The following is a 103,778-nucleotide window of genomic DNA, read 5'->3' on the forward strand; positions in this document are numbered from 1 at the left end:
AGTTTTATATGAGCTGCATTAGGCTTAGTGGGAAAATTATAACGTAATATACTGTGTTTGAGTCCTGTTTGCAAGCTGCCAAAGGACCATTGTTCCATGCTAATTACCCTTACTAACAGGTGGGCTAGGTGCTGTGGTGATAAGTTTAAGTCAGAATGAGCTGCAGTGATGCTCGTGAGACAGGGAGAGATTAGAGACATGGCCAAAAATAAGGCAAAAAAACAAGAAAAGTGATCTGCTTCTTGAAGCACTGCCAAGGGGAGGGAGGGAACTTGAAATACGTATGTGTAATGAAAGGAAATTGGTAATGTTAAAGAAGGCCTATGAGCGATAGCAGGTAGAAGTTAGTTGCTAAGTTACAAGGCAATTTTGGACAGCAGCTATGTAGGCAAGGATGGTTTAACAGGTCTGTGCTGAAGTTCCCATGTTTAGAGATTATATGGAAGCATTATGTCAGCGTCAAATCATCACTCGCAGAGGAGATTCTGTTGCTGGGAAGGATATCTGTGCTGCCAGAGAAAGGAGCTGCCTTGCCTTCTGCTCCACGTAGGTCTGGGGGAGGGGGAGAGCACCAGCCTTTGTGCCTCACTCTGTCCCACACTCAGACAAGTCCTCCAAATTCCAGCTCCTACTGAGATAATTATACAGGGGAGTCCAGCTTTTAAGAGCAGAGAGGTAGTTACTGCCTATTTTTCACAGTAATTCCTACCAGGACTGCAAGCACTTAACAATTCTGTCCTCTCGGAAGAGATCCTAGCCTGCCCCAAGGATAGGAAACAATAGGCCTTGGCATAATCCTTTCTGCAGTGGGGATGAAATAGAAGTGTTGAATGATAAAAAGAGATTCTAATCTTTTGCTAGGATCCTGAGCACTGAAGGGCTTTTCTCCCAGAATGGATTCTAGCCTTCCCAAAGAGAAAGGTAAGTGAATTCAGTAATGAGTCCCTGGATAGCCAGCATAATAGATTCACGCTATTTAAACCTTGTCCCAGGAGACCTGTATGCGGGTTACTTCTTTTTATTTGTGGTTTCTGCTACCCTAGAGCTTAGATCGATGAAACTGGACATAGAATATGTAACTAGCGTTGGTGATGGAGATTGATAAACATGGTTAAGTACAGCTAGGTATTACACAGACTTTGTTTCTTGCGCTGGTGCAGTGGACTGATGTAGACTGTTGCTAGAATCTTGATTTCTTTCTTTTTAGTATGTGATCAATGTTAGTCAACTAGTCAGACTTAAGAAGCCACATTTGATCTGTCTGACAATCATGATTCTCTTGAGGTCTTTCCCTAGTACATCCGATTTAATTTACCTTTAGTAGTATGGGAGGCTTTTCAGATAATATGAAGGAAAGCATACTTGGAGATGTAGAGGGAAGATTGTGTGAAAAGAAGCGTAGTTTTACCAAGGGTAGATTGTGCCAGACCAATTTGGCAGCTTTCTTTGGTAATAACTGATTTTGTAGGCAAAAAAAATGCAATGGATCTAATGGATCTCAACATCAGGTTCCATGTAACCTAACTTGAAGAAGACACAAAGATAATACTGTTAAGAAGTAACCTTATGATAGGAAGACAAAAAGAGGGTGCTGTTCACTAGTGTTCAAGAAAGACCAGTTCAAACTGGAAGTGTTCTGGAGAAGGGCAACTAGAATGTTCAGAAACTTGATTTATTTAGCCTAACAAATGAAAACTGAAGCTAAACTGACTCTGCACGTAGTCTCAAGGGTACTATGTTAGAAGTAAACACAAGATAAAGGAAAGAATCATTTAAGGTGAAGAACATGGACTTGCCATAACTGGGTTTAGGAAGGAAATCATAAAGATGTTCCTGACTGCCAGAGAATTTCGGATTTCAAATAGCAGTCCAGTAGAAGCAGCAAGAAGAAATCTGGTTGGAAGACTGGCATGAACTGACATGGTCGTGTTATGCTATGCAGTGCTTATGTTAGCAAAGACGGGACTCCATACGGAACTTACCTCTCTTGTAGGTTTATATAAACACTGGAAAGGAATGCTTTTTATTTTTTTTTGGCTAGCTGGAAACTTTTACCAGAGTTGTAACTACAAGATTATATCCATTGGTTCAAGTATCGGGACTATGTCAGCATTTTTTTTACAGTAATTTCAATAGATCAAAAAACACGTGTCATGCCCTAGTGTTCAATGAGCATGAAAAATGAGATTTTTAAAGGGCTGGAGAGGTGGGGTTTTCTTCAGTTTTGTAATCTTCCACCAATGCATCTGAGACAATTTACTCTAAAACCCGAGACAGCACTAATGGGCTACTCCCTGCAATGTAGCATGAGTTTGAAAGGGGAAACATTAAATTCTGAAGTGCACGAAGCCTTATTTTTATCTTGAAATCATCTTTTAAATTTCTTGAAAGACATTTTTAATATATGTGAACATCTAGTTATAGCTAAAGAAAATTTGCATTTCAATTATACTCCCTTCCTGCCAGGTCCTCTGAAGATGAATAGTCCCAGGAAAAGTCTTTACCCTGGGTGCTCTCTACCTCACTACACCTTGTCAGATTTTTTTGTCCTGCTTCCAGAAGTCCAAAGGTGACAAATGCTAAGTGTGTATGTACGTATGCGTATGCATATGCAGGGAGGGCAAGGAGGAACAGATCTGCTCGATTTTACATTTACTGTGCTCAGCCCTAGTTTTGCATATGGTTACATCTGCACACACATGAACAAAGGGATTTATTACACTATTATGAAAGCCCTTCCTTACACTGCCAAAATCCTAGGCCCATAATCAATTTGGTTGTCTTGCAGTCTTCTCAACATCCCTCTACAATCTGTACCTTCTGTTCCCCACTCACCCCGAGCTGCAAAAGCCATGTCATTTCACCGCAGCCTGAGCACCTTGTTCCCATTCAGTCTAGGTACCTCCTAGGGATACCTCTGCTGCTTCTCACTGTCCTGGTCCTACAAGACCTTCTTCTGGAGTTCTGTAGTCCTATTTCAACAACTGGGCTGAGCCAAACTGGAACTGACATGAAGTTGCATCTGTTATGAAGAGAAACAGATAAAATGGAAGCTTTTCCTGGTATCTTGATGGCACAAGTAACCTCTGCTCCTTTTTTGTCCACCAATCCTAACTTATGGTCCTCATCCAGTTCTCAGATGTTGCAATGCTGCTCTGCAAGCCTCTGTTTTCTCCTACTTTGTTCCGTAGCCTTGTTTCGCCTTCAGTCAAATGACACACATCTTCTATTCCTGAATTGCTCTTATCCTGCCCTCCTCAGACAGTATATGAGTTGCCATGACTGAGATGTTAAGGTGTGACTGGGAGAGGAAATTTAGTGCTGCAAGCTTTTGACTTGCCTGTGCTCAGTTATTTACTTCTCTGTTTAGTTTTTCTGGGGAGAACTAGATAAGGCCCTTTAAAGAAGGTTCTTCATTGGTGGATTGGTAAAGCAGCAGTGGGAGTGTGTATTCAAGAAACTGGAATAAACAACAAAACCAAAACATAAGGTCATGATTCAAGCAAATATGCCAGAGGGAGCACTCAAAACAGACGATGTTTATTGCTCAATGTAGTCTAAAGTCCAGGCAGTGTGCAGATGCAGTCCAATGGATCTCTCCAAAAGCTGGGAATGGAGAGGTGCACAGAGAGCAGACCACAGAGGAGGCAGCATATTTTCCTTTGGAAAGGGGCAGTAATAATTGTGCAGTAGACTTGGAAATATTTAGTCATATAAAAGGTCTCAGTGTTAGCAGCAGCAATAGAAGGTTTTGCGAAATTTGTTATTAAAAAAAAAAATCAATCGGACCTTAACTTCTAGTGTGAGATAGCAGGTCAGTCACTGTTCCTTACACAAACTATTGACCTGAAAATGACTGTGGGAAAATTTCCTAATTAGCTCTGTTGGGGTTTTTTTAAGAAGGAAAAAGTAGCCAAACTTCTGAATCTTGTTTCCTGTGGAAACAAAGCTTACACAATCAGTGTTTGTCCAGTACCTAATAATTTTTGTAACCCTCTGGCAAACAAGATATTGACTAAAGTTGAAAGAGGAATATGTTAAATATCTTTTTTTTTTTTTTTTCCTCAACATTGTATAAAATCTGGCAGCAGCATGAGGAAGAAGGAGTCAGGTTACTACCTTGGCTGCAGAAAAGGCAAGAGGATCTCTGTCATTACATGTTGTTCACCAGCCAGCTGGCTGGTCAGAACACAAGAGCCGACAGTGAGTATTTTTATAGCTCCAGACTAGTCCCAGAGTTTGTCATCTCTTGGTAGTGACAGTGTCATCAGAGTCATGAGGAGAGCCGGGATTATTGTGGTGAAGGAGATGTGGGACAAAGGACACAAATCCGTAGGAAATCAAGCTTCGTGAGTTCTGCTGCTCAGGAACAACGTGTTTGTCTAACAATAGCTAACGTACGTCAGAACCAGATTAGATTTCTATTTGCATGCCTCCTTACCTTTCTCGGGAATACCTCCAGCATAAAACTCCTCAATTTCTCTCTCTTCCTTAAGGCATGGGGTTGTCCTGGAGAGTAACTGTAAGAAGTTGCATCTTATTTCTTTATAGATTTATTACTCTGTTTACTTAGTCAGATGAACTGGGTTTAATAACAACATCAAATGTTTGCTGCTTTTTTAATCCTCTTGGCTCTTCAGAAACAACATAACAGACAGAGAAAATGAGTTGGATGCAATTCCGTGTTGTGTGCACACACTGAGAGCAGAACCTGAAGACGGTATTGTTGTGCAATGTAAACAAGATACAAATTTATCCTACAGAACCCTTGTAGCTGATGATCTGAGAGGGAAAGAATCCAGTGGCTTTCTGAAGCATAGGACGAGCCTGTAGCACTGACAGGAAAAACAAGATTTTTTTGTTTTCTTGTAAACTGAGCACATTTTATACATACTCATTGAAATAGTAAGCACGGGGGACTACAAGAAAACCTTCAGAGTCATTATAAAGGAATACTATCCAAGGGAGTTTTTAATCTGCACAGAGAGAGATTAGGAGCTGTGCACTTCTCTCTATCTTATGTAGTCTAAGGTCTGTATTATGCTCATTACAATGGTATCAGTGCTTCTAGATTAAAGTAGCAATGCTCAGATTCCACAGGGATGTGTGTCACAGTAATGCATGTGCTAGTAATTAAAACAGAATTTTCAAATATTGCTTCAGATTCAGACAAGGACCCTTTTATGCAGTTGTGTAATAAAAAAGGAAGCTAGAGCCAAACTGGGGCGGGGGGGGGGGGGGAGTGGAGGAGGCAGCATTAATATACGACACAGCCACTGACACAACATGAGACCTTACACACTATTGTTGCTGCTAGTCACAGAGAAGAAAGAAGTTTGGGGTTTTTTTCAAAATACTAGGTAGTATTTCAGAAACTTAGCTTTTATGGAAGTCCATCTAAACCGCAGCTGAATGTTCCTGCTGCTAACCACTTTGAAAATTCACTCCAAAGAATAACTAGTCACCTAGAAAGAAAATGAGATGTAATTGCAATGAAAGAGAAATTACTTTATTAGATCCTACCACTGGGTGACTCAGTATCCAGCCAATAGTATTGTGCCTTTTCAGGAGCAAGTATTTCATGCTTCGGGGGGGTAGAAAAGGCACAAAGAGCCAAATAAGCTGCAGTTCTCTTCATAGAGGATAGCCCTTCCTGATCCCCTCATGGACAACAGGTTTGTGAAAAGAAATACAGAGCAAATACCCTAATCACAGTCTTAGTAAATGCGATTAATGATCAAACAGTTTTCCAGCATTTTGGCAAATCCTGTCTTAGTGTTATTTGCCTTAAATCCCTCCCACAGCAATAAGTTGTGTAGTTGACAAAATGCAAAAAGCACTACCTTTTGTGTCCCAGGGGTGCTATAACTTGATTATATCCAACCTACTCTTTAGTCACTGACCTGATTTTGTCTGTCGTAATTATAGAAGGAAGGTTTTACAGGCTATTTGTATGTGATATGGATTATTACTCCAAGGTATCTTGGGTAAAACAGGAGATGAAAAATAGTCTTTTGTTCCTGGGACATTGTTTAATTTCATTGGATGTGTCTGGTGGAGGAACAGAGGGGCCTAATTTTAAGACACTCTGATCTTCTTCACCTTGCATTTTTGTGTTCTAAGGCTAAAATAAAGCTTGTGTTGTACTTGTACAGTGGCTAATGAATTAGCTCCAGTCGTCAGCTTAACTGCTAAGAAATTTTACACTGTGTCAAGCCCAACTCATTGGTACACTTAGAGCCTAGCGGCTCAGATCTACTTTAAAAACAAACACCTCAAATGTGTCTTTGAGAGGCTAAAATACGCCCACTGGCAAGGCCTGCATCCCAGTAATGCAGCTGCGTAAGTCCTAGGCTGAGTCATAGAATCATAGAACAGTTTAGACTGGAAGGGACCTTAAAGATCATCTAGTTCCAACCCCCCTGCCATGTAGTCAAGGGGATCCTGATAAAACCAACACTTCACCCAGTGTGGTGGTGAAGGGGATGGGATTTGTCTCACAATTTTTGCAGTAACTTGCAATAGTTCGCTGCTGTTTGCTCAGTCACACCCAGTCAAACTGGTTTCCATTCATTGTTTCCTGCCTCATGAGTTCTTTTTTCTTTTTTCTTTTTTTTCTTAAACCTGCTGATGCTCACAGTTGTGCGCATGTTGTTATGAGAAAGTATCAAGGAGGAAAAAATAGGCTGAGCTTCAGAAGCCTCGACCGGAGTCCAGGTGTAACCACTCATTGAAGCAATTAATACGTATGACTTAGTGTAGCGCAGTGCTATGGAGTCTTCCCAGCCTTTCCCAATGTGGTTCAATTAACTCTGTCTTTCTGTCACAGCACATGCCTCATGAGAAATCAGAAAGCGGTTTTTGAATGGCACAAGCTGAAACCTTTCCCCTTGCTCACAAAGGAAGAAAGGCTGGCTTGCAGCAATTTTTAATCCAGGAATGCAAACTCTGGGGAGGTGAAGTTTTTTGAATAGCTATGACAAAGTCCTAATTTGCAGTAAAGCATTCCGGGACTAAATAAGTGGCACACCAGAGAGAGAAGGAAATCTGGAAGAAGTCTGCAGAAATCGTGGCTGAGAAACCCAGGCTATTGTGCTGATGAGAATATCACAGAATCACAGAATAACCAGGTTGGAAGAGACCCACCGGATCATCGAGTCCAACCGTTCCTATCAAACACTAAACCATATCCCTCAGCACCTCATCCACCCATGCCTTCAACACCTCCAGGGAAGGTGACTCAACCACCTCCCTGGGCAGCCTGTTCCAGTGCCCAATGACCCTTTCTGTAAAGAATTTTTTCCTAACGTCTAGCCTAAACCTCCCCTGGCGGAGCTTGAGGCCATTCCCTCTTGTCCTGTCCCCTGTCACTTGGAAGAAGAGGCCAGCACCCTCCTCTCTACAACCTCCTTTCAGGTAGTTGTAGAGAGCAATGAGGTCTCCCCTCAGCCTCCTCTTCTCCAGGCTAAACAACCCCAGCTCTCTCAGCCGTTCCTCATAAGGCCTGTTCTCCAGCCCCTTCACCAGCTTTGTTGCTCTTCTCTGGACTCGCTCCAGAGCCTCAACATCCTTCTTATGGTGAGGGGCCCAGAAATGAACACAGGATTCGAGGAGTGGTCTCACCAGTGCCGAGTACAGAGGGAGGATAACCTCCCTGGACCTGCTGGTCACGCCGTTTCTGATACAAGCCAAGATGCCATTGGCCTTCTTGGCCACCTGGGCACACTGCTGGCTCATATTCAGTCGGTTGTCAACCAACACCCCCAGGTCCCTCTCCTCCAGGCAGCTTTCTAGACAGACTTCTCCTAGTCTGTAGCACTGCATAGGGTTGTTGAGCCCCAAGTGCAGGACCCGGCATTTGGCCTTGTTAAACCTCATGCCATTGGACTCAGCCCAGCGGTCCAGCCTGTTCAGGTCCCTTTGCAGAGCCTCCCTACCCTCCAGCAGATCGACACTTCCACCCAGCCTAGTGTCGTCCGCAAACTTGCTAAGGGTGCACTCGATGCCTTCATCCAGGTCATTGATGAAGACATTGAACAGGGCTGGACCCAGCCCCAAGCCCTGGGGAACCCCACTTGTCACTGGCCTCCAGCTGGATTTCTCACCATTTACCACCACTCTCTGGGCCCGGCCATCCAACCAGTTTTCCACCCAGGAGAGTGTGCGCCTGTCCAGCCCAGAGGCTGACAGTTTCTCAAGCAGAATGCTGTGAGAAACTGTGTCAAAGGCTTTGCTGAAGTCCAGGAAGACCACATCCACAGCCTTTCCCTCATCCAGCAGCCAAGTCATTTCGTCATAGAAGGCGATCAGGTTAGTCTGGCAAGACCTGCCTTTTGTGAACCCGTGTTGACTGGGCCTGATCACCCGGTTCTCTTGCATGTGCTTCATGATAGCACTCAAGATCACCTGTTCCATGACTTTCCCTGGCACTGAGGTCAGACTGACAGGCCTGTAGTTTCCTGGGTCCTCCCTGCGGCCCTTTTTGTAGATGGGCACAACATCAGCCAGCCTCCAGTCCAGTGGGACTTCCCCAGTCTTCCAGGACTGTTGGAAGATGATGGAAAGGGGTTTGGCCATCACATCCGCCAGCTCCTTCAGTACCCTAGGGTGAATCCCATCCGGCCCCATCGACTTGTGGGTGTCTAGTTGGGCTGGCAAGGCTCTGACCACCTCCTCTTGGATCACAGGAGCCTCATTATGCTCCTCTAGCTCCTGGGTTAGTACACAGATGGGACGACCCTCCTTACAACGAAAGACTGAGGCAAAGAAGGCATTAAGTACCTCAGCCTTTTCCTCATCCCCTGTTACTGTTGTTCCTTCTGTGTCCAATAGGGACTGTATGGTCTCCCTAGTCCTCCTTTTATTATTTATATATTTGTAGAAAGATCTTTTGTTATCTTTCACAGACTTGGCCAATCCAATTTCTAGCTGAGCCTTAGCCCTTCTGATTTTTTCCCTACACAATCTCACTTCCCTCCTGTAGTCCACCCAAGAGGCCTGTCCCTTCTTCCAGAGCCCATAAACATTTCTCTTCTTCTTGATATCCCTCAAGATCTCTCTATTCAACCAAGCTGGCTTTCTCCCCTGCCGGCTTTTTTTCCGGACCACGGGGATGGCTTTCTCCTGAAAATATGTGTTGTTTTGAGACCTGCTTCTGTAGGGAGAGACTGAGTCACTTTGTGTGGGCCTGTGTCATGGGGAGGAGGGGGCTAGGCTTTATTTTTAAGGACCAAAACAGCTGTATTGCTGCCAGGGAGTACCTTGATCCCCTGACCTCCTCCCCTCACCACCACCCCTCCCTGCCCTCCAGCTAAGCAGGAGAAGTACAGGGAACTTTTCCTTTTAGCCTCCTCTATGGCACCAGCCACTGTTGTCCAGTCAAGCATATCCAGACCTCCCTTACATCCAGACAGCACCCTGTACATCCTCCAGTTCTTTTTAGCTTCTCCTCTCTCTGATGTGTAGTAAGATGTCTTTTCCCTCTGGGATCCAGCCTGGAAACGGGCTTACAGCAGGGGTTCCCCCTGCCTTCTACCTCACTTTCTCTAGGCTGGGGCTTCCCTCCCCACAACTGGGGTCTCCCAGAGACCCCCAGTATGGGGGAACCTCTCTACGCTGCCAGGAGCCCCCTTCCCCAGGGAGTGCAGCTTTCTTCTCCCTACAGGTATTGCAGTGCTATCAGCCTATGCTGAGGCAGTGTTTGATTTTCCTGTTTTCTCTTCAAGCACCAAGTAGAGCATTTAATATCTATAAAAATATGTATGTTGTATATCCCGTTACACCGATACAACGTACAATGAGAACAGGCTGGTGCAAGTCCCTTTTTTACAGCTTATTAGCCTCCCTAGTAGGGAATTCTTGGTGGTTTAATTATATAGATGTAGTTGCAGCAATACAGAGAGGTCTGTGTAAAAATAGAATGGTAAAAATCCCCTATGTAAGAGAAATTTTTCTGGCCAGTTTTAGAAAAACCTTCACATACATAAGTTTTGTTTCAGATGTCCTATTTTCTGTACATGAGAGAAGCTCTTGTTTGTAATGGGCTGATTAGTCATTTGACAAGTAAGCATGTTTACTCATAAAGCAACCTATCTAGCTCCATGCGTGACTAAACTGAGCAACCACATAATTCTGTAACTCAAGCCTTCTCTGCTGCACCTCTTTCCTTGCGTAGGTTTGTTTTATTCTCTCCTGTCTATCATGTGCATCGTTCAGATTACACGCTCTGCTAGCACAAAGCACAGTGCCCGAGGTGGTGTTTGATCATAGACATGTTCTGTATTGATACATTTTACAGTTCATTTGTTCTGCTTAGAATTCAGAGGTGATATTGATTTAAAAAAAAAAGAAGGAGAGAAAACTCATCTTCAAGTGTATCCACATTTGTATTCAGCTTTACTTACTGCTTTGAGTATTAGGTAAAAATGTAACTGGAGTTTTTATGGTACTGATTATCCCTCGCAAAGATAAGTATTCATATGTCTTCTAGTAGAGGTGGCAGAGCTACATCTACGGAGTATCGGGCTCTAGGACTCCAAACTTGAAAAACTGCTTTGTTTAGATTGACATTAACAGAGTTACATGCAACAGCAGTGTTCAGAGGATGAAACCCTAAATTAGAATGCACTAGGCAGAAATTCAAACAGACTATGGAATTGCCAGACTGGGAAAAAAGCTATTAGCCTGATGGAATCATAGAATCATGATGATTGGAAAAGACCTCTAAGATCGTCCACTCCAACCATCAGACCAATACCACCATGCCTACTAAATCATGTCCCAAAGTGCCACATCTACATGTTTTTTGAACAGCTCCAGGGAAGGAGACTCCTCCACTTTCCTGGGCATCCTTTTCCAATGCTTCACCACTCTTTCAGTAAAGAAATTTTTTTCTAATACCCAATCTAAATCTCCCCTGGCAAAGTCTGTCTCATCCATTTTCTTCCTTCCTCAATGCAGTGCAACCACCATTCCTATCCCACATATTGTCCTTAAAAATATTTTAATATTTGTTTCATTGCAGTTAATTGATTCTTTCCTATATTTGTGATTGCTTGACTTCCATCAACTTCTGCTTTTTTTTTATTATATTTTTTAATTCCTCAGTGGGGGGGGAAAAAAACAACCACCAAAATTATATTTTTCAGTTTTATCAAATTATTCTTTGGTCACTGCTGGGCATTTTTTCTTTCTTTTAGGCTGCAAGCTTAGGAGTTAATTCCAGTTTCCTAGCTAGTTCCTTCAAGTTTCCCTGAAAGGGGCAGGGTGGAAGGGGAAGTTAGCTTGCCCAGATTTTATTTTTGTACTATAGCTATTTATTTTTGTACTATAGCTATTCGGGCAGAACAAAAAGAAATATGGAACAAGGAGCGTCAACAAATTTCACAAGTATTAATGTTTGTATCACTGATAAAGCAGAAGAAACAACATGTGGCATGAGAAGAAGTAAAAGTGAGCAGAGGTTGTGACTGTGAAGGAGGAAGAGAATGAAAAGTTGATTGATGGTAAAAGAGGAAGTCAGGAAGGATTTAAACAGGTGAAAGAATGGGCAAAAATAATTGTATTGACTTTTGGGTTGTTACAGGGAATAAGGGACAATTACAGATCTATTCTATATGGATATAGTGGGGATGAAAAGGGAGGGAATATGTAAGAGTATTGTGTCTTTGAGAGAAAAGGTTGCAAAGGTTGAACATGGTCTGGCTGCTTTGGGGTAGGACTGGCTTTGATTAGTCCAAGCAACAGGGTAGGACAAAAGGAACGACTGTGCTTATAAACAGAGCAGAGGGATTGGAACAGCACTCCAGGGGACTCCTCAGAAGTTCAGCAGCAGCCATGGGAAAGCTGAATTGGCAAAGACACTTAACCTATAAGACATAGTGGCTAAAATGTAGGACTGGATGCATGAAGAGACTAAGATAAGCGCATGTGTCACTGACAGAATGCGACCAATGTGACTGGGTACTGATCCATGGGAAGAGGCAGAAGAGAGAAAATCTGCTGAGATTTCCATGGCAAATACGAATGGCAAAGGAAGCCTCAGCTGTCAAAAAGGAGAAGTGAGGATGGAGCTGTGAAAGCCAAGGAGAGAAAGTGTTGAGAGAAAAGATGAAGTTGGCAGAGAGATGGCAAAAGACAGGGATAAATAAAGACAACATCACTTATGGAAGCAGGAGTCACGAGAGCAATTTCAGCAGTGCAATGACGGTAGATAGCAGAATGTCAGAAATGCAAGACAGTATAAAAGAGGATTGGAAGTACATGCTCTATGTGAATTGTGGTATTAGTCTTCATGAAAGATGAGCTAAGGAGAGGGGGGAATGTGGATATTGAGAATAACAGTGTGCACATAGGGGAAAAGTTAGCAGAGGCTCTGAAGGACAGAGTGAATGAGACGGAAGTGTTAAGAGTGTGTGAAAGAGAAGTGATGTGAGTCTTAATATCCTTTGGAAATGGTCTATGCAGTCTTGCACTGTTGAAAAAGAGAAGTCATAGGAGAAAGAGCTTGCCAGAATGGGTAGGGAAGATGTTTTCAGAGACTTTTCTTTCCTCTGTCTGAAACCTGATGGATGTACATAGGCCCCTTAGCATCAAAGCTGGTTTTCAGACAAACCAGCAAGATAGACAGAAAGCATTAACTAGAAGGAGAGAGTTAAGGGAAAGGAGAGAACAATTTGGATAGAGGAATATGGAACTATCTAATTAGCTTAATTGGCATCATCTGTCATTTCCTACAGCATCACCAGTTCTCAGTGTCCACTGTACTGAAAGTCTATGTAAATGAAAAGTGAGATTCAGGTCACTTGACAGACAGGCAGAGGTACCTGCTGATTTCTAAGTTTGCGTCCACGTCTCTTTTGTCAAGGATGAGAAGCAGGGAAGAAAAAAACAGTTTTCAGAGTCAGGGTTAGCAGAGACAAGCACAGCATTTGCATTTTGCTTTATTAATGTGGGTTAGCTCAGCAGGCGAAGCCTAGCATACTGATAAATGATTTCATAAAGGGGAAAAATAGGGTCAGTGACTGAAAATCATTTTCCCCCTAAAGTAAATGAGGCACTATTCGACAGGGATATTTGGGGGGAATCATATTTCATTTCAGTCAGGAAATAGCTATGTAGGCTTGAACAAAATGGCTCTGAATATTTCACTAAGGAAAAATTATGGTGAAAAAGAGATGGAGCTAGGCCCTGACGTTATCACAACAGTCCTGCTCCCAGGTGGTAATGGTTAGCTCCTGCTGTACTGGATCCATGTGTTCTCCCACTGTGCTCACAGAGCTGTGTCTCTCCCTGGTTTCTTGCACAGAAACCCTCTGTTACCTCTCTGTGGAAGTGAGACCTTTTACAGCTTGTGTGTTACAAGCTCCTGAAACATAATTGTTCCTCCTGTTACCCAACACTCCCCGTTAGCTCAAGCACAGGTTTTGTCCCTCCCTTCCTATGAGGTAACACTGAGTTACTGAGTGCAGAGCATCTCTTCATGGACATATGGTTGTGGAAGCAATTGGGCATGTGCGTTTGAGGAGTGCTACCACTGATCTTGTCCTACTGACGCAGCTCAAGGAATACACCAATCTGTGCAAAATAATCAGTATTTATGTAGTTTTCTTTGCCTGAGTCTTGTGAGCTTTCTTTGGGCTCGGGTCGGAGGCTAGGAAGCCTTTTGCTTCCTTCCAAGTCATAGGAAAATTCTTTAGTTGTGAGTTGTATCTCACAGCTAAACCAACGTGCTACGAAAGGAGGATTATCTTTTCACCTGCTCAATCTTCCTGTGCCTTCAAGTGCACCCCCAGCCTGTCAGGCCCATGGTGGGGTTAGACAGCTCAGCTCACCTGATCCAATAATTACTCACTGCCAAAAGAGGTGATCCCACTCCACCTCCTCCCTAGCCCTGCACCCCAGCAGTTTCCCCTCCTGTGATACTGGAGCTCATCTTGTCTCACAGCAAGGATTTCAAGGGCCATAAACTAGCAGAAAACTAACTGCCAAAGAAGGTAAGCGGGTTTTTGCTGGATTAACTAGGTGAGCCGTACCACCACAGGATCACGTCAGCACAGCCTAGGGTAGGCAGGACTGCCCTGTTTCATGTCAGAGAGTTGTTAGAGGGGCTTGGCAGCATCATCATGCCATATCCCACAGCACTCAATGCTGGTCCGTGTTCCTCGTGTGAGAAAATTCTTCCCCTTCTCACTCTTGACCACTAGACAAACTCAATGGGACTGATTCAGCCTCTAGCTATGTGATTTCCCAAAGATGTTCCCATTTTGAGTTGGAGCGATTGAGCTTCAATAACACTTTCTCATTTCTGGAAGGCCCTAACAGTTCACCTCCACATCTACCGAGACATGTGGTAACTCAGCCATTTCTTACCTTCAATCAGAATATAAAAATTACGCATAGATATGGTCCCCAGGTTGTCACAGTTAGGCATAATGAAGCACCTACACAGTGACCACAGCATGTATTACTTTTCCTGATTATATTGGCTCTTGTACCAGAATCACAGAACAGGGATAAGTTGGTACTGAATTAAGATGAACTTATGCCTGTTTTGCATTGAGGCTGACATGTTTTGGTTTTCAGCACTATTATTATAATGCAAATATGTAAGCTATTATATATTTTCATTCCGATTCATTTGTGTTGGTGAAGTCAGGTGGTTTTATCCATTCAACTTGCAAAGCAAAGTTCCCTCAGAAAATTTTTGGCACTCTGCTGTTCCAGGCAACAGGGTAGGACCTTAAGTTGGGGGGTTCCTTGTTTCTTTTCCTTCATGCTTTGGCTGTTGGCATGGAGTTAAATCCGAATTTCAGCAACTTGCTCCCAGGGCTAAACATCCAACTTACTGTCTTTTAACAGTTATTTTTAATTTTGTGGACCCTGACTCTGTAATCTCAGATGAGAAAAGTTAAAGGGCAGCATTGCATGCCCTAGTCTTTTGCAATATATTCATATCCTGCATGAACATAATCATTTTTCTTGGATCCAGCATATATATAAGAAAAAAACTGATGGAATATTTGAGAAATGAGAACAAGTATTTTGTCATCAAATCAAGTAATGAAAAATCATCTGTCAAACTAAAGGCATTCTATGATGTTGGCTCACACCGTAGTGCCACAATACCTGTAACACACAGACAATTACTTTTATAATACTTTTACTTGGTTTTGTCTAAACTTTTTGTCTAAACTCTAAAATTTTCTGAGTGAATAAATGCACATATAGAAACCTTGCATTGCTACATAGGTTTCTAAAGATAGCACTGAAGATTCATTTTGAAAAGAGAACAGATAACTGTTCATTAGTTGTCACCTTTTAGCTCTATTTACTTAAATACTCATATCTCTGAAGAATGGAGCCTCCTCCTGTTTAAGGAAGTTATGCTGTCACTGTGTCCCACAGGAAACCTTGGGTTATGGGGTCTTTGCAGCACAGAAAAGTGGATATATTTCAGACCAATACGTACATTTGTTCAGTGACTAATTGTGTGTAACTAAATGGGCTTCTTTTCATAGGATGCCGGGGATGTTTAAATAACTGTCTGCAGAGGAATAGCTGCACATCTCACTGTCTGTGGCCACCTCACAGTGGTCAAGAGGAAAAAATGAAAGGTGATTTAAAGTGACTTCTATTCTCTCATTTGCAGGAGGGCCCACACTTGCTGCAGCATCACAGACAGCTTTGAATGAATCACAGGATTCCAAGAATTAGCGACAAGCCTCATCATGTGGGCAATCCACAGCACAGATGATGCCAGAAAAATGCAGTGACTAAGGAGACTGATGTGATCCCTGGATGTAGAATACTTTCTGTAGGAGTAAAGAGATGATGTTATGGTAACAATAAGGGAATAGTGTGTCTTGTTCTGGTGCCCACGCCTCCAAAAAATGATGTTGATAATTTAGGCTGCACAAAGGAGCAATAAGAGTTACATGATACCTAAGCAAAGCTGATTTACGTTGAGACTTATGATCAGTCTCTTTAGTTTATTGAAAAGAAGACCAAGAGGGTACTTGATGACGAACAGTAGGCAGTGCAGGTTCTTAACTGCAAAGCACTCTGTCATCCTACGGACAAAGACATAACCACATCCCATGGCAGGAGGCAAAAGCTAGAAATAAGGTGGATAGAGTAGTTCAGGGTAAAAATCAATTAACTTCATCACAGTATTGATCTATAGTCTGACTTAACAGCCATACGAGACTTTCAATTACTATGGCAAAGGTGTTGTGAAATGCGTGCATGAATAGTTGAGATGATGTGCTATGTAAATAAGGCCAAGTGCAACTAACCAAGCTCAGAGAACTCAAAAGCGCTGACTAGGACATCTGCATTTGAATAGCTCTTCAGGGAGGATTGTGCAAATCAAGGACTGCCTTGCTGCTATGGGCAGTTCCAGGAGACACTGGTTATTGCCTTCCCAAAAGCATGATTGTCCTGTATTCCTTCCTGTCACATTAGCCTGTAAAACAACACATCATTCACCTTCAAATTCCTCCTCAAGGCTGTAGTCAGGGGTCATGCATGTATTCAGGCAAAAATGTTCCTGTGCCTCTCTCCCATTGAAATCAATGAGTTTTCAGGCTGTTTAAAGATAAATATGGAGTTGAGTCTTCTCTGAATGCAGCCAAGTAGCCTACTGATTGTGTCTAGCTAAAGAGCCAGTAGGGATCTTTCTTTCATTTCTTTTGACTTCACATCAGTTTATTTCATATTGTCTATTTAAACGCTGAGTGCTTTAAAGTGCAAACTGTCATTTCTATGCATGTAGTGTTTAGCACAGCTGAAGCCTGTCTTGATTGGGAGTTCTAGATGTAACTTGAATGCAGATAATAGAATTCCATAATAAGGCTTGAATTTATGCTTAGTTTCCTATGCTGTATAGTTTGACATCAGTGCTGCTTTATCACTGCAAGCACTGACAAAAGCTACATTTTTTTCTGAGAGGACTCATCAAATCCTGTTGTAGAAGGATTTTGTGCTTTGTTGCATAGCAAGTATTTTCAGAACTGGACTGTTTCTTTTCCATGATCATCACAAATTAAGACCATACGCACTTCTTGTGCTCAAAGAAAAGCAAAAGAAATCAACATTTGCTAAACAGAAATTAATCTGAATCTAGCTAAGGTCTGAAAGAAAACCAAGACACTTAGCGTACATGGGCAGTCACTTGGTCCTTGGGTAACTGCCTGCCCTGAGCTCTCTGTACATAGCTCTAGCTGCTAACAGATCCTGGTTGAAATTCAAATCAGTTTCAGCATTGCTGCTGTCTCTTCTAATTGACTTTGTCGATACACTCGGCTAGCGGGAGGGACAGAACAGGCAGAAAGGACCAAATGATTTCTAACACATGCTAGGCTATTCAGCAAAACACTCTGGAGGCAGGGGCCTAACACCGCACGAACATTGGGATTCCCCATGCCCTGCCATGGAGCACCCTGTCAGAAAACCAAGAGCAATTTTCTTTTTTCTTTAATGTTTGGGGCTTTTGCCCCTCCGACATTAGTAGGATTAGGCCCAGACAGTGGTTGAAAACCACAGCTCAGTTGGCAATGAGTGCTGTGCAGCAGCGGAAGCGCGTGGAAAAATTCTGACTCATCCATAATTCATCTGGCATCCCGAGGAACGTGCGCAATGGAGCAGGATCCCTGGCACTCCTGCAAGGGAGCTGCCCCAGCAAGACATGGGCAGCAACCAGCCCTCTTCTACCCAAGTAGCCTCACAGTTCCCAGGCTCGCAGCTTGACCATCCCACTGCTTCTGAGAGGAAATAGTTTCCCTGCTGTAGCACAGGGGAGGGAAGCATAGACCTGGGAGACTTAATGGCTTGTGCTTCACGTTGATGCTGCTGTAGGGAAAGATCAGTGAGGGACCTGGCCCCATGCCCTGGGATAATGTGTGCAATGATTGGAGGAATCCACCATAGCCCATTCATCATTTGCATCTCAAACCTGTGTGCAAGTGACACAAACTCTACTTTGAGTGACTCTGCTCTTGGCACACAAACTCCTGATGGGCTGTCTGTCCAAGGGCTCCTGGCAAAGGGCTGTTCAGATGTTTTTAAACCTTAGTGACCTGTTCCACAGAACACAAAAGGTAGGTGGCTGCAACCCAGGGCAAAGTAGATTTTAAGCCCAACCTTCAGCTTGGAGGTATCTAAACAACACATTCCATGCCGAGGGATTTCAGTCACCTGACAAGGTTATTTTAAAGGTATGACTGGCCTGAAAAGACAAGTAGAAAGTCTCATGGGCTGTTTGAAAGAAAAACAAAAGAAACACAATGAATATCATAGACTATCTGTGATTTGCAGTTGTGTGCGGTAGCCTAAACGCAGAGGAGTTTGCAAGAGCATCTTATGGAAAAGAATGGTGACAAGTAGTGAAGAAAAAAATTACATAGACAAATGAAAGTAGATGTTAATTACTTTATCGCCATCCATGCATTTCTTATACTGCCCAGGGCTGAAGGAGCTGACTCCTTCAGGGCTGACTGCTTCCACTGATATTCTGAAGGGATGAATGGAGTTCAGAGTACTCAAAGTACCACAGCTACCAAAAAGCTTTCGGCAAATCTGTCAACCGTTAGTCCTGGGACCGTGTGGTCAGCCATGCAGCCTAGGCAGAGCAAGGGGCTGAAGAGCACGTGTACACAGTAGAGCCCAATCGCAAGGGCCTAAGGATGTCCAGCTGGATTGTGGATGTCCCAAGACACATGTAGATCAAGAGGGCTGAATGCTTCCCACAGTGATTAACTTCCACCTGAACGCTCTGTTGGTGACAGCATGGAGTAACTTGACAGAACTCATTAGCTACCACACACAGGTCAAAATCATCAGTTACATTCATAGAGTCTACAAATGTGTATCTATTCTACTTCCAGAAGCTGTGTTTCAGGAGATTATCTTTTCAGAGCTAGTCATTGTCACTACCCTCAAACATATATATATATAAAGACATGATATAGAGACATAATCTAGAAAATGTAGCATGTTTTGATAAATAAAATGTTGTCTTGTCAAAGCAATTTCTTTAGTAGGTGATGTTTAATCTCACATATACTTCCATAGTTATTTTCCTATCTTAAAATTAATCTATTAAATTACTTCCCAGTATTTCAGTTTGTTATATCTATTCTCATCTCACATTGTGCCACTGTTCCTGAGAGTACACTCCATTGCACAATTATCTGTATTATTTATTTTGAGGCAGCTTCTGGGATAAAGAATTAGTCCTGGGATTTATCTACAGTTTTGATGCTGGCCAGCTGGGTGACTTCTGGCCAAGTCACTGCAGCTCTCTGCCACTGTTTTCCCAACAGTAACAGTGGGGTAATAACCCTTTTTTGAAAGTACATGGAGTTCTGCAGATGAAGTGCTATATAGTTCATAGTCCCTGTTCACAGCAATGATTTCACTGATGTAGTAGCCTTCCATACTCAATTTTTCTTTCTTTGTTCTTACAGATGAAATCCTGAAGACCAGCACCTGTCAAAGTGCTTATTAGTCTCTAACAGAACTGAAGGCTCTGAATGTTTCTTTTCCTTAGCCTGCGAGAGGCACAACAGTAACAGAAACAAGCTTTTAAATTAGATGTTTGTGACCTATTTGGAACATGTACAATCAGTGCAGACTTTGCTCATTGGTTCTGATTTTTTGTTTTCTTAAGGTGGCCTCTGAGGGAATAAATGCAACATTTCTTATGCCTGTGACTATGTACACCCTTGGTCCAGCCAGGCAGGAGTGCTGCTTGAATTGCAGCAGCCCCAGGACATGGGAGGGAAGAACTACCTGAGTTTGAGAGGAAAGCCTTGCTGTGATACTTGCTTTTTGGTCCTCCCTGAGAGTTCACTGAACTCCACATGGAAGGTAGGTCGAGTTAGGAGAGTTTCCTGTAGTGTCTGCCTCTTCAAAAATACCTTACAGCCAGAGTAAATCTGCCTTGCAGTGACTTTCATGTCACCAGATAGAGAAGTCTCTAAAGAGGTGCAAGTGCAATGGCCAAGTAATTGTGCTAGAAATGCATGACTTCATTTTAAAAGATGTTTCCTGTTTCTCCCTTATGCATGGTCTTCTCTTAAAAAAGTAAATTCAAATTAGTACTAAATATATTTTCTTAAATAACATCAACTATGGGAAAGATTCTTCCAACTCCATAACATATAAAATCATGATACTGTAGTAATCTTGTACAGTAATCAGGGTATCTTATCTCTGAAGTTCACATTTAAAGTTCAACTTCAATTTTTTTCATATATAAAAAAATCCCCTGAAAGAGAGGATTAGTCAGATTACTACTGGCTTGCCTTTTCTTAATTACCTTATGTTTATTTCCTCAGTAACACACTGCATAGTTCAAATATTGCCTGCCTCTTATAGTAGCAAATATCTTCATTCCTGTTCATATGGGGCCCTGACTTTGATCCCTGATAAACCAAGCACCAATGTGAAGCTTGACTCCAAAGGAGTTCAAAATTCTACTAGCAAAAGTGACACCAAAGGACCAGGATTAGGACTTTTTTTTGGAGCTGTTAGTCAGAGATTTTTGCAGCATTAGAGTCTATGCTTTGTCCATCTTCTGAGTCCCAGCAAACAAAGGCAAAACTGCGCACTGCCTAACATTTTAATGTTTATTTTAAGGGTATCATCTTGCAATGACAAATTCAAGAATTTGTCTCGTGTCTGTTGATTTTGTAACTAAAGCACTGTTGGTCAAATTGTTTTCCTCACTGCTTCATAATTGTGGGAGGAAAACATGTAAGTGGATTGGAATTGTGTACCACAACAACGAATGTAACTCTCATTTAAGGCACAGGATATGAGATAGAGGAATTAAACTGGAGCCAGCTAAAGACAGCTCTTCTACCAGGCACTCAAGTTCTCCTAGGAGGGTTTTATCCAACCCTTGAAACCTAGTTGGGGTATTTCTTCCAGTAAAGCTACATTTGCAGTGTAGGCAGGGCCCAGACACTTCACCACAGTCAAACCCTGTGCAGCTTGGTTACACTTTGTTACGTTCTTGGCAGCACTAAAGGAGCATGAATTACAGAATTTTTGTGTGTGTGTGTGTGCACGTGTTTATAAAAGGCACAGTACTGGATGTTCGACTTCACTGAGAAGCCAAAATAAATATACTGTGGTAATGACCTTCAGGATGTGGAAGAGAATGTTGTATCACTTAATGATAAGTAAATAAATAGAATAACAATTCAGACCTGGTTAATTTGACAATGTCTTTAAATTCAATACAGTATTAGATACCTGGCCCTTTCCTGCTGTGCTTTTTAAGTTTTGCACTAAGCATCAGAGGCTAGATATTATCCCTGTACAGTATGTCCTTTCTTCTCAGTTAAAAATTATAGTAAAATGACATTCTTGAACAGGCTCAGAAGCTATACGGGGCTTTGATACCATGCTAATTCTAGTTATACACAACCCTTCCTCCTCTTCCTACCCTCCCCTGCTTTTATGAGTCATGTTAAAAGGAAGAAGAGCTGTCTTTCAGGAAGAGTTGATGTTCATCTTCAGTAGCACCTCTTCAAAAGATGTTGTTGGGTATGTCACCATTAGCAATCATTTCTTCAGAAACATAGAGAACCCTCGGTTACCAGAGCCAGAAAACATAAGCTCAAATAACCATCACTTGGTGCTTCTTGCTGGCCAATTTTTAACTACTGCTTTCACATACATTTGTCACCAGCCGTTTATTAACGAGGAATGACTAGTTCTTTGTTACAGTGTGTGTTGGGGGGAGAAGTGTATCCTAAACTTTTCCAGCACTGTTGCCCCAGCAATGCTTGCTGGTTTCGTCTTCCAGTTCAGATCAATCCTGCTTGAGCCAATAACAAGCTGTATGCGCATACCTGACCAAGAAACATTTAAAAGATTTATGTGACTGCATTTATATTCTGTGTGGGTAGACATGGCTATAATACTTCCTTTTCCTGCATTTTTCACTGTGATTCAATATTCCTTCTGTACATAAGATTGTGCCACTTTAATTATGGATCTTGCTTCCATTTAAATTGATAGAGAATTTGTATTAGAAGTTTGAAAGAAAAGTTGCTGCCTTCTCTGCTATTAATAGTATTACGGCTTTATATAACTACGTAATTCCCATACAGTGGATAAATTATAACAGACAAATAAGCATCTTTGCCCACAAGGAACTTTTACTTCTGCATAAAAAGGGATTAGAAGATACAGAGCAAGAAAGTTCAATGCAGAGAACACACAGAGGTTTGGTGGGTAGAAAGAAAATGCTGCAAAGGAGTAGCAAGTCTGCGAAAGGTCAGATCTTATCCTAGAGATGAGGTGTACTCAACAGAATTAGGGCCAGCATTAATGTTTTACACTACGTATGGCAATTCCTGGATTAGTGGTGAAAATCAAGATGTCAGTAACTGAGGTGAGGAGGCTATTTTTCCTATTAAGTGTTTAATCTTGCAAGATTATTCTTCTTGCCCAAGCCCTGTCTCACCTCTTCCTATGAGCCAGGGATGATATGCCACTGAGTCGCATCTCGCTTCAGCTGCACCATGCCTCCAGCAGCTTTTTGGTCCGTCTTCAGCACTCATTCAATGCTACCTCCTTTTCTCCCTGCTCAGACACAAAGCTCAGGCAGGGAAGTTGGACAGTGAGCCAGCCCATGCCTATTGCTGCTTTCCCTGCTGGGCCACCTCTTGCCAGGCTGGGCTGCACACACAGCTTGGCTTTGTCCTGACCAGGTGTGCCCCGGTGGCACCAGGACAGTCAGGAGGCTGCTTGGCAGGACCTAACAGCTCACATGGGGCCCACAGGGCCAGGTAAAGCCCTTGTGCTGGACTGTGTCAAATAAAGGACTTCATGCTACAAGTAGAGGGTTCTGGAGACCAAAAGCATGCTTTGAGCAATATGTTGTCTCCAGAAGCCAAATATGTACTAAAAGAAATCACTAAAAACAAACAAAGCCCCCCCCCAATATACTATCTAAAATGGCATAGATTTACATTTCCTATACAGTGAGTTTAAAGTAAATATTTCATGCCTGTAAAAATATTGTCAGAACATTATAGAGGTTTCAAAGTCAAGCGCCCATAAAAAGAAGAAAAACATTAATCTGGATTAAGCTTTGCAACTTTAATTCTTTCCCTCTGACTGCACTTGCATCTTGATCATCTTTGTTCGTATGATCACATGTAGATTTTTCCAGAACACATAATGCTTAAGCAGTAACCAGTCCGTCTGTTTTTGTCAAATATGCTAGAATGGCAGAGATCTCCTCCAAGTATCTGTGTTTCTCTATTAACTCCTGACAGGACTGATGTCAGGGTGAGCACTTAGGTGAGATACCTAATGCACTGGTCAGTGAAATGATTTCTGCTTCTAGAACTGACACGGAACATTCTTACATAAAGTTCATCACCAGCTGATCCATGACCAGTGCAGGTCTTTGATGGAGAGAAATCCTAGTGCTTGGCAGCTTCTGGTGTCCTTCTACATTGTGTCACTCACTGGCTAAGAGGCCTGTGTAGTCCAGGAACCTTATGTTAATCAGAACTGAAACACTTCTCTCTATGCACCAGTTCATACCTTTCTGCAGTCTAGCGATAACTTTTAGAACTGCATTTTCAGGTTCCTTGGAGTCTGAAATGAACTTTTTTTTTTTTTTTTAGTATGAACCCTCATCTAAAAATCCAGGCAGGCTGGTGCAGAAAATAAGAAAAATCTGACTTAATTAAACTAAGGATAGGATTTTCCTACGTGATTTGTATTGCTCTCACTAATGAGCTGGTTCTCCAATGCAACTTCATGCTATGGGTTGCTGTTAGAGAGAAGTAATGCCCTTCTCCACAACATATGGCCTCCTATAGACTGCGCTTTTGTAAGGGTTATTTTGGAGCTGGGGATAAATGCTACTTGCCACATGAATTTAATATGGCACTCGAGTAAACTTACAATTTGCTAGAACCGTGCTGGCAACAAGTCTGGCAGCTAACTGCAAGACACTATATAAAAGGAGGTTTTTGCATTCACAGAGTTTAGTTAAGTTGCTTGGCACGTCGACAACATAAGATATTCACTAGAAGAAATAAGGAGTCTCTAACAAGTAAGTTTATCCTAGAACTCCTAAGCACAGAGTATTAAAATTAAGCAAACTACTTCTTTATCAAAATCTTTCTTTAATTACAAAGAACTAGCCAAGTGTGACAAATCCATGACAAGACTGAATTGCTGGTTTCCTGAATCTTTATGTTTAAAAATAAACTCCTCTCTACCACGAGACTTAACCTACTGGGGCCTATGAGCCCAGACTGCATTTGCCTATTAACAAGCATTATTATACATTAATTACCTTTAAGACACTATACACATAATACATTAAGAAACAGAAAAGTGAACTGAAGTTAGAGATGGAGAAGATTTGCTCTCCACACTTTTCCTCAGCCTTTCCAAAAAAGTACTGAGACTATTAAATATAAACACAAGTTACTGTATGTTCCTCTGCAAAGCTGTAATGCTGAGAAGATGTTAGAATGCTGTCAGGTCAAATCAGGTGGTGCTGATTTTCATTATATCACTGCAAATCCTTCAATACCTTTTTCTGCCTGCAAAAGTCAAGGACCTGCAGTAAGAATTCCAGCTTTTCTATTTTTTAATAAAGTTTTTAATTCTTTTGTATAGCAAAAGCTTGTAAATATGAAAGAGAGGTCTCCTAAAAGCTCAGAAAACAGATGGCAAATAACCAGCCGCCTACCCATCCTCTCTAAATGTCTTATTTTTTAGAAAATGGGCTTTTAAGGAGATTTCTTTTGTGGGTGGGCATTGACTCATAAGTTTTGAACATTCGCTGTGGCATTGCAAATCTGGATCAAAAATTCTATATTTTAAAAAGCATTGCTGAATTTGTTTTTTAAAGTGACAGAAATGTTTGTATGCCATTTAGATTTCAGGCCATCCAAATTAAATATGTATTTTCAAACCACTGAAGCGTTCCCTTACATTGTTACTAGTGAAAACACAAGAGGAACCTGTTAGTCTATCAGTCGCAGGAGGTTTTAAAGAAGAGCTCTAGGAATGCTCATGGGATAGCTGGTCCAGCCATGGAGGCAATAGGAGCTTAGGTAACCTCTTAGTCTTTCTCTGCATTTTGGTTCCTAGAAAGAAAACCTGGCTTTATTTTTAATACTGTGAAGTACCATGCAGCTGTAACAAATCAGTGACAATACTGCAGCTTTTCTATAGCAAATATTTTCATACCATACATCATAGCACCCTCACACAGTGTAAATTCATAAGGTAAGTTGCCAAGTAGACAAGATTCAGTCACTTTTAAGCTGATTAAACAGCATTGTTGATGACAGAGGTTAGCATAGGCGTGGCTTGGCAAACAGCAATAATTGCTGATCATCATAATAATAATAATATGTACTGGAACAGGAAGCTACTCTTCTTCCAAGCTTCTAAGCATATACATTGCAATCATGACAGTATATATAATGATGAGTTAATCTTAACAATCAGCTGCAAAATCATGACCTGGTTTGAGATACTTGAACCACTCTGTCATGCAAGTATTCTCTGAGGTTACTATAACTGAACGAAGTCAGAAAAATAATTTGCATTTTGTCAGGTGATGTGCTTTGTAGATGCATGGTTTCGCACTCTTAAAATAAAAGGAGGCAACTGTCTCTGCATCCTACAGGCTTCTGGTATATTTAACATATCCCATAAATGACAACATAATGATCAGTCCTGTACAGTAAAATACTATTATCTAACAAGGGCAGCAGAATTTCAGGATTTCAGATTTCAGCAGACAGTTGGGTTTTCATGCTAACCTGTTTCCCTGGAACAGATTTGAAAGAGGCAAACTACAAACTGGCAGTAGGACCCGGAGCAGCTGCAGTAACTACAAATTATTAAAACTCAGTATTTTCACCTGGCAGTTCCACGTTCCTAAAGTCCATTAAAATCTACTTCTGCCACCAAGATTAGCATGCAGAACATTTGAATTTGTAGGTGTGAGAGATGCAGAGAGGGAAGAATAGTTTCTCCTATGTAAACATCTATGTTACTGAAGAGCCAAGTGAGCTAAAGAAAAAAGCATGATGAAACTCCATCTGCATGCAATTCCTGAAGCGTTACTCATGTCACTTCCTGATTCTCCTTTTTGGCCTCCTTTCCCTTAGGTCCCTCCCACCTCTATAAACAGCATAACAATAATTATCCCATCAGTGGAGACTTAAACATTCTTGACATCCTAACATCTAACAAGTACAGGACATTTTACAAAGAGCTAGCCCAGCTTCCAAGAACTGGGTCAGCTTGACACATCCCATGTGTTTCTGAAAGCCTGCAGTCTTTGAGCTTGCTCATCTATGGTAATGGGCACCCTACCAATGCACTGACTGGAAACAAAACACTGCCTGGTTTGCCAGGGGAACTTGAAAATATTCACCGAAAGCGCCTAACTTGTAAATTTCCATCCTAAGCATCACATAAAGGATGTCCTATGGTGCCCCACCACACAGCACTTTACAAACTTGGCAGTTTTGTGACCCACCTACCCCTCATTAGTTAAAAGGGTACTGGAACTCATCCAGCCGGGGCAACTCATCCAGTGAGGGCAAGTGGGAAAGGAGCACAGAGTCCTTCAGTTCGTTAGTCCAAGGAGGCTGGATGATTGGCTTTCCTTTCTTTTTCTTTTATTTCATTTTGTCTTTTCCTGTCCTTTAACCTCAATTGACTTAGTTACATGCCACACAGGGACTTTTTAGATGAGGCTGACCTGGCCAAACATTTTTACTGTAAAAAAAATCTGGCCACTGTTATTTTTTCTTTTTTTGGTTCAGTTAGTCTGCAATGTTTTTTCTTACATTTCAACATTTATATCATACCAACTTGCTTTCACCCTCAGCAGAAATTAACAATGACTCAGAAAAAGATCTTGACCCACTAGTTGAGAATCACTTCTCTAATATTGTTATGGTTTGATATCTGTTTACACAAAAGGAATAAACCAATGTGTCCCATCATATTTTCTAACCTGCCCCCGCATAAATTTTTCTTGTGAATAAAACACATTCTATTCAGCTTGGAGGGCATTTTATTTCTGTGGTCATTTTAACACTTTAGTTAGAATACAATGCTTGTACCAGACAGTGGAGACTATAAAGTCTTCTATTTGTGATATATCCCAATGAACAGATTTTTAGTTCTCCTTAAGCTGCCTTTTAATACTGGGAAAAAAACCCACACAATACACACCAGAAAAAAAAAAAAAAGAAGTTAGCTCTTCAGAGTGGAAACAGCGTAATGTAAAGAGCTATGAATAATAACTTCAGAAGAAAAGCATGAAGTTAACTACGAATAAGCTTTAAACTAATTAACAAAACGCAAAGAAATTCAAAGAAATTGGACTATAGAGACTAAATACAGTGAGCTTCTGTAAAAACAGTGGGTCATACTTCCATAAAACTTGGGGTCCCCATAGATCACAGTGCCTATGTACATGCATACCAGAAAGGTAAGAACAGAATACAGAGAACAAGCTTTCTCCTGCTGTGTGTACACGTCGGTGTTCAAGTATCAAAATGAAAGAGATATAAATCTATATCTGTATCTCTCTCTCTCTCTCCATATATATATATATATATATAAGCACCACAAGCAAACACTGGCAAACAAGGGAGATTTCTAATCACTCTTGGTCTAAGATAGGCATAGGTATAGTTGACTCATAGAACAAAACTATTTCTATGAGTGGATTGCTTAGGTTTATAAAAGGAGAAGCACTGTGTTATGTATGAGCAGCAATATAATAATATTGTAAATTGCAACTTGATTACCATTTGATTCAACCAAGTTAACAGCAGATGATGACCTATAATTTGTATGTGATTCATTTTGGCAAGCCTTTCATTTGTCAGTTCATCAAACCTATCCTATATATGAGCAATTAAATTAGCAGGTAAAAAAATAGTGCAAATAGCAAAGAGCTCAGCAAAAAAAAATCCTACAAATGGTTTGAAGAGATCCATCAATAACAGTGGTGAAATGCCATAGCCTACTTCTTAGTGGTTTTCTTTTCTTATTAAGACCAGCAATTCAGAACAGTAGGTACAAGAAGTACACTGCCCATTTCCAAGCATCTTCTTGAAGCAGGGAAAATTAGTTCCAAAACAGTTACAAACTATGCGTTGGAAAAACTTACCCCAGAGAAATACTAAACAAAGAACAGCAAACAGTTACCATCACTACAAACGGGAGATATTAGCTTTCAGAGAGAAAGTGGCTGGAAATTTGTCAGGCTGGCAGCCGTAGCACACGTACTGAATTCATGTGCAACTAGGAGGCTCAGACCTACAGCGGGGGACGACAAAGGACACACACAGAAATAGACTCCCAAGGAGAATCCTGCCTCTGTTTCTTGACGACAGCCAGAATGCTATCAGCATCACTGGCACAGATGGCCGTAGCCCACTTACTCGCTCTTAAAGAAAACACAGAGAGCAGCCAACACAGAATCCATGAGTTAAATTCATCTCAGCAACATCAAGGCCATGTAGAAAGCTCCTGTGCCATCAGGAGAGCTTTATCCTTACCAGTGCTGCCTGGAGGGTGTCAGTCAGCAGCTGCTCACCCCTCTCCTCTGATTCTGGGTTCCCCAAGGAGGAACGATGGTAATACTGACAGTGAGCTGATGCCCTGCAGCACATCTGCCTGAAGGACCTGGGTCCTGGAGCGACAGAGGGAACTGATCACCTGCATCACATTAAAACCCGAGTTCAACATGCTGACATCCTGACTCTGTTGATATGTCCAACAGGAGGCCAAATAAATATCCTGAGTTGCTGGAATGCTTGGATTGCATTCTCCTTGGTTGAAATGGTCATTAAAAGCAAACATAAATAAAAAACAAGCACACAGAAGAAAATATCTGCATATGAAATTAGATCTAACCAGGACATTTCTGCAAAGCAATATAATTTCTAGCTGATCCATCTAAAGAAGTTCTTTGCAAGCATCAGAAGAAAAAACACCCAAAAGCCGAAGAGATTTTGGTGGACTAGTTAATGTTTCGCTGTGCATCAAAAAGGCCTTTGATTAAATCCCTAAGCTGGAGACGTCTCAAGCAGCTAAGTAATCACTGGGCAAGAAGGAAAGTCCTATCATGGCTTGAAAACTGGAGATGGAAAACAAAGAGCAGAATTCAACAGAGAGTTTCTGTGACGGTGGAAGGTTAATGCCAGCCTGCTTGAGGGCTCTGTAGCAATCTGCATATTGTTGCTGTATTTGCCACTGATCTAGAAAAAGGCCTGTGTTGTGAGACAGTAACATTTGCAGCTGTCATAGTTATTTCATTTAAGCAAGACAAGAGGGGACTGTGATGATGAGGAAGTCCTAACAAAATAGAATGGATCACGTAATCGTGAATTAAGTGCAATATTAAAAATGCAAAATAACACATCTTAGAGAGGAACACGAGCACTGTTTCTAAATCTGACAAGTTTGAATTCAATTATGCCAACCAAAAAGTGGAAACTGGGCACCTATGTAAACATGTATGTGCTATCTCTAATCCTCATAAAGCTTTAGTCAGAAAACAAATAAGCTAATAGAACACAGGAGGAATGAATAACACACTGGGTAATACCAAGTGTTAGACTACTTCCACATAAAGGAATTTATTTTCTCCTCTGGCACAGTCTACGTTATATCCTACCTCAGAAAAAGCAATGTGGATGAGTCTGTCTGGGGGCATGTTTTTTGGGGGAAAAGGCTTTTATAAAAAAACAATGTTTTGATAGATTTGGATTATTTATCCTAGGAAGGTGGTAAATTATGGGATAAAAGCAATCAGAGTAGCGAATAACAACAAGAATTAAGCACGGAAATACCTGCTCTCCTGTCTTATTGTACAAGAAACAGGAACTTGATGGCAGCAATCTCAAAATGGGTGGCGTGGAATTTTTTTCATAGAATCATAGAATGTTCAGAGCTGGAAGGGACCCACAAGGATCATCGAGTTCAATTCCTGTCCCTGCACAGGACAATCCCAACATTCACACCATATGTCTGAGGGCATTGTCCAAATGCTTCTTGACAATTGTCAGGCTTGGTGCCGTGACTGCCTCCCTGGGGAGCCTGTTCTAGGGCTTCACCACCGTCTGGGTGAAGAGCCTTTTCCTGATATCCAGCCTAACCCTCCCCTGGCACATCTTCCTGCCATTCCCTTGGGTTCTATCATCGGTCGCCAGAGAGAAGAGATCAGTGCCTGACCCCTCTCCTTTCCTTGTGAGGAAGCAGTGAACTGCTACGAGTTTAAACTGCTGCCTTAGTTTCAGTAGATTTCTGCATGAATGTTAAGTGAGCCAAGACTCAGTAAGCAGCTATGGCAAAAAAAAATTATTGAAATTGAAAAAAGAGTTAAGACACATCTGCATTGATTAAGACAACAAATATATCACTCCAAGTTTATGCCAGCCAAATACTGTATTCTTTTTAAATTTACCACAACCTCTAGACACCAGAAAGCAAACTTACATCTAGTGGGAGACAGCGTATTTGTCCCGTGGTAATCGACCCTCAGGCATGATTCAGCATGTGTTTTGACATCCATGCCAAACATTTCTACTCCTGTATAGTTTACAGCTACTTTTGATAGGGTACTTTTAGATAATAGCACTTTGTTCAGCCATAGATGCTACTAGACATCATGGAGCAGCCTCATGTGACAGGATATTTTGGTGACTATAGGCGAGAAACACCTTCCTCCGAGCCTTTGTGAGTGTCACACCTGCATTACATCACCAGACATTTCACACAGGCGAAGTGTAATTACCCTCCTCTGTTTCCTGCTTCTGTACTTGTTCTCTAACACACTGGCAGCTGGAAATGGTTTGTGACGTGCTCAGTATTTCAAGTTCTAGACCTGCTAGTGAAATTCTTCTAATGTTGCTTGTCTGTAGATTTTTCTCTTTCATTGCTGCCATGTGGAAATATCAGTGCAGGCAACCGCTTATTAATCAATGACATTAAGAATAGGCAAAAATATCCCTCAAAGAACAAACCAAAGGAAAAAAAAAACCAAAGAACTGCAACCTCCCCCAGGAAACCAGTTTTGCTCCTTCAGCCCTCCTCAGACGAGACACGCCTGATCCTTCCCATCTCCCATGGGCTGCCCTCCTCTGCTGTGGGTGCCACATCCCCTTCCTCACAACCCTTAGCACGGCCCACAGAGAGGGACACAAGAGTGGGCAGCAGAGATGATCTGGACCTGGCAGGAGGCAGCCTCCTGGCCACCCCAGGCACCAGACCAGCCCATCGCCATAGAATGGGTTGGATTGGAAGGACCTTAAAGATCACCCAGTTCCATCCCTCTCCCATGGGCAGGGACACCTCCCACTAGACCAGGCTGCCCAAGGCCCCATCCAGCCTGGGCTTAAACATCTCCAGAGATGGGGCAGCCACATCTTCCTTGGGCAATCTGTGCCAGTGCCTCACCACCCTCATCATGAACAATTTCTTCCTAATGTCTAATATAATTCTGTCCCCCTCCAATTTAATGCCATTCCTCCTTGTTCTATCACTCCATGCCCTGATAAAGAGCTCTCGCCCCAGCTTTCCTGTAGCCCCCTTTAAGTACCGGAAGGCTCTAAGGTCTCCCCGAAGCCTTCTCTCTCCTAGGCTGAATGATCCCAACTCTCTCAGATTCTCCTCATTGAAGAGGTGCTCCAGTTCTTGGATAATCTTTGTGGCATCCTCTGGACCCATTCCAACGCTTCCATATCCTTCTTAGATTTGGCATTAGAAGAAATTCTTTACTTTGAGGGTGGGGAGGCACTGCCACAGGTTGCCCCGTCCCTGGATGTGTTCAAGGCCAGGTTGGAGGGGGCTCTGAGCAATCTGGTCCAGTGGGAGATGTCCCTGCCTATGGCAGTGGTATTGCAACTGAATGATTTAAGGTCCCTTCCAATCCAAACCATCCTATAATTTTTATGTTGGGGATTCCAGAACTGGACACAGCGCCAGGTTCTCCACTGGTCCTCACCTGATGGTGGCCCCAAGCCACCACGCACAACACCTCCCTGTCCTCCGTCTGCCCTTCCCCCTGTGTCACCAACTTCACACTTCAATGCGTGGCGTCCGTTGCCGCGCTCATCCACCCACCCACTTATCCACCCGTCCTTCCATCCACCCACCCATCCATCCATCTGTCCATCCATCCATCCGCCCGTATGTCCATCCATCTGTCCATCTGTCCATCCATTTGTCCACCCACCCGCCCACCCATCCATCCACCAAGCAGTCCATCCACCCACCTGTCCATCCATCTGTCCGTCCATCCATCCATCTGTCCGTCTGACCATCCATCCATCCATCTGTCTGTCCATCCATCCATCCATCCATCCATCTGTCTATCCATCCATCCATCTGTTCACCCATCCATCCATCCATCAATCTATCCATCCACCCATCTGTCCATCCATCCATACGTCCATCCACCCATCTGTCCATCCACCCATCCGTCCATCCACCCACCTGTCCACCACCTGTCTGTCCATCCCTCTGTCCATCCATCCATCCATCTATCCATCCATCTGCCCATCCATCCATCTGTCCACTCATCCACCCACCCGTCCATCCATCCATCCATCCATCCATTCATCCACCCATCCACCCACCCACCCATCCATCCACCTATCCATCTATCCATCCATCCACCCGTCTGTCCATCCATCCATCTGTCCACCACCTGTCTGTCCATCCCTCTGTCCATCCATCCATCCATCTATCCATCCATCCGTCCATCCATCCATCCATCCATCCATCCACCTATCCATCTATCCATGCATCCACCCGTCTGTCCATCCATCCATCTGTCCATCCACCCATCCGTCCATCCACCCACCTGTCCACCACCTGTCTGTCCATCCCTCTGTCCATCCATCCATCCATCTATCCATCCATCTGCCCATCCATCCATCTGTCCACTCATCCACCCACCCATCCATCCGTCCATCCATCCATCCATCCACCCATCCATCTGTCCATCCATCCGTCCATCCACCCACCTGTCCACCACCTGTCTGTCCATCCCTCTGTCCATCCATCCATCCATCCATCCACCTATCCATCTACCCATCCATCCACCCGTCTGTCCATCCATCCATCTGTCCATCCACCCATCCGTCCATCCACCCACCTGTCCACCACCTGTCTGTCCATCCCTCTGTCCATCCACCCATCCGTCCATCCACCCACCTGTCCACCACCTGTCTGTCCATCCCTCTGTCCATCCATCCATCCACTCATCCACCCACCCACCCATCCATCCATCCACCCATCCATCCATCCACCCAGCTGTCCACCACCTTTCTGTCCATCCATCCATCCATCCATCCATCCATCCATCCATCCATCCATCCATCCATCCATCCACCTATCCATCTATCCATCCATCCACCCGTCTGTCCATCCATCCATCTGTCCATCCACCCATCCGTCCATCCACCCACCTGTCCACCACCTGTCTGTCCATCCCTCTGTCCATCCATCCATCCACTCATCCACCCACCCATCCATCCATCCATCCATCCACCCACCCACCCACCCATCCATCCACCTATCCATCTATCCATCCATCCACCCGTCTGTCCATCCATCCATCTGTCCATCCACCCAGCTGTCCACCACCTTTCTGTCCATCCGTCCATCCATCCATCCACCCACCCGTCCATCCGTCCATCCATCCATCCCGCTGTCCATCTATCTGTCCGTCCATCCATCCGCCCACCCGCCCCTCCATCCCCCCCGCCCCCCCACCCCCCCACCCCCCCCACCGGGCAGAGGGTCGCAGGACCCGCCCCTTCGCCCCGCCCCCCGCGCGTGGGCGGGGCCGGGAGGGGGGAGGGGCGCGGTGCCGCTCAGCTGACTCGGGGGCGCGCGAGTTGGACGGAGCAGGGGCGCGGGCGCGAGCTGGCGGGAGCGCGCCCAGGACAGGCCCTCGCTCGTTAACCCGCGGCGCTTGCCGCGCGCCGCTCCCCTTCCCTCCCGCCCGCCCTCCCACCGGCCTCCCTCCGCCCTCCCTCCGCGTCGCTTCCGCCTGGCGCGCGGCGCCGCCGCCGCCGCTCCTCCTCCTCCTTCTTCCTCGTCCCTCCCGCTCCGCTCGGCCCCGTCGTTCCCCTCGCTGCAACTCGGGCACCTCCACGGGAGCGCTACGCGTCGCCCTCCCCCCCCCTACTTCCAGGCTCCGGTTGTGGGTGACCCCGCGGGCAGCCCCCGGTGACAGCCGCGGCGACAGGCGACGAGGAGGAGGCCGCAGCTGGGATGTCCGGGCAGCAGCCGCAGCCGCCGGCGTTGCCGCCCCCCGCCGGCCCCGCGGCCGCGCTCCTGCCGCCCCCGCCCGGCCCCGCCGCGGGGCCCGGCCCGGCCGGCAGCGCCCCCGCGCCCTTCCCGCACGGGGACCCGGCCCTCAACGAGCAGGAGAAGGAGCTGAAGCGGCGGCTCAAGAGGCTCTACCCGGCCGTGAACGAGCAGGAGACGCCGCTGCCCCGCTCCTGGAGCCCGAAGGACAAATTCAGCTACATCGGCCTCTCCCAGAACAACCTGCGGGTGCACTACAAAGGTGAGGGGCGGCCACGCCGCCGGGCAGTGGGCTCGGCGGCGACAATAACAGGAAATAACACGCGCTCCCTTCCCCGCTTTCTTCCCCCCCTCTGTTGTTTTCCCACCCCGGGGCCGCCATCGAGTGAGGACGGGTGATGGAGAAGCTGGAGCGCTGTGTCCGGTTCGGGAATCCCCAGCGTGGGAGTTCTTAGAATGGTTTGGCTTGGAAGGGGCCTTAGAGATCATCCGGTTGCAACTAGGGACGCCTCCCACCGGACCAGGTTGCTCAGAGCCCCCTCTAACCTGGCCTTGAACACGTCCAGGGATGGGGCGGCCACAGCTTCCCTGGGCAACCTGTGGCAGTGCCTCCCCACCCTCAAAGTGAAGAATTTCTTCCGAATGCCAAATCTATGAAGGATATGGAAGCGTTGGAACGGGTCCAGAGGATGCCACAAAGATGATCCGAGAGCTGGAGCACCTCTGCAATGAGGAGAGGCTGAGAGAGTTGGAGTCGTTCAGCCTAGGGAAGACAAGGCTCCGGGGAGACCTTAGAGCAGCCTTTCAGTATCTAAATAGGGCCGCAGGAAAGCTGGGGAGGGGCTCTTGTTTTTACACAGCCCGCAGGGTGGAGAGAGGGGTCTTGTTGTGTCCTATTTGAGATTTGTTTTTCCTTTTCCCCTCTTCTCCCTTTCTATCACGATGCGGGGGAAGGGGGCAAGGGTCTGCCTCCTTGTGCTTTTGGAGTGGGCATTATGTAAACTCATATTTCCTCCGTGGATCCCAGGTGTCACCAGAAGGTTTGGGTCTGAGGCAGGAGAATAAAGGAGAATCGGCGTGACGTGTCCTGTTTATGGAAATGAGCGAGAGAAGAAGTGGCTGCTTTTTTCTCTCGAGAAGAGCAAGGGTTAAACGGAGTTAAGAGCAGCGAGCAGTTAAGCTATTAAACACGGAAATGACGGGATGGGAAAACACGGAGAAAAATACGGTTTATTTTTAAACTGTGAAAAATGGAATTAAAGGCACTGGTATAATCTCTTGTACAATCCACAGAGTGAATTGGGGGAAGGAATGACAACAGGACTTACATCAATAAAGGTGGTTTTGTAACTTTGTGCTTAGATGTTTCATAGTTAAAGTTGCCAGTTTTCAAAGAAAAGGTAAAAGTCAAAGGTTACATTTGTATAAATCAGCCAAAGGCAATAGGAGAAAAAACTTGTGTTGATTGTTATGAAATGTCATAAAACCTGGAAACATAAGCGTGTGCTCTGACCTGAAAAAACACAGACACATCTGGTGTTCTAGGCCCAAATCCTAAAGTCGAAGTGGTTTTAAACTCGCAACACTTACGAGTTGGCTGTGAAGAACTGGATCTTTTGTCAGTCTGTAGTCAAATGAACGTAGTGGGAGGAGGCAAAAAACCAACCTTGCAATTACCCTTTCTCAAAATGGAGAAATTCAAGTGAAATCTTGATAAACATGTTACTGTTTAATCAGAGGAGGAAAACGGCAACACAAACACATGGCAGGATTTGTCTGCCATGAAAGGATTAAATGTACTCTCAAGACTTTTTTTTAATAGAAAACTTTATTATTACAAACAAGACACTTTTAAAAATGCAGAGTTTAATGCACCATGCAAAAATAATAAAGGAAGTTGATGACTACAGAGCAGGTTTCTGGGAGGCACCGAGTGATTTAAGGACATGTTATTTAATACTCAAACTTTAAATTTCCTGGCTTTCATTCAGTCTTTTATGACCGTGTATTTTTAGAAGCATTTTGTATTTTCTGATGCTTAGTTGTGGAGGGGTTTATGTGGGTTTTGGTTTGTTTTTTTTTTTTCTTGACAAGAAGATCATAGCTTTATGGCCATGGAGTCCTTCTGCTTGTTTGTTTTGTTTTGACCAACTCTTGGCTCACGAGCTAGGGTTTAGAGATGGAACTTCTCTGGTCTGTCAGTGTAATTGCAGAAGTGTGTTTTCAAGCTTTCTTTGTGCTGTCCTGGATTTTCCTCACTTCTTTCCTTTTCCTCAGTGTTAATAAAAGAAATTCATTACAAATCTCTGCGTGTTTCTGAAGGTAACGTAGGAAATACTGTGTATACTCTATGAGAATTGAATTCGTAATGAATTCGTTAGCAGGTTATAATTACAAAATACCTTTACTCTAGCTCTTACATAGTAGTAAATGATGAAGGTTGAAGAGGTCCTAGATTAGCTCAGAAGGTTGTGAAGAGGAGAGTTGCCAATATGATATGGGCACACTTTTCTTTCTCTTAACTGCAAATGGGAGTGAATGGTCTTATAAGTGGCCAATATTTTCTTCCTGGTAATTTAATGAAGGTGTCTATTAGGGCGGCCCCATGTGTATGTTATCAGCCTGGCACCTCAAGTTGCTAACTGGGCTAAACAAAGAATGGTATCAGGGCATTCCTACCTGAGAACTGGGGAAGAAAAACCCACTGAAACATTTGCTGCCTTTTCACAATCCTTCAGCCCTATGAATATGATAAAAGGTGAAAAAAAAATGAGGAGATTCAATGAGGAGAGAAAGGGAAAAGGGAAGATAGCAAATAAGAATCTGGTTAACACTGTAAAATGTTGCAAATAGAGTTCTCAAAGCATTTCTTGTGGAATACTGGCACTTTCCATTCTTCTGAAGTTAGGTCTAAGTAGTTGTGGAAAAATAGTTCATGGTTCTGTTTAAATGAAACTTGGATCACACATTGAGCATGGATAAATGATACATTCTTGGCCAAATACTTGGGGAAGGGAGAGAAGACAGGTCTGTGCAAAAAAGCCAGTAATCAAAGTAAATTTTCTATTTTTGTGGTACAGGTACCTTATATGCTTAATTAAGCTTTGTCTGCTATCTCTGTAGATTTCTGGATATAGAGCTGTTTTTCTGGAGTGCTTTCCTCCTGTCTATGACTGATTGGAGGCAGAAACTAGTAAACATCAGTGCTTTCCTTCCACCCTGGATGTGCTGGAGATACTTGCTTCTGAAAAAAAAAATGGATGGGGAGAATAATCAGAGTAAAAGCTTTCAAAGTACTTTTTTCATATAACTAGCTTCATAGTTTCAATGTGCTGATGTATTGTGTGCAGTGATACTTTTGTTTCATTGGTTTGTGAGAGGAATGATGGTCCTCTTTATGTAATTTTGAATATTGCTTTTAATTTTCTTGCATACCAGTGGAGAGCTTGTATGGAAATGTGAGCTGCAGTGGATGTCTCTTTTTACCTACTGCAGCTGTGATGCTTTGTGTCCTGCCTTTCTGGACCTGAAGCTTTTTGAAAACATCTTACGGGGTGGTTAAAAACTCAAAACTGCCACAAAACTAGGCATTGATCAGTGTGGAGGCTTAAAGAAAAGAGTACAGTCTAGCATCAAGGTAACAGCTCTTTAAATTTTGTTGAGGGTCAGCAAAACCTGGGGGTCACTGTTGTTTTATCTCTTTGAGTCATAGTGTTACTTATAAAACACACATGGGAAGGTAGTTGAAGGGAAGATGCATTGACTGGTGTGTTGTTTACCAGAACAGTCCAATTTCTTTATGCAGTGAGCTATTCTTTTATACTTTAACAAATTCTGACTCTTGATTAGGAAGCTTTGTCAAAATCTGTGTATGAAATACATCTATATTTGCATCAGTGATGCTGTAATATGGAGAAACATTTCTGTATTGCTGCCAGTTAGCTGTTCAAGCTGATAGAAAGCCTTAGTGACTGTTTTTCATGGTATGTTTATGTAAAGGAGACGTGAAAAACAGTATCAGGAAAAAAAGAAATTATTTCACTGAATTGTAGTATTAACAGCTCTGACCTGTAGGTGAAGATGGCGTAAGGGTTCAGACAAGTGTATGATACATGTAAAGCAGTTATCACACAAAATATCTAGCTATTAAGGTAAGACATCTTTAAAAATATTCCCACATATTTCTAAAATATTCAGAATTAGCATATGGATCCTGTTGAAAAACGGGTTTCATAAATGCTGGATGTGATATGAACCTTCCCCTAGACAGACAAGTTCAGTTTCCAGCAGGTAAGAACCTATACCATGTAGTATAAGGAGATAAAAATACAGACTGAAGGCATATTGTAAATATGAAAAATTATATACCAAATTAGTTAAACAGATGAAATCATTAGTGATAAAATCATGGAGAGTCCTGTAGTAACTTCACTTAAGTTAGTCTTGTGACAATTGTCCAAAAAAAGCTGAGGAAAGTTATGCAATTTTGAGTAAGCTGCAATTGCATGAACTTTTTCTAATGTGTCACAGGCCAGGAAATCTTAGGCAGACATTTATTTACAGTGCAGTTGCCTTTGAACTGTCTCTAGTGCCAAACTGAAAAAGAAAGAAATGTATTTTATTTTTCAGTGCAATCTGTGCATCCTGATTTCTATAGCAAACAGAAGTGGATTCTGTAGTAATAGTTCTGTGTTGTCATTCAGTGGTATGAGGATGGTGTCAATTTTTCTGGCAGAACACCCTTGAAGTACATTCAGTACAGTACAGGGTGCCTGCTTTGGACACCTTTGTATCTCTGAGTTGTTACTATGGAAAAAGTTGTAGTAAAATCTGTCTGTCTTTTTTTTTTTATTATTTGTCTCAGTGAAATTCTCCTTCCTAATGAATTCAATGGAAGATTAGGCCTTGATTATTTTATTTTTGGCCGTGTGAGCAAGTCATTGAACCACCTGTTGGAAATAACTGCAGTTCAGCTTATGTAAACTTAATTTAAGGATTTAAACTGTATAAACACGCTTACTTTTGTCTAGGTAGACACTCCCATAGACTTTATTTGGACTATTTGGTGCACGTGCATTATGCACTCTAGATCTAAAGCTAAAAGATTGTATTTTTGAAAGCTGAAATGATTTCTTCGAAGATAGTTTTATTTTAATTTACTTCTCTCAAATAGATTTTGGAATTTAAATTTAGATTAATTTCAATTTAATTTTGCTAAAGGACTGAAGATTCTACTTTTAGCAAAAATCAGTGGTGTGAATGACTGCTTAAAAGAGAAAACACAGCTTTACTCCTTAAGCATAGTTGACTTATGGTTAAACGCTTTTAATGAAAACCCAATTGAAAACAGTTCTGGTACTTGAACTTACCTATGATCTGGTTTACAGTGCAAAGTTCAAGCTTTGTACACCTGTTTTCACTTCTCTGCCCAGTGCTTCTGTTTGCAGAATTCTTTCTTTAATGTTGCAAATGATTAAATTTTACTGTTAAGTAATGCATAGATTAAAAATATTCTTTTAAGTACTTCAACTGTAGCTTGCAATTATGAAAGGAGGTCTGTTTTAGGGAATGTAGGGCAGTGTTCGTATGAACTACTTCAGGTGTTTGGAACCCCTGATTCAGAAGTTTAGAGTTGGATGTCAAGGTTCCATTTTATTCACAAGCAAGGAAGTGGGGTGTCAGGCTACCAAAGAACATGGCAGCAGTATATAATGTCAAGCTGTTGGGCCACCCGGCTCGATGTCCCATCAGTGACAGTGGCTGGGAGTGTCTACAGAAAAGTCTAAAACCACATTGTGCATACATGGTGTATCTGTGTTTTCCCACCTCAGTTTCCACCATTTTAGCCGAAGGACATCCGGGGATGAAGGCAATTTCTTTATTAGTTTGTGTTCTAGAAGCTTGTCCAGCATCCACTTAAACACTGGCATCCCTAATGTCCCCTAGTAAGAAATTTTGCAGTTCAACTACCTGTGCTGTAAAGACCCTCTTGCCTGTTTGACAGCTGTCTGGTACCTAATGTCTCTTGACTCCTAATGTAATCCAGTGTAGCTTGGTAGTATTAGCAGTCTCAGCTAGCATGTTGAGACAATGTAGAGGTATTTAGAGTATTTGAAAGTAGTTAACTGCTTGATGCTGTTGAATTTGCTGTTAGAAATAATAACTGTAACTGCAAATAAAAGCAGTGTATTCAAGTAGTAAAATGAGATTCATAGGAGATTATGCTAAAAGCACAGCAGTTCTAAATTTTAGGGTGTCTTCTGTTTTAATGGGATGAAAGTAGTTTTGGGTACTGACTTCCCCAAGCATGTTGCTTCACTGCACGTAGTGTTTGGCAATACTGGTAAGGTATCCTGTTACTTCTGCCCCTGCGTCAACCTCTTACTTGCAGTGTGACAGCTGTTTGTGGCTGTGTTGTGAACTGGATCAACGAACTGATCTTCTGCTTAAAAAAATCTGGTAGATTTCTTAAAGCCCAGTCAGTTAATAAATCTGGTTCATGGTATGTCCTTACAGATAGCTGCCTGGATTGGGGAGGGGCTGGGAGAAGGGGACTAGTTTCAGGAAGAAGTGCCAAGAATACCTTAAGCTGGTGTTGTTTCCAAACACTTAGAATGTGATTTCACAAAACAAAGTCTGCTGGGTAGTAGATGTATATTTTCAATAATATTTGGCTGGTTCCTACTACTTCTGTGTGGAAGATTTGCCCAAATAAGGAGACTGACTCAGACTGAAACTACACAGATTGTCAAGTGCACTGAGTAACCAAGGGAACTTGTTTGCAGTCTATTTTAAATTAAAAACTTAAAGATATTTGAAAAGAAAGTATCTTTCCTTCCACCCTCCCCCTCATCATCAGAGCTATCTGAATTTAAGAGATCTCTCAGGATTTAATGGTTCTGCCCATAAAGTTTTGGGTGCCTTTTAGCTGAAGGATTTCTGCATACTTAGGAGCAATAATCTAATTCCTAGTAGCTAAATAGTGAGCTACTAGCACTTCAGAACTAAACCATATACATGGAAGTTATAAGGTTATATGCGTGGTTGTTACCTTGGTTGACACAGCCTGAGGAAATAACTTAAAAGTGATGAACAATAAAGCATGCATGTTGTCTTGTGTATGGAGGAGTAAATTACTGTGTTTTCCTCCCTTGTGAAATTAAGACACAGAAGGTAGCTAATAAGCTTCATATTGTAAAACATGTGAGGTGATTGAAGGATCTTTATAAAATGTAAATGTCCTTTATAAAATAAAATATGTCCTTTATAAAAGGACGTATTGAAGCGAGCAATGAATTTGCACCCAGATAATTAAGGTAGTTGCCTTAGGGTTGTAACACACAGAGGTGAACTAGTTATATCAGAAAAACGTTTTGGATTAAAGCTAATCTCAGCGAGTAAAGATTCCCGCTGCACTAGCAAAGTTTTAAATGCAAATGCAGCCGTGGTGAAATGGAGGGATCTCCTTGGCTGAGTGTATGCCGTTTGGTAGGAGATGGCTGGCGCTAGCTCTACAGGCAGAGAAGTGTTTACTGTTTTATCAACATTTACACTAGAGGGCTCTGTGGATAGAGGTTCAGTGGCGTAGGTCAGCTGTGCCCAATCTTTCTGGCTGCTTATGACATGCTGTCATTTTCCTGCAGTTTCTTCCTTGCTGTATGACCTGACTTGCTGCACGTGAGATGTGATTAATCTGTGCCTGAGCAATGATTCCAATGTTAATCCCACTGGAAGGAGTGTATTATTTTCTTTTTTGCATGCGCAGATGGATTGCTATGCAGGTACAGTTGGCCTTCCTGTCTGGGCTGGAGATGACAGCTGGAGTGCTGCAGCCCAAGCAATTCATACAGCACACTCAAAACAGTCATCTCTTTCCATCATGCCTCATATCCACAAAGAGAGTGGGCATGGGATCAGTGTGAATTATGACAGTCTGTTCCTGGTAGCCATCTTATTGAAATACCTCTTGCTAGGATCCAGTATACTCCTTGCTATCTCTTTTTTTTTTCTTTTTCTTATTTTTATACTTTTAAAATGTGTCCTGTGACCCCATGTGTAACTTCCACACAATAACTGAAGGATTTTGGTGTGTCCAGGAGAGGCTGAGCTTGCTTGAACAGGATGCTGCTAAAACAAGTCATCTGGCCAAAGGCCTGCTTCAAAGTTGCCTTTGAAACAAAAGGGCTGTGAAGAGAGTGACACATTTAGAAGAGTTAGGTTGCAAGAGGCTCTTGTATTTAGGTTGAAAATCTGTAGAGTGGGCAAGAGTTGGCATTGAGCATTCTTGTGGCAGAGCTGATACGTAGTGACCCTTGTAAGAAAAAGGGATGGGAGTTGCATAATCTGAGTTGCATAATCTACGTTGCAGGCTGTAATATTTAACACTGACCTGAAATATAATTCTTTTCCATGTTCTGAATGCTAATTCATACTATATAATGACTGATGTTTATTCTGAATGGTGTTAGAATTAAAACACCTTAAATAACTTGAAGATTCAGAAGCATTAAACTCTACCATGTTTCAGTCTATAAATATTAGTAAGCCCTATGCATTTGAGAAATCGTACAGTTCTTTCGAACACAGGTGGGCTTGTCTCAGTTGTTATGTATTGTGGTGAAACTTTGTTCTGTTTCCCTTCAAATAATTGTAGAACCTTTTAGAGTAGCATACCCAAAACATCACATGCTTAGTTGCAATGCAGGTGCCTGCAATGAAAACTTTATATTGGAAGAAAATACTGTAGCATAAAAATGAGGCAGATTAGAATATCATGTGGTGCTTGGTCATTATATAAGCCTTCTGGTTTTAATAGTTGGTATGTATACCTTTGAGACGTATTCTACAATTATCTAAAATACATTTTTGTTGTTTTGAATGCAATTGTTTTTCAGGTCACGGAAAAACTCCAAAAGATGCTGCTTCTGTTCGAGCTACACATCCTATACCTGCAGCCTGTGGCATATACTATTTCGAAGTTAAAATTGTCAGTAAGGGAAGAGATGGGTAAGCATTGAGTGCATTATTAATTAATTATTACTTGAAATACAGGCTTGCGTAATCTTTCAATCAACAAGTTTCTTTGGTATCAAAACTCATTTTTGCATTTTACCACTTTTTTAATAACTTAATTCCATATTCATGAGAAGTTGCACTCTGATATTTGGTTGTTTTAATTGTTGTATTTATTTTCCACAAATCAGTGTACACAGTAAATACTGTAACAGCATCTTCTCTTTTTCTCTTGACAGAGAAGTTAGGGTTTGAATGGCCATAGTTTGACCCTGCTCTTACCTTTAAAGGTGCTGGGTTTTGACTTATGGCTTTACAGACTTTTGTGTAATTTTTAGGAAGTTTTTAGGGTGTACAGCAGGCCAACTTGCCTCCTCAGTGCAGTCTTTTAATGGATGTCATATCAATTTTAAAATGGAAAGCTATTCTTAAGGCTACTTGTTGGTGAACAAAGACTAAAGGGGAATGTCCTGAATAGATGCCTGGGAATTTGTCACCCTGTGGAAAGAACAAGAGTTGATGAATGAATGCAACTGCTGCTTCCTAGAATCCATCTGAATTGCATATCTCTTGAAGCACAGGTTATACCATGTTTTTAAGTCTACTGAAGCAGATGGAATCTTGCCTGGGAAAGTCTTGAGGTGCTAATGAAATCTTTGCCAGACCACTTTAGTCCTTTTTCATCTTTCCTTGCTTCTGGTAAAGGGTGTGTTTTAATGCTGATACATTGACTGTGTTGCCAATTTTGGACTACGTAAGCAATACTTCTTTCCAATGTGCTGTAGTATAGACTGTGGTCCTCCTTCAAGGTTACAGTGAAGATTGAATGTCATTGTCCTTGGTACTGCACAGGCAGGTTGTGGATGCTTATGCCCAGTTGTGAAAACAAATCTTGAGGAAAAGAATTGTGTTGTCGCTCTTTAAATTAAATTCAGTTCTTCTGTCTTTGTGTTGCTGCTGTTTTTTTCATTTTCCCAGTGTTCAGTAAATCAAACAGTATTCAAACCTTTTTGTATTTCTTACAGTATTGTATGGAGATTTTGAAAGAAATCAGTAGAAAGCCTCTCAGTACTGCTGCTTCCTTGTAGGGGCATTTATGAGTTTGTCACCAGTTTTGTTCCCAAAAGTTATCTGTGGGAGATTTCTTTGCTGTGAAAAATGTATGTGTGTAGTTGCTTTTGTCACACTATGAAGGTCTAATTATTTTTATAGTGAGCTGATACTAATTAGTGTTTCAGGTAAGGTTTTGCTCTCAATTTTACACTAAAAATAACACAAAATGTATTCCTAAAACATTTTTTAAAATCAATCTGCTGCTGTTAAAGAGGTTCTTATTGTGATTTGTTAGTCATGCACGTGTTTATTCTTGAAATATATTTCCACCTGCTTAGTTTAGGAAATTAGCTTTTTTGAAATGATGGATTTCAGAAGATGTCCGTGTATGGGGATGTCATTTTACATAGTTCTTCTAACACTGTATCTTAGACCTCTTCGTGTTCCTTTCTAGTAATTTCTAGTTTATTAGGCCACTATAAATTAGATAACGGCTTTGAATGAAGCATTTCAAGGTTTTCTAGTTTAAATGGTTATTTGTGAGGTTGACATAGCTAAGACTTGTAAGTTGCCTGCTAAGATTTCTTAAAAAATTGGAGGGGTACTTCTTTAGTTAGTGATCACACATACTGCCTTGTCCTTCCTTCAGACTTGTGACTTTTAGTGTCGCTTTATGAAACATTAGCTGCATAAGGAGAGGAAATGTTTTTGGGGTTTTTTTCATTGCATAGCATAGTATATTGTGCTGGTAAAGAGCAGTAGTCTCTCTACTATGTGGAGCCTTCACTGTATGCAATTGTCTCTAGACCCTGTTTTTAGGTCCAACAGGCCTTTCACTTGATGCAGGGTGAATCTCTTATGGTTCAATGTTATGCTGCTCTCAAAGTAATAAGATTCTTCTGTAATAAGTAAACTGGGGAATTAAATGCAGAGATATATAAGTAGGTCTATAGAATCCAGTGCATGTCAGGTAGTGTTTATTAGTTCTTTCTCACTGCCTGTTGTATTTCAGCTGGCTTGCGCCAGGTACATTTCTGCCAAGTTTTTTTCTTCTTTACTTGGTGTCTGGTAATGGGAACAGAGTTCACGAAGACCACATCTGTAGAGGACCAGCATGTAACTAATAAGGTCAATTGGTTAAAAAGCCTTACTGTTGCAAAACCTTCTCTTCCCAAGGCCTGAGCCTAGCACTGTGGCTGTATTTTATAGTACTGCTCAAAATAAATCCTAGACTACCCGAGGCAATGCAGATATCTGTCTGCTAGCTGAAGTACAGCTTTCAACTTTCATAAATGTGAACAAATAATTTATTGGTGTTTATTTAAGGTTGTTTTTGGTTCTGACTTTTACTAGTTTTTTTTTTTTTAATAAACTAATCTTTAGTCTATGTACTGTGTTATATGGGCAAGTCTAACAGCATTTTTGCTTGTACACTCTGCTTAGTGTGACTTCCTTCAAATCATCAAAACCTTTTTGCTTAAACCTATTCTAGGAGATTTTTTTTATGCTACTGTAGCATTTGGTGGCACTGCTCCTGGAATATGATCTTGAGTATCACAAAGTTGCTGGGCAGTCACCAAGATTGTTCTCCTGTGAGAACAGCATCGGCTTTGCCACATTAGCAACCTAGGTCATGGAATTCTTTTAAGTATCTGGGGGGTAACAGTCTTGAGTAGGAATTTGAAGGTGTGTAGTAATTTAATTTTGGATATGTTCATCATGATCAACTTGTAGGCATTGTGGAAACATTAAAGGAAGCATGAAAGCCAGCTAACTAGGAAGTAAGAAATTGGTGTGGAGGTTGGTGTTGCAGAGCAGATGAAGAGTGAAGTTGCTTTTTGATACCTTAATAAAAGGCGATGGTGCCATGCAGCAACTGATGGTAACAGATGAGGAAAAGGGAAATGAGAGTTAAGGTTTATAAAGTTGAAAGATCATGTCTTGGTATTTGTTTGGCATGATGAATCCTAAGGGGTTTTTTGTGCTGCTACAGTACAAATATGTGAAATAACTATCTTAAATATTTTTAAATTCTTGTTAAAAGTGCTAACCAGCTGTCATGTTGCTCTGTAAATATTATATTTTTCTGGTTTTCATTATTTCTTTGGTTTTCTTCCTTAATTTCATGTCTCCTTTTGCAGTCTGAGGACCTCTATTTATTTACATTCTCCTTTTATACCTCCTTTGGTTTGTTTTGTTTGGCTACATGTGGAACATTGTGGACAGTCATGTGAGTGACTGGAGATGATAACACTAGATGAGTAATGGTTGTAAATATGGGGAAGAGTACCAAGGTGGTGATTAGAAAGCATGGTAGGAAGAAGAGTATTAACTGCAATAAATTACATCTGAATATCTATTGAAATCTTGAGTTAATTTAAAAATACATAAATACATATGTGTTGGTTAAACAGAGTATTGCAGCACGTACTGTGAAAAATTTTGATGTGTTTGGGGAATCTAAGTGTCGTTGTAGCTTTAAGTTAAACCTTTATAAGTTATAAACAGTCTTCATTGGTAATTAATCTATCGGAGAACCAGAAGTAATGTAAGTAGTTTTTATTCTGTAATTCCTTAATACAGCACTCGAAGGAATGAGATAGGCATTGTGTTGCCTTTTGCATTCAACTCTCTTGTTTTAGTTTCATCTAAATTTACAGAATAGGAGCTTAATTAAGGCAAACCAGATTGGCTCTTACGGAAGGTGAATGAGCAAGGGAATGCTGAGTCCTGTGAACCTGTTCTTGTGATTTGGAAATGTAAGCCTTAGTCTCTAAATTTGTTATAACACTAAACGGTCCTCTCATTTTGCAAAAATTGTCACTATGGGGGCCATTCTATTAGGTAGGTATATCCAAGTTAGATATTTCTCAGTCTTTCTTGAATCTTTATTTCAGTTTCTTTTGCTGCTTTTTACTGAGTTTAGTTGCTCTAGTCTTTTACATATTTAGGTCCTCTGGCTTTGTGTAAAGCGGTAATGCGTCTGCCTTGTAGCCCCATGGTTAATATTTTATTACAGATACCAGTTAACCTTTCCCTCTTTTACACAACTAAAGATACTTGCATGATACTGTCATAATTTGTCAGGTACAAGCCTGATAGCTTTGTGCTGTTGCTTCAGGCATCCTTTAATGGTGAAGAGTCATCTATAATCTCTCTTAGCTGAGAGACTGTGAGCTTTGCTATAACCTTAGGTTGTGCTCTTTGGCATCTCATACTGGGCATAAGCATAGTCTCATTCCATTTTCCTAGGGGCTGTCAAGGGTATCCACTGGGTACCTGGCTTTCAGGAACAAAATGTAATACTGTTCCATCATTTTATGTTATAAATGGCTTTTGTGTGTGTATGAATTACTGAGTGATCATCCATTTCTACATGAATTTCAGTCTTAGGCTTGTTGGTTCTTGTCATGTATCTCTTCATTTCCAGTCAGGGCAATGTTTTTTTGAATGTTTACAATCCTCACTTTAAACCATAGTTTGGCCGTGAGGAGAAGCAGTCTCTGAACACTCACTGATTTTGCTTCTCTTGTCACAGTTTGTGACTCTTTGTGTGAGCTTTGCCATAAACCTAACTGGGTAGCTCATTCTCCTAAAGTTGACCTCAAGAGTGAGCTGGTTATCGGGCAGGTCTGTTCCCCAGTATGGCTGTTCATATCACTTCATTAGTAGTTATGGCAGCAAAAGAGAGGGGAACTCAGGGCGGCAACGAGCACCTGGGCCCAGGAGGGTCAGGATGTTACTTTTGGTCATAGTACCAGCTTATACACACTTAGTTTAAATACAGCTTTTTGGTTCTTTCACCAGGAGAGACTTTTTGTCTGTTTCTTTCTTGAGGGTAATGAACTTTCGGGGAAAATGCCTTTATCCTTGGTATCTTGAATTTTTGTCCAGTCTTCATCTTATTCATTGATTTGTAAATACAATTACTAGTAATAGTCAAATGATGGTAATGGCACTTGCATCTGGACAGTCTTTTGTGCTTTAGACCAGCTGAAGAAGATACATACTTAAAATGCAAAATCCTTTAAGTAGATGTGCTTTGTTAGGAAAAAAAAAGCAAAAAAAAGTGGAAACAAGCATTGGAAGCAGTGATCCATTTAGAAAAAAAAAAAAGCCAAGTTTAGAAAGAGTTTGAGTCTTTTAGCTGGTAGCCTTTAGCCTACACTTCTTTGAGCATGGTTGTTTAGTCTTTGGTGTGGATGTACTGATGGAGATCTTCATGGACATGCCTTATATTGCATGCGTAAGTTCTGCTAAACCTTCTGCACTAAAATAAAATGTTACTACAGCAACTCCTGCAAGTAGCAGTATGCCTTTTGGTAAGGCAGTGTTAATAAGGTTTTAAGACACCTGTTGGATTGTGGCTTTTGTGTGCTCATAGTTAGTCACCTGTTGTTTTGGCAGTATCTTGTAGTATTTGTGTATGTGATGAAGTGGGTGGAGAAATAAAAAAGGAAAAAGTATCCAAAATATACAAATACCATGAGACTTAAGTTTGAATTTTCATGACCCCCATGCCTATGGTTTAGCCTGAGCTAGTTTAGTGCATTTGAGTGGTGCTTGTGAGATACAAATGCTTTGTTGTCTTCTAGAGCATGTTTGTATAACTCTTGAAAGAGAAGCCCCGCATTTTTTTTATTGCAATTTTTTTTCTGTTGCAGTAAGTTGTCCTTTCCTTTAGCATCCAGTATACCCATTTTCTTGTTTACAACAGAAGTGTAGACCAGTAAACAAAACACAGAACGTTGTCAGTTGCTGTTCTGTTCATATGTGTGTTGTACACCTAGTAATCTAATGTAAAAACATTGGTCAATCTTAAGACCTATAGTTTATAATTCTGCTGTGGCCTCAGCAGTTATTTGTGACAACATGCAACCCTCACTCACTCTTTACTTGCATGTCTTGTGGCATTATTAGCTGAGTACTTGTGTATAGAGTGGAATCTGGTAACATGTGAAGTAGCTTTCTTGCCTTAGTGCCTTCATTTCAGTTGTAGCAGCTGGAGAAGAAATTGCATAATGAATGGGCAAGTATATCTTTTCTTAAATCGTAGCAGTTTTTACCCGAGTATAGGAGACCAGACATTAGACAGAAATGGATAGCATCTAAATGTGTAAGCGGATTACTTGAGGTTTGTGTTTTACTGGTCAGAAATATGTGGAACTGGAACAAGACAGTTTTATATTTTTAATGTCTTCTAGAAATGTAGATTTCTAATTTAAAAGAAAGTCGAGAGAATATATTTAATTTCTTGGGCCCTTTTCCTTGCAAAATCTTTTAAGTTTTCTTTCATATGAGGTTTATTGGCATAAATATAATGTATAGATTATAAACTTACTGCAGCCTGAACTTATATTATTGTCTATGCGACTATTCTTTTCTGAGTATGATCCCGAAAAAGGCCTTAGTCCTTACAGAAAGCGTCACAAGACAGCAGCCTCAGAAAATGAAGTGTGTCAGTAAATGAGAATCTTTCTAGGACCATCATAGGATTCACAAGCAAAATGTTACAGGAATAATAGTTTCAAGCACTATGCAAGAAGAATGTCTCACTCTCCTCCCCCCAGCGTAGAACTGGATTAATCTGAAACCTGGGTTTATCATGTTCAAAATACCGTTTCCTTGGAAACATTCCATAAAATTAAACTTGTTTTCAATTTGAAATGAAAGACTCAAACTGTCTGTGGCATATTTTGAAACACTTAAATAGAGAAAAAATTTAACAGCTCATTTCTTATTGTGATTGTGCAGACAATAAGAATCTTGGATTAGCATGTTCCTACAAAAAATTAATGCAGAGTAACTATATTAAAGATGAAAATTCAGCACGTTTTTAGAGTGCTGTATTTCTGACCTTATAGTGTCAGTGAAGACAGTGTACAAAACTGTAGGAGAGCATTTTTCAAACTTTTTGTCTGTGCAAATCAGTTGCAAAGGTCTTTCAGAAGATTATTTGGTTTTAAGAATCTTACAGATGTTGCAGTTTTTTTCTACTTGTACCCTTTTCTGAGATACAAACTTGATTGTAAAACAAACTGCACCTGTCCTAGCCTACATTTATTCTTTTTTCAGAGTATTAACTCTGTTTTTCATAGTAGTCAGTGCATTCAATGGATAAGGCATAAGGTGTTTTCAGTCGCATTATTTGTGGGTGTAAATGTCTGCTAGTGATTGGGCTTAGGTCCCTAACAGATACTATGGCAACTTAGGTTTTAACATCATATGATTGAAGGTGCTTTCTTTAACTATATAGCATGTAAGATACGAGGCTGATTATTTCTTTCACATCACTAAAACAGCTTAGATTTTGAAGCATGATGTAGCAATTCCCCAGGTTATACAGTTTTTAACAGGACATGTGGACACAGTGAAAGTCAGAAGGAATTTGACGCTTTGCAGGTAACGAGTTGCTAATGAAATCCCTATCGTAGGAAGGCATTATTTTTTTTGTAACTTAAGGTGAACTCATACTTGTCTTTACAAATACAGTGTGGAATATTTGTTTGTTTTTAACTAGAAAAGTGGATATTTAGTATTTAAATTTATCTTTAGCCACTAGTAAGCTTTCTGATGTACGTGTGATTTTGCGTAGTTTTTGAGATCTTGCATTGCTCTTTATGGAACAGTGGGATAGTAATTCTGATTATCAACTTGCATATATTGAAAGATCTTCCATACACCTTCAATACACCGGCTAAAAAAAAAATCTAACTGAACAGTTTCTAATAAAAATAAGAATTGTGTATCTTTTATATGAACTGCTGGATTTTTTCTTTTTCCTTATGTTTTAGCAGTCTCCAGTTCTGTACCATCTCTTATTGCTATTTTTTTCCTGCAGTTTGGTCCTGCTTTTTTTTTTTGTTTCTCACACTTGGTCTATTCAGGCATCCAAGTAGAAACGTTAGGCTCCGGCAGAAATGTGAATTCAGCTCTTTGACTGAAAAGATATTTGAGGAGAAAATAGTTATTGTGAGCTTGTTGCTTGTTAGACATTTCAGTGCAGAGATGCCTAGGCTTTTCATTCTGTTAGTGGGGAAAAAAATAGGTGTCACACTACCTGAGTTTTTGATGTTTACTTTTCCTTTGCTTTGTGGCAAAAAGCTGAATCCTCAGCAGATTTTAAACTTTGCAGTTTTGTAATATTCCTAAAAATTTCTTAATGACTTGCAGTTGAAATATGAGCTAGAAGATGTGATGAGACATTAAAATGGTAATCTATATCTTTAATTACCTGGAACAAGAATGCATACAACTTGAAATGGAAAATTAAAGAGAATGTAAGATGTGCTTGCTTTCTTGGTCCTTAATACTAATTGGCTGCACTTCAAGTTGGTTTTCAGCTGTAGTCTCTTATTTCAGTCTCTCATGGGTTGATTTCATGTATTCCAGGAGTGGTTTTACATGATGTTTGTAATTTTATGAGCTCCTGTTGTACTTGAGCACGTTAATAAGGTGATGAGTAGCAAACAGTGGGACCAAAATGCTCACAGAGAGGGGTTTCTTAATAAATAGGATCCCAGACTACTGTCTACCTAGGGAAGTGATCTTCCAACTGCAGCACCTAGGGAAGTTTATGGGATGAAGAGATGAGGTGCAGGCACCATCTGCAGGTGCAGAGGGAAATGATGAGGGGGTGGCATCAGAACTGCACCATTACTCACCTCTCTGGTCTCTCAAACTGTGCTGTGTCATGTCCGGTTTTGGAAGGCGCTGCATGTTGGAGCAAGTGTGCTGCTTCCTGGTGTTGACACCTCTGTTTGCCCAGGGCAGCTGTTACAGCATGAGGTTTTCTAAGGGGACCTGTTCTTCCTGTCTGTGGCGCTCTCCTTGACCAAACCCATTCACATGATGGCTCAGCAGGAAATGCATCATGAACTGACTGAGAACAGTCAGGGCCTGCATTTCACCTGGGTGCTAGCATATCTGCTTGTTGTGCTGCCCTGCGTTTTTATCATGGATTAAGGGACAAAAACTTAAATACATAGGTCTGCCGCTGGTTTTCCCTTGATTCTGAGACGCATGATATGTGAAACTTCAGGAAGCATGCAGGAGGACAATTTATGTAATTCCTAGCACTGAAGCAAGTCTTTTTGCAGACAGTGAATCTGGACCTAAATATGGGCTAAGCTTCATTAAAAACCAAACAAAAATGTTTTTAAACCTATGAAACTTACAGGTGCCAGGCAAAAAAAGTGTTACACATAGTGGTTTAGCATAAATACAACTCCTGCTGATGAATTTTAGAGCAGGTAAAACCTGAATGGCATGGTACGATTTTCTGCCTCAGTTTGTAGTGTGCTGTATCTAGTTTAACATGGGATTAGCTATCCAGCAACTGTAACAAAAGATAGATTAGTTTATTTGATGAGCCTTTAATTTCGCTCACTTCCAATCTGCAAATCGTAGCTTTTCCTTTTTCATTTTGAAAGATGTCTGTAATGAATGTGTTAATTGTTTGAAATGTTTAATCTAATTTTATCTGGGTTTCTGTTAATACCACTTCTTCCTAATGAAACAGTGTTAACAGTCCAAGTAGTTATAAGTGAATCTTGGGGAAAAATATATACTGTTGAATATCTGTTGTCTTACTGAGATGTTGTCGGTGCCTAGTGCCTTCTAGATGTTGCCAGTGGGTAAAGAATCCTTGTTCCCAGCTATATTAAGTACAGTGGGTGCATGTTTACAAATGTTACTGAGTTAAAAGAGGAGGCTTAGAAGATCTGATATCGAAGGGAGAAAAAACAGGAGGAACTAAAATGTTACTTACATCATTATTTTCTATCTAGCATTTAACGTTTTTGTGTAACCTATAACTTGTTTCTATAAGAATACTGAAATTAAACTTTGATTGGGATAAAGAGGTTTTTATTATGACTGACTTTGAAAGCATGTTTGCAGTCAGTGCATTTGTTTGTTATCTAAAGGTTTTTTTAAACGTAATTTTTTAAATAAATTCTCCTTAACAGGAGACTCTACAATAACAGACTTTTAGTCTTTACACGAGAATCCTTCATGCATCGAACTCCATACTATGCTAGTAACAATTCTTCCTTTATTATTTAACACAAAATCAAGGGGGTTCCACTTGTTGCTTTCATCTATAATTGTTTCATTGACTCTACTGCTACAGAGGTGTCTCAGTAATATAATTAGTAGTGCAGCAAAGACTAATCCTTTTGATTGTTGCCCTTTGCTTTAGCCCTCCAGTATCTCCAAGTGTAATATCTGCTATGCATTGTTCTGAGGTTCCATTTCATGCTAGTATGTTTGAGGGAGAGGAAGATGGTATCATACAGGTATCCTACATTAGAAATTATCAGAGAAGGGCTTTGTAAATATAAAATACAGAAGCAGGTAAGGTAACCATTGAAAGTGATCAGTTGAAAAAGTAGAAAGACCAGTACACAATTACGCACGTGACTTCTGAGATTTGCTCCTCGGTTCCATTCTATGTGAAATGTATTTAAAATGACAGGTTAACCTGTAATTCCTAGTACAATAGTTGCTAGAAAGTTGCGTTTTATCAGGTGGAATACAAAGGTCATGTTTGCTGACTTAAACTATTTTCAAATCGGCATGCGTGGCTGTTTGGGTTTTTTTTCCCCCCATACAGTTTATTATTTCATGATAAATTTCTGTTATCTAATTTGAAGTAGGGACAAAAATATTTGAATGTTTTGCTAAACTATGATATGTTAGGTTTGGATGATTTTTATGGTACTTAAGTTGATGGGGTAGTTGGTTTATTTTGGGCAGGGGGGAACGGATGAAAGCCTAGCTTTTCATTATGCTGGTTTTTGATTCCCATTGTTTTGGTCATTAAATGACTTTTGCTTAAGAAACAGAAGTGAAATTGGTTTTACTAACTTCAGATAGTGTCATTTGGGCATAGGGTGATTATTCATTTAAAATTTCAAGTATTAAATTGTTAAAAATTGTACTGGACACAGACTTGATTAAAACTACTTTTAATAAAACAGACTTTTGGACTTTATTGACTTAGCCATAACTTGTTTAGACTTAAGATTACTGGTTAGTATAGTTAAAATACTTTCCCTCTTTAGTTTGCCAAGAGCTAAGTAACTTTACTGGTAAGTATCTCAAGATGGCATTCTGTTCAATGATCCAGGCCTTCAGTGTTTCAGTGTGATCTTTCCTTAAGTGCTGTGCAAGGATGTGTTTTTGCTGTTGAAATAATGCACAGTTTTTAATGTATTTTATAAAATTGTTCATTCCAGATTGTCTGCAAAATATGATTAGGTATGTTGAAGATGATTAATTTAGTATATGAGTAGCTTTACCCTTGCTTTCAAAATAAGATATAGCCTTTGGCTTCCTTCATTGATGTTTTAACTCTATGGCTAGTACCAGTGTTCTCCATCGATAACCCAGGCTGCCTAAAAGAGAAGAAAGTTGTCCTTACCATCTGAAAGGACAGAATCTGTTTCTAGTGAACTAGAAAGCTAGGAAATAGTTTTCAGCTCCCTTGCTGTTATGCCACTATTGAATGACCTCTCAGCAGCTTGATTGATGTGTGATTAAATCAGCGCAGTGTTTCTTGTCCATTTCCAACATATATATATATTCTTGTGAAAGACAGATAAATTTCTTCTTTCTTTCATTTCCGCAGTTACATGGGAATCGGGCTGTCAGCACAGGGTGTGAACATGAATAGGCTACCAGGTATGTTTCAGTGTTTATAATATTTTGTAAGTTACTTACATTAGCTAATTGGGTTTTTTAAATATACTTGACCTTGATGGGAAGGTACTGGTAAGCAACAGTGTAGCATGATGTCTCTGCGTTGTATCCGTTATCTGAATTATGTAAAGCTTGCGGCTAAATTTTAGCTTTTATTGTACATTTGCTCCTATACTAATTCCCCCAACTCTTAGGGTTATTTATACTTCCTTAGAATACAGATATATTTTAAAATTCTCACCATGTTTCCTGATAAAAATGAAGCTATAGATTTCCTTGCTCTTAAAACTGAATTTGTAGCAGTAAGGATGAGCTGCTATGATAAAAGCTTTGTCTGACACAGAGTGGGATCTCCTGCTGTTAGTTCTGTACCATTACCTTTCCAACCTTAACAGTAAGGGTGTGTAGCATAGTTTTAAGTTTTGACTGTGCCATCTGCCTGCAGGGACAGTGTCAGGGACACTGTCTTGTCTGCATTATCTCTGTATAATATTTGAAGACATTTTCTAATTCTAAAATACAACAAAAAAAAACCCAAACAAGAAACCCTGTTGTTTTTTTTTTAAATTGTTATTATAAGCCAAATATAAAATCACATTGAATTGACCTTAAAGTATCTGTACTCCTTCTCTTGTGTTGTTAACTTCCCCACCCAAATGTTCTGGTGGTGGTTCTTATGATGATGGCAAGTCCCAGTTACACTGTGAGCACAACTAAGGGTGATGAATCATTAGTGGGTGGCATTAAGTGTATTTTGAGTATGAATTAAGTTGCATTGCAAATAATTATTGAAGATAGTACTAATCAATGTAACTGCAGTAATTTGGGGTATTTAATCTACTGAGAGATGCTTAACGTGGTGCCGGCTGAAGCTACCAATCATATAGATTAAGGACCTAAGTGAGGAAAATACTTTCAAATGAACCTGTTAGGCAGCAGCTTGGCAGAAGAATAAAATCACAATGTTTTGCTCTTTAAAAATAATTTGAGTTGTCCGTAAATTCTAGTCAGAATGTGCGCATGTATGTGTGTGTATATATGTGTATATATATGCAATTTGGGAATTTGTGTTAAAGATCATGCTCATGCTTTCTATTATTTCGAATAGATCTGTTAGGAAGATTTTGTGGTGCCTGAAAGTTTACTCCTTTTCTATATGTTTTTATTGAGTATTGAATTGTTGAAAGTATGGACAGGTATTTTTAAATGAGCTCAGACTAAAATTGCTTGCTGTGAATTTCATTGAGTAGTGTAACAATATGAGGCTTCTTAACTGGTTCTGCCACATCTTGACCTGCAAAATTAGCACCATATTTGCATACATAATGATTTGGCTGCTGACTGTGACATTCACCTGTATTGATAATTTTTTCCTTTTTTTTTTAATTTTTAGGGGCAGCAAAGATAGTGACACTATAGTCTGGAGATTCTGCTATTACGCAGACTGCTTGCTGCTGGATAGTCATTGAGAATAATCAGGAGTAGAAATGTGTTTCCCAAGAGATGCGTGTTTGGGTTTTAGCCAGGAAGTATTTGATTATGACATGTGGTAGCAATAGTTTTGTAAAATGAAATAGACAACAGGAGAATCTTTACTGCTTTATTGGGACATGTCAGATCTGCATATAGCTTTTCAAATTTAAACATTGTAGCTTGAAATATTTTTGGTGTTGATAGTGTGTTCCTTTAAAGAGAAAAATGTGTTATCTGAATTTGTATTACCTGTTATGCACTACAAATTGAATTACCTGTTCAGCCATTTTGATAAAAGAAGTTGTCATTTATTTTTTTTTAAATGAAACAGATTTGTTGGTTAGATAAGAAAACTTAGAAATCACAGAACCGAGCATAGTAATTAATCATATTAACCTGGTTAGAATTTACTAACTTGTATAATCTTGCCGTTATTTCATGGTAAAGGAAACAAATTCCAAATGCTTTTGTTCTCTAGGTTGGGATAAACATTCGTATGGTTACCATGGAGATGATGGACATTCATTCTGTTCCTCTGGAACTGGACAACCCTATGGCCCAACGTTTACTACAGGCGATGTCATTGGTTGTTGTGTTAACCTTATCAATAATACCTGCTTCTACACAAAGAATGGACACAGCTTGGGTATGGAGAAATGTTATCTTTAATGATAACATTATGTCTGTAAGTCTGTTGTAAATCTGAAACTCTTCATGTCAGGAGCAAAGTGTTTGAATACTTCTTTCAGTAGTCACATATTCTACGAATTATTTAAACAATTGGGAAGAATAATTTCTTGTGCCATTTGCATTAACATTCCATGTGAATTTGAATGAACTCTACTCCTAAATTCACAAATAATACCTGATTTTTATATCATAAGGTAAAAATGATAAGAGAATTGGAAAAATGGAGAATGTATATAGCTAAAATTCATTGCTGCTGTATGGGGGGCACCTAGCCTTCATTAAAATTTTATGCTGGGTGGGTGTTATTTTGAACATATGTTCTAGAACAGTGTCTTTTGGATTCCCAGTCTGGAGTCATGAACAGTTGGACTAGAGCCACAAATTATACAAGTTCTCCTAAAATAAAGCCCATTAAATTCTTGTGGTAAATTTTAGTTCTGTGCAACACTGCAAGACAATGTTTGAGTTTGAAGGTGGCAGGAGTGTGTGGAGTTAATCTTTTTGATGTAATATACTTAATTCAGTTACTTTGTGCACTTTAATGAGTAAAGATACAGAGTGAAAGGAAAAGAATCTACTTCCTGCTTTGAGGAGAGAGCAGGGGGTGGGGAAGACATCTTGGAATTATGCTGGGGGGAGTAAGAAGTTTCAAGACATAAATTTCTGAAGGTTTTTGTCATGACTAGAAATGTGATAAGGAAGAGAGAGGCTATCTTGACACAAAGTAAGACGTTATTGTGATAGGAACTTTTGAAGTCACTTTTCTATTTCTCACATTGCTGAATATGAAGAAGGTTTGGAAAGTAGTAAGGGGAAGAAGGACATGGTTTAAATTCTTAAGGCTGCCCATTTGTTTGCTCAGGCCCTGAGCAAACAGATCTAACTTTGAAGCTTTCCTGACCCTATTCAGAGCAGGGCTTGGATTCCTCCAGAGGTCAATTCCAAGTATTCGCTTCTGTGGTTCTCTTCTGTCATGATTTTAATGTTTCTTCTAAATTGAATGAGTCTATATACCTGGACTTAATCCGTTGACACATGTGGTAGTGAGACATTTGAACCACACATAGTGTAGTTGTTTGTTTAGGGGGCTTTTTCAGGATATCTGTCAAAAGGGAAGATAACAAGTTCATGTTGTGTTTACCCTAATCTTTAACTGAGTTAAAGCCGAGAAAGGTGGTCTTACCTTATTCCCTTTTTGGAACTAATAACTGTGCCTGCAGGTAAGTTGGATCAGGTTGTTGATCAACTAAAGAGATACTGGTTTTCTGACTGCCCTTATAGTCATGTGCATGGACGAGCTAAGAAGGGAGAAGCAGAACCTTCTTTTTCTTAAAGCAGACCGAATTAGTCCAAGGGTAGAACAACATTCCAAGTGACTAAAATCTGTTTAAAGGGGAGAACAGAATGACATAGGTGAGGAGAGGCTAGTAAAATGACATCTGTCATAGAGTCTGACAAATACTTTATGGATTTTAGAAGGAAACCTGACAGCTGTTTTGCTGTCGTGGGCTTTGCTAGCTTGGATTTCTGCAGAGGAAAATTGATTCTGTGTTTAGGGGACAAAGAAATTGGAATTCTTGGCTGTCTTGCTGAGTCTTGCTCCTGCTTGTCCAGAATTCCTATATGATCATGAATTGGAGGACATTTATGTTTCTTATTTGGGCCACAGATGTAGTCTAGAATATTGGAAGTCTTTGGCTCAGCCTGGGATTTGGTACTACAAGACAGTCTAAGCAACTATTTATGCAAGTGTGAAATCGTGGGTTAAAAAAGAGAACAAACTCAAAAAAACCCCAACCCCCAGTATCTACATGTCACTCAGGCATCATCTATCATTTATCTATCTTGCCATGGTTATTTTGGAAAAGGGTGAGTTCGATGTTAAAATGTACCAAATGGAGGAAGTAGTAATAGCTTAGAAGAAGTTAGAGTGTGAACAGGTAATAAATAAAACAATACCTTTGAGATGTGATGGGAAGAAGCATATTCACTATGCATCATTCTTCTGTATCAAAGATGGAAGTAAGGAATCCAGATGCTCTTGTGCTTTGAACTCGAAGAACAGAGATGGAAAGTAGGGGTAGAATTAAGGACAAAAGGCTAAAAGCTTTGTTACAGAATCATAGGATGTCCTAAGTGGGAAGGGACCCACAAGAATCATCTAGTCAGACTCCTATCCCTACATAAATCTTAAACTTAAATCTGCTACAAAATAAATAAAGAGTTCAAGGGGATAAGTAAATTTGAATCATTCTGCACTTGTAAAAAAAACCTGAAGAAATACTTGCAACAATAATGAAAATTATGAAATAATGTCACCATTTGGCTGTCAGAAGGAGATTTCCTGATATGTATTTTTTAACTGCAAGCTCCACCCCTGCCTAAATTGTGTGAGGCTCCTGAATTGCAGAGAGGTCAGATGTTTCTCTAATCCTGAGACATCAAAATCACTGCCTTGATCTTACGGGTAGGTGGATGCCTGTAGTTATGTAACACGCTGATGTGGATTAGAGTGAAATGTTTACCAGACTGGTTTGGAGTATCATAGACATGTGCTGCTCATGTAAAGATTATAAATACTTATGAAGAAAAGTAACAGCAAACAAGAAAAGATGTTGTTAAATCTGTTTCGCAGTATCAAGACATGTAAGTGAAAAATATCTTCAGACACTTTTATTTTTTCTTTTAATTTTAATCTGTAGCCAGAGTTTTCATACTTTCTAATATGTATGATGTTTGCTAAATCTTAGGCCCTGTTTTGAAAAACTGAGGGTAAATTGACAATTACTTTTTGCCAAATACTGCCTTTTATTACTCAGGCACATCAGTTGTGCCAAACCATCACATCACCATAGTTAACTACTTATTTATGAGGTGGTTTGGGTGAGTTTTCTGAACATAGAATGATACAGTTAAGAAAATGAGTCTAGAAACCAGACAAATGGAAATTAATCTTTATTTTTTCTCTTCATTGCAGGCATCGCTTTCACAGATTTACCGGTAAGATAAGTGCATTTTCAAATACCTTTCCTTTGTATTATAAACAAATGTTTCAAATGTAACTTGCATTTCCTTTGTGCTTCGTGGAAACACAATTATAATCTTCTCAACTAAATGAATATCAGATACTTCTCACAATTTCAGTAGTGATTTGTTAACTGAAGAAAAATTTTTTTTGTTTTTTGCACCAATCCATACAGGGGGTCTTCCTTTTCAGGTTGTTAACAGGCAGTTCTAATGGAAGTTTAGCAGAAAGTAATACATACAAGTAGTTAATACATACAAGTAGTTATTACGTACTTTGTTTGATATATGCAGGCCTTCCATACAGAGTCAAAGCTGTATTAAACCCCAATATGGTGCATGTGTGTATACCTACATATCATATGCAGAAGGACTGGCTACTTAAGCCAGTCACTGTAGCTCATGCTTGATGCCTAATTTTCTCTATACTGTACATTTCGTAAGATCAAACATATCAAAGTAATTTTCCTTTTAAGAGAGCTCCAGATATCGGAAGTCTTCTAGCTTTTAAGTCAATTAATCATTTTAAGGAAAGTACAATTTATAAATGTGTTCCCTGTGCTACTGGTACAGGCAAGATACTGGACTTATTTTGCTTTTATTCTCATTCCTTTAAATTCTGATGTAATCTGGTTAGGGTGCGATGTGTGATGCGCCTCCATCTGGCCAGCTACTCCATTTGGTATGGCCGTAGGAGGCAAGGACAGTTATTAAGGAAAAAAAGTAAAGTCAATAACCCGGGGCACCTCTCAGCCCCACCATGGGGTTGAGTGCTTCATGTAGGAATCCACTGCCACTGTCCCAGATCCATGGGATGCCAGCAGGGCTTCTTGCTACTAGCACACAGTACCAGCCTAGGAAAACTGAAGCTGTAATTGGAAGTTTGAGGCCAGACCCTTCCTCATTGGAATTGATTGTTTTCATCTCATTAAAAGATTTAAGACTTGTGCTTTATTGGTTAATCTAGACTAAGTAACACCACAAGCTAGGTTTATTTAAAAATAAATGGGGGCAGGGATGGTGGAATTGGGACCAAGATCAGCTTGGGCGTGGTTTTTACCACCAGAGTATTTTTCTTTAATTTCACTGGATACACTGGGCTTCAGTGTTCCTATTGTCTGGCGTGTTGATAAATTAAGGCTATCAATAAGAAGTTATTTAACATATAGTTCTGTAGATCAGCATACCATTATACCATACCACCATTGATTGTATTGAAAATATAATGTAGGTATATTTCTAAATAAAAAAAAAAAAACAAACAAAAAACCAGCAACAAAAACCCACCCACCCAAGCCCCCAGCTGGTAGTGTTGCCATTGCTGAGATGCTCGTTGCATTTAAGAAAGTTACTGTAATCCCAAATGGCAGATTTTACATTTCTCATATTTGGCGTATTTCAAATTTGCATGGAGACCTAATCTCTAAGCAGAAAATAAAACTGAGACAACAATAAATGCTTTAAAGTCTTTTTCTAGATACAAGTCCAGGAATTCATCAGGACTTCAATGCACTGTTACAGTTCTTTTTAGGCGCTACACTTGGACTTTGAGGCTAATGAGTTCTCTATCCTGTCAGTTCTAACCACTAAAATTCAGCGATGTTTTAAGTATTTCACCCCAAAAGGAAAATGGCCCACTTTGTAAGTTTAATTTTTGTTCTCTTTATAAAAGAAACTTTAATCCTGGTCTTTAAAAATAATTTTAAAATTGGTATTTAATATTTTGTAAAATCGAACCCAAAAGTTGTATACTTTAATACAGTTTTAAAAGTGCACTTTCTGACTAGGAAGAGAATGATCAATAAGGCTTTCTTATTTAAAAATTAGAAATAAAAGTAGTCAATCATTGTATTGCTGAATTGGTAGAATTTGCTTTAACTGTTGAACAGATGATCCAGAGGTATTTGCTGTTCCACACTGCTAGTAGCAGTGGGAATATTATTACAGAGAGTAAAAAAAAGTGAAAGTGGGCAATTTATAATAAGAGGAAAAAACTAATAAAAAAATTTCTTGCAGCCAAACTTGTACCCTACAGTAGGGCTCCAAACACCAGGAGAGGTTGTGGATGCTAATTTTGGACAACACCCGTTCGTATTTGATATTGAAGACTATATGCGAGAATGGAGAACTAAAATTCAAGCACAGATTGACAGATTTCCGATAGGAGATCGGGAAGGAGAGTGGCAAACAATGATTCAGAAGTAAGACTTTGTGCATTGTTTGTTTTATATAAAAGTTAATTGCATGATTTCAGAGATCTTTGAAACTTTTTACATGTTGTCTTATGCAAAAAACTAGTATTAAAAGTGAGTACAGATAGTTTTGTTAACATATTAAGTTTGATAAACGTGTATAACACTGAGCATGAAAGGATGCTTGGGGAAGAGTTATCTACATCATTAATAATTAAGAGTTTATATTGATGAGTGTAAACCTTCCATTCTGATCTAATGGGTATCGGAAATTAGGAAAAATTGCCGTGGTTGTAATGGGCAGTTTTAATACTTCGGGCTCCAGAGATTTCCCATCGCATTCACAGTCTTTGGCATGCTAAATTAAATTGTGGCTCAGTAGTATATCACTTGGAAAAGAGGTGGTTGTGGCTTTGCATTTTTTATTTCTTCAGAGAAAACAAAAAACCAGTGTATAGAAATTTCACTTCAGTGTGTGTAGTGACAAAAAAAAAAGAAACTTAATTAGCAGGTAATATTTTTACTGAGCCTACCTTTGGGTGATTTTTATTGAAGTTCATAATTATAAAATGATACACTTATTTTTTTTTAAAGTTGTGTTTCTGTGCAGTGTTTTGACAGGAATATTGACTCTTAACTGAATTGCTTTGGTCTGACTTGTGTAGAAATGTCTGCATTTCAAGTAGGATTCTTGCATTCAGTCACTTCTTTCAGAAAAGGGTTTTTACATTCAAGTTGTTCCTGGTTTCTTACCTGTACTTAATGAGTCTTTCTGGGTTTTGTCTGTGTTTATTTTTAGAATGGTGTCTTCTTACTTAGTTCACCATGGATACTGTGCAACCGCAGAGGCATTCGCCAGATCCACAGAAGAGACTGTGCTAGAAGAATTGGCTTCCATTAAAAATAGACAAAGTAAGGCTGGAAAGCACGTCACATCCCTTTTTTTTGCCTCCTTTAAATATTACATAAAACTTCCTCTTAAGCATTGTTGTAGAATTTCCTTTTCACGCTATTTCATAGTACAGTTCTTTGCTGTCATGTGAAGTTACATACATGTGAAGAGCTGGTTAAGAGGAACTTCCGCACTAAGGCTTTGGAACCTATTTGCTGTAGCAGAATGTGGTAGATAACTGTTCTTTTCTCTTGAATGGCAAATTGTGATCTATCTTAAACAGATAGGTGTAGTGTCTCTAAACGACTGTTTGTGAGAGTTAATGGTCAGTCACAAACAGGAACATAGTGCTTAGTCTTGATAAACATTTAGACTTTTATTTTAACTGTGAATTTAGAGAAAGCTTTGTAAGTTAAATCACATTTGAGTTTTTCTGCTTACACATGTGAGGGGGAAGAGGACAAGGAGAACTAACAGCAGTTCATTTCTAACTTGCTGTGGGAGTGCTGTTTGGCAGCCTCATTAAACAGTGCTTGTATGAACACGAGCATTTGTGTGATTGCATGACACGTACCACATGGGGAAGCTGGTCTGGCTGAAAAATAACCCATTGGTTGGGCTGTTCTTAATTCGGATCAATTTCTCTGTTGGTGGATAATGCTGTGAGGCTGTTTGCAACTTGTGCCAGGTTACAGCAACAGAAGCATCAACTAAGGAGGGACTGTTGCAGAAGGGTCTAGTCAACTGTAACCTGAGTGGAACTGTGCATTGTACGTGAGAGCGGCTAAAATTTGTTAGTGAAAATTGGACCTGTGGGAGTGGGATAGAATTCAAATGTTCTTGGGTAACAATAGTTTGGTATGTGCCTATTTATAAAGGTGTGAAAATGAGAAATAAGTTGCAGAAGAGTGTCTGCAGTTTTAGTCTAGCTCTAAATATGGAATCTGAGTACAAAGCAGTTGTATGCTGGCAATAAATAAAAATACTAAGTGCTCATTTAGATATATGTAGGTGGAGTGCAGTTCTTAAATTTTCCTACTGAACATTTTAAGGAACCATGATCTTATCTTTACATTATTTTTTTCTAAGGGGAAAAAACATTGTTGATTGACAGTTATTTTTGTGTCTTCATTAATTTACTTGTATTAGTCCATTACCTGTCCATTTAACTGATGTTGGTTTTGGTGAACAGAAATTCAGAAATTGATTTTGGCAGGATGAATGGAGAACCCGTTGAAACAACATAACAGCTGTATCCAAGTTTACTAGAAAAAAAATCCTAATCTCTTATTTGTTTTTTGGTGAACAGGAATTCAGAAATTGGTTTTAGCAGGAAGAATGGGAGAAGCCATTGAAACAACACAACAGTTGTATCCAAGTTTACTAGAAAGAAATCCTAATCTCTTATTTGCATTAAAGTGAGTCTTCAAATTATACAGATGTGTGTTTATAGATGGCACAGTACCTTCTGAGCTGAGACAGTTACTCATTTAAAGCTTACACAGCAATTTAAACAAAGTTAAGCAGCGTTTTTTAGAAAATGTGTGTAGTTCGCTTTTTTAAGGCTGTATTATTTGCTACATGTTTAACTAGGTTTTGTCATCAAGGTCCTGTTTTGCAGCATAATTCACATCTCACTGTAGGCTTGTTCTCTAGAACTAAGTTTTGTAATCTTTTAAATCAACTTCGATCAGTTTGGGTGTCAAGTAAAACTTAAAATCCTATTCAGTGAAACTTAGTATCAAATTCAAGAAGGTTGAGTCCTGTTGGCATAAGTTGGTCTGTTCTTCAAATGGGCAACTGACTTAAAAGACCACTTTGAGCAGTTTCGTTCCTTGTCACTTTACTAGAAACCTCTGGCTACTACTGTGGAAATTCCATAATCCCAGAGTTCTCTTGGCTTCCCAGGCACACAATAGTCACCTTAATTCTGGTGTTTTACTTGCCAGCTGCACTGATACTCCAGAGTTTTGTATGCCATTGTAGTGTTTGAATGTGGAAAAAACCCTGTTATCTCCCATAAGAACAAATCACATAACATAAAAATTAACTTGGAATGTGTTTGAAGTCTGTCATGCTCAAGTGCTGAAGAGAATTCACATGATAGCACTGCAGACTTGTCACAAAAGTCACAAAATGTGAACGTTTTCATGAAAGACATCACTCCATAACATCAACTACTTGTTATCTTTTTCTCAGTCTTTCTAAATTTTGCCTGTTCTATTGAGGCTGTCCAGGCCTAAAACATAAAGCAGTAGTTCTAAGCTTCCTTGAAGTCCATAGTACTCCTTACCTAAAATTAAATTGACAAAGAGCAACAGCCTCTAAAGGGAAGGTTTGTATATGAGCTTGCTTTTCAAACTGTTTTCTAGTGCAGGTGTTTAATGTTAAGAGTTACTGTTTAATGCTTAGTGTTCCAGGGAGTCAAATTGTGTTCTCATTTACTTTGAAAGAAATTATAGACATGGCAACATAACGACATATCCTTAAAATCATAGAATCATAGAATGGTTTCTTCTCAAGAAACAACCTTGCCCCTGCCACTAAAACAAAACATTTAAAACAAGAAAATATAGTTTAGTTCTTTAAACTTTGAGGACTTATTGACAAATTCTGTCCTCGAAGGATAATATTCCTGTTCTCCTCCCTCACAAGTTTTGTAATTGTGAATTTTTGGCTGAATGCTCCAAAGCTTCTTGATGATCGGGTTACTGACATCCAGCACTTTGTTGAGTCAGACTTTTTGCATTTTTAACACTAAAATTAATTCATTGCTATGGTTGGTAAATTGAAATGTGTAAATTGTTTTATTAGCTTAACTTTTTTGCCTTTTGTTTAGGGTGCGCCAGTTTATAGAGATGGTGAATGGTACAGACAGTGAAGTGCGGTGTTTGGGAGGCCACAGTCCAAAATCTCAAGATAGTTACCCTGTTAGCCCACGGTCATTCAGTAGTCCTAGCATGAGTCCCAGCCATGGAATGAATATTCACAATTTGGCAACAGGCAAAGGGAGCAGCACGCACTTTTCTGGTAAGTTGATGCGGAGGATATACCACATAGATTGGGATAGACCACACCATATATTTTTTTTTACAATTAAGTGTGGGGAGAAGTTACAAATATTTGCAGACTGGCAAATTGTTTTACTTAAGAGTTGATACTGAATGCTTGTCTGGAAGTATAGTTTTAACAATTAAAACATAGGATTCTCAGTCACTGGGGAAATTGGAAGTGTACAAATAGTAAAACCAAGAGCACAAGCAAAAAGGATTTGGTTCTAAGGGTTTGCCAAGTAGATTTCCACTGGTTTATAAGAAATGCTTGCTTCTTCCTTGCTTGGAAGGTTCTGACACAAATTTCTGTTGTCCTTTTGATGATAATTTATGGTTTAGGCAATGTGGTTTAAGTACAGTAAGTGCTGTATATGATCCATTTCCTATAGTGTTTATGGAACAGTAGGAATGGCTGCTCTTGTGTAGGAAATACCAGAGGACCAGAAGCTAGATGGTGGAGTTAGGTAAGACTTATGCTGGCAGCCAAATTTCAGTCTGCACAGTTGAAAGAGTTCTGAGAGTGTCTAGGTGGTCGTAAAGCTTCAGTGGGAAGCCATGAATGTTCAGAGCTGCCCCATGCCTGTGGTGATATTCCCCATGACTTCCAAAGCACCCCTTAGAAGAGGTTGGTCATATTAAAAAGGTACATGAATGTGGCCTCTTTGAACCCAAGACTTTTAAGACAGCAGACAGAGGCCATTGGCTTTCACCCGTTTTACTCTTAAATCCAAACTGAAGCTGACTGGGATCTTTTTTTATCTCTCAGTGGGTTGAGTAGGAAGCCATCATAGCCTGGCCCCAGAGTACCTGCTGCCCTTGAAAAGGTAGCAGCTTCGCTTTACTTCCCTCTGTGTCAAGACTGTGCTGTCACACATGTGAGTGGAGTCCACTCACATTGCCTGTTTGTTCCTTCAGGTGGCTATCAGGATGTACTGTAGAAAGTACCTCTGACTTTCTGATTTTGAAAATAGAGTCACCACTTAATAATCAAGTTCATTAATGTATTATTAGAACTGGGGTTTGGGTTTTCCTGAACAGCAGGTAGCGTGTTATTCATTATAAGCCCTTCCTGTGATTTGTTTCTATATTGGAAGTTACAGGGGAGGTCCTTCTTTTTGCACTTCATGGAACTGGCAATTAGATGTTTGCTTCAAACAGTAGTTTCTTGATGATATTTTAGAAGGGTCAGAAGAGAATTTAGCCAGACATCATAATTTCGCAGCATGGTGTAATGTTATTTAGTGAAGCACAGTATTAACAATGAAAATGCTTGTATCGGGAAGGAGGGAGGTTTTATGTAAATGTAGCAACACATAAAGTATTTTCAGCACTGAATTATACTACATATTTATCAAGAGAATTATATGATTAGAAATTAGTAAGATGCATGTATGCTTCCATTCATCATGATTACAGTGGCGTAGAACAGATTTTCAGATCTTTCAGAAGCAATGTATCAGTTCTAAAAAGCATTCTGTGTTGATGTGGATTTCTGTTTATTGTGTATAAGTACAACTGAAACACCTTCTGTGCATGTGTTAGTACTTGTTAAGTAATGCTTAGCTTCTACAGTGTAGAAGTCTTAAGGTTCAAATATCTGAAACAGGGAGGTGCTAAGCATTTGGGTTTATTTGTTTGGCAAATCTAGTTTTTACTGACCGGGTACAACTAAGCTGTGCTTATTTCACTTCTTTAAATAGGTACTTACAAATAAGTTCGTAGATGATTACAATTATTAAAACTTTCTTTCAGGGTTTGAAAGTAGTTGCAGTAATGGAGTAATATCAAATAAAGCGCATCAGTCTTACTGTCACAGTAAACACACGACCACCAGCTTGAATGTACCAGAGCTCAACAACATAAATGTATCAAGATCACAGCAAGTGAACAGCTATTCCAGGTGAATAAACTTCAGATGCTTCTAACTTATATTAAAGCTTGTGTTTATCATGTGCTTTTATTGCAAAGAAGATTTTTCAGTGGAATTAGATATAATATTTTAACTGCCCTTGAAAAAAACCAACCAAAAGTTGATGTTAGAGGCCAGCCAGCAGCTTGTGCTCACTCTAGTGTGCTTTGGTTTTAAGTTCTCAAGCTCAATAGAGCCTTTTCTCCTGTTCAGTTAAAGATATGCAACAGACAAAAAAATTACCTTGGTTATAGTTAATTGCAGTCAGTTTTGAAGGTGTGTAGTGAAGATTAACTAGCTCTCTGGCGCTTGGGATTTTAATTTAAACCACTGACATTGATTTCAGTTACGTGACATGTAGGTAATGAAAAGTCTTTCAGATGCTTTCCATTTGTGGTAGTATCTGCAAAGTAAATACAACTGAGATGCATAAGAAACATGGACTGCCTTCCTTTGCACACATAAGAACTGTTTGCCTACTCAATCACTGTCACTTGTGCAAACACATTCAGTTTAGAGAACGAAAATAGATGTATTAATCAGGGTTAATATGGTTATTTATAACCAGTAAATACTAAGCTCTGGGTTGCACGATGTAGCAGATCCTAATTTGATGTGAAATACAACAGTACTTTGCTGCATTGTCCAAGCTGGGTTTCTAGGAGTACCAGCTAGGATATGAGGATGTGGTGATGGTAACAAAACCTAATTCATTTGGATAGTGATGACTAGGGGGAGAAAGGGGAAGTAAAAGTAACAATTTACTTTTTAACTTCATAATTTGTGTTTGCATCAGCAATCACCTCTGCCAAAAAGCCTGGTAGGGTCCAGGCAACTTTGAGATGTTTCACAGAAGGAAGGCATTTCCTTGGCTGCAGAGTTGCCTAGTCAGAGCAGCCTTTTGATTTCCTTCCTCAAAGGAAGCTGAGTATTTTTGGTTGCCTAGAAGCAAGATATCAAACTTTTAAATTGAATCATTTTGATCATGAGAGAAGTTTTAGGTTGTCATTCTTAGTGAAGAAGTAGAACTGGCTAGGATGTTACTGTCAGCAAAGCTCAATCCCCAAAGCCACACTGGTGTTTTCTAAAAGTGCTTTTGTGGCCTGCTGCGATCCAAGTGTGGTGAGGAGTTGTGTGCTCTGAACTTGCATCTGAGTATCTCTTCAGTGTTTTGGTTTACTCAGTATTTGCTTTACGCTTTTCTTCTTTTTCCCTGTCATTCCACTGAGAGTAAATGAGAGATCAAGGCTTTCTTTTGAAATAATTGTTTACCTAAATATGATGTTCTCAAAGTAGGCTGTATGTTCAGCTAACTGTGGTTTGTTCTTTTCTAAAAAGAAATAGTGAGAATAGTTGATTTTCTCGATGCATTTTCTCCAGCTGTGTGTACATACAGGTATATAAACAAGGTAAGAACTTGAGCACTTTTAGGTGTGTGTTTAGAAAGTGTTAAACTGCCTTCTTCTGAATAATGGTGAACATGTTTAATTTTTCAGTGTCTGCAAATGTTATTTTACTGAGTTGGTTGAGAGACCCTTAAAATTTCCCGGTTCTCTGGTCTTGCCAGTGGCTATGGAAACACCTGTGGTCTAACTTGGCAATATTGAAAAGCAGCCTTTCAGTAGCTCAGATGAGGAAGTACTATGCTGAAGTAGTGAAGATGATAACCTTAAGTACTTAAATATGCATAAAATTTTTTATTCATTACTCTCTTTTCAGCAATGATGTAGACATGGAAACAGATCACTACTCCAATGGGGTTGCTGAGACTTCATCCAATGGCTTCCTAAATGGTAGTTCTAAACATGATCACGAAATGGAAGAATGTGACACAGAAATGGGTCTGCAGTGATATTTCTTACATTTTTATTAAGTGATGGCAACAAGGTTATGTTTTTACTTGCAATGCTTCACAACTTGAAAATTAGGGATATTAGCTCAATTCTTAATTTTGTTTGTTTGGTTTTGCTCTTATTAGATGTCAGTCTTAAAACCACTGGTTTAGGTGGTGAGAATAAGGGAAATTGGTAACTCATGGATATTGAAATGAGCATCAATTTTTAAAGTTTCTTTGAGAAGAAACATCCAATTGTGTAGCACACCTGAGTCGGGGCTGGCAGATTGCTTCTCCTTCTTCCCGTAGTCCTCTTAGCATTCATGGTACTCAGCAGTAAGCGCAGAAAGTCTAGATCACTTATATTGAAAAATGCAAAGTGCTAGAGGTAAGAGCTGTATTTGGGATCTGAGACCTAAAAGTGTTTTCCACTAAAAAAAGACCCTGTTTTACATCTGTTGTTAAAAATAACTTTGCTTTACTTAACCTGCTTTATACTCAGACATGCTTACTGACGTTAGTGATAAATGAGTATTTAAATACCCTCTCATTACCAGCATACCATGAAAAGATACTGTTTACTTGGTCAGTTAGGGCGCTACCAGTCCCAGTCCAGTCCAGGCAGTCAGATCACTTAAGGGCACACAGACCTGAGCTTATCTAGTGGCTGTTACTGCTGGCCCTGTCTGAAGAAGTGGAGGAAACCAGCCCAGTCACTTCTGCAGCTGTAGACCTGTCTCAAACAATTGATTTAACCAGACACCAGTTAATAGGGAGTTTAAATGAAATGTGAAACTCAGAACATTGCTGGTAAACTTTCAGAATGCAGCAGTACTTACAGATACCTGTGAACACTTCACAACTGTGAGGGTGTGCACTGATGGGGATCAGGAAGCTTTGCTCCTCAATGCTACCCAGGTGTTGAAAAGCAAATGTAACAGCCCTGGAGGGGAGGGAGATTCAAATTTCCAGGCTGTTTCCCTACGTTACGCTCTGAATCTGGATAATAACAAAGCCTCATTTCTGTGACAGAAAAGACAAAACACTTCTTTACTCTCTTGCAGCCTTTTCCTGAGAGGCTCACTGTGACAGACGTGAAGCAGCTGCACAGAGTGCAGAGTTGTTGTGTGTGTTTTTAATGTAGCTTGTTTTCTGCCTTTGGAAAGCGCTGTCCTAGATTGGACTGCAGCTAGCAACAAGCACCGCTGCTTGAAGACTTGTGGGTGCTCCACCTTTGTAAAAAAGAAATGTCACTCCTCAACCTACGTTGTATACACCCCACAGTTTGAGTTTGGTGGTATTTCTGGTGGTGTTTTGCTCTTTGAAATATTTATATATTTTCCTTATTGCTGTGTATGTATTAAGTAGATGGATTTTTCCAGAGCTTACAACTATGGAAAAAAAAGGAAAGTGGTAACTTAAAAATCTTTGAAATACTGATCTTAGTATATCGGTGGATAGAATGTTGAAATCGGAAAGAAGAATGTTTTTTTTTAATTAGAGTGCACATCAAAATGCTGATCCAAAAGTTGATTCTACTGATAAAAAAAAAAAGGCAAGGAATGGAGAGATGCCTTTTTTTAAAGGTTGCTTTAATTGTAAATTGAAAAAAAGACAAAACTTTCAGAAAAGCCAAGGTTTGATTTACTATTCATAAACTGCCTTAATAGCCTTTAAAATCACTAGTATTGGGGAATACTGTAGCAAACAGTAAAGAAATCTGTTGTAGTGTTCTGCTTGATTACAAAAGAAGCATGAAATGTCCAAATCATAAACCTAATATATTCTACAAGGAGGATGAGCAGTCCAAACAATTGTATTGTGGCAACACCCAGTGTGGCTGTTTGGGATGCTCAGGGTGTTTTACTCTCAATTAGCAGCTCCAGATTTGGCATAGTTTTGGAATCATACTTTTGGAATCCTAGAATGATTTGGGTTGGAAGGGACCTTAAAGATCATCCAGTTCCAACTCCCATGTCATGGGCAGGGACACCTCCCACTGGACCAGGCTGCTTGAGGCCCCATCCAAACTGGCCTTGAACACCTCCAGGGATGGGGCAGCCACAGCTTCCCTGGGCAACCTGTGCCAGTGCCTCAGCACCCTCATCGTGAAGAATTTCTTCGCAATGGTCTAGTCTGTATCTCCCCCCTTCCAATTTAAAGCCATTCCCCCTCAGCCTATCACGTCACGCCCGTGTAAACAGCCCCTCCCCAGCTTCAGGTACTGGAAGGCTGCTATAAGGTCTCCCCAAAGCCTTCTCTTCTCCATGCTGAAGTGCATTGGCACAGAATTTAAAATGTAGAATTGTGTGGATTTTTATTGTTGTCATCATTAATCTTAAATTCCCATAAAATTTAAGGGTAAGACTCGGCCTATAGTCTATTCAGTTTAACCATTGCAAAATAAACAGCATTTGTGGGCAGTCTTTGCCATTAGTTAAGAGTTTATAAAGGAGGGATCCAACAATGCTTGCCATAGCCAAGGTCTCTGGCCCTACGTGCTTTCTCTCTGAGAAGGCAGAAGTCAGTGGATTCTCTAGTCCCATAGGTTGTTGCTGTCAGCTCTGTTAGCGGTGGTGATGACGATATAATTTTTGCAGAAGTAGATTCAAGCCAGTTAAGACGTCAGCTGTGCGGTGGCAGCCAGGCGGCTATTGAAAGAATGATCCATTTTGGAAGAGAATTGCAAGCCATGAGTGAGCAGCTAAGAAGAGAATGTGGCAAAAACACAGCGAATAAGAAAATGCTCAAGGTATGTTTCATCTTGAAACCGCGGCATTGAGGTGAAAAACTGGGCTGCCCAGCAGAAACTTTGCACAGCGCATTGCACTGCGTTACTGTTATAATTGGTGAGATGTTCTCTTGTCTGAGAGCAGCGTTCTGGTCAGCTGTTGTGCAGCCCTGCCTCGTCTGTGCAGCATGTGCATGGGAAACATAATTTCATACTGTGATACAGTTGAAACCAGACATGAATTTAGTACTTCCCTCTGTCATTTCTTACCATGTAGCTTGACCTCTCGAATCAAAGTGCTGTTTTCAGCTCTAATGAGAAGTAAACCGCAAGAAAGAGAATTGATAAAGATGCCTAAAATGTGTTCTCTTTGGTAGTCTGTGCATTAATTAGTTTACCTTGATTTTAGGCTGCTCTGGAAAAGAATTCCCCTGCCAAAGACTGACAGCATGCAGTTTCCAGTCTGTTTCCTCTTTCCCCACCACTTACTAAAACACTGATAACTTCATCTTCCTGTATAATTTCCAGCTGAGAAAAACACCGCTTGCTCAAAATGGAAAAAGTCCTGTTAAAGTCTTTCTATTGATGGTAGCCACTAACAATCACCTGTGTTAATTCCAAGTGAAAATAAGAAAACGGCTGTAGTTTTCACTAGTGGAATATAGCTGTGAGATGTAATAAAAAAAAAAAATCATCTTTCCACAGGATGCTTTCAGTTTACTTGCCTATTCAGATCCCTGGAGCAGCCCTGTTGGAAATCAGCTGGACCCAATACAAAGAGAACCTGTGTGCTCTGTACTTAATAGTGCAATACTAGGTGAGTAGTAAGGCTGGGGCGGTTCACACATGGCTGGTAGCGCTGCTCACCCTGCAGCACCTGCTGGGCGCTGAGTGGCTAGCGTGGCACAGCAATGGTATGGGCCACTCTCACAAAGAGAAGGGGTAGTTTGGGAGGCTTCGGAAGTGTAATGGATATGATCATCTTCATCCTTGTTCTTGTTCAGAGCAGAAAGGGACTTGTTCAATAATGCTGCCGTGCAGGGAATGTAATTTTGTTGCTTCTTATCTGACTTGCTGCAACAGCAAACTTTGCAAGTCAACACGGGCATTTTGAAATCGATTATTTAAGCAAGCTTAAAACTTCAAGTTACTATGAAATTAATCAAGTATTTTAACTGCCCTCATTGTTTCTTTTCAGAGACTCACAATCTGCCAAAGCAACCACCGCTTGCCCTAGCGATGGGACAAGCGTCACAGTGTCTAGGCTTGATGGCTCGATCAGGAATCGGCTCCTGCGCGTTCGCCACAGTGGAAGACTACCTACACTAGCTATGCATTTGGAGGTCTGACAGGTGCTGTGGCATAATCCAGCACAGAAAGTAGAACCAGCTCTGCTGACTGGAATTTGGAATTTTAATTATGTACTAAGGACAAGTCTGTCGCTTTATGTTGCTTCCTAGTTTACAGCATGATGCAAATGATTTCTAACTTAGCGTTAGGAGAAAATGTCCATCTTTAAACCTCTTAGACAACTAAGAGTTGGAAATATCACTGATAATGTCAGACATCCAAACTGACAAGTACCAGTCCTTTAAAACGATTGTCCAAAACAAACCAAAAAGCCTGCTACCTTATGGTGGGACAGAAGAACAGAAAACACGGATGTATTGGTATGTGGGTGATAAAAACATCAAGCAGGATGACTTGCCAACCTCTACCCCCATTGTTACATAGTTCAATCAGTGTAATTTGCAAAATGCATAAACACCTGATGGTTTGGATATATAGTGTTGATGGGAAGAAATGATATTTTTTAATGTGTACTGTAAAACTTGAATTACTCAGGAGCTGAGTGAATATGTTTGTTGCTACTTACAATCCCAACCTGTTGATCTTAGTAGATTTTTTTTGTTTTAACATGGTCTTTTCAACTTTGTTTCCTTGTTTAACTACGGACAGCTTCTGTTGTGTAGACTCACCAGTTTAACTGTTGTATTATAACAGTATTACATGTCAACACAGTGTGGTTATGACCTATTTATATAAAAACCAAATATTTAGTCAATTGACAGTCTTAATTTAATCTTTGTACACCTTGCATTTTTAAAAGTGCTTAAATAGTACTATATTGCAATAAAATGTAGTGATATCATAATTAACCAGACATTAAAAACTTAATTCGACATACGTGGTAGCATGGGCTTGTATGCTACGTTTTCTTGGTTCCAGAGTTCTATGGCTCCCTGTCAAACCTGGGATGCCGCTCCCTGCAGGAGCCTGGTGGTTTGAGCTAAATTAGAGTCAGTTTTCTGACCAGCCAAGCACTGCAGGGGCTGGGCTGTCTAAAGTTACAGCTTTCTTGTGTTACTGCTGTGCAGCAAGGCTCAGCCAAGGCACTGCACAGGACTGCAGCGATCCCCGAGGATTATGGGGGAAACCCCTTAGAAACCCCTTATTCCTTGAAATTAATCCTAAGGCTGGACAAGAAGCATCCCTGCAGTCTGAGCAGACTTCATGATTCTGATACTCGACAGCAGCCTTTCTTTAGAGATGCAAACAACAGCACAGGCAGGAATGACTCATTGTTGTAAGAAATGCAGCATCCAGAACAGCAAGTACAAAATCATTCACCTTTATTCTCTGCAAAGGAGCTGCCTCATGGAGTAGCGCTCAGGTCTCCAAGCCTGGTTGTAGCACCAGGTATTTACATCAGGATCCACCCTCACTGCCTCGGCCCAGCTCTTTCTTAGCATCCCCAACCCCTTCTGCCAGGAGGAGGGAAGAGAAGGGGGAAGTCTGCTCAGGCACAGCTTTCTGAAGGTTAGTGCCTGCCGGCTGGAGCTGGAAGAGGAGTGATGAGGGAGAAACAGGGGAAAAAAAGAACCACCAAAAGTCCTTAATTGCATCTTCTGAAAAGGCTGTCTTCATACTCAATTTTTAATCTGTGTTGCAAGCCAACGTTTTTTAAACCTTGCTGCCCTTTCCTTTTTGTCTTGCCCTGAGGGGAAAAAAAAAAAACCAACGTTTGTTCTCGTTTTCTCAGCCCATCTCAGGGAGAAGCAGCACTCCAGGAATTGCTGCAGCATTCCAGAACAGAACTGACAAAGCTGATAAACCTCCCCTGGCCCAGGGTTCCACCTTGTGCCAGGCTCCTCCAGGAGGAAAGCAGCACTACAACAGCGCTTGCACTTCCGAAGCACAAGTGAAAAGCAGCTACTCCTTGCTGGGAATTAGTAAATTTTGCCTCTTGTGCCCCAGCCTCAGAGCCTGTGTGTGTGTGTGACTCCAGGGCAGGGGGGCGTTAACCCTCACTCACTTCTGGCATGTAAGGTTTTCTAAGGTGAAACATATTATTCCCTGTGCTCTCACACAAGGTCAGGATCTTGGCCTTCCCTGCTTTAGGTTTTATACTTACCAGAAATAACTTCCAAAAGCTCAGAGTTAACAATATTACTTATTTTAACAAGTAAATGCGGCTCTAGGCCCAGCTGCTGTTTCTTAAGGGACCAAAAACGAGGTAGCTTTTCCAAGCTCTGTCTTGTTCACCTTCCCCAGGCTCTAGTGCTGCCCCTCCCCTATAGGCAAGTTCTCCGAGTTGGAGGTTGCATTGTGCTACCTTTTAACAGGGGAAAGGTTTTTCCTTTCTCAAAGTGTACTTCAGGCTTACTTTGACTTTTTATACTCACCCCAAGAGTTGTCCACAAACTGAACAGCTGCTTTTTTAACAGGGTTTTTCTTATTTTCAAGGGAAAAAAATTCATTTGCTGAAACAGAAACAATGTGTTAATTACTGAACTGAACACAGACAAATCCAGGTGCAGACCCACCTGTGGAAAAAACCAATCTGCTTACCCTGTGCCCGCTTGACATCTGGTCCATAGAGCTGAGCATTTATAAAGTCTTTGGCGAGCTGCTGGTGGAGGCCTGTTAAACACTGATCTTTTAAGCGCACAGCCATATAGTTTCCTTTCGACCTAGTTGAATAAAAAGATTTAAATCCCTGCAGCATAGTTAGAGAGCCCAGAACAACAGAGACACCCACCAGTCAAGGCTTTGTTACGTGAGCACAACAGCTGCCCACGCTGGTTGCTGATGCTCAGCCAAGCTTTGTAGCATTATGAGACAAAACCAAATCGGACCAAGGCTCTCAACCTGTCACCATCTGCCTTTATGTGCCCCAGATAGTTTCTTCGGAGTCTCCAACTACTCCTACCAGGAGCTACTGAGAAACAGGAGTTGTGAAGAAACAAGCAGGGGGAAAAAAAAAGGACCAACATGCAGGAATTAAGTCAACAACCAGACTTGTAGCAGCACCTATCAGAACATCTACAGCTGTGCTCGGGACTGCCCTGTTACCTCATACTAGTTACATGAGGCCTGACACAAAAACACAAGACTAACCCTGAGCTCGGGAACCAAAACAGGGAGGGGAGAAGGACAAAATGAGGATTACAGAACATGTTCTGACCTGTCATAGTGAGACAAGGCTCAACGCGATCACTCAGTACAAGTGTGTGTTCAAACACAGACATTTTCTTAGCTCAGTCAGAAAATGCTGGTGAGCACCAGCCCACAACGTACTGTGAAGCAGTTTTTAGCCAACATCATCATCCCTGCTTGAGCACCCATTCTAGGCACCAGACCTGGCTCCCTCTTCCCAGAGATCAAGTCCGTGCTCAAAGGAAACCATGTTTTTTGTTGGTAGAAGATGGGAAAACACAAACAACGGAGACCCTCAACAGCCTTTCAGAAAACAATCCCTGGAAAAAACCTTCCACAGATCTCTGGAGAAAATCTTTCAGAACCTGTGGAATTAACTGAATGTTGGCAGCGTTGTAGGCAGCTGAGAGTCAGCTCAGAGGGGAACTCATTTGGAGGTGATCGTAGTTGATTTTCTTAATTTGTTAAATAGTTAGACACAGTCTCGGGTTTTGTGTCAGACCTCATACACATGTAATACATAAATTACTCCTATTGTAATTTTTTTGCTCTACATGTAGGTGTGTGTACGGAACTATATTCTCCCAATATGCCGTATCCTTTTAGCACCCAGACTGCTGTCATGCAGAGGATGAGCAGCAGTAACATGAAGCAAAGAAGAGCGCGCGGCCACAGCAGCTGCGGGGATGTCCCCTCCCTCCCCAGGCAGCAGCAGCAGCGCCGCCACTGTGGGACACTCTGGAGCTGGTTCTCCCCACGTACCTAGGACCCTTTTTTTGCTTGTCTTTCTTCACCCGCCTTTGGACTTGGCGTCGTCTCGGCTTCGCAGCCCCAGCTCTGCGCTTTTTACCTAAAGTAAATTTAGCAGAAAACAGAAACATTTTCCCAAAGTTATGAGTTAAAGAGCAGTAAGTGAAAGAGGGACAGGAGCGAAACAATTAGGCCGTGAAAAATAAGATGTCTTTAGTTAACTCCAAGGGCACTTTTTTTAGAGGCTTTACCCACACAGAAGGCCTGTTAGAGGGAGGGGAAGCAGCAGAACCTCCTGCGAGCCACCCAAAGTACCACCAGCGTTCCCTTTCCTGCGCATCTACAACACAAAGCAGGATCCAACAAAGGACAACAACTCAATGCAATGTAACAGCTGCAAGTTGTGTGCAAGGCGGGGCCCAGCCTTGGCTTCATTCTTGCCACCAAGTGAGCACCATGGAGTACGCAAATCATCACCCTGAGCTCATCTCTGGTTTACGCCAACAGGATTGTTTTCAAAACAATAATAAAAGGAAGGAAAAGTAGCCGTTACTCTGCCCGGCTACGTAATCATGTGAGGTATGGAAGAAAGAATTGCTTAAAAAAAATACAAACTTTTTTTTGAAAGTTTTTTGAAATAGAGGTGAAGAAGGCTAGAAAACAGCAGCCATTAAGCTCTAGATTCTTGACTTTCTCATTCACAATTCAAAAAAACTTAATTTATTTTAACAGATGTTATTAAATCTTAGTATGATATGTAAAGTTATCAAGATAAGTATCAACCTCAACCAGGAATAGCTTTCGTAACCTAGACAAAGGCTAAATATTCATCCCCCTCTGGTAATCCCTCCTTTTTACTACTGTGACATCTGCCTATTACTTACTTAAACACCTCCAGCTATTTTAACTGAAATCATTGTTTAGTCTGGAGAAGAGGAAGCTGAGGGGAGACCTCATCACTGCCTACAACTACCTGAAAGGAAGTTGTAGTGAAACGGGTGTTGGTCTCTTCTCCCAAGTACCAAGCGACAGGACAACAGGAAATGGCCTCAAGTTGCGCCAGGGGAGGTTCAGATTGGACATTAGGAAAGATTTCTTTACTGAAAGAGTGGTGAAGCATTGGCACAGGCTGCCCGGGAAGTGGTAGAGTCACCATCCCTGGAGGTGTTCAAAAACGGTGTAGACGTGGCACTTAAGAACGTGGCTTAGTAGGCCTGGTGGTGTTGAGCTGATGGTTGGATTTGACAATCCTAGAGGTCTTTTCCAACCATAATGATCCTATGATTGTACAGCAACCAACTTTTGCAAAAGGCACAGGAATCCAGTTAAACACAATTTTAGATTTTTCCCTCAGCTGTTTTTCCTTTGCAATATACGAAGCCTGTTGACATTTCAGATTTCCCTAAAGATCTTTGTTCCAAGAGCACTCTCCCACTGCAACTCTGGCAGGAAAAAGCCCCCCCCGAGGCATGGGAAAGCACCCCGTGCGAGGTAGGAGAGTTGTAGCATTACCTTGGGTTGCTGCTGCAGTCTCTGCATCGGCTCTGTGGGATAAGAAGGCAACAGGTGACTCTTCCAGTCCTTGCTCCCTTCCTTTACTCATGGCCACTGAGGCTTGCAGGACAGCGGCCTCCTAAGCACCAGCGCCAGAGGCACCACACTGAAGTCATCCTTCCCCTGGGCGCGGCAGAGGTGAGGCCACACCTCAAATCCTGCGCTCAATTCTGGGCCCCTCACAAGAATTACACTGACGTCCTGGAACGTGTCCAGAGAAGAGCAACAAAGCTGGTGAAGAGGCTGGAGAACAAGTCTTAAGAAAAGCTCAGGGAACTGTGGTTATTTAGCCTGGAGGAGGCTGAGGAAACGGCCTCAGAGGAGGTTCATATTAGGCAATAGGAAAAGGGTTATCAGGCACTGGAAGAGGCTGCCCAGGGAGGTGGATGAAGTCACCATCCCTAGAGGTATATGAAAGACGGGGAGATGAGGTGCTCAGAGATAATAGTTCAATGGTGGACAGGTACGGTTGGACCTGAAGATCAAAAAGGTCATCTCCAGCCAAACGATTCTATGATGCTAGAACCCGGGGTCCCGTTTCCCTCATCCCAACATCCGGGACCCAGAGGGATAGCCCCTCCCCTGTCTCCTCACCGTGCAGGCGGGGTGGCAGCGAGCTCCTGCAGCACAGCCTCGGGGAGCAGCTTCTGTCTCTGTGGGGGAGAGAGGGGATCAGCTGGGGCAGGGGAGTCAGCGGGGTAGGGGCGCTGCCTGGGGATCCTGCCGTACCTTCTGCTCAGCAAACAGCTCCTGCCGCCGCCGCCGCTTCTCCTTCAGCAGCTCCCGGTGCCTGCAAGGAGGAAGCGGGTGATACTGAAAATGCCAGCAAAAAGAACTCTGTAAGACTCATTCTGGAGTTTTAGGAAGCAAGTAGCCTTTAATTAGGGCTGGGCAACACAAGAGAGTGATCTCTGTCGATCATGTGCAGCAAGACAAAAGCCAAGGACAGAACGTATTTCCCATTTGCACTCAGATGTATACACTTCCCCAGAAATCTTATGCATGTTCTATCATTTTCAAAGACTCATTCTAGTGTTACTATGAACTTCTCAACAGCCAAATCTCTTGTAATCTGGAGCTTTGGAGCCAGCTCTGCCTGACATTTGACATGGGGAAAGGCTACAGAGGCAATTACAGAAAACACATCTGTTCAGCACAAATCACACTGAACACAAGACATAACAGTGACTAAAAAAACCATGGTTTAAAAAACCCATGCTATAAAAAAAAAGCTATTAAAAAACCCTCACCCGTGCTATCAGAAGAACACTATGTCTACCTTCCAAAAAATACAGTTAGCTGGATGAACTGAACTGTACTTTAGCTTAAAGCACAACATTCCACTTTTTGTAACAGTAACTACTTTTTCCATTGCATATTGTCTCACTTCCCAAAGACTAATTTTAACGCGTTCAACTTCACAACAGTCAAATCTCTTACTAATCTGGAGCCCTAGAGCCAGTTTTTGCCTCACCCTGCATTTGAGAAGGGGCAAGGCTGCAAACAGAGGCGATTATATAAGATGACACACCTGTTCGGCACAGATCACACTGAACACAAGATGCTATCATCTCTAAAGAATGAGCAGTGTTTGGAAAAAAGTGTTTGAAAAAAAAACCCAAACAAACGTGCTATCGGAGTGACGTTCTGTCTTTCAAAGAGCACACTTAATTAGATGAAACTTCGCTCTACTTTAGCTTAAATCAAAAACAATCCCATTTTCCTATCGGTAACCGCTTCGTGCACCAGGCGGGGGTGAGGGGCCACCAGCGCGCCTGCGGGGCGATCGTGTAGGTGTTGCGATGCCCGTACCTGCGCGCCGCCTCCCCGACGAGCTTCCGCTCGGCCTCGGCCGCCTCCCTCGCCGCGCTGAAGGACACCTCCTCCGGGGCCTCGTCCTCCGAGGAGGCCGGGCCGGGGAACACGGCCGCCACCACCTTCCGCCTCCGCGCCATTCCCCTCCACGAACCGGAACCGGAAGCACCCCTGCACTTCCGCCCTGCGTCCATCCGCCACACCCCCTGCGCGGAGGCCCCGCCCCCTCGACGCGACAGTCGCGCAGAGACCGCGCCCCGGGCGATGACGGCCCGGCGCGTTGCGGAGGCCGCGCTCCCCTCTGGCGCTTTCCTCCCCGCACGGTTGGCTCAATGCTCCCCTCTGGATCACCCCCTTCCTCTGGATCCTCCCCCTCCCTCTGGATCCCCCCCTCGGATCCACCCCTCCTCTCTGGATCCATCCCTTCCCTCTGGCTCCTTCCCTCCCCTCTGGATCGCCCCGTTCCCTCTGGATCCATCCCTACCTTTTGGATCCTCCCCTCCCTCTAGATCCGCCCCCATCCTCTGGATCCCACCCCTCCCTTCTGGCTCAGTCTCTGCCCTCCGGATGCCCCCCTCCCCTCTGGATCCTCCTCGCCCTCTAAATCCCCCCCTCCCCTCTGGATCCCCCCCTCCCCCCAGATCAGGCGGACGAGGCGCGGCGGAGCAGGCCGGGCGGGTTTATTGCGGCGGGGTTGGAGCGCGGCGCTTAGGCGATGATCTCGGAGGGGTGCCGGGCCAGCGCCGCCGGCAGGGTGGTCCCGCACGGCCCTGCGAAGTGGAACCTGCAAGGAAAGAGCCGGGGTGAAGGGGTGGGCGACGACCCAAGGGGGTGGAGGGGGGCGTGGAGAGCTCAGGCGGGGCTCTGCAGGGGCCTGGGGGCTCTGAGTGGGGTTTGGGGGGGCTCTGAGGGGCTTGAGGAGCATTTGCGGTGGCTTTGAGAAGGCTTTGTGGGGCTCTGGAAGAGGTTTAGGGAAGGGTTTGGGGGAGCTGGAAGGGGTTTGGGGGGTTCCGGGGAGGGTGGGGAACCTTAGGGGGATTCCGGAGGCTCTGGAAGGGGTTTAGGAAGTTGTTTGGGGGAGCTCTGAGGGGATTTTGGGGGACTCTAAGGGGCTTTAGGGGCATTTGCAGGGGCTCCAAGAAGGTTTTGGGGGGACACTGTATGAAGGTCTCTGAGGGAATTTAAGGGCGTCTGCAGAGGCTTTGTGAGAGTTTTGGGGAGCTCTGGATAAGGTTTAGGGAGAGGGTTTGGGGAGCTGCAAGGGGCATGGCAGGCTCTATGGAGGTTTGGTGGGGCCTTAAGGGGGTTTTAGGGGCTCTGGAAGGGATTTAGGGAGGGGTTTGGGAGAGCTCTGTGGGGCTTGGGTGCCTCTGGGGATTTTGGGGGGCTCTAAGGGTCTTTAGGGGCATTTGCAGGGTCTCCAAGAGGATTTTGGGGGACTCTAGAAGGAGTTTAGGGGAGATTAGAGAGGGGTAGGGGGGAGCTCCGGGGAGGTTGAGGGTCTCTCATGGAATTTTGGGGGTCTCTGAGGGGCTTTAGGGGCATTTGCAGGGACTCTGAGAAGGTTTGGGGGTGTAGGGGAGCTCTGGAGGGTTTTGAGAGTTCTGGGTCAATTGGGGGTCTCTGAAGAGCATTTGGTGGGGCCTTAGAGGGATTCTGGGGGGGCTCCAGCAGGCTTTACAGGCATTTGCAGGGGCTCTGAGAGGGTTTAGAGGAGTTTTGCAGGGCTTTGATAGGGTTTTGGAGATCGAGGTGGGGGAGTCTCTGAGGGGAGTTTGGTGGGGCTTTAGAGTGAATTTGCGGGCATTTGCTGGGCTCTGAGGGTTTGATGGGCTTTTGGGGGGCTCTCTGGAAAAGGTTTAGGGGAGTTTAGGTAGGGGGTGGGGGATCTCTGGGGAGGTTGGGGGTCTCTGAGGGGTGTTTGGTGGGGCTTTGGAAGCACTTTGATGAGGGATGTTGCACCAAGTTGAAAAACAATTCAGTTGATCCCTTACTATAATAAATGAGGCTCTAACCCTGTGCAAAAGTATTTTTGTATATCTTGAACTTTGTTAGAAACATCGATCCTACCCAGAAGTGCAATGTAGACCAAGATCTCACCAGTGATCTCTCATCAGACCTGAATTTGAGTTTGTGCATATATTTCAGAAAAGGGCCTCTGTCCCAAAATTGTGTTGGGAGAAAAATGTGCTGGTTCTGGCGGCACCGCTGGGTGCGAACCAGACCCAACCTGAACGAGACAGGCAGCTGCTGGGGGAGAAGGGGGCTTGCGGCTGCCAGGGTACGGGAACAGGACAGGCTTCAGCTTTGCACCAGGGGAAACACAGCAGTATCTGCAGTGCGGGTTAGTTCCATCAAGAAAGAACAACTGTGTCTTCTTACATATTAGAGGAAATTAATATTATATGACCTGGATTAATTTTAATTAAAATGAATTAATTCAGTACTTAAAGGGGCGCTACAGGGAAGCTGTGGAGGGGCTACTTATCAGGGAGTGCAGGGACAGGACACAGGGTAATGTTTTTTAGCTGAAAGAGGGGAGATTTAGATGAGATAGTATGAAGAAATTCTCTACTGAGGCAATGGAACAGGTTGTCCAGGGAAGTCACGGATGCTCCGTCCCTGGAAGCGTTCAAGGCCAGGTTGGATAGGGCTAATAAACAACCCGATCCTGTGGGAGGTGTCCCGGCCCATGGCAGGAGGGGGTGGAACTGCATGATCTTTAAGGTCCCTTCCAGCCCACACCATTCTATGATTGTGTAATATTCCTTCTGCGTTGTGGAAGGAACGAGATCATGTTGGTTAAAAATTTTCCTAAGAGGAAGGGCAGTGAAGATGGAGGGGACAAAAGCTTGCTAGTGAAAGGCTGAACAGCTTTACCTGAATCTATTTGTAGCAGGAGTGGCTTCCATGTTAAATTCTGCGACTGGCACTCCTCTGGCAGATACCTGAGGGGCGAACATAGCAGCAGGATACACCACAGAGGAGGTCCCAACCTGCAGGGAGAGGACAAAAAGGCCTGAGTGTAACAGGCCAGTAGTTAAACAGACAAAACCAACCCAACCCAAGGGCCCTTCTCAGAACACTGGATCTGCAAAACCACTAAAGCATGGAAGATGCCTACAGAACCGAAACCAAATCGGTATCTGTAGTTAGTGTCAGTGCATATGTGTTGTGGTCTGAGCTAAAGTAGAATCAGTTTTCTGACTTCAGCTCAGTCTCGTTCAAGTAACTTCATTTTCTGAAAGTTAACTGAATGTTTTTCAGTTTCTGCCTAGAAGTGATAACACAGGGCACTGTTATGCATAAAGGCTGTTGCTTATACTTATTCCTGTAGTAACCAAGGCCATCTTCGAGCGGGTGGGTACCACAAGTTGAAGAGGTGAAACATTCCACACCTGCAGGGAGAGGTGGCAGGACAGGCAACCCCAAACTGACCAACAGAGTATTCCATCTCATATACATCATACTCGGTATAAACCTGAGAGAACACAAGGGTCTCTCTTCTTGTTTTCAACGGCTGACATCCAGTGAGGACCTCATTTGTCTGTTTGCCCCTGATCCTGGATCTGTGCACTCCTGAGTCTAGATCCTGAGTCCAGCTCCCTCCTAACCTCCGACCCTTTCCCTCATGTCCGCTCTGCAGCATTTGTGGTGACGTATGGTCATCAAGGGCTGGGGGCACAATCTCATATATTTGTATTTATTATTATTTCGTTAAAGCTGTAGTTTCAGTTTCCAACCCGCAAGTCTTTTCATCTCATTTCCATTTCCCTAAGGGGTTGCAGGGAAGGGAAATGGGAGTCAAACTTCTGGGAGTCGGCTTTAGCTGCTGAAATAGGCCAGGCTAGGGCTAAACCGTGATAATCGTAGCTATTTAACATAGCCTAAGAATCAGGATTCATTTCTGTGATGGAACCCAAAAATGCCTGTTTGGGGACTGCAACTGTAGATGAACAAAAAAATCCCAGAAACAAAATGGCAGTCTTTGCATTCAGGAAAATAAAAAACACCCCGAGGCGTCCCTTCTGTTACTTGAGATTATTTTCTGAAGGGTACACGATATTCTAAGCAAATGTTTTGGTCAGCCATGTAAAACCTCCATGGCATGTAAACCACCTCACAAAGTAAGCAGCATGTGACAGCAGCTAGCTATGTTCTTACAACACTTGGTAACTTCATTTTAAAACAAGCATCAAAGTAATCTTCTTTTTCACTGTTTGAGAAATTAAAATCTCAGCTCACCTCTTAACACCTGAACCTCTAACAGCTGTGTACACTCAATGCAGACTGCAGGTGCCAGCTGAGCAAGATGCACACGTGCTGAACAACCTGTTAACTTCGCAGTACACTCTAATTTTCAAAGTTCATGGTCTTTTAATGTTTTACACTTGACACTGAAGGGTCCCTCAGGGGCTTTCAGCTCCCTCGGGGAAGTACAGGTGCATTTCCTGTAGTGGGGAGGTGCAGTCTCTGTAACCGTGGCTTCCCTGCCAGCTAAGAGGCCAGGTAACAAAAGCAGCACTCACTACTAAGCAGAGGTCGCATATCTCAAGCTCCTTCTCAACCTCTGTGAGAATATTCGGATCCAGGGTTTCACCAAACCACACAACGTGGGGACGGAGGAGCCCGTTGCAGCCGTCCTCCTCACACCTGTTTGAAATTCAGAGGGACAGCATTATATGCTTCTGACATAGGCATTGCAACCTGCAAAACGGCAAAGCAGTTTTCATTCTCATTTGGACATGTCTCATCTGCCCTCATTCTCTCTCCCTTCTCTTTCAAGCCCTCCTCACACCATCCTCTACCATGTGCTGATCAGAAGGCAGCCTATGCCCAGCTACAGGCAAAGTCAGAAGTACACACGTGCTGCCTGGTCACACAGAAGGGGTTGCCAAACGGTTGTTCAATTCAGATACTTAATCATGTATAAAAAAGCTACTGGAGTGTGTCTGGAGGAGGCCACAAAGTTGGTGAAGGTTGTAGAGGGGAAGCCGCATAAGGAGCGGCTAAATCACTTGGTTGGTTCAGCCTGGAGGAGACCAAGGGAAGACCTCATTGCAGTTCACTGCTTCCTCACAAGAGGAGGAGGAGGAGGAGGAACAGGTGCTGATCTCTCTCACAGCCAATAACAGGACCCAAGGGAATGGCAGGAAGATGTGCCAGGGGAGGTTTAAGTTGGGTGTTAGAAAAGGATCTTCACCCTGAGGGTGATGGAGCCCTGCAACAGCTCCCCAGGGAAGCAATCATGGCACCAAGCCTGACAATATTCAAGAAGCATTTGGACAACGCCCTCAGACACACAGCTTGAATGCTGGAGTTGTCCTATGCAGGGACACAAGTTGGATTTGATGGGTCCTTATGGGCCCGTTCCAACTCAGGACATTCTATGTCTTTCCTTTACTTGGCTCTTGAAATGCATTAAACTTAAAAATGTAGTATGTGCTATAGGGAGACCTCTGCCTCCATCAGCTTTAAAAAAAACTGGCCAACAGGTTTTTAAGAAAGTGAACTGAAAGACAGAAGCATCACATTAGCCTCTTTTCCTTAAGAACCACATACAGTGGCTTCTTGCATCTGCAACTTAGCTAATGCAAAGCTCCAGCCATTACAAAAAAGCACCAAGGCACGTTTAAAGCCTGCGAGGGACTATGCAGCAGCTGTACCCCAGCAGAGTATTCCAGACCGACTAAGAGAAGGTAGCACCTCCAAAGTAACAAAATATTTACTGTGTAGCACTTAAGGTTCTTACTGCAATTCTCCTGCTATTCCACTTATTACAAAACCTACGAATTTAGGCATTTTTCAGCTTGATGATCAAGTACACAAACACATGATCCCTATAGCATCCTGGTAACCTTCGAGTACACACTCCTGTTGTCTGCTGTTCCCCATAATGTCAGGTTTAGATTTACACTTATTCTCTGGGGCAAAGTCCCACTTCTTTTCTCCTGTGGAAAGTTTCCATGTCCTTCCAAAACTATGTGAACAGTACTATAGGCCTTCGAGACACACAAAGCATGAAGAGGTAACAGCAAAAACCAAAGCAGTCCATACATACTGAGGAAGGTCTTCAACGGGAATCACAACGTCTTCTGTTTCAGGATCTGGAGCCCTGAAGTTACAAAATTGAAATACATATTCAATCATACAAAGTACACTTTATATATTAATAAAACCTTAGTATTCCGTAAAGCACAGTCTCCAGTCAAGGAATCTTTGTAACTTCAGTACCTGCTACAACTTAAACATAACTCACACAGGGCAGGCAGGCATTTGTCCAGAATTATCCCAGAACCAAGCAGCCATAGTAAACTGGCCAAAGGCACAACAAATATTTATGTAGCTATCTAAAGATCTGGTGAAATGCCAAGGGTAAAAACCCTAGAATTCTATGAGTGCAGGTCTGTCCCGTTCCTCAGCCCCCTTTTTTAAATTGTGAAAGGAAGAGGATGGCTAGAAAAGGAGAAACTGAAGGATTCTTCTACAACTTAAAAGTTGCAGAAATCCTGGGAACTGATGCTTCCATCCCGATTGTTTCACACATCTGCATTTTGAGACCTGTAGTGATGAGTACCATATTGATGAAGGACAAAAGCTACTAGGTGCTCAAGGGATGCAAAAGAAGACAATCCATGTACCAAGTGATGACTGTCCAACTTAAGGAATAAGCATCCAATTTAATGAAAAAAGCTGGAATGTGAAGAGGAAGGGAGTAAACACACATTCCCAAAGAGTACAGTTGGTTGATGTTCAATATGAGAGTTTCAGACCATCTGAAATTGTTATGTTTAGAACATATATAATGTTGTGCTACCTTATAGGTCAACAGTTACTTATTCACAGGACTTGGCATCATGGGCTCTCACTGAAGTAACCGAACAGTAAATGCGTGTTTCAAAACAGCTGTGTGAAATTTAAGCACTAATACCACTGAAGGAAAATGGGGTGGATGGCTGAAGCTCCTGTACACTCCTAAAATGGTTCCTTTTCTGTTGAACAGCAGACAAAGTAGAAAATACAGGAGAGTTTACAAGACAGAGGTATTACCCTTTCCCAGCCAACGCAGGGCATATTGGACTCTTGTAATTCGCAGCCACGTTTCCACAGCTGGTACATCGAGTTTTAAATAAACTACCTGAAACGCACAAAGGGAAAACATCAGAGATCAAGAATTGCTCTGGGGCATGGCTGCACAAACAAATGATTGACTTTATCCCAGAAAGCTGCTATTTAACTTTGAAGGCTGTAACTTGTGGGTAACTTACTACATGTATGTAACAGCCAAGCATTGAAATCTGGCAGCATTATGAAGAAGATACTGTTTACACAGTGCTGACAAACGCTTTTGTTCAGTGACCCAAGGTGACCAGCATCATCTTTAAGCACAGACCGGGCCCAGCAAAGACAGACACAGGCCTTTCAACTGAAAGGCCGCACTGAACAACAGCAACAGTCCCTCTAAGCTATGATTTGTCACCTTGTTCCACCTCACAAGATACACAGCCTCATAACAGGATTTCAGAGGAAAAATCACTATTTAAAATATCACAGAGGGAGATGATTTCTGCTTATTGTTTTTTCCCTTAAATCAGAAACATTTTCTTAAAAGAAAATATGCTGGTTAACATTGTTTTGTTTTATGCAAAACTCCCCAGTCCCAAGACTTCTGCAGCATTAGCAACATCCCATAGAGATGTGCAACATTACCAAGAGTTTAAAATTCTTTTTATTTTTTAAAGACTAAGATTAAACTATACCAAACACTTTAACCTTGGATCCACAACTGTGATGAAACCCTTTGTGGAGGTTTCCTGTGTTCAGATCACATAGTAGTGGTGGGAAACCTTTTGTGATACTTAGGGTTAAGCAGCATTATAGTGTTGGAGGACCAGAGTGAGATTTTGTCCTGGGAGACTTTCACCCTGTAGCAGGGCCTGCAGTGTGAAGGTACCTCATAGGATGGAGAGGAACCTCCTCTCCTTCTGTTTTCTCCACCTCTGTCATGTATTTCATCAGATCCAAAAGCCCCACTGGCCCCCACGTGCTGCACCTGTGTTGTGTTCCTCCGGCCTCTGCTGGAGAGAGGGTGGGAGCAAGGAATGTCACTAACAGTAGGGAAGAGAGATGGAGTGCTGCTCGGTATAGGAGAGAAAGGTAAGGGAATCTCATCTGTTCCCAGCCCCTTCTTCCTTCTGTAGCCAAGGACTGCACAAGTATACCTTTGAAGGACAGGGCAGGACAGAGGGAAAGCAGCAGGGATGGCAAGACCAGTCTTGCCAACACACTTTTTACTGACGGCAACACTGGTGCAGCACCACCACTATTACAGAAGTCTTCAAAGGATTGTTTTCCCCTTTTCTAAGTAAAATCAGCCAAGTGCCTCTATTAAGGTGGTATTTCAAGCAAATGTGAAGCAAAACTGAGCATGTGGGAAGGGAGAACCAGTTCCTGTGTACTGTCAGAATCCATTAGAAAAGGAAGATGAGAAATAAAGGGAAGCTATGAAGTACGCAAAATAACTTCCAAAAGAGAACAGGGTGACACTGAATAAATTCATGCAAGTTATTATCATTTTAAAGACAAATTCCTTTTCTCCTAGCACTTATCGTGCCCTCTCTTCTCCCCAACAAGTTTGCTTGCCAGCAGCCAACAGGTAAGCTGATTCTCACCGTGAATTTCTAAGAGGTGCTTTGTGCCTGCCTTTCTGTGCAGTTCATCAATATTCTGAGTAATGACTACAACGCTCCTTCCTTGCTTGCTCAGTCGCCTTTCGCACTCTGCAATGGCCACATGTGCAGGATTTGGATGTTTACTCAACATCACTTCCCGGCGGTAATGGTAAAATTCCCATACGCGAGAGGGGTTTTGCGCAAAAGCCTCTGGTGTAGCCAGCTCCTGGAAAAGACATAACAATTCATTCTACTAGTGAAAGGGCAAGAAAATCCCCTCCCCAGATGAAGCCTGCTAGGATACTGCGATTTACACTGCTACCAGCATAACAAAATCATCAACAGCAGATAACTGATAACCAGATGCAGCTGACAAGATACAGTTAAATAGCCCTTACGAGGATGAGTCAAAATTTCTTATTATATGAGGAAATAACTGATATCAATAGTGTGGTACATGGTTTTACACAGCACACTCAGATCTTATTCTGTGCTGCCCTACCAAACTATTAGGAGCTTAGTGCAGCACAAAGGAAGATTACATATTTCAATGCACATGATTTTTGGCATTCAAAACTCTCTTTTCCACAGCAGCAGCCACAAAAACTCACCACCATGTGGTTTCCTTTCTGCCTTCATTTAAGTGTAACACAAACCAAATTTCAGACATTGTCAAAACCCAAGTCTAATGTCTTGTCTTTGTGTGCCTGTACAACCTAAGCTATACTTTCACACCAACTTTAATTTTGCCTTTTCATTTTTAAAAGAAGGAGTAGCTCAGTATAATGTTTCAATGCCCAATTCTACCGGTATAAAAAAGCTGAATACAGACTTTCTGATGCAGAAGGACCAGGCATGTACACAGAGGCATGCTTTATTTGAATTAAATGTCAATGAAAGAAAAAAAGCACCTTTCAATTCAAACCATCTAAAACCTCACCTCTTTGGCTCCTCTATAACATCAACAAATCTTTTATGAAAGCAATCATTAAAAAATACAAAGCAAATGCGGTCACAGTGTTTGGGGTAGCAGTCACTGACAGTGTAACAACTACTTGAAACATCTGAAGTACTCATAGGATCAGACTCATTAGGCATCTATACAACTCATGTATTTTGATGCTCTCTGTCGTGTCACTCCATCCCACGATGCCTGCTTCCACCTTCTCTCCTGCTCCAGTGGCTTCCAGTGCTGGCAGGATCACACCAGCAAGAGACAGAGCTTGTGGGGGAGTTAGGGACTGTGAGGAACTCTGTTCCCAAACAAAAAGAAATCCTAAAACATACTTAAAGAGTATTATGAGAAACCCAGATTAAAAGAAAACAACTAGGAGGTATCATCAGTTCTGTTTTTTGCTGTCTTAGTAAAAGGTTCTTAAGAGTTTAAAACAACAAAGGCTCCATAAGGTAGGAAAACAGTGAGGAGGGCAAAAGGTGAGCAAACAGCTAAGCTGCAAGGCAATAAGAAAACAAAGATGGCAGAAAGACCCAGAGCTGACTGAGAAAACACTGTTTTTCCCAAACATATGATAATCCAAACAGAAAAGAAGCTGCAGCTGCACAAAACAGCCCTCCAGGGCATGGGGAAGAGCTGCAGACACGGCTGTAGGGAGAGCTCTGTCCTGGCCTTACCACCTTGGGAGTGCTTCCTCTACACTACTCATCTTCTTCTGACCTCTCACACTCATCCACCTGAGGGACTGAGGACCACAGCTCCACAGGAAAGTGCCACCAGTACTTACCTGGGCTTGCCACTTTCTCCAGAAACCTCCAGCCCCTCTGAAGGTAGGAACTCCACTCTCTGCACTAACGCCGGCTCCTGTGATAATGGCGATATGCTTCGCTTTGGCAAACACTTCTCGAAACTCAGCCATATCTATGTGTGGGGAGGAAAAATGAACAGCTATTCAAAGAGTTATAAAACACTTTTATATAAGAGGCCATACCTACAGTACTGACAAATTTGCGCATCCAGAAACAGCTTTCACATACACCCCCCATGACTTTAATTTCAGAATACTAATTTGATCCTGAGTTTCTGTATTGGAATTTGAAAGGAAATTCCTGGAGATCCTCAAAAATGCCTATGAGCAAGCCCAGTGGGGCAACATGTATTAAACAATGAATATACTCAATATTTGAAAGGCAGAGCTTTAAACTAAAACCCCACACTAGATGCTACCATGATAACAACTGCTGCCACCACCACCCAGGAGTGGTTTTGTTCCTAATCACAAGTAAGAGCCTGAGATGAAAAAAATTTACTTTTAGTTACAAAGTATCACCTTAAAAATTAAGGTAATTTGGGAAAACTAATTTCCTTCTGAGGCATCTTGCTCATTTTCTAGGTTTGCTATTGTACTTTTTTTTTTTTAATTAATATTCCCTCCATTTTTCCTTACACGGCAAGGTAGCTTGGGAAATTTCCTTTGCATTTTCCTAAGAGTCAAAACAAGATTTAAAAGGAACAGTTCAGCTAAAGAGAGAGAAAAAGCAAATCACTCCCAGTTTACCTCAGATACTAGTATTAAAGAAACACATTTTAGAATCACAGAATGGCTGACGTAGGGAGGGACCTCTGGAGATGATCTAGTTTAAACCACCCTGCTGAAGCAGGGTTAGCCAGAGCAGATTGTCCTGGACCACATCCACTCAGGCAGCTTTTGAGCATCTCCAAGGATGGAAACTCCACCACTTCTCTCTGTACAACCCATTCCAGTGGCTGACCACCCTAGCAGTCCAAGTGTTTTCCTGTGTTCAGATCTCATGTCATTTAGTTTGTGTACACTGCCTCACATTCTCTTCACTGAGGCCTACTGAGAAAAGTCTGCTTTGTCTTCTGAGAGGTCCCAGCAATCCCAGCCTCTCCTCACACGTCAGATACTCCAAGCAATTAATCATCTCCGTGGCCCTTCATTGGACTCTCTGCAATACGTCCATGCCTCTCTCGTACTGGGGAGCCCAGCACTGGACCCAGCACTCCGGGTGTGTCTCACCAATGCTAAGCAGAGGGGAAAGGAAAGATCACCTCCCTCCTTCTGCTGGAGATGCTCTTCCTAGTGCCACCCAGAACAGCCATTAGCTGCCTTGGCCACAAGGGCTCATTTCTGGCTCATGGTCAACTTGGTGTCCACCAGGACCCTCAGGGCCTCTTCTGGAAAGCTGCTTTCCAGCAGGTCAGCCCGGCCAGTCCTGGTGCAGTGGGATATTCCTCCCCATGGGCTTGACTTTCCACTGCATTTGTCGAACTTCAGGAGGTTCCTCTCAGACTACAACCCCAGCCTGTGGAGGTCCCTCTGGATGACAGCACGACCCTCTGGCATGTCAGCCACTCCTCCCAACTTTGTGTCACCTAGCAACTTGCTGAGGGTATGCTCTGCCACATCATCCACACCATTAATGAAGGGGTTTAACACAGTACGCCACTGGCCTCCAGCTGAGCTTTGAGCTGCTGATCACAACCCCAATCTTCACAGTTTACTAAATGGTTCTCTTTAAAAAGAAAAGAAAAAAACCAAAACAGACAAAGGCAGATAGAATTTATAAGGAGAGAGTCCCAAGACTCATAGCACAAGAGCTGCAGAACAGGGGAGAGAACATAACGACTGTGATGCCCCATCTGCTGCTCTAAATCAAACCACACAAGCCCTTCAATGTGTAAAGATCAGGCCAGAAGTCCTCCTAGTCCAGTCTCCAGACTCTCACAACAGCCAAACATTGATACTTAAGATGACAGAAAAAACAAATGCACCCTGGCTACCAAGCTGTTAGGAGTTTTGCTATTATACCTTTGAAGTTTGGTGCATGGTTTTCAACCTCAAATTAAAAAAAAAACCAAAAAACAACAAAAAGCAATAAAAGAAATAAACCAAAAACAAAAAGAGTGTATTTGCTACTACTAGACTGAACAAGATTCCTGGAGTTACCCAATACCCTGCTCCTGCGTTGTTACAAATGCTCAAGGCCCTCCATAATTCTTGTACAAAGAAATGCAGAGTGAGTTTTATTATCCATTAGGATTACAAAAAGGGAATGCAATTAATTAGCATGCGTTTATGTTCATAAATTATAAATACTGTTATGCCTTGCTTAATGACAGTATATGGTTCTGACCAGAGCATTGTTAGCTGATTTCATCACTGAGTTGACATCTACACCTGATGTGACGTGACCCTAAGCTAACCTAACCTCAAGTAACCCAAGTTAACATTAGCATAATACAGATGACATAAAATAATAATCACTGAAATATAGTAACAATAATACACAAATAACAATATTAATACTGTAACAATAATTATACTGTAATGCATTGTGCTTACCAACTGCATCATGGAGCTGAAGTTTTCCACCTTCTCTTGTGAAGCGAGACAGACAGGTTGTTTGAGATAACTCGGTGCCATCACAATAGAGGATGCTTTCAAAACCATTTATATAAATATAATACAGTACTGCACATGGCATTGTATTACACTGCACAATTTCTTTTCTTGTCAAATACACTAAACATAGCTCACAGGCAATTTTAATTAACGCTTTCTCTTTACTCATGTTGCTTTATCACTTTTACCTTGGTTTCCAGATCTATTACCTTCCTTTGCTTCTTAGGAGCACTTGTAGAAGCTGACTGTATTTGTTTGCATACTCCTGTTGTTTAGTCTCTAGGGAAGCTCCGTAGTTAAAGTGGGACGTTAGGCAAGGCATGACAGTACTAAAATAAATCTCCAGGCAAAACAACAAACTGAAGCAAATAAAACAAATCCACCCTAACAGCAACTACGCAAGAGGTTTTTGGAACTATCAAGAGAAGATAAATTATAGCAGCTGAAAAAAAATCAACTAGACACTCTCCTAAATATGGTCAACTATGGACTCTAATCACTACATTAAACCTTCTAAGACTTCAGATCCAGCTTAAACACCTGTCCAGGGTACTACAGGAAACAAAAAGATGTCTTACTTGAACTAGGACGAGCCATTTCCAAGCAAAATTTCTGTTTCTTTGAAGAAGCAGCTTTAAGTCCACAAAATGCTTGGGAAACCAGCCTTCTAGTGGTAAATTGAAAGAGACTCATCAGCATCACTCAGAAGTACGTTACCTGGGAGGAAAGAAACGAAACACAAGGAGTCTATTTAAGGCATGCATTTCCGCAAGCTCTCTGTACAGAATTCTCCATAAAGAAAGAGGTACAAACGGTTTTAAGCTGAAAGAGAGATTTAGATTAGATACTGGGAAGACTCAGAGAAGAGAAGGCACTGAGGAGATCATCTAGCAATCTTCCAGTACCTGAAGGGAGCTACAAGAAAGCTGCGGAGGGACTGTTTACAAAGGCTTGTAGTGATAGGATGAGGGGCAGTGGGTATAAACTGAAGAGGGGCAGGTTTATTCTACACATAATGAGGAAATTCTTCACAGTGAGGGTGCTGAGGCACTGGCACAGGTTGCTCAGGGAATGTGTGGCTGCCCCATCCCTGGAGGTGTTCAAGGCCAGGTTGGATGTGGCCTTGGGCACGGCAGGGGGGTTGGAACTGGATGATCTTTAAGGTCCCTTCCAACCCAAACCATTGCATGATTCTGTTCTGTGATTAAGACATTTTTTTCTGTGAGGGTGATGAGGCCCTGGCACAGGTTGCCCAGGGAAGCTGTGACTGCCCCATCCCTGGAGATGTTCAAGGCCAGGTTGGATGAGGCTCTAAGCAACCTGGTCTGGTGGGAGGCGTCCCTGGTTGGAACTGGATAATTTTTAAGTTCCTTTCCAACCCAAACCATTCTATGATTTCCTCCTGCATCTTTCATTTCCCCTGCTCCCAGCACCGCCAAACAGTGGCACCTCTGATCAGAAATCCCTGAAACGGGATGACTGCTTTTAGAATCATAGAATGGTTTGGGTTGGAAGGGACCTTAAAGATCACCCAGTTCCACCCCCCGTGGCTCGGGCAGGGTCACCTCCCGCTGGACCGCGCTGCCCGGGGCCCATCCAGCCTGCCCTTGAATACCCCCAGGGACGGGGCAGCCGCTTCCCTGCGCTCCTCCCTTTATTTTTCCCTGCCTTTCCCTCCAGCTCGGAACCAGCTCGGCTCAGAAAGCCTCCACACACGAATACACCGCGGCGGATCGCGCCTCACATCCCCCCCGCGCTCCGAGAAGGGACGAGCGGAGCCTACGTGCCCGCCCGCACACGGGCGAAGGGCGGCGGGACAGCAGGGAGCGGGGGAAGCGCCGGGGTCGCCGGTTCGAGTCCCACGGCGGGCACTTACCTCGGCGCCGGGGAGCGCGGCTGTGAGGGGGCGCCGAGTCGCAGGCGCCGTGCGGGGCCGCACGTCCCGCCCCGCGGCTGCGGCGGGGCCGGACCTCGCTCCGCCCCGCCCCGCCCCGGCGCGGGAGGGCACGGCGGGCAGGGCTGCCGCGCCTGGCACCGGGGCGGGGAGGGAGCGGGAGGGAGTCAGGGGCAGGGCTGCTCTCCCCGTGTCTCCGGGCCGTGGTGCCGCGCGGTGCCAGAAGGAGCTGGGGAAATGAGGGGTTGTGTTACGCCCAGTTAGGTCTGAAAAGCTGGATGCTCTTCCAGCCTCATCAGTCTGAGGTTCGTCCTGGCGCATTCCAGTGGGAGGTGTCCTTGCCCGTGGCAGAGGGACTGGAATTAGATGATCTTTAAGGTCCCTTCCAGCCCAAACCATTCTCTAATGAACGTTCTTCGGTTCACAGTTTGCACATTTAGCAATCCTAGAATAGGTTGTGTTAGAAGGGACCTTAAAGATCATCCAGTTCCAACCCCCCTGCCACGGGCATGAACACTTCCCACTGGATCAGGCTGCCCAAGGCCCCATCCAACCTGGCCTTGAACACCTCCAGGGATGGGGCAGCCACAGCTTCCCTGGGCAACCTGTGCCAGTGCCTCACCACCCTCATTGGGAAGAATTTCCTCCTTACGTCTAGTCTAAATCTGTCCCTCTCCAATTTAAAGACATTCCCCCTTGTCCTATCACTACAGGCCTTCATAAGAAGTCCCTCCCCAGCTTTCTTGTAGCCTGCTAACTTTGACTTTCTAGTGGGACGTGTCTCTGCTCACAGCAGTGGGGGTAGACTAGACATTAAGCAGAATTTTTTTCCTGTGAGGGTGCTGAGGCATTGCTACAAGTTGCCTAGAGAAGCCATGGCTGCCCCATCTCTGGAGGTGTTCAAGGCTAGCTTGGATGAGGCTTTGAACAACCTAATCCAGCAGGAGGTGTCCCTGCCCATGGCAGGGGAGTGAAACCAGGTGATCTTTAAGGTCCCTTCCAGCCCAAATCATTCTACGATTGGTTCACAATTTGCACATTCAGCAAGCCCAAGCAGAAGGTCCTGCCCCTGGGTCAGGGCAAGCCCAAGCAGAAGGTCCTGCCCCTGGGTCAGGGCAATCCCAAGCACAAATAGAAGTTGGGCAGAGAATGAACTGAGAGCAGCCCTAAGGAGAAAGACTTGGGGGTGCTGGTGGATGCAAAGCTCAACATGAGCTGGCAGTGTGCACTCACAGCCCAGAAAGTCAACCATCTCCTGAGCTGCATCAAAAGAAGTGTGTGGATGGAGGTGATTCGCCCCCTCTACTCTGCTCTTGTGAGACCCCCACCTGGAGTACTACCTTCTGTTCTGGAGTTCTCAGCGCAGGAACAAGTCCAGAGGACACCAAAAAGATGACCAGAGGCCTGGAGCAACTTCCACAAGAGGACACGCTTTGAGAGTTGTTGTTGTTCAGCCTAGAAAAGAGAATGCTACAGGGAGACTTTATAGCAGCCTTCCAGTTCTTAAAGGGGGCTACAGGAAAGCTGGAGAAGAGCTCTTTACCAGCCAGTACACTGAGAGAACAAAGGGGAACAGTTTTAAGCTGAAAGAAGGGAGATTTAGGTTAAATATCAGGAGATTTTTCCTGTGAAGGGTGGTGAGGCACTGAGCAGATTACCCAGGGAAGTTGTGGTTGCCCCATCCCTGGAGGTGTTCAAGGCCAGGTTGGATGGGGCCTTGAGCAGCCTGGGCTGGTGGAAGGTGTCCCTATCCATGGCAGAGGGGTTGGAACTAAATAATGATAGAATCATAGAATCATAGAATAACTAGTTTGGAAGAGACCCACCAGATCATCAAGTCCAACCATTCCTATCAAACACTAAACCATGTCCCTCAGCACCTCGTCCACCCGTGCCTTAAACACCTCCAGGGAAGGTGACTCAACCACCTCCCTGGGCAGCGTGTTCCAGTGCCCAATGACCCTTTCTGTGAAAATTTTTTTCCTAATGTCTAGCCTAAGTCTCCCCTGGCGGAGCTTGAGGCCATTCCCTCTTGTCCTGTCCCCTGTCACTTGGGAGAAGAGGCCAGCTCCCTCCTCTCTACAACCTCCTTTCAGGTAGTTATAGAGAGCAATGAGGTCTCCCCTCAGCCTCCTCTTCTCCAGGCTAAACAACCCCAGCTCTCTCAGCCATTCCTCATAAGGCCTCTTCTCCAGCCCCTTCACGTTTAAGGTCCTTTCCAACCCAAACCATTCTATTGTTCTATGAGCTGGTAATGTGCGCTTGCTGCCCAGAAAGACAACCATGCCCTGGGCTGCATCAGAAGTATGACCAGCAGGTCAATGGAGGTGATTCTGCCCCTCTACTCCATCCTCATGAGACCCCAACTGGAGTACTCTGTGTTCAGTTCTAGAGTCCTCAGCACAGGAAGGACAAAGATGTTTGAGGGAGTCCAGAGGAGGCCACAAAGATGATCCAAGAGCTGGAACACCTCTGCTAAGAGGACAAGCTGAGAGAGCTGGGGTTGTTCCGTCTAGAGAAGAGACGGCTCCAGCGAGACCCTATAGCAGCTTTCCAGTACTTAAAGGGGGCTACTGGAAAGCTGTGGAGGGGCTCTTTATCATGGAGTACAGGGATAGGAAGAAGGGTTATGTTTTTTAGCTGAAAAAGGGAAGATTTAGATTAGATATTTTTTCCTGTGAGAGTGGTAAGGCACTAGAACAGGTTGTCCAGAGAAGTTGTGGATGCTGCATCCCTGGAGGTGTTCAAAGCTAGGTTGGATGAGGCTTTAAGCAACCCGATCCAGTGGGAGGTGTCCCTGCCTATGGCAGGGGGGTTAGAACCAGATGATTTTAAGGTCCCTTTCTACCCAAACCATTCTATGAAACTCATGGATGCTGCTATGCTAACAGGTCTTGGACGTGCCTTGCATTAAAAAACCATCCAGACACCTTGCTCACAGTTTCCCCTAGGAATGCTGGTTTTAGCTTGTTTTTCTGCAGAAACAAGACAGCAACTGCTTTCATCCACATTCTTCCTCTCCACACCCTTCTCCAACAACTTTAAATTTCGTTAGTCCTTTTCAGTCAAGCTGAGATTTCATGCATGTTGTTTTTCCTTTAAATTCCATAAATCACCAGCTAAACGGGAGAAGAGGGCCCTAAAACATATGCCCAAACATGGGAAGGACTGAAAGGCAAGTTCTGCGATAGTGCACAAGTGCTCTTCTAAGTCCACCACTTGCTAACCAGCCCAGGCAGCCAGGGAGCAGCATCAGCCTTGGACCTGGTTGCTAGATACAGGGTACAGGGACTTACAGGAGGGAAGCAAGGTGGACAGGCAACGGCAAGGCAGAGGGGAGAATAGCTAGAGGTTGCTCTGAGGGGCTTGCAGCTCGTATTTCATTAATTATGTTGCTTCGTGGCAATGCTTGTTATTTACATCATAACAGCATGTAATATTCTGCTGCCAACTGCAAACATGAAGGAAGCCTTTTGTGGGGGAACGTTTGAGACAGCGAGCAGTAGTGATGAAACACTGTGGTTTTGCTCACTGGATTGTAACAGCCATTCGCTGAGTGCTCTGGCTGAATCTCCATTAAGGCATGTACGCTTGAAAAAACAACACACAACGAATTCAGAAAGCAAGATAAAGGCTGGTGTGATCTCATACAGCACACTTACTATCCTGATGGTCAAAATGAGGTAATTCTGTCTGCACTGAGGAAACCATCAAGATGACAGGGTAGTTCTGGTGGCTCAGGCAAATGAGCGAATGGCTCTGCGCTGTGTTATTCACTGTTTTGATCAAGGTTATTAAAAAACTGAGGTCTTAGTATAGATTGTACATCCTACGTATTAGGCAGTGTGTTTTAGATGCTAGGAAAACTATAGTATAGTTTCCATCATGGAAACATGGTGGGATGACTTACACAACTGGAGTGCGGCAATGGATGGCTACAAACTCTTCAGAAGGGACAGGCAAGGAAGGAGAGGCGGTGGGGTAGCTCGGTATGTTAGAGAGTGTTTGGATTGTCTGGCATTTAATGATTGTGATGATAGGGTTTAGTGTTTATGGGTAAGAATCAGGGGGAAGGCCAACAAGGCAGATAGCATGGTCTGCTACAGACTACGCAGCCAGGATAAGGAGGCAGGAAAAATGCTCCATAAGCAGCTGGAAGAAACCTCATGATCACTAGCCCTTGTCCTCATGCGGGACTTCAGTCTGCTGGAAATACAATAAAGTGGAGAGGAATCAGTCTAGGAGGTTCTTGGATTGAGCAGGAGAGAACACAGCTGGTGAGGGAGCCAACCAGGGAGGGCACCACACTGCACCTGTTGTTCACAAACCGAGGAAGACATGTGGGTTGGAGGTTGTCTTGGGCACAGCAATCATGCAATGTTAGAGTTTTTGATTCTTGGAGAAGTGAGCAGGGTCAGTGGAATTGCCACCTTGGACTTCCAGAAGGCAGACTTTGGCCTGTTTAGGAGACTAATTGACAGAGTCCCCTGGGAGGCAGCCCTGCAGGGCAAATGAGCCCCGGAAGGCTGGACGAAGAAGGAAATCTTAAAGGCACAGGACCAGGCTGTCCCCAGGTGCTGAAAGATAAGCCAGCAGGGAAGATGACCAGCCTGGCTGAACAGAGAGATTTGTCTAGAACTCAGGAAAAAAAAGAGCGTTTATGACCTGTGGAAAAGGGGCAGGGAGCTCAGGAGGACTACAAAGATGTTGTGACTTTGTGCAGGGGGAAAATTAGAAGGGCCAAAACCCAACTAGAACTTAAGCTGGCTACTGCTGTAAAAGACAATAAAAAATGTTTCTATAAATACATCATCAGCAACAGGAGGGCTAGCAAGAATCTCCAGCCTTTATTGGATGTGGGAGAAACATAGTGACAATGAAGAAAAGGCTGAGGTACTTAATGCCTTCTTTGCCCCAGTCTCTAATAGTAAGACCAGTTGTTCTCTGGGTACCCAGCCCCTGAGATGGAAGACAGGGATGGGGGGAAAAATGGAGCCCCTGTAATCCAGGAGGAAATGGTTAGTGACCTGCTACACTATTTACACACATGAGTCTGTGGGGCCACCTGGGAACCACCCAAGGGATCCCCACTATGGGAGCTGCCAGAAGTGCTCACCAAGCCACTTCCCAGCACTTCACAGCAGTCTAGGCTAACTGGGGAGGTCCCAGTCAAATGGAGATTAACAACTGTGATGTCCATGTATAAGAGCCAGGAGGATCTTGTCAGCCCAATCTCAGTGCTGGGGAAGGTTATGGAGCAGATCATCTTGAGTGCCATCACACAGCAGTTACAGGACAACCTGGTGATCAGGCCCAACTAGCATGGGCTTAGGAAAGGCAGGTCCTTGATAGGAATGGTTGGTCTTGATGATCCTGTGGGTTCTTTCCAACCTAGTGCTTCTCTCATTCTATGATTCCTGCTTGACTAAACTGGTCTCCTTCTATGACAAGGTGACCCACTGAGCAGATGAGAGAAAGGCTGTGGAAGTTGCTTACCTGGTCTTTAGTAACACCTTTGATGCTACTTCCCACTCTATTCTGGAGACCCTGGCTGCTCGTGGGTTGGATGGGCATATCCTTAGCTGGTTAAAAAAAACTGACAGGATGGCCAAGTCCAAAGAGTTGCGGTGAATGGAGTCAATTCCAGTCATTGGCCGGTCACAAGTGGTGCTCCCCAGGGCTCAGTGTAGGGGCCAGTTCTGTTTATTATCAGTGATCTGGACAAAGGGATCAAGTGCACCCTCACTAAGTTTGCAGATGACACCAAATTGTGTGGGTGTGCTGATCTGCTTGAGGGCAGGAAGGCTCTAAAGAAGGATTGGGACAGGCTGAATTAATGGGATGAGGCCAATTGTATGAGGTTCAACAAGGCTGGGTCGTAACAACCCCGTGCAGCACTACAGGCTTGGGAAAAGTGGCTGGCAAGCTGCCTGTTGGAGAAGAACCTGGGGGTGTTGGTTGGCAGCTGACTGAACATGAGCCAGCAGTGTGACCAGGTGGCCAAGGCAGCCAACAGCATCTTGGCTTGTATCAGAAATACTGTGGCCAGCAGGATCAGGTAAATGATCATCACCTGTACTCAGCACTGGTGAGGCCACACCTCAAATACTGCGTTGAGTTTTGGGCCTCTCACCACAAGAAGGGCATTGAGGGACTGGAGCATGTCCAGAGAAGGGCAATGAAGCTGGAGAACAAGTCTTATGAGGAGCAGCTGAGGGAAGTGGGGCTGTTTAGTCTGGAGAAAAGGAGGCTGAGGGGAGACCTTATCGCTCTCTGCAACTGCCCTAAAGGAGGTTGTAGTGAGTTACCTCTTGGTCTCTTCTCCCAAGTAACAAGCAAGAGGATGAGAGGAAATGGCTTCAAGTTGCACCAGGGGAGGTTTAGATTGGATATGAGGAAAGACTTCTTCACTGAAAAAAACTGTCAAGCTTTGGAACAGGCTGCTCAGAGAAGTGATTGACTCACCATTGCTGGAGGTATTTAAAATAGGTGTAGATGTGGTGCTTAGGGACATGGTGGACTTGGCAGGGTTTGACTTGATGATCTTCAAGGTCCATTCCAACCCAACCAGCATAGCATCACAGCATCACTTAAAGTAATCGTTAAAAAAATGGGAGGGAGCAGTCTATAGCTGGACCATCACCCCAACATTATTCCACAGCTTACAAAGCTCAAGACAGCTAACTCCTAGTCTACAGTGCTAATGCAAAAACCTGCTTCTGTGTTTATGTGCTGTAGTTTGAGGAGCACATCAACTAAAAAACTTGCATTTCCACAATACCTCGTCCTACTCATTAGATATGCTTCTCCTAACTAAGTTAACTCTGGGCAGGGCATATGTGAGCATGCGAGGTTTGCAAAACTATAGCTTGTTGAATAATAACAAAGTCATGACAGCACAGGTTATGCAAAAATATGTACAGCACAAAACAAGGCTGGCTTGTTTAGGTTTTCCTGGCACATATAGATTGTATAACCCCAAGAAGCAAACTTATTCCAATGTTTCTAAGCAATCATGCATTCTGTGCTCTCAATGGTCTGAATCCATGAAGAGACTCATTTGGTTGATGCCATCCTGGTGTAAATACTGCATCTATGCCATAAGAAAATGGCCACATTAGCTTCCAGAATTGTTTGTAGTGGTCTTGGAAAAGTATGTTTATGCAAATGTGCACACACACACATAGAGTGTGTAGTTTCCAAAATGCATTATAAAAAGATTAAACTGACATCTAAAATTAACTTGAAGACCATGGCATTAGGTGTAGGTACCTGGCAATGGTCTATAATCGTCTCTGCCTGATAAAGACTTCTGCATAAAGCATTTTTTTTTTAATACTACAATCCTTCCCTC

The 103,778-nt window shown here is 42.3% G+C and overlaps 3 protein-coding genes across 6 annotated transcripts; 1 reads left to right on the forward strand and 2 right to left on the reverse strand.

Annotated features, from left to right (window-relative positions):
* The first annotated feature begins 34,129 nt into the window (after positions 1 to 34,129).
* On the forward strand, positions 34,130 to 75,100 carry RANBP9 (RAN binding protein 9). 4 transcript variants are annotated; one of them, XM_069853709.1, is made up of 14 exons: positions 34,130 to 34,612; positions 43,245 to 43,356; positions 55,049 to 55,101; positions 57,071 to 57,238; positions 60,260 to 60,282; positions 62,323 to 62,507; positions 63,298 to 63,410; positions 64,700 to 64,808; positions 66,230 to 66,420; positions 68,196 to 68,343; positions 70,072 to 70,193; positions 72,790 to 72,938; positions 73,623 to 73,734; positions 74,116 to 75,100. In XM_069853709.1, exons 1-14 carry the CDS (start codon positions 34,315 to 34,317, stop codon positions 74,244 to 74,246), a joined length of 1,914 nt encoding a protein of 637 aa, XP_069709810.1. In that variant the 5' UTR covers positions 34,130 to 34,314; the 3' UTR covers positions 74,247 to 75,100. The 4 variants fall into 4 exon arrangements, with proteins under 4 accessions (XP_069709810.1, XP_069709812.1, XP_069709811.1 ...); XM_069853711.1 differs by having other exon boundaries at positions 70,072 to 70,145; XM_069853710.1 differs by having other exon boundaries at positions 34,131 to 34,612; positions 70,072 to 70,145; positions 72,787 to 72,938.
* A 433-nt stretch (positions 75,101 to 75,533) lies between these two features.
* On the reverse strand, positions 75,534 to 81,653 carry NOL7 (nucleolar protein 7). Its single transcript, XM_069853719.1, has 8 exons — positions 81,474 to 81,653; positions 80,391 to 80,451; positions 80,256 to 80,314; positions 79,620 to 79,651; positions 78,120 to 78,207; positions 76,770 to 76,891; positions 76,604 to 76,681; positions 75,534 to 75,915 (listed from the first exon to the last, which is right to left on the reverse strand). Exons 1-8 carry the CDS (start codon positions 81,614 to 81,616, stop codon positions 75,848 to 75,850), a joined length of 651 nt encoding a protein of 216 aa, XP_069709820.1. The 5' UTR covers positions 81,617 to 81,653; the 3' UTR covers positions 75,534 to 75,847.
* A 496-nt stretch (positions 81,654 to 82,149) lies between these two features.
* On the reverse strand, positions 82,150 to 96,519 carry SIRT5 (sirtuin 5). Its single transcript, XM_069853706.1, has 9 exons — positions 96,407 to 96,519; positions 95,109 to 95,247; positions 91,891 to 92,024; positions 90,149 to 90,374; positions 88,527 to 88,614; positions 87,538 to 87,591; positions 86,006 to 86,129; positions 84,357 to 84,472; positions 82,150 to 82,260 (listed from the first exon to the last, which is right to left on the reverse strand). Exons 2-9 carry the CDS (start codon positions 95,227 to 95,229, stop codon positions 82,185 to 82,187), a joined length of 939 nt encoding a protein of 312 aa, XP_069709807.1. The 5' UTR covers positions 95,230 to 95,247; positions 96,407 to 96,519; the 3' UTR covers positions 82,150 to 82,184.
* Positions 96,520 to 103,778: the final 7,259 nt, after the last annotated feature.

This window comes from Phaenicophaeus curvirostris, chromosome 3 (assembly GCF_032191515.1).
Source record: "Phaenicophaeus curvirostris isolate KB17595 chromosome 3, BPBGC_Pcur_1.0, whole genome shotgun sequence".
NCBI classification, from domain to species: domain Eukaryota; kingdom Metazoa; phylum Chordata; class Aves; order Cuculiformes; family Cuculidae; genus Phaenicophaeus; species Phaenicophaeus curvirostris.

Excerpts from the sequence above, each read along its gene's own strand:
- NOL7 (XM_069853719.1), bottom strand. The coding sequence starts at position 81,616 with ATGGCGCGGAGGCGGAAGGTGGTGGCGGCCGTGTTCCCCGGCCCGGCC. Across the intron at positions 80,452-81,473 it reads GTCGGGGAGGCGGCGCGCAG|GCACCGGGAGCTGCTGAAGG; the intron begins GTACGGGCATCG and ends TCCTCCTTGCAG. Across the intron at positions 79,652-80,255 it reads GCTGCCACCCCGCCTGCACG|AGCCGATGCAGAGACTGCAG; the intron begins GTGAGGAGACAG and ends CTTATCCCACAG.
- SIRT5 (XM_069853706.1), bottom strand. The coding sequence starts at position 95,229 with ATGCTGATGAGTCTCTTTCAATTTACCACTAGAAGGCTGGTTTCCCAA. Across the intron at positions 87,592-88,526 it reads CCTGCGTTGGCTGGGAAAGG|GGCTCCAGATCCTGAAACAG; the intron begins GTAATACCTCTG and ends TTGTAACTTCAG. Across the intron at positions 84,473-86,005 it reads TATGCGACCTCTGCTTAGTA|GTTGGGACCTCCTCTGTGGT; the intron begins GTGAGTGCTGCT and ends CTCTCCCTGCAG.
- RANBP9 (XM_069853708.1), top strand. The coding sequence starts at position 34,315 with ATGTCCGGGCAGCAGCCGCAGCCGCCGGCGTTGCCGCCCCCCGCCGGC. Across the intron at positions 64,809-66,229 it reads AATCTCTTATTTGCATTAAA|GGTGCGCCAGTTTATAGAGA; the intron begins GTGAGTCTTCAA and ends CCTTTTGTTTAG. Across the intron at positions 70,194-72,786 it reads AGAATGTGACACAGAAATGG|AAGTAGATTCAAGCCAGTTA; the intron begins GTCTGCAGTGAT and ends TAATTTTTGCAG.